This window comes from Nymphaea colorata, chromosome 6 (genome assembly GCF_008831285.2).
Source record: "Nymphaea colorata isolate Beijing-Zhang1983 chromosome 6, ASM883128v2, whole genome shotgun sequence".
Classification (NCBI taxonomy): Eukaryota; Viridiplantae; Streptophyta; class Magnoliopsida; order Nymphaeales; family Nymphaeaceae; genus Nymphaea; species Nymphaea colorata.
In genome coordinates this window covers 8,924,043-9,039,993 of record NC_045143.1, presented here as the reverse complement: position 1 = coordinate 9,039,993, position 115,951 = coordinate 8,924,043, and the positions used below count along the sequence as shown (strand labels likewise).

General features: G+C 38.4%; 8 protein-coding genes across 18 annotated transcripts; 3 read left to right on the top strand and 5 right to left on the bottom strand.

Moving 5' to 3' along the window:
- Positions 1-1,829: 1,829 nt before the first annotated feature.
- Positions 1,830-5,823, bottom strand: LOC116255527 (rRNA-processing protein EFG1-like). The gene is made up of 7 exons (XM_031631384.2): positions 5,506-5,823; positions 4,841-4,970; positions 4,588-4,712; positions 3,508-3,646; positions 3,253-3,367; positions 2,286-2,349; positions 1,830-2,210 (listed from the first exon to the last, which is right to left on the bottom strand). Exons 1-7 carry the CDS (start codon positions 5,674-5,676, stop codon positions 1,941-1,943), a joined length of 1,014 nt encoding a protein of 337 aa, XP_031487244.1. The 5' UTR covers positions 5,677-5,823; the 3' UTR covers positions 1,830-1,940.
- A 4,973-nt stretch (positions 5,824-10,796) lies between these two features.
- LOC116255452 (putative ion channel POLLUX-like 2) lies at positions 10,797-69,705 on the bottom strand. Of its 11 annotated transcripts, XM_050078281.1 has the most exons (26): positions 69,384-69,699; positions 67,696-67,802; positions 66,561-66,650; positions 64,946-65,037; positions 54,143-54,426; positions 53,148-53,219; positions 47,146-47,221; positions 46,981-47,079; positions 46,716-46,870; positions 46,518-46,622; positions 38,395-38,474; positions 34,635-34,722; positions 33,234-33,318; positions 23,104-23,251; positions 22,222-22,358; positions 22,071-22,151; positions 20,416-20,595; positions 20,226-20,339; positions 13,104-13,193; positions 12,828-12,954; positions 12,681-12,757; positions 12,141-12,188; positions 12,000-12,069; positions 11,831-11,904; positions 11,258-11,368; positions 10,797-11,172 (listed from the first exon to the last, which is right to left on the bottom strand). In XM_050078281.1, exons 3-26 carry the CDS (start codon positions 66,610-66,612, stop codon positions 11,071-11,073), a joined length of 2,547 nt encoding a protein of 848 aa, XP_049934238.1. In that variant the 5' UTR covers positions 66,613-66,650; positions 67,696-67,802; positions 69,384-69,699; the 3' UTR covers positions 10,797-11,070. The 11 variants fall into 11 exon arrangements, 9 of the variants coding, with proteins under 9 accessions (XP_049934238.1, XP_049934235.1, XP_049934234.1 ...); XM_050078278.1 differs by lacking the exon at positions 66,561-66,650 and having other exon boundaries at positions 69,334-69,700; XM_050078277.1 differs by lacking the exon at positions 66,561-66,650.
- Positions 69,706-72,714: 3,009 nt separating this feature from the next.
- LOC116255394 (NADH dehydrogenase [ubiquinone] flavoprotein 2, mitochondrial) lies at positions 72,715-79,518 on the top strand. The gene is made up of 9 exons (XM_031631195.2): positions 72,715-72,901; positions 73,005-73,070; positions 74,515-74,631; positions 77,267-77,344; positions 77,463-77,568; positions 77,763-77,809; positions 78,428-78,505; positions 78,582-78,647; positions 79,140-79,518. The coding sequence occupies exons 1-9, from the start codon at positions 72,794-72,796 to the stop codon at positions 79,245-79,247; spliced, it is 774 nt and encodes a 257-aa protein (XP_031487055.1). The 5' UTR covers positions 72,715-72,793; the 3' UTR covers positions 79,248-79,518.
- Positions 79,519-81,023: 1,505 nt separating this feature from the next.
- LOC116256436 (protein ABCI7, chloroplastic) lies at positions 81,024-86,783 on the top strand. The gene is made up of 3 exons (XM_031632800.2): positions 81,024-82,312; positions 85,324-85,583; positions 86,292-86,783. Exons 1-3 carry the CDS (start codon positions 81,356-81,358, stop codon positions 86,605-86,607), a joined length of 1,533 nt encoding a protein of 510 aa, XP_031488660.1. The 5' UTR covers positions 81,024-81,355; the 3' UTR covers positions 86,608-86,783.
- A 1,394-nt stretch (positions 86,784-88,177) lies between these two features.
- On the bottom strand, positions 88,178-91,242 carry LOC116255412 (sec-independent protein translocase protein TATA, chloroplastic-like). Its single transcript, XM_031631213.2, has 2 exons — positions 90,841-91,242; positions 88,178-88,550 (listed from the first exon to the last, which is right to left on the bottom strand). Exons 1-2 carry the CDS (start codon positions 91,141-91,143, stop codon positions 88,440-88,442), a joined length of 414 nt encoding a protein of 137 aa, XP_031487073.1. The 5' UTR covers positions 91,144-91,242; the 3' UTR covers positions 88,178-88,439.
- A 1,667-nt stretch (positions 91,243-92,909) lies between these two features.
- On the bottom strand, positions 92,910-93,767 carry LOC116256244 (60S ribosomal protein L27-2). Its single transcript, XM_031632544.2, has one exon. It carries the CDS (start codon positions 93,685-93,687, stop codon positions 93,280-93,282), a length of 408 nt encoding a protein of 135 aa, XP_031488404.1. The 5' UTR covers positions 93,688-93,767; the 3' UTR covers positions 92,910-93,279.
- A 1,728-nt stretch (positions 93,768-95,495) lies between these two features.
- On the top strand, positions 95,496-109,542 carry LOC116255821 (histone acetyltransferase GCN5). Its single transcript, XM_031631852.2, has 13 exons — positions 95,496-96,414; positions 97,320-97,384; positions 98,869-98,949; positions 99,852-99,923; positions 100,688-100,856; positions 103,547-103,590; positions 104,319-104,418; positions 106,035-106,103; positions 106,750-106,804; positions 107,723-107,841; positions 108,378-108,471; positions 108,830-108,971; positions 109,049-109,542. The coding sequence occupies exons 1-13, from the start codon at positions 95,797-95,799 to the stop codon at positions 109,113-109,115; spliced, it is 1,695 nt and encodes a 564-aa protein (XP_031487712.1). The 5' UTR covers positions 95,496-95,796; the 3' UTR covers positions 109,116-109,542.
- A 1,810-nt stretch (positions 109,543-111,352) lies between these two features.
- Positions 111,353-113,729, bottom strand: LOC116255578 (uncharacterized). Its single transcript, XM_031631449.2, has 2 exons — positions 113,485-113,729; positions 111,353-111,726 (listed from the first exon to the last, which is right to left on the bottom strand). Exons 1-2 carry the CDS (start codon positions 113,611-113,613, stop codon positions 111,637-111,639), a joined length of 219 nt encoding a protein of 72 aa, XP_031487309.1. The 5' UTR covers positions 113,614-113,729; the 3' UTR covers positions 111,353-111,636.
- Between the last annotated feature and the right edge of the window lie 2,222 nt (positions 113,730-115,951).

Genomic DNA, 115,951 nt, shown 5'->3' with positions numbered 1-115,951 from the left:
AATAAGATAGATCTTGTCTCATATCTAATTTATCAGATGTTTACATGTTCATATTCCAATTTGGATTTGAATATGAATGAAAAAGACTATCTCCCATCCGAATGTGATCCTAACCTGACTTTTATTTTTACATCCGAATCCAGTCCCACTTTTTACATAAACCAAATCAGAAACACATTATGATATTTTAACAACTGACTCTCAAAACCTACTGATCTTGGATGTTAGACATTTATTTAAAAATGAATTGGAATCCATATCCATGTCTGTTCGAAAATTTTTTTGGAAACAAATCTGAAATCGACCGGACGTCATTTCTTAAGTTCCAGATCTTTTAATCGAATGATAAATTTTTTTGCCACGTCCAACTTGTTTGAAGCAATTCAGCCCGATATCTGATCCAGATTCACTCGTAGTAAAACCTTTCAGCAACTTATGTACAAGTCAACCACAAGATTACATTTCTGGTTTGGTTTCCCTGGAAACCTCCGAGTTGAAAGCAGTCTACCTTTGGACATTTATGGCGTGGTTTCATTAGCTGTGAGATCATTTTCCAAGTGGAAGATGGAGCAAACCCAAGGAATAAAAACTCCCTTACTGTAAGAGAATTGCCATAGGGAGTTAAGGGGTTACACACAGAATTTCTTAACGTTACTGCCAACTATTTTCTTGAAGTTTCCACTATCAAAAGCAACCAGTATCTGTTTCCTGCCAAATATGAATCCTTCTTGTCCATCCTTCCATGCATGCTCTCCTTGCCACACCTTAGTGTCTTCTCTAGTATTAAGTATACCGTCCTGTAAATGAGTATTTAGTGGCCAAAAGCACTTGGCGGGCTAAGTGGTAGACCAAAAAGGGTCAGGCAGACCTAAAAACAGTAAATAACAGAAAGAAAGAAGAAGAAGAAGAAGGAGAAGGATATATATATATAAGAAAAAACCAGATGAAAGTTAAAATGACAAGGAAAAAAAAAATTATTTTTTGACTTGAGCGCTAAAGTGGCCTGGCCTTATGGAAGGGGTGGGTGAACAGGTGCACTTTTGACTACTCTGTCACGTACTCTCCATCTGCCCCTAAACCTTCCAAAGCAATTCACTTTGACCCATCCTCTTGGTGGCGGGTTGAATTGTAAGCTAACCTTTTCCCGAAATGCTGCTAGATGAGAGCTGCCTATGTGTTCAACCTCCGGACGGCATGGCAGAATACCTTACTTCATAGCACATCCATTTTTACACATTGACATCTAAACTTCAGAAGGGTTAATATGAATCAACCATCGTTCCAGGAACATATCGGGAAGGAGGAAACTGAAGGGCCTTTGCCTGACGAAAGGTCAACCCAAAGGCAAATCTTGGCCATCCCATCCGATTCCTCTGCCTAAGTTTTATATTGGACGACAAACAGAAAGGCATAACCACCACCCGTCGACCAATTCGACATGCTGGAAAACTTTTGTCTTCTGTTCATGCGTCAATCAGACAAAGCTATTTTTCTTTGGTAAAACATGGTCCTCGATCACCCTCTCCACTCGAGGGTGGAACAAAAATTTTTCAGTGAGCTTACTTGAAAGGGAAAAAATACCAAATTTTATCCAAAAACATCCTCTACAACTGGAAGTTAGCTTGCACCAGATACCACTAAATCAAACAGAAGCCTTTTTCCCCCATCTACAAGAAGTTCCAGGACAAAATGATCATGGATCCATATCAAGCTCTTTTTTTTCTCCTTCTACGGAGGTGTATGAAAAAAAAAGAAGAAAAGAATCCAAGAGGTGATTCAGTCAGGGACAAATGACAGGACGAAGAAAAGAAAATCACTTACAGGATATGTAAAGCAAAACTGCATCCATATTCAAATAGGAGGAAATCAATACCCATGGAACATTAATTAGGGTGTGGAAACATTGATTACACTGTACCCAACTTACAGATTACAGAACATCAGATTTGTTTCTTTTTCTTCTTAGGGCGACGTTTTCTTCTAGGCTTATGAGCATCGGAGTTTGAACTGAGGTTGCTACTAGTGCCTGTGGTGGTTTTCCAGGATGCCCCACTACTGGAAGGAAGGTTCCTACTGTGTAAACCATTACTGGATGAGGGGAGCACAACTTTTTCCAGGGAAGCATCCTTGCTTGATGAACACAAAAAACTGTTACCATTCGCTGAATGAGACCTTGGCGGAGGCATTAGAGCCCGTGCAGCAATTTGTTTCTGTAAAAATGAAACAAGGAAGTAAGATACTCCTATTCATAGAAGAATACAATTTAAATGAACCTATTAACTAACCTGATTCTTTTCATCACTCGACATGCCAGAAGTTGCTTTGCCTGAAGTGCTTGAAGCATGTCCTCTGCACATACCAGAAAAGATAGAGAGACGCCATGTTAAGAAAAAAAAACTTATAGCCAGGAGGAAGTAGAAAAACCCAAAATAGAGATCGCTTGATCAAGGATTCACATCGCACACAAGGCTAATGGTGCAAAACTGAACCAGTTCTTGAAGTTTGTTTCAAATAAGTAGAATATCAGATTGATGACTTGCATCAAGAAGGTGTGAGTCACATTTATTTGTTAGATATTAGCTGCACGCATCCAGAAGGATGTTGAATAAATTTACAGGCAATCTACATGTGGAGGATATGAAACTTTAGTGAGGCCTCCAGAATATCCAAACTCCAAAGCCAAACCACTTAAACTTATTATACCTAGAACAGAGCAGAATGAATCTTGAAGAAGTTACATAAGATTTAAACTAGCACACATCACCAATTCAATTGCTGATTTTAACAAATATCTAGAGAGATCCATTTAGAAAATGTAGAAGATGCAGTATGTGCAGATGTAAACATTCTTGGAGCAAATTTAGGCAAGAAAATCCATCTCAACTTTTTCCTTGTCTACTGCCACTACTAATGCCTTCGCTGTTCTCTTAAGAAGGAGTTTTTTCAATATCGATGTGACACACATTTCAGACTATTATAATAATCAAGAAGCAATTCCAATTCTTTGTTAATTTGTAACTGTTACACCATTCAACAGCGTATGCAATGGCAAATCTATTATTATTTTACATCTCAAAGAAACTTCCATTCATCACAATTAAGCCACTAAATCCAAACTGGTAGTCCAGTTAAAGAATTCAAAGGAAAACTTAAAAAAAGAAAAGGATAAAATCATTTTTGTCAGTAAAACTAAGCTGGGCTAGCCTCCCAAGACATCCCAAATGGAATATACTGGGAGAAAGCGACAAGTACCTGGTACTCTTATCTGTCCATTCATCATCGGCTTCTACCTCATCGCTGGAACTCCCACTCAAGAAAAAATCATCTTCACTGACATCCAAGGGACCATCTTCGTCACTTCCAGTTTCTGTACACGAGTGCAAGTTCTCAATGCCAGGGCTTTGAAAGATGCAAAAATAGAATGTGATGAACAAAAGACAATTAAAGGTGATAATGTAAACCAGATGTAGGCATAGCTACAATATCCAGTCAAAAATTGAACACAACCTTCTATATCCTTTCCACTCGCAGCAGCAGCTAGGAGATTGGCTTTTATCAGCTTGCGCATTCTATTCCTCTTCTCAACTATCTCTGGATTGTCGCCTCCCATAAATAAAGAAACATACTTTTCTGTCTTGGGGAAGAACTGTAGTTTAAATGTAAAAAAATGTCAACAGAAATTTTTTATGTAAAAGTTACTTTCCTTCTCCGTTTTTTCCTTTCTCTTGCTCAGAGAAAAGACACTTTCAGCAACCAAAAGTACAACACAAAAAAGTGAACTCTCCCTATATAGAAATACAAACACAAAATTGAAAGAGCATGCTATTAGAAACTTAGAGGATGCAATGCTTAACGATTACTATTAAGGATGAATAGTCAATTTATATAATTATGCACATGTGTGTGTGTGTGTTGGAAACGGATTCTGACAATACATAGATAACAAACTAGACAGCTCTATGAGAGAGTTGTGTGAGTTATCATATTTACAGATGTTAGGACATAATTGTCCATATATATATATATATATATATATATATATATATATATATATATATATATATATATATATATATATATATATATATATATATAACTGATCCACAGACCTCTTGGTTAGGTCCCAATGAAATTGCTACAGCCTACAGCAAATATTTTTTATTTATGTGTTTGCCATCTTCTGGTTTGTAGAAGACTCATATTTATCTTCTGTACGGGATTGTTTTATAGTTGAGATCGCAGAAAAAAACCGATGGTGAAACCTCAATTTTTTCATTAACTGATTCAATCCAAAACATAGTTTTTAGTAAAAATACATTGCAAAACGCAAGTATAAATTCAAATTATTTAAAATCATCAGCAAACACACCATTTAATATCATAGGTACCAAAGAAACTGATAACTTCCAAATGCAACATAAAACATATGATCTTTCAAGTTTTTCAGAAACATTGTTACACATTTCATATCATAGTTATCAAAAACAATAACTTCCAAAGACAACATAAAAGTATTCTAGGAAAAGTAAGTTTCTTTCCCAAGTACATCAATGTGATATCTTATAATTCACATGATACGAAACTCACTCTAACATATTCTAGGTCTTCCCTCAACTGGGAAAGTTGTTCAGAGACTGTTCTCTGCATGGTAGGATCAGCTGATCTTTGAAGTTTCTCCAAACGCCGTATGCTTCTCTCAATTTTCCTTCTCTCTGTTTCATATAAGAAATGGCCCAACCATCATGAAAAAGAAAATAAACTGCATGAGCATAAAGATTCCTCGAGATTTCATACATGAAGCAAAAGAAGATGAGCCGATTCAGCAAACACAAAGCCGTACCGAAAAATTTTACTCTACGGTACCGTAATGATAATTTCCGCTCTACTGCAGAACGGTTCTGAATCTCCTGCTTCGCTTTCAGTTCCTCCAATCTCTTTTCTTGAGCATTCTTGACTTCTATTGGAAGATCCTATAACAAATCAATGTGACCCAAAGAAGAAAAGTGAAGAGATGAAGTCAGAGAGTAGCAGAAATTTAGCTTATCAAATCTTCACGCAGACTCAAAACACGGAGCAAGTATCCAAACATCATATCAACACACCAAGAACCAGCAACATATTTAGTCAACATCCATAATTGTTTGACCAAATAACCACAAGGAATAATTGCTGTTTTGGAATGTAATTAATCCATGAACACATAACTGTATCCTTTTATTCAATTCTCCCATCAAACATAATGAAACAACCACCATCAGCCATAATCATACTCCAAGACTAACTTTTATACAAATTGAATACGAAGACAATCCACAATTTACAACAAATTGAGAAAAAAGAACCTTAAACCCTAAACCTAGAAGATACAAATAAATGAAACCGTAGTATACATGAAAAGCCAACCTAAAAAAACCCAACAAGGACTTCGCCATGAAGATGACCCTTTTGGTAATGTCGGAAAAGAATGAGAAGATGGGAGCGATGGAAACAGAGTTTTAGACGAACCTTACGGAGAAGGATGCGTTCGACGGAACGGATTTGGTTCTTGAGAGAGACGGGCTTGAGCTTCTTCTTAGACTTGTGCTGCTCCTTCTGTGGGCCGAGACCTCTCGCACGCTTGCTGATGGGCCGCCGTTGGGCTGCACCGCGCTTCCCACCATAGCCACCGTGAGCCATCCAGGCGCCTCTCTTCGTCTCACTCACCCTCAACCGGAAGAAAGAAGACTTCTCGTCTCACGACGTTTGATAGCTCCAGAGGGAAAACAAAATACTCGGATTGCTTTCTTAGGCATTAGGACCGCTTTTTTGGAACAGTGGAACAGTGAGAACGAGGATTTATTTTCCTCACCCAGCCATAAGTCCCTTTTATGCCCTTTGTACAACCAAAGAGGCAAACACCCTTTTATTAATTTTTTATAAACTACTAAACATGAAAATGACTTGGTGGGGCGCCTAATGGGGCTTAGCTTAGCTGGTCATGTGACTCGTCCAGTGGAACAGTGAGAACGAGGATTTATTTTCCTCACCCAGCCATAAGTCCCTTTTATGCCCTTTGTACAACCAAAGAGGCAAACACCCTTTTATTAATTTTTTATAGACTACTAAACATGAAAATGACTTGGTGGGGCGCCTAATGGGGCTTAGCTTAGCTGGTCATGTGACTCGTAGGAAGGTATGTCTTTAGTTTCATTATTGTGTATGTTATATTCATGTGTCTTAAGGTGGTAGAATGTAACATTCAAGTTGACGGTGCAAGGTTGCTATCACTTATCTCGGTGCAGCTCAAGAAAAATGAAAAGCCTCCAAATTTTATTCCAATGGATAGGAATGAACTTCTTGCTCAACAAAAAAACATGCTATAGCATACGCCAAGTTAATTGCATTTTTTTATGTCCACCCACAATGCATTCTACACTAAAAGAATGGATGGAAGGGAAGGGAATGAGGATGCAAAGGAGAAAAAAGGAAAGGGAATGAACATCCATTCATTTTCCTTACAATCTCTCTATTATCGGAGGGATTGGCATTACATTAAAAAATCATGTTTTTTCCCCTCTCTTTTCTTTCTTTTCCTTTGCATCCAAACACAGTTATCAGTTCTCATTTCCTTTCCCTCTATATTAATTAGTCTTTCAAACACATGAAAGATATTTCTTTCCATTCCTTTCTCTCTCTCCCTCCATCCAAACAGGCTATAAATGGGCTCACTTCATTTAGAAGTACTCATATTTGGAGAGCCACATAATGTATATAAAGTAAATATTTAAAGATGAAAAATCAAGAAATTTTACTGGATTGGTGTGACTGCCCACACGAGACTGAGTGTGGCTCCGCCATTTCTTCAACTTTCTAGATAGATTGGGTTGGAATTAGTCTACGATGTCGCTAAACAACAAATTTGATCAGGCAAAGTCTTAATTAGATTTCCACAATGCTATGTGCTTTGAGACCATAGTTTCCAAGAGAAAGAATGATTTGCAGTAATGTTACAAACAAAAGGAGGGAGGAAATGGCTACAACGATGGTAGGATCCCTTATTGCCATTGAGAGAGCTGACCAACCTCCTTGATCTCCCGACTACACATGAAAGGGCTAGATTGAAGCTTAGTTTATTATCATTAATCACTAGTCCTGCCATTGATTCTACACTGTCCACCATGAGTTAAAAATGCCCTCTGATACAGATAACTTTTAGTACTAATAATTATAACATCATCAACAAAACAAGACTGCACAACTTTTGCCCATGACCTTTTCCACACCCAAGCGTCTCTTGACAGGATATATGCCCCCTTCCACTCTCATGATGGAGTCCCACATAGCTAGGCTCTCTCTCTCTCTCTTTTGCTCTCATTTATTTTGAAAATATAAAATAAGAAAAGCATTTAGTGTATTATCTGTTACCATCCAACTCTTTATTTTCATAGGGTGCAAGACCTGCTTTCAGTCTGAAACCGACTGCCTACCAACCCCCACTCCATCCATTGCAGTGGCCTAGTGGCCTCTTGGAGACAGAGTTGATGATTCAGACACTTTCTTTGAATTGTGAAACCTATTTATAGAAGTTTAAGCAAAAAAGTGGTATTTTATGGCAACTTTTACATGAGCCTTTCTATCTTTTGTCTTCACGGGTTTACCATTCCCACCGAGGAAATTTTTCATGATTTATTGTCTTGCAGGATAAATATATTTTTTTAATGTTTTCTTCTTCTTTTCCAATTCCAAGAATATACTGAATTGTTAGTATGAAACGGTTCCTTGTAGTCATTTGGTTCCATCGGCTTAGAGGTATATAATTTTGGACTAAATGAGACAAGTCTTTTTTTCATGCATTGCTTGGCCTAAGCTCCTTCCTTCAATCATGCTGGTTTTCTTATCAGCTCCAGCAGTCATACAAAACATGCTACATGGATTTTTTTTTCTCATATAAGTTTCTTTCCTTTTGCTACCAGGAGATGGCTCCCTAGGATGCTGGTGTGTCCAATCATGGTACCACCCTTACCATCTTTTTGGTTTTGACCATAATTATATTATATTTCATCACCCTCAAATCTGGAGAAATATTTTTAGAGCATATTATATAATATGGACAAACGTCACCAAATTTAACCCATCGGTTGAGTTAGCAGGAGGAGTTTCATCCTATCATTCAATAAGAAAGTCTAAACCCCCATTCCTTCTCTCCATCCCTCTAAGGTACCAGGCCTACCATGGTGTCCAACTATACTTTAACTTGCATATCGGTGTTCCTCTTTTTGCAGCACAGAAAATTGACACCCCAGAAACTAAAAACAAAAACTAGCCGCCTACCATTCCCCTCATACCAAATTTAACTCACTTATCTTCGTGGATTCAATTTTTCCTTTTTTTTGCTCTAATCTTGATTATTCGAATTTCATGTCCAACATTACCAGAATTTTGGTAGCTATGAAGGACACGCTGAAGTAGGGTATATATTTTGTGGAGTTGCGTTCTTTCAGTGGTTTTCCATCCTTCACAGCGGTCCTGTATTTTTTGGCGGTGCTCTTTTTTGGAATATCTTTTCTACTGGAGAGCAAGTAATCTTCAATGAAAGCCAGAAAATCTACAGATCACAGTAAAATTCGTACGTGGAAACTTGTGTCCATCATCTTCTTTGCGAATGTGTATAGATTTTGTTATTCTAATTTTTTCAATTTCATATGCTCACGTCTAAATTTTCTTGATAACTCACTCTAGGGATACAGTTCTTTGGTTATCAAATCTTAATGCAATACTCAGGAGATCCCATTATTAAAGTCCAAAATTAGAGGATGCAATTTGGGGATACGTCGATGTTCTTATCTTGCAAAGCAACTAAATCTCAAGCAGAACTGACGATCGGTTTGAAAAGATGTTATCAATCTTGTTGCTTCTTTAAACACTTGTTAACCGGCCACTGCTAGCTGACACGGGTATACAGTTAATCAAAATCCTATTATAATGACTGCATGATTTTTGTCTGAGGAGCACAGAGTAGTTGATTTTGGCGGGCCAATAAACGGTTAATAGTCATTTGATTCTTGTGGGTACTATTCTTTTAAACCGAAAAAAGTAGACGCACTATGTTCTCAATTAATAGGTGTCTTGCTTTCCACCCAAGTCTTAAAACAGCCATGAGGCTGAAGGGGGAGGGGGAGTAGTGGGGCACTTTCGATCTCTCATTGAATCACCATGAGGATATGTTTGATCTTTTGGCCTATTAAGACAACTAAATCTCCACATAAAACTGGACAGATTTGAGCAGTTGTCATATCTTCAGTTGTTTCTCTAAGAGTTTACACTTGTTTTGTAATAATTTGCAAACAAATCTACTCCAAGACTTTAATAATTTGCACTGACTATTCTCATCAGGAACAACTTTAACCATCGGACTAACAACAAACTTTCTTTTTCATTCCAGTATGTGGATTTCCACTTCATATAACAAAGGTTTTCTCAAAACTAACAGTACCAAATGGTTATGGATGCATAACACACACACACACACAGAGAGATAGAGAGAGAGTAACAGCTTTCGTGAATTGCATATGACACATGGAAATACTTGAAACTTCACTTTTCACCAAAAAGCAGACAAAATCCTTTCAGCGGAACAAAGGACATTGAAGATAGTAATACGGTACACGCACTAATGAAAAGAGGAAAGAACTAATGAAGAGGATTCTTTCCTGTTTTCATTTGTCACCGTGCCATTTTGGTTGGTTCACATTAGATAAGGGAGGTTTATCAAACTCCGTATTGTTATGGCTTACGGCCTTGACAGATCGATTCCCTTAGTTATGAATTTACATTCTTATTTATCACCAGGAGAAGCTCGAGAGAATCTTTGCTTAGCAGCTTCACCTAACATTTACCTTATCACCAACAGAAGCTCGAGATGCTGCCTTCTCATGTTTGGATCTAATGTCAAATTATGCTCTGGATCTTCCATTCTGACAGGGAGAAGCCATCAAAGACAACCATATATGTTCATTTAAGAAGGGATTGGTGGTCAATAAAAAAAGTACCCTCTCTCTCTCTCTCTCTCTCTCTCTCTCTGCACATACATACATATATACATAGTATAGATACATAGATATATATATATAAACGCAGGTCTCAACAAATCAAAACTCCATTAGCTCATAAACGTAGTTCAATCAAGCACAAAATCATGCCTTATTGTTCGCAGATATGCAAAAGATATTTACCAACAGGGGCAATATTGAAAAACACAGATTTTCATGTGCCCCACCATGGCATAGGATTAGCAAAAGGGAGGCCATATCAGAAAAATATTAAATGTGAGACATGTCGGAGGATGTTCATGAGCCGAGCTGAGCCGGCTCGAGTCTCAAAACCTAGAGCTCAAGCTAGGCTGAAGCTAAAGTCTAGGTCAACTTGACTAGCTTGAGCTTGGCTCAGCTCAAGCTTAGTAAGGCTTGAACTCAGCTTGGTTAAACTCGAGCCAAGCCTCGACTGGAGCTCAGCCAAGCCTCGGCTAGACAATGTATTAAAAGATTCATTTTTCTTTGAGGGGAACATTGCAACAAGCCCAGCATGCCCAGCTCTAGATCAACTCATTTATCTAAGTGAGTTTGCCTCAGCACAAACACTGACCCATTTCTTAAACAAGTCGAGTTTAGCAGAGTGAGTTCGAGCCAAACCCAAGTTGGCTTGTCTTGTTGAGCATCCTACCTTGCGATGCATCGTGCAACTTCAATGTGGAAACTATTCAAGCTTTAGAATTACTCATACCTTGGCAAGCCTCTTAGCAGCAAAGTGAGAACCCAAAGTGGAACAAATCAAACTTAGGGTGGGTAAACATTTAATAGCAAATATTCTGTGTTGAACATGTACCTTTCTTCAAAGGCGTTTGACTGGTTTTCAAGTTTACATTCTCATGAGTTGTTCATGGCAGTTGTTGGTACTATTAATTAATAGAGATATACAAAATTGATGCTGATAAGCCAAGAGACTTGAGCTCATGACTGCAGCCGACCACGTCCAACCGCCACAAGAAAGAATACAGATAATTGTAGAAAAAAAAAACTGCTAACTGCTGCTCCCTCACTTTCGTGATGTTTTCTCCCCTTCAAACTCACAAATAACAATGAGGGAATCCGTCATGTCAAGTTCAAGTGGACCACTCTTACACTCTGGATTTATAACCTGTTAAAAAAAAGAGACATTAATATATGTCCAGTCCACTCTCTGCTTCGTCTTAACAAAATAAAGTTAGCCCGTTCATCTTCACCTTCTGTTTGTTCTTTACATAACCAATAGCAACTTCTCTCCGCAGCATTGCTCGCTCAGAGAGCTCAAAAAATGATGGCCTTTCACCTTCCTTCATGTAAAGATCAATAGGCTGTTGAGTTCAAAAGAGGGAAATGCCGTAAGTCTTGGCACATTCCTTCGAAGATGCATCAAGAAGTAATTTTGTTACTTAATTTAAGAAGTAATTTTGTTACTTAATTTAATTTTTCGTCTCCATGGCTACTAGTGTAATATCTCTAAATCTTTTTGTCTCCATGGCTACTTACGTAATAAAATGACTCACTGGCTATCTTCACATTGTTTAATTTTACTTTGTATTACATTATTACACGTGGAGTATTATCTTCTACAGTTTTCATGTATCTTTTATTTGGACAGTCAGACACGCACATTTCAGCCAGTCTAACCAAAATCTGCTTCATACTTCAAATTGAGGGTTGAAGCCTTAGAACACTACGACGCCGCTCAGGAACAAAAATGATAGTTTAGCTCCTAAAGCGTCATCATTGGAGTATACAAAACTTGAGAACAAAGAAATAGGTTTAAAGTTCACCTTCACATATATCTCATCTCCCTCGGCGTCAAGTAACTCCTTCCAAACATCATTCAGCTCCCTATTCTTTGCCACTGACCCCAAGCAAAGAAAAAAATCAATTAAGAAACCATTACCTTAGTTTCTTGTGAACATTTCTAACAGTAAATGATAAATTTTCTCACAACACCTTGTGCAGTCACGAGGCCCATGACTTCCTCTGCTCCAATGTAAGTAATATTTGGCTTTATTTTAGCAATCTACAGTCACTGAAATAAAGTAAATGAACTGACTATTAGAGGAAATACACGTGCATACAATCAAGCATTACTTGTTTCCCGAGTTTCGTGTCTACAATTTCTGCAACTAGGTTTTCCACCTGCAATAAGAAGAAAATTAGTTCCTTACACCAAACTATGGTATCCTACGGACCGTAAAACTTAAAAATGTCTAATATTCACACACACCATATCTTTGAGAAGTATTTCAACTGATCACACAAAAACATATACAATTTAGCATGACAAATAGACATGTACGTGCAATAAAGCAGAGCTCCATCCACCACCCATACTAACACACCTCCTGGTCATTTTAGAATATTTATAAACAGCTTTTTCCTAGTCTCAAGAAAGAAGGACAAAGATTAATCATTTAGATTCCTTTTGCAAGTTATTGTTCTATACAACTACATTTTTACAAAAAAAATAATTTAGGTGCCATCATATTTATGAAAATTTTGGAAGGGTCAATTGGTTCCTAAAAGGATTTCACTTTGATGAGTCAACCATTAGCCAATCCTTTGGCGAAATACATCTCAATCAAGCTAAAAACAACACTGTTGCAATTTGCAAAGTGGTGGACTACCAACCTTCACATTGCATTCATTGCAAATCCTTTCTGCAAGAAGAAGAGAATAAGTTGCATGCTTATCTGCTCTTGATGGATCTGCAGACGCACTCAAGTCAACATACATTTTAAGGTTGTTTTTTGAAACTGTTCTATTTGCATCTTATACCTCCCACTAGCCACTCTTTATCTGTAACAACCGCAATTGATAAAGGCAATCTCTCTCCAGATTTTGTGCACTTTTGAGTATTTCTTATGGCCTCCTTCAGTATTTCATAGTTCATTGGATTTCCGATCTGAAAGAAAAGATCATGTTTGCTTACCAAAAAATGCATGTAGCATTTGACCAAAACATGTGGGATAAAAAAGTAAAAGGAAAATCTCAAGATCAACGTAAAACAAAGCCATAGAAAATATGAACAGGAGGATCACTTCAAGGAGATACCTGGTGAAAAACTTTGATATTCTTTAGTTGGTTACCTTTTGAATTCAAAACATTGTTTCTTTCTTCAATGGGAACCTCTGACAGTATTTCCTGAAGTTTGCAAAATGCCACCATGCAGGACAAATAAATGAACCATTCAAGGAATAATGTTCGAAAGAGTAAATTGAACTAAGGCACATAATAAATACTTGAAAAACAAATAAATATCCAGAATACTAAGGAGATCTGTATCTTAACTGAGTGATAAATCTCTATTTGTACACAAATTAGGTGGGGAATGAACTGTTTGGTACTTCTCAACATCTAAAAGCCGGTTGCTGCAGTCTAACAGAGGCTAGTTTTGGGTATTTCAAAATTGCCTATGCATTCTATAGAAACAAGCAACACAAGAAGAGAACGGAGAAGAAACACACGATATACGTGGAAAACCTCAGTAAGATGTGAAAAACCACGGAGAAGCTCTAACCTAGGGGCAAAACCGCAACCCTAGGAGAGAGAATGTTATTTCCACTTAATCAACAATTACACAATAAGCGGGATTATAAGAGGGAGACCCGCCTAGGGTACCGAGCCACTCTCGGTACCCGCGCCCATGGGACCGGGTCCATATCCAGACCCGGTTCCCTATACAAGATATTCTAACACTCCCCCTCAAGCTTGGCATACATGTCAAACATGCCAAGCTTGATCACATTTTTCTCGAATTGAGATGTACATAATGCTTTGGTTAGAACATCGGCAATTTGATCTTCAGACTTCATATACGGCAGGATCAACTCCTTGGAATCTATGCGTTCCCGTATGAAATGGTGATCAATCTCCACATGTTTAGTTCTGTCATGCAGGACGGGATTGTTCGCAAGGTTAATCGCAGACTTGTTGTCACAGTACATCTTCATCTTTTCTTTCGTTTCAACACCAATATCAGCTAGGAGAATCTTTAACCATAACATTTCCGTAACTCTCATCGCCACAGCCTTGTATTCAGCCTCAGCACTGGATCTAGAGCAAACCTCCTGCCTTTTACTTCTCCATACAACCAGGTTACCCCCGAAAAAGATGCAGTACCCTGTGATAGACCTCCTAGTATCAGTGCATCCTGCCCAATCTGCGTCAGAGTATCCTTCAATATTAAGTTGGTCTTGCTGAGTATATAGTAATCCTTTCCCTGGGTCATTCTTTAGGTACCCCAACACTCTTTCTACACTCTTCCAGTGACAATCAGTAGGAGCATGCATAAACTGACTCAACACATTCACAACATAAGTAATATCAGGGCGAGTAAGAGTAAGATAGATGAGCTTACCAACCAGCCTCTGATACCGCCCTTTTCCTTCCTCATCTAGGATGTTGCCAGTTTTGATGTTTATCTTTGTACCGGACTCCATTGGAGTTAGAAAGGGCCTACATCCAAGTTTACCTGTCTCCTTTAAAAGATCCAGAGTGTATTTCCTTTGACTCATAACAAGCCCTGTCTCTGACCGAGCAATCTCGATCCCTAGAAAGTACCTTAGTTTACCAAGATCCTTAACATCAAATTCGGCAGCTAACCTTTCCTTCATCTTCCTTTTTTCTTCTTCATCGTCACCTGTGACTATCATATCATCAACATACACAAGAAGAAGACTCACCAGGCCATTTCTCTGCTTAATGAATAAGGTGTGATCACCATTTCCCTGTTTGTATCTATTAGTCTTCATCACTATCCTCAGCCTTTCAAACCATGCTCTAGGAGACTGCTTTAATCCATACAAGGCTTTCTTGAGATGACAACATTTTCTGCTTTGAACATATCCAGGAGGCATGCTCATGTAGACCTCTTCTTGTAGATAGCCATTCAAGAATGCATTCTTGACATCAAGCTGATCCATGCTCCACTTCTTTTGCACGGCAAGTACTAAGATGACCCTCACAGTTTTCAGTTTAGCAACAGGGGCAAAGGTTTCAAGGTAATCAATACCATATTTTTGGCTGAACCCCTTTGCAACAAAACGAGCCTTATACCTCTCCACGGTACCATCCGGTTTGTATTTCACATTGAACACCCACTTGGAACCAACTAAATGGGTCCCCTTGGGAATATCAATTACTTCCCAAGTATCATTCTTCGCCAAGGCATCCATCTCCTCTGTCATGGCATGTAACCATTTAGGATCCTCTCTAGCATCTTCCACACACCTGGGAATCACAGACTTAGACAAGGATGTAATAAAGCGTTTGTAATCCTTACTAAGTTTCGCATAAGAGACAAATCTCTGAATGGGATGAGAAGTACATGACCTGGTGCCCTTGCGCAAGGCTATAAGAAGTTCTTCATTGATTTGACTTGGGTCATCCGGGGAACTCACAGGATTGGGATTGGTTATATCAACATTCTCAACCACATCTGTCTTCTTCCTGGTGTACCTGGCCAAACAAGTGATCACGAGCTGTGGACTGATTATCAACAAGGCCCCTGTCCATGTGACTGTCTCTATCATCTCTGACTGTGTCTGCCACACTGTGACTAACCTTGTAATCCAAGAAATCCATAAACTGAATCAATTGATTTGAGGAATACTCTTCACTACTGTTCCCTAGACACTCCCCCTGAAGAGGATTCACAGGAAAGTATGCCTCATGCTCATGAAAAGTAACATCTCGAGAGACATAGACTTTAGAAGTGGTAGGATCAACACATTTGTATCCCTTCTGAGTGGAGGGAATACCCCACGAAGACAGCCTTGATAGACCGAGGGTCAAGTTTCTTGAGGGTGGGACTATGGTCATGAACAAAACAGACACACCCGAACACCCGAGGAGTAGAGGCCAGGGATTCTGAGTAGGCCAAAGCATAGAATATGGGGAATGACCCTGCAACACACGGGTAGGCATACAATTAATAAGGTGGGCACTAGTGAGAAGTGCATCCCCCCAGTAGCACTTAGGAACCTGCCGATGGAACATAATAGCCCGGGTGACATCTAATAAATGGCGATTCTTCCGTTCAGCCACGCCATTTTGAGGAGGTGTATAACTACAGGACGTTTCATGAACAATACCCTTGCTCTTCAAGAAATCATCTAGAGATTGAGAGATATACTCTCTAGCATTATCAGTGCGGAAAGCCTGAACAGAGGTCTGAAACTGAGTCTCAACAAAAGCCACAAAATTTTTGACAATGACCGGAACGTCACTACGTTCTTTCAACAGGTACACGAATGTACAACGGGAGTAGTCATCAATAAGAGTCATAAAATAATGAAAACCATGACAAGTGGGTACTCCTGAAGGACCCCAAACATCAGAATGAACCAAAGCAAACGGACGGGTGGTTTTATTGAAAGAAATAGGGTACGAAGCCCTGACATGCTTAGCCAACTGACACACTTCACATGTGAAGGAGTCAATGGAAACAAAAGTAAAAAGCCTAGGAAACAACTTCTTGATCAACTGGAATGGGAGATGTCCAAGATGCTCGTGCCATCGCATAATGATAGACCTGTCTTCCACACCTGACAACTGTCTACTAGTGGCTGAAATCAAGGCAGACGCAACTTGCACGGGCAGTCTGTAGAGTCCATCAATAACCGAACCAATCTCAATCTTCTTCTCCGTCACCAAGTCTTGTAGGAAACAATGGTCAACAGAAAAAATTAGATTACAATTTAGTTCTTTGGTAATACTGTTGACAGATAACAAGTTCACAGGAATATTGGGAACATGAAGAGCATTATGCAGACGATATTTATTCAACAAGGACAAACTCCCTTTTCCAGCCACAGAGATAGAAGACCCATCAGCCATAGACACGCGTTGCTGCCTTGAAGACAATTTGTAGTCTTGAAACAACTTAGGATCCCCTGTCATATGATGTGTAGCCCCACTGTCAACAATCCAATCACCAAGGGAGGGATTACCTTGATCACTTGTGGCCACAAGAGCTTGAGCTAACTTAGCTCCCTCGGACGTGGAAGTTTCCTCTTGTGTAGTAGAAATCCGGCTGATATAAGCTTGCAATTCATTGATTTGATCAGAGGAAAGCTTTGATTTTTCAACATTTGACGAACTACCCTGACTAGAGTCAGGCACAGAGGACCCTCGCCGACTAGAAGGAGGACGACCACGAACAAGTCTCTTCTCAAGATGAATATCCCAATTCCCAACAGAAATCCACAAAATGCCCCAACTTGTTACAATGACTACAATGCCGAACAGGACGTTGTCCAGTCCCTGAGGCACGGCTAACAAACGCTGATGGAGAACTCCCATAGCTAGAGTCAATATGCATGACTTGGCGACATTGTTCCTCAGATTCTACCCGGGCATACACCTCCTCAATCCCAGGAATCTTGTCACAATTGAGAATTTGGCTCCTAATGGATTTAAATTCATCATGTAATCCTCCAAGGAAAATAAAAGTCCGGTCCATCCATTCTTTTTCCCAGTACAAGGCATGATCAGAACTACAATGCCAGTCATCATTCACATGATAGTCCAGTTCCTCCCATTTAGTCTTCAGGGCTGCAAAGAAGGATGCCACAGACAAGTCACCCTGTTTAAGAGAGTAGATGCCACGTTTGATTTGGTACGTGCGCAAGACTCTCTTCTTACGACCATACATTCGTGCAAGCATAGTCCACATGTCATATGCAGTCGACTTACGCAAGATCAGAGGCTGAATATCAGCGGAAACAGAGCTAATGATCCATACTTTAACTTGGCTATCTTCCAACGCCCAAGTCGCCCATTGTGGATCCGTTTTAGAAGGTGCAGGTTTCTCCCCAGTGATATAGGGAAGGCGACCGCGACTGGTAATCCCTATTTCAAGTGCAGCAGACCAAGAGAGATAGTTGTCTTTGTTCAGCCGAATGGAGGTGACTTGAACAGGCAAGTTCTCGCTCTTGGTATTACTGCCCGAGTCAAAGGCAACATCGATCTTGGAAGTCATCTCTTCGGCCCTCACAATCACCAAAGTAAAGCAATACCCAACACCAGGAAACGCGGCACCAGCACAAGAGACAACACGACAAGAGGCGGCGAAGGCGGAGGAACCACGGCGGAAGAAGCCCTGACGGCGACGGCGAGTGAAACCCTGGCGGCGGCGGAAGAACGACGGCGCCGCAGGTCACCAGCGGCGGAGGCGCGGAACAACGGTGACGGCGACAGGTGCACAAACCAGCGGCGGGCGCAAAGAAAGTCCAAGCGGCGGTGGCGGCAGAAACGGCAGCGGCGGAGAGCGGCGGAAAAAGGAACTCCAACAGCGGCGGAAACTCCACGATCACACCAAAAAACCCACACAACCTGGCTCTGAAACCATGTAGAAACAAGCAACACAAGAAGAGAACGGAGAAGAAACACACGATATACGTGGAAAACCTCAGTAAGAGGTGAAAAACCACGGAGAAGCTCTAACCTAGGGGCAAAACCGCAACCCTAGGAGAGAGAATGTTATTTCCACTTAATCAACAATTACACAATAAGCGGGATTATAAGAGGGAGACCTGCCTAGGGTACCGAGCCACTCTCGGTACCCGCGCCCATGGGACCGGGTCCATATCCAAACCCGGTTCCCTATACAAGATATTCTAACACATTCAATTTTCAAAGCTGTCCCATCAATGGTAGAAACAGAAGATGCACTACTGTTTCGTTGATATTTGAAGTTGACCAATATATTGGTTGCCTCCACCGAGCATTGATGTGGCATAGCAACAATGGACTCATACTTAGTAAGGCAATCAGTAACCATGAGAATTAGGGCCTCAACCCCATGCCAATAAACTTCAAGAATCCAGTTGTGACTACACCTCTTCATTCAAAGCATATTGTTTTTATGTGACAATCCCTTTCTTATCCGATTTGTCCTCCCTGTTCTGCTTTCTTATTTTCTTCCTCACTCTTCTCTTTCTTGTGTTTTCATTTTAGGCCTTGTTTTTTCACTAGGTGAGGATGGCAACCATTTTTTCAACGATTCGCCCCTCAAACCAAACAATCAGAGTTCTCCCCTTTTTTCAGATAGAGTCATGGCAGTTCCTCGTGAAGGATTTGGGCAAAAAGGTACCCTTTAGAGCATTCCCTCCCCCTGTTGGTAAATAAGGCCTCTCTTAGCTTAGCTCCCGTGTCTTCCACAGGCCTTGGCCTGGAACCACAACGACCATTCTGGATCCTTTTTCAAGGCAAATAAACTGGTTCAAAATATGAAAAATCAAACTGGGAGTTTCTGCATGTGTTGCACAATGTGCTACAGTCAAGCGAGCAAGACTACCACAAATACAGTTTGACTTTCCCTGGAAAAAGGGACCAAGGTGAGAAAAGCATGGGTCATAGTTACACTATCCAGTTCCCTTATCTCACTGCTAGCTTTTAGTGTTTGTTACATCTTAGGTGACAAAACATTGAAATGTTCACTCAGCTCAGCATCTTCCCATGATTTTAGGATGAAACAAATGGCTCATTAGTGCTACTGCAGATCGAAGAGGATCTGAACAGATGTCACTCATTTCTTGGGCAAGTCAAGAGCAAAGAGAAACAGGCAGGTCTAATGAGAAGGTTAAACATAAGCTACAGAAGGAGTTATATCAATTTTTTTGTGGATTTAATTTACACATTGCACCAAACACATCATCTCTCTCTTTGATACTGTGACAGTGAAGCATGGCTGTTGCCACCATTCCCAGGAGCACACAAAAATGAAACTTGAATTAAATTAATATTTTGCATATGAGAAGGTTGAGAATAACAAAGTATAGCCCTCAACGAAGCTGGTATAATTTTTTATTCCAACTTCGATGGGTGATATTTGATCCTACTGATGACGCCTGCTATTGGCCAATTTTGATGTCTACATATGATATTGTGACAGGAAAATATAGCTTGAAAATAAAGACAGAAAAGGGAGCCAGTTTTGCACTCATCAACACAATAGTTTGTTTAAGTTCTACACGTATAAAATTTCATGCTTAGGTACTATGTGTACCTTTGATGACACCATGTGAATTTAGAAAAAGTCATAGAAAGTTAATCCAAAACGGCAAAGAAACTGCATTCACAGCACATAACTATAAAGTATAAACTTCAGTATATAAAACCAAACAATGTAAAATGCAACCTCAACTAAATAGGCATTCAAAGAAAATATACCACCACACTGCCTGGCCCAAGATAATCATCATACTCAAGAATCATGTCATCAACATTAGGATGCCATCCAAGAATAAGGATGTACTCTTTTGGCCCTCCATTCCAATCTGATGCCTGCAATTCAAGCATATTAACCAGTATTTTCAGGGTGGCCTTAACCCTTGAAGTAACAACAGCTACATGGCTATACCTTTGACTCTGACTTTCTAGGACGCTCAACAATGATATTAAGACGTGATTGCATCTCAGCCTTGATTCTGAAATCATTGATTTCATGATGCATCGGATTTTTTGCCTCAATAGCTTCTTCTTCTAAATCATCTACCTCTGGAGAACAAGTTTGAGCATTGACAGGGGCAATAAGAAGCAACTGCAACAAGAACAGAGAATTAGATTTTGAGGCAAAAGAAAATGTTGTGTCATGATTCAAAAAACATCTATAAAATCTGTCTGAATAATGATTCACAGAAAAAGATAGGGCTAATCAACATAGAAACTTACAATAATATTCAAGAGAGCAGTTTATTCTTAGTGAATGTCAGAACTTCACCGAAGAGCTGTCACTGTTTGCTACTTGTAGGTCATGTTCTATTTTATCTATGCAGTGATGTTAATCTAGATTACTGCTTGATGACTTTCTACCTGATTCATTGGCTATTGCATCTTTTTGCTATTTATCGGTTACAAATCCACTCAGCCATTACCACCAGCTGAGCTCACTTGTGCATATCATACTAAAGCAAGCCTTTCCCTTCTGGATGGCATCTGGTCTAGGATAAGATTGTACGCCCAACCTAAAATCTTAAGCAAGTTCCTTGCGTTGATCATACAGAAATCATCCTATAAAATTCCCCCGCGTATCATCTGCAAGTTTTGGCTCAAGCACTAAGTATGGCCTTGTTGAAGATTTGAAATATCTAGGAACATAGGAAAGGTGTAAAGACCATGCTGGACATCTAAAAGAACCATACAATCAACCATAAATTAATGGACTCTTGACATTTGGTTGAGGCTAAATCTCAATTATTGAGCTCACATGATGATCAATCTTACATGAAAGCCCCCTCATATGGTGTCTCAACCATGAAAGACATGGTGAAGGACAGATTATGAAATGTTGTCTACATCCTGCACAAGTACATGCTGCATGTCTGGAACATATAAAGATACAAGGACACAACTGAAAAAAGGTGAATCTATAGGATTTATGTAGACAAGACATAAGCACCAGAATACTTCTAGACCTAGTTTTGCAAGATAAATTGGACCTCTGTCCATATTTCATAAAATCTCAAGTCTTTTCAGGTATGCGGAGGCCACTACTGGTGATCTCATTAACTTAGAGAGCAGGCACTCTTTTGTTGAACATAATAAAATTACTCCTATCTATAAGATACAAAATGTGAAATGATAAAGTTGATTATTCATCTGCAATATCATCCCCTGCTCTGTGTTTATCCACAACCCAAAATGCACTAAGATCAGAAGTTTTGCAAGTAAGCACTAACCATGCAGAAGAAAACATGGATCCTATTAAGGAAAAAAAAAAGGTAGTGATATTGTCTATTCATTAAAGATATTTTGCAGTAAAATTTAGTGCCTGCTAATGACCTTATGCTATGTCAAACTTTCAGACGAGCATGTAAGACATCAAGACCCTTAGGGTCTATTTAGAATGCCAAATTGAATATTTGTTCAATCCTACAACATTAAGCACCTAAAGAAGAAAAGCATCAACAAAATGTACTTATTCTTGATAGTAGATCCTTCATGTAGCAATCAGATTTGGATTGGAGCCATGGAATACAAATTTGACAAAGCAGTTTACCAGATTCTGTTACACACCTTATCAGATGCTACAAGAACATCATCTTCATTTGGATGGAAGAGTACCTTCCCTGATCGATAAAGGCCACAAACCACCACCTACATTCATAAAGTACAGTCAATATGTTGATACTCCTTTATCTAGCAGATATCTAGAGCAGCAGGTCACCTTTTGAAATGCATGTCTTACGTACTTGTACTTCAGTCCTGCTAACTTTGGAAAATCACAAAGGTTGAATACATCTTCTGCAAAAATGTAAGTCTTTATAGAACTGTTCTCCACTGGAACATATTCTAACCATGAACCTATTGAAAACAACCTTGGAATTTTATTTTAAAAGCAAGGCACCTCGAATCACATACTATCAAACAAAATGGTGATATTTTTGAAACACAACCACAAAAAATGTATCAGCAGACAGAAAACATGCAAAAGCAAATGAAAGAAACCTAAAGAAATGAAATCATGATAGAAATAGACCAGCTGGGAGTTTAATGGCTGGATGATTACTCATACATACTTCTGTAGAATACTAGTGACTCCTTTAAATAAAACATGTAAAAACTGGCAACTTTCAAGATTGATCCAAAAGAGCAAGATAAACTGACTATCATATAATAGGGAATGTGTGTGTGCGCATGTTGGGGGGGGGGGGGTGTCCGCGGGGGAGGGGTGAGAGAGAGAGAGATTAGTAGTGACACCTTTCTCTCCTCAATAGAAAGAAGAAACTGTCAAGTCAGAGAAAATAAATAAACAGCATTTCAAGGAGAAAAGGAAAACGATAATTCAATTTATCTCACGAATATAATTTCAGAAACGAACTATAAAAAGTCATACTGCACAAGAACATGATGATTCATAATGAATAAACAAAAACACAATAATATGTGACTTTCAAAAAATAAAAACTATTTAATTGGGCGAACAAAGTAGAAGTTAAATGGATCTATTCATAATGGATCTATTCAGGAAATTCAGAACCTAATAAATAGAAGAGTAAAAAGAAAGAAATTTCAGCACTCCCTGACTAGAGAAGAATTGAGCCCTTACTTTTATAATTAAGCAAATGCCTGTAGATCTTAATAATCCCTTGTTGCCGAGAACATTGCACAAACAATTTGGATGCAGCATTTTCAACTGGCTCAACTGTCAATCCTGGCACCGACTTCAAAAGTTGACTTGTACTTGGATTTGAAACCTTTCACACAAAAACAGTAACAATCAGCCAAAAAGTAAGCAGTAGAGCCAAAAGTAGCAAACCAAACACGTGATACCATAATTCTTTTTTCCTAGTTATTTTCCCATGATAGGAATTATTTCATGCTTACATGGGTAAAAGTTTGCTAGCAAAACATGCCAAGAAACTACACAAAAAACAAACACGTGATGCCATAATTCTTCTTCCCTAGTCATTTTCCCATGATAAAAACTATTTCATGCTTACATGGGTGAAGGGCTTGCCAATAATACATGCAAAGAAACTATGCAACACTATCTCATGGAAAGCACATGCAAAAGACATAATGGAGAAAATGTAAAAATCTGCTTTCTTAGTTTGATTGCCTGATGCATCCCTCCTCAGTCAACTGGAAACATCAACACAGGCAAAGAAAGGTTCCTAGATTAAAAATGACCCCAACTATGTCACGTGATGCATCAGTTCACTATTTTGTCATATCTTTCTGTTTATTATTTTGAATGGAACATCACCAAAATGGTGTTCACGTGTTAACTGTATCACGTGACATGGGTCTCTTACTAATAAGATCTGTAGAGAAAATTCTGAGGAATAATCAAAGCAAAGCAGGCAGACACAAATTCATGACATCAAGACAATGATACACACATTAAATTTCTAATGCAATGTGAAGGTTGCAGAAAAGTCAGAACCATAAAACCTTTTCACGCACAATGTTGCATCCTGTGTGCACATGTTCACAGGCATATGTGTTAAGATGTGACATGCTTGAATGTGGATACGAGATCAAACCTAATCCAAATATACATGCACAAATCATTTGGATTAAACATGTTCTATAACAGGTATTAGTGTACTTGTCTCATATGTATTTTTTCCCTAATATAAATTGTTGAATAAGATGCAGGTCCGTGCCCCATATAGGGGGCTTTAGAAAACATAATGTTTCTCTCATCCTTCTCTCATCTTTTTGAAATATATTGTGGTGGAATAAACACTTTTAGGTTCGGATATGGTATCAAAGCCAGGTTCATGAGGTTGCACATTTTTCTACAAAGGGAATCCACAAAAAGATCAATCTTTGCCAAGTCTAGAAGATTTTCACACCTGTTTCTGATTCAAATATTGTTATTTTTCTTCTTTCATCTAGTTCAGATTCTTCCAGGCACCTGATTAGCTACACGTCTTTCTGCTTAACTCAAATATTTCTAATCATAGTCATTAACTCCATTATGCACATCATTCGTCATTCTCAAAATTTCGAAAAGCAATTCTGCGTGCCTTTTGTTCTTCTTAAATATTTCTTACTGCTGTCATTATTCTGTTCTGCACGTCCTTTAGCTATTCTCAAAACTACTGCTGAACATAGCCTTGGTTTCATTATGTTTCTTTCAAAATCTGACTTCCTCAACTGATCTTATGTTTTTCTATGACTCCTTTTACTTGGCAGTCAATTTCCTATCTAATCTGAACTGTTTCTTTTTGGATGAGTATCGATGTCAAAGCTACTATTTTTTTCTTAATCTTCTTAGTCCTATTTGTTTTAAAAACAGTCGGTGTCCTATTGTTCTCTTTCCTTGTTAGAATGAACATTCTTTATCTTAATATTCTGTCTTTCCAGGAGGTTGAGATTTGTTATTATTTCTTGCCAGTCAATGGTTCTTTTATATACTCTAGCTTTTTTCAAATCTGTCTGCTCTGTCTTAAATACATATACTTTCATTAGTCCTTTTAGAAAGAGAAAAAGACAAAAAGGAGAAGGTCGACTGATTCCTATGTGGCAATTCAGCTGTATATGTTACCCCAATAACCTGTCTATGGGTATTCTAGGAAATAAATCTCTTTCTTTTACACTTTTTGGAGAGCTTCCTTATAATGATCATTATGTGTTTTGAATGTGTTCATTATATACATTGTAGAAATACGAACAAGAAGAGGAAGAGAAACAACGATCACGATGTAACGTGGAAAACCCTCAACACGAGGGAGAAAAAACCACGAATGAGGAGGAGTTGGTGCCCACTAGCAGCCAGACTCTCTCTCTCCTTAGATTATCATTAACACATAAGGATTAGGGTTACATGACTTAAGTAGTGCCCAAAACGGGCTACAAGGCGGGTCGGGTATGGATCCGGACCCGAAACATACGATCTATCAACACTCCCCCTCAAGTTGGGCATACATATCAAACATGCCCAACTTGGATACATTCCTCTCAAATGAAGCTGAAGGAAGAGCTTTCGTCAGAACATCAGCAGTTTGGTCTTTAGACTTCATGTAAGGTAAGATCAACTCTTTCGCATCAATTCTTTCCCGAATGAAGTGACGATCAATTTCAACATGTTTTGTTCTGTCGTGAAGAACATGATTGTTGGCTAAGTTGATTGCAGACTTGTTATCACAGTACATCTTCATAGGTCCTTCAATCTCTATTCCAATGTCAGTCAGCAATATCTTCAACCATAGTAACTCTGACACTCCCATAGCAACTGCCCTATATTCTGCCTCTGCACTAGATCTAGAGCAAGCATCCTGTCTCTTGCTCCTCCATACAACAAGGTTTCCTCCCAAGTAGACACAGTACCCTGTAGTAGATCGTCTGGTATCACCACAACCTGCCCAATCCGCATCAGAATATCCCTCGATTTCCACAGTCTCTTGTTTCACATACAGGAGTCCCTTGCCAGGATTTTTCTTCAGGTAGCATAGCACTATGTCCACAGCCTTCAGATGTGCATCGGTTGGTGCATGCATGAATTGGCTCAAAACATTCACCGCAAAGGTGATATCAGGTCTCGTGAGGGTAAGATAAATCAACTTCCCAACCAGACGTTGATATCTTCCATTGTCTTCTTCACAGAGAAGCTCTCCATCTCTAAGACACAACTTGTGCCCAGTGTCAAATGGGGTAGGAGTAGGTCTACATCCCAATTTACTAGTTTCTTCCAGCAGATCTAATGTGCATTTCCTTTGGTTTAGTACAAGACCAGTACTAGACCTAGCAACCTCCATACCAAGAAAATACCTTAGCTTGCCAAGATCTTTGAGATCGAATTCTGTAGCCAGTAACCCTTTTAGCTTGATAATCTCCTCCTCATCATCTCCTGTGACAATCATGTCATCTACGTAGACCAGCAGGAGAGTAACCCTACTCTCCTTCTTCTTCACAAACAGAGTGTGATCTCCATTTCCTTGTTTGTATCCATGACGTATCATCACTCTTCTCAGTCGTTCGAACCACGCTCTGGGTGATTGCTTAAGGCCATATAAGGCCTTTTTCAGCTTACAACATTTTTCTGGTTCTTCATATCTTGGAGGCATATGCATATATACTTCTTCTTCGAAGTCACCATTGAGGAATGCATTCTTAACATCCAGTTGATACATCTTCCACTCATTCATCACAGCTAGGGATATAACCACCCTCACAGTCTTCATTTTCGCAACAGGAGCAAAGGTTTCCAAGTAATCAATTCCATATTTCTGGCTAAATCCCTTGGCCACAAGTCGAGCTTTATATCTTTCAACACTCCCATCTGGTTTGTACTTGATGGTATACACCCATTTGGATCCAACTAAGTGAGCGGCTTCAGGAATCTTCACCACTTCCCATGTCATATTTCTTCTCAGGGCATCTATTTCTTCTTTCATTGCATCAGCCCACTTGGAGTCACTTTGAGCTTCAGCATAAGTCCTGGAGATCACAGCCAAAGAAAGAGTAGAAACAAAACACTTGTAATCTTTTCCAAGTCTGGAATAAGAAACAAAATTACCAATGGGGTGTTGAGTACATGACCTGACACCCTTTCTCAGGGCAATGGGAAGATCTTCATTCTTCTTTTCAACCTCATCATGAGTCTCCACGGTCTCCACGGTAGGACTTGGTTCATCCAGGGAAGGAGTGGCATTGGGATTGGAAGTAGATCTAGCATCACACGTCATTATCTCTGTCCGAGTACCTCGTCTAGAGTAGAACTGTCCAAACAACTGAGGGCCTTCCTTCTCAATGCTAGTGTCACACCTTTCCTCCTTCTCAGGCACATCAACAGTAGTAAGCGATTCTGCTTTCTTGTAGTCCAAAAAATCTATAAACTGAAGTTCCTGTCTCTGAGAATACTCTTCCCTGCCCACAGACTGCTCCCCCTGAAGAGGATTCTCACCAAAGTAAGGGGCATGTTCCAAGAAGGTAACATCTCTCGTAACATAAACTCGACCAGTAATAGGATCAATACATTTGTATCTTTTATGCGTAGGAGAGTATCCAACAAAGACACCTTTGATAGACCTAGGATCAAGTTTCTTGACATTTGGACAGTGATCATGGATAAAACATACACAACCAAAAACACGAGGAGGAAGAGGGAATAGTGGACGACTGCCAGGAAGCAACGAGTGGGGAGTCCTACCATTCAAAACACGACTGGGCATGCGGTTAATAAGATAGACACTAGTAAGAACTGCATCACCCCAATAGTGTTTAGGAAGATTTCTCTGAAACAAAAGAGCCCTGGTCACATTAAGAAGTTGACGATTTTTTCTTTCAGCTACCCCATTTTGAGGGGGGGTGTAACTACAAGATGTCTCATGAACAATCACCCGTTGTCTAAGAAACTCCTCAACAGGCTGACACATGTATTCACGGGCATTATCGGACCGGAAAGTTTTAACATTCGCACCATATTGGGTATGAACAAGAAGAATGAATGTCTCGATGATACGAGGAACCTCACTGCGGTCTTTTAACAAGTACACAAATGTAGCACGAGAGAAATCATCAATGAAAGTGATAAAATACTGGAAACCTTGACGGGTATGAATTCCCGAAGGTCCCTATACATCAGAGTGAATCAGGGAAAAAACTTCATTAACACAACTAGTAGAAAGAGGGTACGAAGCCCTCACATGTTTGGCAAACTGACAAACATCACAAGAAATGGAAGACAAATCAAAGGAGGAACACAAGTCTGGAAACAAATGTTTCAAAATCCCAAAAGGTAAATGCCCAAAACGTTCATGTCAGTACATAAAAGACTGAAGACAATCTTATCTTCTCTTATCTGTCTTGCGGATCGCTGTCAACAGAGCAGTAGCCACACGTATGGGAAGACGATATAATCTATCAGAAGCTAAACCAATCCCAATCCTCTTCCCTGTCACCAAGTCCTGCAAAACACAGCGATCGGCAGAGAATATAAGTTCACAATTCAATTCTTTAGTAAGTCTACTAACTGACAAGAGATTTAAAGGAAACTGGGGAACATGTAAAGCGCCCTGCACATGAAATTTGTCCAACAAGGACAGAGTGTCTTCGCCTGCCACAGAGGTAGAGGAACCATCTGCAAGAGAAACACGTTCCTTTCCCGAGGACAACTTATACTCATGAAACAATTTTGGGTTACCTGTCATGTGATGAGTAGCACCACTATCGACAATCCATTCCCCCACAGAAGAGTTACCTTTATTGCCAATAACTGCAAGAGCATGATTAGCTGTAGTTTCCTGTGAGGTCTCAATCTTGTTGACATCGATCCTGCCCAAATAAGCCCTTAGTTCACGAAGCTGGTCAGCAGAAATGGAGACTTTTTCTCCACTGGATGTTTGCACCTCAGACACAGGCGTCCTCCCAATAGAAGACCTCCCTTTGTTTCCCTTCTTCTCTGGATGAAGATCCCAGCAATAATCCACAGTGTGACCTGTCTTCTTGCAGTGAGTGCACCGGCGAAGGGATCTAGACGGGCCGCCAGGACCACGACTCACAAGAGCGGATCTCTCGTGATAGGGCACAAGTTCCCTCTTCCCTTCCTTTGTAACAAGCCTTCTCTGTTCTTCCGCTTCAACACAGGAGTACACATCTTCAATACTGGACACCTCTCCTGAATTCAGAATCTGGCTTCTAACACCTTCAAACTCATCATTTAAACATGCTAAAAAGAGGAACACCCTGTTTTCCCATTCATGAGCAACATAAAGTGCCTGATCATGGGGACAATGCCAAGGAATATCAGAATGATAGTCAAGCTCTTCCCACTTGGCTTTCAAAGCCCCATAGTACTCTGCAACAGAAGAGTTCCCTTGTCGAATGCCATACACTGTCTTCATTACTTGGTAAGTACGAATTGCCGTTTTCTTTTGGCCATACATTTGCTCGAGGACCACCCACATGTCTCTAGCAGTCTTCTTCCGAAGGATAAGGGGCTGAATATCGGCGGAGACAGAATTGACAATCCAAGTTTTCACTTGATTATCCTCAAGAAACCAAGTATGCCACACACCACTTGTTCTTGCTGGTTCGGGGTTGCTCCCATCGATATAGGCCATCCGACCACGGCCAGCAATCCCCATAGTCATAGCAGGCGACCACGAGAAATAGTTCTCCTTTGTGAGGCGAAGAGTGATGACCTGCATGGGAACATTCTCAGCTCTAAAAGCCCCGATTTCAGTTTGATTTGTGTTGACGGTTGACGAGGAAGAAGCCGCCATAATCACAGACCAGTCTAGCAACGGGCGATGTCCGGTTGGCAACAAGGGAGGCAGGAAGCAGCAGCACAATACAGCACAAAAAATCGGAGAACGGCGAAACCTCACCGGCGGTAGAGACAGCAAGAGAGCGGCGCTGGGCGGGTAGTCAGAACCAGGCGGAGGAAGAGGCAGAGCGGCGCTGGGTGGGTTGCAGAACCAGGCGGAGACAGGGGGCGGCGCTAGATCGCCGGAAAACGGGCGGCGCTGGGCGATGCGTCGGGTGACAGAAAGCGGAAGAGAGGGACGCCGCTGGGCAGGTCGTCGCTGGGCGGAGGCGGCCGGAACCTGAGCGGCGCTGATCAGGGCGTCGCTGGGCCGGTCGTCGCTGGGTGGAGGCGTCGGGTGCGACGGACGAAGCTCGGGCACGGGCGATGAACAGTGTCGGGCGAGACGATGAACAGTGCTGGGCGAGTCGATGAACAGTACCTGGGCGAGTCGATGAACAGTGCCTGGCGATGAATAGTGTCGGGCGAATCCTCCTCCAACACGGGCAAAAGACAAAGGACCAACCAGTAACGCCGGAACTTCACGTCTCTGATACCATGTAGAAATACGAACAAGAAGAGGAAGAGAAACAACGATCACGATGTAACGTGGAAAACCCTCAACACGAGGGAGAAAAAACCACGAATGAGGAGTTGGTGCCCACTAGCAACCAGACTCTCTCTCTCCTTAGATTATCATTAACACATAAGGATTAGGGTTACATGACTTAAGTAGTGCCCAAAACGGGCTACAAGGCGGGTCGGGTATGGATCCGGACCCGAAACATACGATCTATCAACATACATGTTGGGAAATCTTTAAGAAACAAATTTCAGGATAAAGCTTGTAAATGCATGTGAGTATGCTAATGATTACAAACGATACCATTGGTATGATCCAATTACCAAGCATATCAAGATCTCCAAAGACATTGTTTTCAATGAAGAAAATTTTAAAAGGTCAAAATGATGAGTTTTATCATCCATGGAAAGCGCAAAATTTGCTGCTAGCATTCATGTGAATCATCAAGAGGTTGTAAAAGGAAAAATCATCCACATCAGATTTTTCATGACAATGAAAATCCATCTGAATCAGAAGAAAAAGATTTGCTATCATAAGAAGTTTTAACAAATTTTCAGGATAGGTTTAAATCAGGAGAGAAAGGCATCCATCTTCCATTACTGATGGAATTGGCCAGAGTCAACCTTGAGTGAGAAAGTCAGACAGAATTCAACATCTTATTCAAAGATGGGTTAGTTGTGAACTTTTCTTTAAATTTCCAAATATTTTTGTCTTAGGCTCAAAAACAACAGGAACCCATTGCCTATCATCAAACCATCAAGTTTCAAAAATGGATGGAGACAACAAATGAAGAAATGGAAGCATTTCATGGGTGGCAGACATGAGGAGTTTCTCAAATGAGAGGGAAAAATGCTGTAGGCTCAAAATGAGTGTTCAGAATAAAACATAATGGGAGCATTGAGATATACAAAACTAGACTTGGCATGAGGATTCACTCAGGGGAATGGACAAGATTATGATGAAACACTTAGTCTAATTGTTAAAAAAGGCACCATTTGCGCTACTTATTTTTGGCTTAACCATTATGGATGACTAGATGTCAAAAATATTTTTGTATGTAAATACTTAAAAGGATAGGTGGATAGAATAAGAACCTGGACATATAGAGGGTGATCTTAAGGAATGTGTCCATAGATGGATGAAAGCAAGGCTCAAGCTCATGGTCTGAAAGCTTCTCGCTCAAAATTCCGTAGCTCTGGTTCTACAGGTCTTCTATAGATCACTCGTTATTTATTATGGAGATTCTTATATAGTCATCTTGTGGCTTATATATGCTGATGACATAATAACTCCTGGAAATTCCAACAAGCAAATCCAAGATAGGAGGCTTGAGATACTTTATCGGGGTTTAAGTTGATAATAAAGATGGAGTACTAATTTTAACCCAACACAAATATAAACTTAGTATGTAAGGGAGGCACGAAACATTACAAACTCATATACACCCTGAGCAAGTTGAGCTCTCAAGATGGAATATTATATGAAGATCCAACCAGATATAAGATATGACCAGATATTGCAGTAGAATGGGGATGCTTCAATATTTTACCTTCACTAGACCAAACGTTGTCAGTTTTGTTAATCAAGTATCACAGTTCAAACTTGAACAAAAAATTGGACATATTGAAGCAGTGAAAGAATTCTCTAATACCTGAAAGGGAGAGTTGGGATGGACTTCTTTGATCACATATGCTGATGTAAACTTGACAGGAGACCCAAAATAAAGGAGATCATTCTGGGGTATTTTGTGTTCCTTAATGAAGATCTTGTATCTTAGAACAGAAGGAAGCAAAAGGCCATTGCAAGGTCGAGTACAGAAGCCAAATACAGATCTATGGCTGTGGCCACTGCTGTAGTCACATGGATTGGACATTTATCGAAAAAATTAGGAGAGGTGGCTTCTAGATTATTGTTATTGTGCAACGATCAAAGCACCATGATCAACTATGTTAATCTTATTCATGATAGTCACTCAAAACTCATCAGGATAGGGCAACATTTAATTAAGCAGAAGGTTAAAGATAAAGAGATAAAACTGCAATATTTTTTAAATGAAGATCAAGTTATTGAATTGTTCACAAAGGGATTGACAAGATAGAGTTTATGCTATTTAAATGACAAGTTGAGCATGGTTAAAAGCCATCTACAACTTGAGGCCGGCTGTTAAGATTTGACATGCTTGGATTTGGATTTGAGGTCAAATCTGATCCAGACCTACATTCACATATTATTTGGGTAAAATATGTTACAGATAGAGGTAATGTTAAACTTGTTTCTTGTATATAGTTTTACCCTAACATAAATCGAATATAATGCAGCTTTGTGCCCGTGGAATAATTTTTTTTTAGATTTTGATAATATGTGGATAGGCATGGATGTCCAGGTTTGATTTGTTAGTGACATTGCATAATATTGGTCAGTAAAGGAGGAAGAAGACAAAGATGTGCATGCATCAATCGGGTCGGCTAATTGACGAGGCAATAACTTACAAAGTCAGTGATCAATTTTTATTCAAAAAGTCAGATCAGATCTAAATGATGTTCTGAGCAAAGTTTCCATGGGAAATTTAATGATCTTATTGAAAGGTAAAAATTTTACCAAAAGCCAACTCCTACATTCTCAAAATGATAAAGGTTGTGGTCATTTGAAATTGTGAACCTTACTGATTTAATTTTAGTGTAAGGTCAACTTATAATTTCAAAAGGTTTTGAGGAAGGGAGACAATGGTGAATTTATAGTTACCCAAGCACATCTGCAGAAACATTCCTCACACATTCTCTCCAAGTAAATGTAATTTTAAGGCAAGCATACACAAGAAAATGGCCAAAATTGCACTTCCTCAAAATACATCTCTTGATCATGTGTTCAATTTCAAATGGTAGGCAAGGGATTGTACCTCTACTATGATTGGGATAGATGATATGCTTGAAAGGGGTTGGAGAGCCAAGACCATGAGAAATGCATCTGCATCAACTTCATACCTGCCAACCAGCTAGACCAAATTAGTAAAAGAAGAAGTTAGAATTCTTCTTCATAGCTTCGGATTTCAGTAATTTTCCACACAATAGTTCTGGTTGAACGTGTTTCCATAAAATTGAAAAGCATAGACCCAGAAACAAGAGTTGTCATCCAGGGAAGGTACAGAACACGGCAGAAACTCTAATATAACCAATCAAAGGAAATACTGGGCACAGGGTTCGTGCGGTTCCTAGGACAAAATTGAGTACAGTAGACACATATGCATGGAAAAGTTTTTGTTTTTTTCCTCATTTTATCCATAATATGCATAAAACTAAGACACAGGGCGATATAGCACTTTCATAAATTAAATACAAATGTTCATTCTACATATTTTCTGCAATCAGATTTGGGGGAAATGTTACAAAGGTAATGCCTGAAGTATCAAATTTTTTGTGGTTGAAATAAAAACTCAGTTCGGTTTCCTTTTTAAGTATGTTCACACTGATAATGCCCTCGAGTTTAAATCAACTCAACTTTTGCAACCCTACAAAGATCATAGTATATGCCCTCAACATTCATGTACCCATACTTCCTAATAAAATGGGGTTACAGAACGTATGCATAGGCATATCCTTTTGTTATCAGGAAACTATCAGCTAGGTTTTTCTTGGGTATTTTTCGGTGAAGCTATTTTTCTCAGAAAAATTTTGGGAAAATCTCAGAAATTTTTAAAAAAATAGAATTATGAAAAAATAATATACACAAAAAAATAAGGAGGAGACATAAAACATGTCCAACTAGGATGACAAACTTATGAAAACAATTCTTTCTGATGTTTTGAAATAAAATAATGTTATAATCATAAAGTTAACCGAAAATCTAAAATTAACATTTAACAATCATAATTCCATGAAAAATTTAGTACTTTCAACTTTAATTAATTAGCTGTTTTCCAAATCATCCATTAAACCTTTTCTATCCTATTAGGAACTTATCAATATCAACTGTTTAAAATAGAACTTGGAAAAAAAAAACAGAACATGAACTCAAGTAGGTGTAAGATGCAGAACATGAACTGAAGTAGACGTAAAAGAAAAAACACAACATGAACTTGAAAAAATTCACACACCACACCTAGAAATGATGAGGCTCAATGATTATAAATAGAACCTGAAAAACAAAAACAACAGAACTTGAAGTCTACATTCTAGAACTATGTGTAAAGTAAACTGCTCCAACATTAAAACCTTAAAAGACAAAACAAAACTTTGGGCGTGAAATGTAATCTCTAAAGAAAATTAAATAAAAAAAAGCTAGAAAAAAAATTAAAACTTACTGTAGGTGGCCTTCTCCCTTCTCCCACATCTCCAACTTCTCCCCAAAGAGCAGAAGGTCCAAAACAAATCGCTGGAGGGAAAAGAGGGCTTAAAAGCCCTAATCTCGTTTTTAGTTTTCCCTTTTTACAATTAAAAAGAACAAACAACTTCAAAATTGCCCTTTTAAAACCTTTTTTTTAACATAGACTACCCTTTCAAAAAGAAATGGAGCATGTGCAGTTTAAACTTTTAATTTCTTATAAACAAATACCAAGACTGCTCCGTTTGAGTGCAGGATTAATGATTATATGGAGACGAAAAAATCACATTTTTATCATGATTTTATTATGATTTTATCATGATAAAAATGCGATAAATATTTTTTGGTGTTCTTTTGAAAATGTAGTGATATTTACCCTTTTTTTGGTTTCTTTTTTTTTTGTAGATGTCACAATATTTTCAAACATATCACAATATTTGTGGCTACACTTCAAACCAATATGTGTTCATCATTTTGAGGAGATGCCATTCACATAGTTTGTTACCCATTAACAAGATGCCTTCTTCATCCATTGATAAAATTCCTATTCAGTTGTTTTACCTAACTTCAAAAGTGTTAAGATGTGTTTGTTTTGTTCATATCATTGGCCCTAACATAGACAAATTATCTACTCAAGCAGTCAAATGTATTTTCCTGGGATACCCTATAGATAAAAAAGGATACAGATGCTTTGATCCCATAGATATTGTTGCGATCAGAGAGAGAGAGAGAAAACTTTCTAATTGTTATTCACGTAACCCTAATCTCAGATTAAAAAGAGATTAGGGTGGCAGTAACCAAATTACATTTCCAGTCCACTAACAGACACATTTCAACTTTCTAATATTTCAGAAAGACTCTAACCGACTCCTAGAAGTATTTAACAGATATATTATCAGTGTGGGCGTTACCTTCTTTGAATCAAATCCTTACTTCCATCATCCGGAAAGTACTGAGAAGTCTGAGGTGTCAAGTGTCGACCCCTTCTCCATTACCCATTTCTCCATTTCCATTAAAGTCCCTTCCTTGTAATCCTAACCAATCTCCTGAAGAGTCACATGCTCAGTTTCGTGATCTTTCATTGGTGCATACTCGGAAACAAACATCTTCTCATGGCCCTCCCTCGACTCTTCTCATGAGGTAAGTACATCTGAAAATACTAATGATACTACTATTGATCTTGATAATACTGTAGACCATCCTGAACCAGAGGACGATTTTCCTGTTGCACTTAGGAAAGATTGGCACTAGGGAACTTTACATCCTACCTCCTAGTTTGTATCCACAGATAGACTTGAAAGAACATGTGACACTTTACTTGGGTTATGTCTACAGACACTATTCTTATTAGTCACCAACAGGCCCTTTCAGATTCCAAATGGAGGCAGGCTATGCAAGAAGAGGTTGATGTTTTAATATCTCGGGGCATGTGAGACCTTGTAGATTCTCCTCCTAACAGTGAAATTGTTGGCTCAAAGTAAGCATTCATGGTCAAGTATCACTTAGATGGCTCAGCAGAGAGATATAAGGTGCATTTGGTGGCCAAGAGATACACTCAGACTTATAAGGTAGACTTTTTTGAGACATTTTCTCTTGTTGCCCATCTTGGCACCATCAGACTTATTATATCCATGGCAGAGAATTTTAGATGGAGCATGTCTCAACTTAATGTTAAGAATGCATTCTTATATGGTGACTTATTAGAGACTGTATATATACATCAGCAACCTGAATTTGAGAAACAGGGGCAGTGTGGGAAGGCATGTATATTGAAAAAAAGTTATTTATAGCCTAAAGCAAAGCCATGAACTTGGTTTCATAAACTATTTGAGGTGGTGTCAAAGTTTGGCTTTCAAAGATCTCCTTCAGATCACTTGTTATTTATAAACAGAGGTTTCAAAGGGATAATGGTGATGGTGGTTTATGTGGATGTTATCGTTTTGGCTAGTGACAATGAACAAGAAATTTTAGATACAAAGAAGCATTTGTAGAAGCATTTTGTCATAAAAGACCTTGGTCATCTCAAATACTTCTTGGGAATCGAAGTAGCCAAAAATAAAGAAGGTGTCATTTTCTCTCAAACGAAGTATGTGCTTAACTTGTTGCAGGAGACTGGCAAGTTGGGTGCTAAACTAGCTACTGTCCTTATGAATCCTAAAATGCATTTACATGATGATCAGTCTGATCTTGTGGATAGCAAGTCGTATAATCTTTGAATGGAAACTCCTCTGTGTGACTGTGACCAGGCCATATATTCCTAGCAGTGGGGAAATTTAGCTAATTTATGGATAAGCCAAAGAAAATCCTTCAGGATATAGCCATGATAGATTGACAGTCCTCAGATATCTAAAGTCCTCCCCTAATAGAGGATGCTATTCCAAAAAAGGTATTGCCAGATATTGAAGCTTACACAAATGCTATGCAGAACCAGTTGATGATAGAAAGTCTCTTGTCAGCTTTTGTGTATTTGTTGGTGGGAATTTAATGTTGTGAAGAAGCAAAAAGCAAGGCCTTGTAGTCAAACCTATCACAGAATCTGAGTATAGAGCCATGAGGCTGAGATGACTTGGGTGAAATTTATGCTTATCAGCTTAAGCCTTAAGGGTTCAGGTAAAATTACACATGAAGATGAGATGTGACAATAACATGGTTACCTATATTACCAACAATAATGTTTTTCATGAGGGTCAAGTATATAGAAGTTGATTGTCATTACATTCAAGATATGGTTCAAACAAGAGTCACATCGATTGTGCATGTGTCATCTGAAGATCAAGTAGCCGATGCACTAACTAAGCTTCTCTCTATAGTTGATTTCACAAGATGTTATAACTAGCAGAGCATGAAGGACATCTGTGCTCCAACATGAGAGAGGGTGTTGAAAGTCATTATCATATCATGAAGGGGCTTTTAGTAAATATTTATAGGTCGTGTAGCTCTCTTTAATATTTATGATTTGTTTTGTGGACTTTTTATGTCATTTTTGGTTGCCAACCCTAATCCCATATTAACATGAGATTAGGGCTAATGGAAACTGATTTTTTTCTCTTTCTCACAAACCTGTTCCACAATAATGATTTTAGCAAATTGCACAATCAATGTATAACCTACTCAAAATGATGATCAGATGGAAAAAATTGGAAAATTTGTTTTGTAGAAAACAATGGCATGTAGAGCTCAAGATCCAGTTCTAAAACCTCTACAACATTTGAAACCATATGAACCAGACTAAAACAATATGAAACCTATCTTAAAACATCATTAATGGTCATAGAACCCTTGAAATTGGGCCAATACCTTATCAATCGAATCAGTAAGACGTGAAATCAGTTCTGAACCCTCATGGACTGATCCATTTGTTGCCAAACTGGCAGTAACTCCATAAAATGGGTTAAAATCGTTCAAATTGGTCAAGGTATTAATAAACCAATTGAAAAACTTTATGAACCAATAGTTACTTCATCTAGAATGACCATAAAATGTCAAGAAATCAGTTTGAAACCTTATGAGCTGACCTAGATATGCCATAAACCGATCTCAAACAGCTTTAACATGGTAAAACTAGAGTATTAACCAAATTTTGAAAACGCTCCTGTTTCTGCACCTGTATGCACACCCATGTGTGATGCAGTCATAAGTGTGTCTAAAAGCATGAGAATAGAAGAAGGGAAAAGAAGAACAAGGAGAGAAGGGGATAAACAAAACTGAAATGTGATCCAAGATAAAATCTTACCGATTACCTCTGGCGGGCAATATTATCACAGATCGTGCTTTACTTGCAGCTGCTCTTTCAAATGATCTTGTCAAGCTAAGACTGCAACTGCACTCGCACATACAGGTGACAAGAATAAGATTATATAAGAATATATTCTGTGTCCAGGAAAATAAATTATGCTTCCAGATAGAAATGCAATAAAACAAGGAACCATTAATAGACTTCATGCTAGGGCATGTTTTATGTGTATAAACGTAGTCTATCATCACTCAATCACTATTAAAGTAAAGGGTAATTTTAGAATTTATTTTTAAAAAAATTAAAAAGGAGGTTAGACGGCACCATCAACCCTTGCTGGAGAAGGGCAAGGGATTGCCATCAACCCTCACCATCCTCCAGCGAGGGTGGATGCTTCCCTTATTGGAGGATGGTGAGGGTCAAGGCCCTCAACCCGCTTTTTTCCTTTTTTACTTTTTTTAAAAGTAAATGTGATTAGAGGAGTAATGTCATAAATTACCCCCCTAGTTTAATGATTTTTGTTTGGGAATGGCTCTTTTGAGAATTTGCTGAAAATATTAAGAGGCTATTTGTGAATACTGAAAAGCTGAGAAGATAATGTTCATTCATTCCTTAGGCACCATGTTGTAATTTTTTCTATTTCTACGAGATTAAGGAGGGACTTATACAAATTTTAAGGGGGCATAAGGGTTTCCCAGAAATATCATAAATTTTAAATTTATTAATCTATTAGAATGAATTACATGCATTGATGATGTCCAGGGTGATAGACCCAAATCCCAACAACTACCACTCTATTACAAGATTTTGTGTATTTTAGGTGATCTTTTAATATCATGAAGACATAAGAAGCAACGAAGGTCCTCTACTGAAATTAAGTACCATGCCATGACAAGCACAACTACAAATACTTTTTTGATGAAAAAGCTTTTGAAAGATATGACTTATTTTTAGAAGCCAACCAAGCTTTATTGTGATAACAAAAGCACAATCTATATAGCCAGCAATCACAGATTTTACGAGTAAACCAAATACAATAACACGGATCATCACTATGTTCATCAAGAGAGTTTTAAGAAGACCATAAAGCATCGAAATTTTTGTCTCTTCCTAACAAACTTTTGGTTGTGATACCATAAGTTTGAAGGGGGAGGAGGGTGTTAAATTTCGTGTATGTATATATAACAGGTCCCCTTTGTTGTACTCTGTCTTATCTTTCATATATTCTTTTCTATATATGTTTCTTATTCTTTTTCTGATTGTATTCTTTTATTATTCTTTTTGGTATTTCTCATCTCTGCTCTTCTGGACATCAGAGGCTCCAATAGTTAGATCTCTACAGTCTAGCTGTAGGAGGTTATGAAGTTTCTTGTGCCTTTATTAAGGAGAAAGCTTATTCTTTGGTTGTGCCTTAGTGCACATTGGGGTGTTTCTGTATTCCCTAATGAAATCTGAGTTGATTATATATAAATTTATGTCTAACTTATTTAAAAAAACTGACTGAGAGCCACGTATGACAAAACTGACCTGGGAGTTGATTACATAAAAATTTTCCTCCTGTCTTCTTCTTTCATCTGATTCCCCTCTTCCTTATCTGCCCTAATTTCAGTTGCTCATCTTTATATCTGTATCTTACTTTTGCTGCCCTAACTCTGTTGTTCCTGCATATTTCTGCATTTAGATTTATTCTCTATATCAATTTTGTCTCTCTGTTCTACATCAGTTTTCATACTTGCTTTGGGTCTGTTTTCAGATCAGACGTCTGAATTTGTATAGTCTGTTCGACTGTTCTGCATTTTAGTTTTGGTCGAGTGATCTAGATTGCATGTACGCATCAGTTTGCATACAGTATTCCTGTCTAATATGTTTCCCATTAAATCTGCATGTAAGTCCTCCTCTCCATCATAGTCATGTCTGCCATGAGTTGAAGAAACACTTAACTCTATATCCTTTGAAAAGCTAGCAGAACTTCTTGCCTGAATTGCCATGATATTTTCTGTATAGAGGAACACAGCAGATACACCCCACCCCAAAAAAGGGAAAAAGGAAAAAAAAAATAATAATAATGGGTGCATCTACACAATTATATCTCTACAAAGCTGAGGAAGGAGTATACTGCCATATCCATTTGAACTGAGCATTAAGCATCTTTTTATTTTCCCGTGCATACATTTTTCTTAATTCTATTTCTTTATGTGCTGATTTGCCATCTCTGTTTTGTCTCTTGGATACCTCTTCTCATTCCATTATTTCCTCCAACCCTTTTGGCAGCTTATCTCACAGAAACTCATCACTTCCAATTTCCCATTTCCTTACATGGAGAGAACAAATTCTCCCATCCATTGAGAGATAAGGTATCTCTGGACACCTGGATGGATCTACTCCAATCCCTCCAGATTATGTTTTACAGGAAGTTAAGGATGGGACTGGGTCCACCTCTACCAAATAGAAACAGGTATCCAACCTTGAGCATGAAATTTGGATGATGCAGGATCAAGCAACTTGTTGAAATTAGGGTTAGGAGGAGAGAGAATCAGTAAATTTCATTAACCCTTAACCACAGAATATATGCTGTTGAATTAGAAGAGTTTATGTTTCTAGGTGGTTCTTTGCAATATTTAATAGTTACGAGGTCTCTTTAAACATTTCTCTATTTTTGGTTGATGTAATTTGTAAATCTCTTTCTACCCTAATCTTTTTATTATGGAGATTAAGGTTAGTGAATGAGAAAGTTTTCTCTCTCAAAAGACTGCCAGCTGTAACATGGTATCAGAGCCGGCGATCTCCATCCTTCTTCGGCGACCATTGACGTAATTTTCTGGCGACCTCTTCTCCTATTATCTCTCTCCCATCTCTTCCTATTTTTTTTCTATCCTTCCTTTTTTTCCTCTCTGCTGATCATCGGAAAATAGTGGAGCAGCATGGAAGGGGAACCTAATCACACGTGAGAGGTATGTGTGGTTAGGTCCCCAACGTTGATGTAGTGGACCATAAGCAACTATGTGGAAGTTGCGCGTGGGAGTTACTGTGGAATATATATATTTGTTTTCTGGCACGTGGAAGAGTAGCTGCAAGGGGTTCATATTTTTTTCAGATCTGGCACGTGGAAGACTACAAGGGACTGTATCAGAAATTTCTTGGTTACCGCTGTTGAAGAAGAAGTTCAGGCCAGATCACATTGGTATCAGATCTGATACAGGTTTCCTCTTTCTTTTAAATCATATTCTTGTCCTTGAACCAAATCTTTGGATTTGTTTTTTGCTGGCTGTTGATGTTCTATACACGACTTTAAATATATTTGTTAGAAACCTCTATGACAAAATATTATTTTCCAACACTCCCCCTCAAGCTGGAGCATATATATCCATCATGCTCAGCTTATTACAACAAATAGAAAACTCAGTAACAGGCAGTGGTTTAGTGAACATATCAACTACTTGTTCTCAGAAGTAACGTGAGTGGTAGAAATAATGCCAGGTTGTACCATGTCCCTGACATAGTGATAATCTACTTCAATATGCATTGTTCTCTCGTGAAACACTAGATTATTGGCTATGTCAGTGGTTACTTTATTGTCACAATACATCTTCATCAAGAGAGGGACAGTCACCCCTAGGCTTGTAAGCATGGATTTTATCCATGTCATCTCTACTGCAGTCTGAGCCATAGCCCTGTACTCAGATTCAACACTAGATCTGGCAACCACAATTTGCTTCTTGCTCATTCATGATACTATAAGTTCCCCTAACAAAAACACAAAAACTAGAGGTAAACTTTTTATCTTCAATAGAACCTGCATAATCGGCATGTGTGAATGCCTCAACTTCGATGGAAGTTCTCTGCTAAAAAAATAAACTTTCCCAAATGCAGATTTGAGATACTTGAGAACCAAGAGAGTTGCAGAACTTTCTTTGGCCTGTCCATGAATTGACTCAGTTTCCCCACTGCTAAACAAATGTCAGGCCTAGTGATCGTCACATACAATAGCTTTCCAATCAGAGTTCAATATGATTTGCTATCTATAGCCTCAAACTGTTCATCATGGAGGTGAAGTTTGGGACTCATGGGAATAGATGCAGGTTTAGTTTGTAGCATACCTATCTCTTGTAATTGGATCTAGCACATGTTTCCTCTAAGATAGGCACTCCTCTACTTCTAGCTACCTCAATGCCCAAGAAATAGTGATGAGTACCCAGATCTTTGGTCATAAAGTGTTGTTGCAAATAGTGCTTAGTTTCTAATATCTCTTGACCATTGTCTCTAGTCAAGATAATATCATCTACATACACAGCCATCAAAATGACTCCAACGGTGTCCTGCTTGACAAATAAGGAGTGGTCTAATGGGAATCTCTGAAAGCAAAACAGATACAACCTCAAATAATTTATGAAACTAAGCACGAGGGCTTTGCTTAAGACCATAAATGATCTTCTTCAAGAGGCATACTTTGCTATACTCCCTCATGTCGTTCAAAGTCAGGTGGTTGTTGCATGTATACAGTTTCAAACAGATCCCCATATAAAAAGCATTCTTGACATCCAATTGAAATAAGTTCCATCCCCAGTAAATTGCAATAGAAATAACCAACCAAATAAATCCCAGGATAGCAATAGGAGAAAAGGTTTCAAAGAAGTCAACCCCATATGTTTGAGTGTAGCCTTTTGCTACCGAGCTTTATACCTTTCTATAGTACTATCAAAGTCATACTAATAAATGGAAGTTATAAATATTATCTCAATTTCTACATTTGTAGATCATTTTAATTCTTTTGTAGAATTTACTCCATCTTCTATTTATATCAAAGACCTTCAAAGCGAAAAAGACATTCACTAAAGGAGAATGAAGTGGAGGCATGTATATCATCCAAAAAGATACTATTACTGCTACTTTCCATAGTTAGAATTACTGATCTACATCATCTATTAATCCTGGTGTTTACACTCTCGACAAATATAATAAATCAAATCTTTGGCATTCTTCTCTTGGTCATTGTTGAAAGACTCATAGTGGAAGGCCTTCTTCCTAGGTCTGCTTTGGATTTATTCTCATGATAAATTATGTTGAAGTTGTCGGCTATGTAAGAACCATGTTCTTCATTTCCATTCAATAAATGAAAAGGTTTGAAAGCCTTCTAAAATTGTTTTTTTTGATGCCTGGAGGCCCGCACCCGAATTTTCATATTCTGGAAGTAAATATTGTGTTCTTTTTTATTGATGACTTCTAGCATTTGATGTGGATTTACTTCATGAAAAACAAATATGAAGTATTCTACATTTTCTATTATTTCCATTCTTACGTCAAAAATCATTATTCTTTTAATACCTTGCATTTCCAACGTGATGGTGGTGGTGAATATTCCTTTCAGGACCTTGTTACCTATCTTCAAGATAATGGAATTAATTGTAGAGTTTTTTGTCCACATCCCCCTCAACAAAATGGCCTTGCTGAAAGGAAACATCAGCACATCATTAACAATGCTATAAACATGATACATGCTAGTGAGCTTCCTATGAGCTTGTAAGCTTGTTGCTTACATTATTAACCCTCTACGAATGGTTGTTTTGAGAAACAAATCGCCCTATATTCTTTTGTTTGAGAAGCATCCAAATTATGATGACTTACGAGCTTTTGGTTGTGTAGGTTATGTTCATGTTGATTATTCTCAGCAAAATAAGTTTCAAAGCAAAGCAATAAGATGTATATTTTATGGATATGCAGATGACCTTCTATAAGGGATACTGATATTATGATCAAGCCACTAAATGGGTTAACATTTCTAGGAATGTCATACTTGATGTGAATAATTTTTCAAGACAAAAGCCAAATGACACATGAAAGACCTGTTATGATCCATGGCTTAGTGCATAACTTTTCTCTAGAATCTCTAGATGGCCATCGTTCATGTCCTTCGCATAAATGACTTGAAACAGATGGAAAAGCATTGATACATTGGGCAGGTCTGTACAAGAGGAGCACGTGAACTGTTTTCACCAACACTGAATCTTCTTCTACAATTGACTATTCTCTCACTTTGTCCTATGTAGTTACTATTCCTGTCAATTGATCTGAAATAACTCGACATCTTATTGATCCATGGATTAGTCATGACAATTTCTCCATAGATTTCCAACTGTTTGTAACTCAAATCGCAAGGAGATTGGACCTATATCTTTCTATCATGTTGTTTATGACCTTATTCTAATAAATGAATTCAAGCTGTAAATGGAGAAATAGAAGTCATGCACTAGTGTCAAACACAGACCATAGATCCCTGCCCCATAACAAGAGTGTTTTAGATGGCTTTATAAAATGAAACACAAGCCAGATGGAAATATAGAGCATTAGAAAGCTCATCTTGTTGCAGGAAGCTTCACACAAGAATTTGGGCAGGATTATGATGAAACTTTTAATCCTGCTATAAAGATAGGGAGTATTCGCATTATTCCATCACTAGCTGTTCATCATGAATGGAAAATAAGACAGTAGGATGTCAAGAATATTTTTCTTTATGGGAACTTAAAGAAGGAAGGAGGAAGTCTACATAAAGCATCCACCGGGACATTCAAAAGGGGAACTCAAGAGATATGTATGTCAATTACAAAAGGCAATCTATGGGTTGAAACAAGTATCAAGATCACAGAGAATGTTTTTTGTTGGAGATCTAGACCATTTGGATTGTTTCATATTCATATATCAAAATGACGGAATCCTTACACTCATGTTAATATATGTTCTTATATTATTGTTATAGACCAACAACGAGGAACACAGTCAAAAGACAAAAGATCTCCTGAGTTAGAGATTTAAAATAAAACATTTTGGGAGCCTATGGTACTTTCTTGGAGCTGAAGTAGATGCTGTCTTATACAACATAAATATATATTCGATCAACTGGAAATGTCTGGGAAGTGGGACTGCAACCCACTTACAACCTCAAGTATACTCAATCAAATGTTGAATCAAGACAATGGAGATATATTTCATGATCCTACACATATTGCAGTATGTTGGAATGCTTCGTCAGTATCTTGCTTTTACTCATCCTGATATTACATAGTTTCAAGTTCCTCAGCTTTTGCGTACCCCAAAAACAGGTCATACAAATAAAATCGAAAGGATTAAATTATTTGAAGAGTATTGCTGGAGATGTTCTATATACTCAAGAAAATTCCAAAGATTCCACTCATGATCTCACTGTCTACATTGATGCTAACTGGACTAGAGATCCGAATGACGGGAATCAGTATTGAGATATTGTGCTTTTGTTGGATTCAATCTTATTTCTTGAAGCAAGCGGCAGCAAAATGTTGCAGTCAGATCTAACATAGAAGCAAAATAAAGAACTCTGGTGGCTATTACTGGGGAGAAATAACATAGACCAAACATTCATTTGAGTTACAAAAGCCAATTTCTGGATGTCTTCTTTTGTGTAATAATCACAGTGCAATTCAAATTTCTCTTAGTCCCATTCATCACAGCAAACCCAAGCATATGAGATTGACCAGCATTTCATCAGATAGAAGATTGAAGACCAGGAGATTGGCCCTCGTTTTGTTCATTTGAATGACTAAGTAGCCAACTTGTTCACAAAGGGGACTCACAAAAAACTGGTTTTGGTTTTTGAAAGACATGTTGTCCACAGTTCAAGACTAAATACAACTTAAGGGTAATGTGAAGATTCACAATGTTTGTATGTGTTATTTGGATCCAGATCCAGTTTCTTTACCATGTATATTGTTTGTCGATAATTTGTGTATTACTGTAAATACCCATTAAGTATAAGGGTATTATTGTAATAGTTTCAATAAGCCCTCTTATTAAGATTACACATCACAGCCATCCCCATCAATTGCAACACGTGGATTTCAGGCTGATCTCTTCCTTATCTCCCTTCTTCTTGCTCGAACTGAATCTGGAGCTTTCTCATGGCCATTAGTAAAGCTAGCATCTGTATATATAAGTGAAGAACACAGTTAAAATGCACTGAAAAGGTTTAAACAATCAACAGAATCTGGATTATTTAATAATTTAATAAGTTACGTACATAGAACCATCATTCTTCTACAGCTATAGACATTTTATGCATCTCTGTCAGTGCTCATAGATGAAATAGCCAATAATTCAATGTACCTCCTCGTGAGAATGTCAATATGACGAAGATCCTTGGTCATGCTGTCAACTATCTTGTCCAAATTCTTTTTTGGATATTCAGATAGGAGAAGAATTCGTTGCCTCCTGCAGGAAACCTTAAAATCTGAGTCATATAAATAATAAATAAGCAGTCCGCTCAACAACTTATACTATGTTGCCATAAGTGAAGATAATTACCTTGCTGTTGCAGTACCCGATTTTATAGAAAATTCATGATATGTATTAAGCTGCTTGAGTACATATCCAAGATGACTATTAACACCACATATAACAATATGATCAGACTCCATTACATAAGACTGTGCCCCTTCTCTGATCTTTTGCATATTATTCTGTAGAACAAATTAAAAAAATGCAAACAATAAATAAGGCTTTCCTATGAAGAGACATTAAATTGTGCACAAAAATGTACCTAGATAGAAAAAATTTTAGAAGAATTTACCCTAAATTCTTCTGTCATCGTGCTTGTAAGGCGAGAATAGAATAGCAGTCCCAGCACAGCTAAACTAAAACCTATGATACGTTCAATGCCAGTTCGTTCCTGCAATACAGACAGAAACTTCAGCATTCATATAAACCAATCAACACCTCAACAATGAAATTGTACCCGTAGGTGGGAAGACGATGAACACAAGCATGCCCAGGAATCCCACAGGCAGTCCTCCAATGCCCGCTTTCTACTTCTGAATGACAGAGGGATTTACAATCAAACAGAAGCCTAAAAAGGTGATGCTTGAGCAAAAAGAAGGCCAACTTTAAAGAGTTAGAAGGTTTAATATGGTACTTCAAATTCCACTATCTTTTCAGTAGGACATTTCTCAAATTAGCAACCAAATGGATGTATCCACAAAAAAGTCCTGACCATGCTTTCCATGCTTAATTGTTTTCCCTTTCCCAATTTCCAAACAAAATTCCATTTTTTAGACTTATCATGCATATTGCAACTATAGTCACCAACTGCTTTGAGCAATTTCTCGGGAAGGCCTTCTTAACATATTCTACAAGATATATTTTTTCTTGGGAACATATCAAGAAAATCTCTGCAGTTTTAAAATTTGAAAAATATAAAATCAAATAAAGTTGAAAGATAATGGGCTTTCTAGCTTCTACTACTTTTCTTGCAATAGAAACAAGTAAAAGAATATTGGAAATGTAAAAGAAGCAAATAGGAACAAAAGTCACATGATAAAAAATATGCACAAAGGATTCCTGAAAAAGCCTAAGCAGGAATATCTTGAGATAAATTAAATGATAGTGATGCAATATTTTAATTTTTAGGTGATATTTTTCAAATATAGGGATATTTTACAGATAGTATTGAGTGGCTTTAAAATAGGGGGAATAACAGAGGTATTAGGGTTGCAAGTTGCAACTAGCCACTTGTCATATTTCCTGTTTACCGAGCTGGAAATTTCAAAGGAACGGTTGAGGTTCTGATTCTCATCTTCCACATATACTTCAAAATATACTCCTTTAATGCCACAAGGTAGACTGGTTATTTTATAGTTCAAACTGCATTGCTTTAGTGGCACAAGGTAAACTAGGAGATTTTAGAAAGCAACATGAGCACAAGGCAATCTGGCACTTTACTTTTCGTTCCATAAGGCAATCTCTAGCGGAAACTGGTAAATCTTGTTATCCTACATTATTACATAAAGGTTAGATGAGTTCCATAGCATTTTTGTTAGAAGTAATGCCGATTATTCAAGAATCAAAATAGATTTCCTTTATAAAAAGAAGACATCAAAGAACTTCTATTAAATGGTTTCACAGGATTCAGCCAATTGTCCTGATCTGCTTCAGCTGAATCTGAGTCTAGAATACTAGCATGAGTTCAATTGGATGGATGGATCAGCCGATCAGGACTCTCCTATCTTTACAGAAATGAAGAAAATTGCAGATGCAAAGGAGTGACAAAAACTGAGAAGATGTTCCAAATGTTATAAGTTCATCATAATCAGAAGGTTGATGATGACATTTATCGCCTGTGATATGTTACAAGTCGTTGCTGGAAAAAATTTGCAAGATCAAATTTGAGGGGGAAGCAAATATCACTTGGGCAATGTTCGTTAACATGCTATTGGAAGCCTACTTTCCTCAGCACATCCAAGACCAAAATGTCGAGTTTATGGATTTGGTGCAAAGGAGCTTGTTTGTCGCAGAATATACTCCAAGTTCCACAACTTGGAGCATTTTTGTCCCCACATGCTATCCACTAAGAAGGTGCAGATGGTCAAATATGCTCATGGAAATTGTGATCACCTCTAGGATTGGGTAATGGCAAATGGTTAGAATACATGTTAGTTATAATATTGATTATCGTGGACACTCTTTTAGTAAATAGTTTAGGATGGTAGGAGTTAAGTGTTATTTTTATAAGCCTCTCTTTATTATTTCTAATTAGTGTGTGGACTTATTATGTAAATTTCTTGATTGTTCCCTTGTCCTATATTAACATAGGATTAGGGTCAATGAATAACGTTTTTTTCTCTCTCAAAAACTGTTGCAACATGGTATCAAAGCACGTCTGCCCTGGGACTACTCGACGTTCAGGTTTTGAGAGTTCACCTTTCTCCCTATCCCGTCTTCCCTCATCCTTCATCCAGCATCTAGGTTTACAAGTGAATCTTAAGGAGCATGTGGAGGCACTGTGCGTCAGAAGGTAGGGAACTGATCACCGCTACTTGAAATGTAACAATGATCAGAATCATCAGATACCCCAAGTCGTTAAGTCATTTGTTGTCATATTTCTGTTGGTGAATATGGACGTCAGTTGGTGCCTTGTCAAAAGTATCAATGGTGTTGAGTCAGCAGGATCAAGCACGTATCGTGGACTCAAATTTCATCAGCCTCAATGCTGAGTTGAAGTCTCGTGGACCTGATCAGTGGTCTCTTGAAGCACACTTCCGATTGTAGACAATAAAGTTGCTGCTCAGGTTGAGTCTCTAATCAATAAATCTGATATTGTCTGATCTAATGAAGTCTGAAGAATGTCGCCCGAAGTGGTATGGTTCTGATCTGGCGTCGGTCATTAATCAAGTAACCAAATACTGAACCAAGATCCAATTTCCCTGTTTTTCAGTGTTCTAATCGATCCTCAAGATGGTTACACATGTCAAGAGTTCCCTTTTGGTAGTGGTGTCGTCTTGAAAACTATATGCTAATCTGTTTTCTGGTTTATTGTCGAGAAGTTGAACAGTTGGTTTGTCATTTTTCGAGAGACATCCGAAGAGACTAGACCAGATTCTTGTTGACGTGGGTCTATCTTTAATCATTTGTTTTTTGGCTTCCATCTAACAGTCGACTATAGTTTTTGGACCATTCTTATTAATTCTGCTTTGGCTGGTGGTCCACACAGACCTCTAAGTGTGATGTTTCAGTAGAGTATAAAGCATTTGCAAACCCCTTCCCATATGGGTCATCCATGAAATGAGATGATTCCAATTATGAGAGATGGCCTCGTACATTCATGATGTCTGTGGTTGGACATCGTAAGGATCATATTATTTTTGAAGAGGAACCAGTTGAAAAAGTAGGAAAATATGCTACATGGAAAGAAAGCGATAGTATAATTATGGCTTGGATTATGAACAGCATCCAGCAACATATTGCTGATGGGCTATAGTATTGTACCACTGCCAAACATATGTGGGAGTTTTTACGTGACACATACTCACATGACAAGAATGCCATTAGGATTTTGAGGGTGAAGCAGGAAATATTTCAGCTACAGTAATGAGAGCAAAGTCTTACGCAGTATTATCTCTCGGTCAAGTCCATGAAAGACCGAACTTCGGTTGCCTGGGTGCAAGACATGTCAAAAAAATCATCAAGAGCAGACCATGGTGGCCAGATTCTTATCAGGGTTATCTCCAAATTATGCAGTGGCTAAGGTGAAAATGCTTACAGGTGCCAAGGTTTATACTTTGGCCGATGCATACAATCGCTCAACCAGTCAACCGCCTTGCAGTCACTCTACCTCAAACACCTAATGATTCCTCTTTGTCAACTCCAGTAGCCATGGGAGGCTGTCAACGTGGCTCTATCTTTCCCAACCATAGTAGAGCCAAGATAAAGGCACAGGAGGCCATGGAAGACTTCAATGCACTTATTGTGGCAAAAAGGGTCATCTGGAGGATAGGTGCTAGGACAAGCACAAGTGTCCACCCTCTTTAGCTCCTCCACATAAAGCAATTGCTCAGGCAGCATCTCCCACATTGGAGTCAACTACTCCCACAATGGAGGATCAAATGCTCACAGCAAGAGCAAAAGCCGACGTCACACCCGCTGGTTGGAACAAGCTAATAGCCAGACGACTAAGTCTGTTGTATGCATTAGTGAGATCAGGAATTTCACTCCCAGTGAGCATTTGATCCTTGGCAGCTGCATACTCAGGAGACAGACCAGCGAGAAACTTTGCAACCATGGTAGGTTCAAAGTGTGACTTATAACAAGATTTGCATGGAGGGCACGGGAATTTCAATCTCTCATAGGTCGCTTTAACAAATGCAAAATACTGTAATAGATCCTGATTTCTCTGTCGAAGATTGTGCAACTCCTCTTCAACTTGAAGGATTTTACTTACATTTTTGTCTTGTGAATATGTCTGCCTCAGGAATTGCCACATCTCCTTAGCAGTTGTATAGTAAGTAATAGTAGAAGCAATTTGTGGTTGGACGTTGTTCATAATCTAAGACATAACCATGATGTTGTCCTCTTTCCAGGTCATGTATTTCCCTGATTTGTCAATAGGTTCATCCTCTTCAATTATATGCCTCTTTCGATGTCCTTTGACTGACAGCATAAAGGACCTAGACCACAATTCATAGTTGTGTCCATCTAACTTGATGGTAGATCCATAGGAGAAGGGACTTCCAGCTCCTTTATGATCATTGCCACCCTCTGGTTTGTTGTTCTCAGCCATAATGAACCACAACAGGAATTAATGTAGAAGAACAAGAATACTACAATAAAAATTGTGCAGCAGGTAGAACACATAAAAGACAGTCCTATTTGCAATTAATCGGTCATGCAAAGGGGCTGATAAACAAAGCAGGAATCAGCTATATCACATGCAGTCCCCCCTTCCATATATCACCAATGCACAACAACACCCCACAAGAAATAACCGAGACCTCCTTCACACAAACTTGAGCAGACAAAACAGCAAACGTGCACAGGTTTATATACTTCTTCAAGCAGTCTTGAGTAGAAAGAGCAAACGAGACAATTTTTGGTAACGACAGCCACCTATTTTTTTCAGTCATAGAATCTCAACTTCAGATTTATTTCAACTTGATATTAAACTTCAACTTCAGATTCATTTCAACATGATATCAAACTTCAACTTTGCTGCTTCATTGCACAATATTAAAGACAGTAAAAGAAAACTCAAACTTGCCTGCCCATCACGACTCCAACTATGCTGCGCCACCATATGACATACCTTCAAACTTGCCAGCACAACATACCTTCAACTGCTCCACCAAACGACATACTTTCAAACTTACCAACACCACGACATGCCTTCAACTGCGCTGCTCCACCACACAACTTCAAGTGTGCATCGACCTAGGGTTTTAAGAAACCCTAGGTTGGGATATGAGAGACAAGGCTGATCAGATGTGCCTGCCTAAAGAGCTTAGATGTGCTTCCACACGTGAGAGTAGAGAAGAGAAGAGAAGAGCACCACCGCCCTAGCCAATCAGAAGTCCACCAGCTCTGATACCAAGCTGAACAATGGAGGAAGAAACGAGAGAGAGAGAGAGAGAGACGGAAAAGGTCATTTTCATTATCGTACCCTAATCTCTACTTAAGAGAGATTAGGGATCGGCTGGAGTCTTTACACAAGAGAGACTCATAAAGTTGTAAAATGACAAAAGAAGACTCTAACTTTTCAATAATAAAAAAACTACCAAACTTAAACCTAAACTTTCTGATTTCAACAACAACCTCATGAGAAGAGAAATTGACACACATAGGCTAGATAGCATGGATTTAGCCCAAGTCATTTCAGCGGCAGTTTGAGACATAGCTTTGCACTAGATCTTGACACCACACATTTCTTTTTGCTTCTCCAGGATATAAGGTTGTCTCCCACAAATACATATCCAGTATTAAACTGCAAAAATATGCAGTGAAATACTAAAAATAATATAACAGATGCAACAAAACAGAAAACAAGAACTGAACAACAGAAGCATCATTTCTTAAAAAAAATGAGAGGACAAGAATGCCCTTGACGTGGTTTGACCGCACCCGGTGATGAGTTGGAGGTGCACTCACAACCAAGTAGTGTTGATGCAAGTGCAGCTGCTGTTTTGGTGAGTCCATGTGACATAACATTTACATATATATGTCTCAAAGATAAGCTCATATATAACACAATTATTAACTGGCTTGACATGTAAAAGGTTCGAACAGTTCAGGAAAACAAGACCGTGGTTATCTCTCGACTACAACAACCATGACACTTAACTGGTGTTTCGTAAAGCCCACAAATTACTGCACCAACACGATTGGATGACCAAAACAAGCACAAGAAGTTTGAATTTGTTCCAGCTTGAAGGGTACCAGTTCGAAAAGATAAAGTGCAAAGGTTATATGTACCTGTACTTGTAGAACAGGATTCCTCCAATGAAAACAAATGTGAGGCATGCAACAATCAGCAATATAAAGTACCTGAAAAACAATTAGCAATCACGCTGATCTCAACTAGAGCTCAATTATCCAAAACAAAATGGAATCAAAATGAAATTGATAACTAGAAGAATCTGCAAAGTTTGATGTTAGTTTTCCTTCAAATCTATTTTCAAGCACGTAAAGAAAATTAACACAGAAGCACCGCCAGAAGCAAACACCAAATGCAGAATTTCATACTCCTATGTAAACTTCAGAAACTTAATCCATTAAAAAAAAAAAAAAAAAAAAAAAAAAAAAAAAAAAAGACTACGTACCCCCCTGAAGCTCCTTGAAAGTTAGTCCAAAAAAAATACAAACATACAACTCATTTCAAAGAGTGTTACAAGTCTAGAGCCTATCAAGTCAAAGTCCTTAGGCATTAGTACTCCAGAAGCCAATAACCACTGCTGCAAAAGAGATGGATTTCACATATGTCATTCCATTTGCCTTACAGATAACAAAGCTTGAGGTTTGCACCGGCAGTGAATGTGTTCAATTCCTAACAGCAAATTAAGCAAATACAGAACTGTGTCTAGTGAGCATCTACACATACCAGAGATGGATTCTATGTTTTCAAAAGAACTAGGTGAAGCCTAGGAGGTAAGTTTGAGTCTTGGCCATAAAAAAAATCAGAATAAACACAAAATACGAGATACAAACATACTGACAGATAAAAAATAAAAATAATAGATGCACATCCTCTTAACAAAGATTTGTGCTAGAACTACATAAAAGACACAGTCCCTTGGAAAGACATTCAGAGCAGAAAGCATTAACTCAAATTCCAGCAAGAAACAGCTTGGAAGTTGGAAATGATCCACACTACCTGACAATGCTTCAGGCTGGTGAGCAACACAACAATCAAGGTCATGATAACTGTTGCTTCTGAGAGAGAAGGAGAGAGAGGGAGAGAGATCACTTACGTAGTAATATGTCGTTCTAGTTGTATATCTAGTAAGTAAAGGAATCTTGAAAAGCTCCATCTTAGATCTTGAAAAGATGGGAGGGTGACATCCAATTTAAGAGGTTGAGGTTTATTAGTGGAGCTGGATATGCATGCAAACATAGAAGCCGTCTTGAAGGCACAGGAGATCTTCAGTAGCAACTTCACTACCATTGCTGCTGAGTAAGAGATTAGTTTTGAACAGGACATCCTTGTCAAAAGAAAGGCTGATAAAAATCTGTAATGAGAACTTGAATAGCAACCCTGCAAAAAGTAACCAAAAAAGCAATAATAAACACCTAAAAAGTATAAACCAAATGCAGCACATGAATACATAGATAGGATTGCATGACATGCATCTGGTGCTTTACATGCTTATAATACTAAACAAACTCGCTGATACTAGCATAAGTCTGAAACAGTTTTCATATGTTACATCTATGTTAAGAAGACTTTGGCAGATAACATTTTAAATGTATGCCTCCAAATTTAGCGGGTTTATGTAACGCACCTCCTTTTCAAATGAATGACATTAAATAACTAAAAAATGACAGCAAACTGAAACTTTTTCCCCCCAAAATTTTGACACCTAAGATTGAACTATGTCACATAGGTGTATGGTGTGCATGTGCAAGTGTGGTAATTTTCAAAAGAAATGGTTATGCTACAAGGGTGAGCATGTGTGAGTGTACACCACATCTCTTTCTTTGTTGAAAATAAAATTTTGTCGTAAGGCTACATTAATCTAGCTCTAAAATTTTATATTAAATAAAATACAAGTTTTTCCTTTAAAAAGCCTACAAGGTGTCATCTTTGAAGGTGTCATCTTTTTACTTTTCAAAGGACATGAAGGGGTGACTTGAAGACAGAGGGTCAGCATTGTGTGTGACTGAATGGGATGGGAAAATGTGAGGAAAAAAATGAGAGCAAGAGAGGGGAAAAGGAAAGAGATAGAGGAGAAAGTGAGAGAGAGAGAGAGAGAGAGAGAGAGAGAAATAGAAAGGGAAAACAAGAGATGAAAAGAGAGAAAAGGGTGCCAGATGTTGCTACTATTTTCTGGCTCGGTCGCCATAGAGACAGAGAAGGCTGAGGATGCAAGAAGCATAAAGTGAAGTAAGTTTTCTTCTTTTTTTTTCAAAGAAAATGGCAGGTGCAGTCAGCGGCACCTGATTCGCATTGACAAGGCCAAGTGTGACACCCCAACCAAATCCACATCGCACAATGCTGATGCAGGTGAGGCGCCTATTTGGGTGTGTTTATAAGACATAGAGATTAAAAAATAACCGCCCAAATGCCTACCACTTAAAGGTCATAACTCATAAACAATGTTGAATATATATCCTTCCATATTGCATGTAGTATAGACATGACAGTTGCAGTATTCTCCTGCAACTAGTTTCATCTTTTCAGGGTGTAAATACTAAATACTCATACTGTACACATTGCATGCTATGGATCTGGCAGAAAGAAAAGGAGGCTGAAACACTCTCATTTTGAGTTTGAGTTTATAAATCCCTTGTAGCCAATGTTGTAAAAGGCAAATGTTAACTCATACTAATTGGGTTGAAAACAAGATATGCAATGTCATATGATGTACCATGCCATAAAAATCTTAAACCTTGTTAAAAGAAACATTATAAATTCAATAAATTTTTGAAATTTTGAATAAAAAAAACTGTTACTTAAAGTTAAGACTATCAGATGCTGGTGGGTCTACAAGGTTAAGACTAAGAGTGATGATTATCTTGAGAGATACAAGGCTAGGTTGGTTGATAAGGAATATGCTCAAAAATGCTTTTCTGAATAGTGATTTGAATGAAAATGTGTATATGAATACTCCTTCTAGCTTTGATATCTGTACGAGGAAAGTACTTCACCTCATAAAGGCAACATATGGTATGAAACAAGCCAGAAGACAACTTGATACTATGTTTGTCAAAAAATCTTCTGTAGGTTTGGTTATATTACTACTTTATGTTGATTATGTGACTATTACCAGCAATTAAGTAGAATGAATTAAACAAGTTAAATGTCTTCTAAAGAATGAATTTGAAATTACTGATCTAGCCTATCTAACCTATTTTTTTGATATTGAAGTTGCTTACAGTAAAACAGAATACTTGCTTTCAGATATAAATTTGCTAGTGATATTATAAGCAAGTTTGTAATCACTAATGACAAGTCAGTGTACACTCTTGAGGTGTTGGGAGTAAAGACCATAAATGATGGAGAAATTCTAGAGGATCCAACAGCATATCGGCAACACATTGGAGCCTTAACCCACTTATCCATTAACAGACCTGACATTCCACATGTTGTGTTGCAATCCAGTTCCAACAAGCCCCCACTTTTGCCCACATGGGAGCAATGATGAAAATTATCAGATATATCAAAAACACCATAAAAAAAAAAAAAAAAAATTACTTCTATCCTCCTTTTCCTCCTTACAGAAGATTGTTTATATTGATGCAGATTCGGTTGACCATAACAATAGACTTTCCACTACCAAATATATTTTTAGGTAATCTCCTGGTCTCATGGAGATGCAATAAGAAAAATAAGGTCCTCTTGTCCTCAATAGAAGCTCGGTATCATGCAGTGACTACTACTTCCATGGAGATTGTTGTTAAGATATGGGTCGGGCCTAGTCAGATCAGACCCAACCCAACTCATCTTAACCACACATGGGCAGTGGCATACTTGTAATTTTTAATATTGTTATGTGTACTTTGTTTGTATACTAAATTGTGATTAGTATATAATGATAACAAATATGGTTTGGTGTTACATATCAAAAATCTTACATGGCATTAGAGCAGGTTTTGCCACTGAGAATGTCTGGTAAGAATCTCTAATTTCTGCCTTAATCTCTGTTTTTCTGCCTTAATCCTGAAATCTCTGTTTTCTGCCCTAACCTCTGTCACCTAACCCTAATCCTTGCCGTCTAGCGTAATCCCAAAATTTCTGTTTTATCTCTGTTTGCCCTAATCCCTGCCGTCCGCCCTAATCCCAAAATTTCTGTTTTTATCTCTATTTTCTTATTGTTATCGCCTGCCCTAATCCCTGATGTCTACATTTCCCTCTGTTTTCTGATTACTGTAACTATGGATCACAACCACAATTCCACCATCTTGTCGTCCAGTTTCCTCTCTCAACTCATCTCACAAAAGCTCAACCATACCAACTATTTGACATCGAAACGTCAAATAGTTTCTTTCATCAAGAGTCACCGTCTCTATGGACATCTCAATGGCACCACAGGTGCGCCACCAGAATGGATCATGCGAGAGGTGAAAAATGCTGCAGGACAAGTTGAAGAAACCGTTGCATAAATCAATCCTGAATATGAGACGTGGATGGCTCATGATCAATCTCTTGTTGCATATATCACCTCCACATTATCTGAAGAAATTCTGACGGGCGTTGATGATGATTTTTCAGCACTTGAGTCACGGAATGTACTCGCTACCACGTATTCTCAAGTATCAAAAGCAAGATTCCTGCAACTCAAGAGGCAATTTCAAGATATCAAGCGAGAAACACCCTTAGTTTTGGAGTACATACATGAAATCAAAAATTTCAGCGACTAGCTTGCAATCATAGGGCACCCAGTCAGTGACAAGGACAAGGTACAGCAGGTTCTGAATGAATTGGGGTCAGATTTTGATGTTTTCTGCACTGCTTTAAAGGTATTAATTGTATTTCCCTCTTTTGAAGACTTAAAAGTAAAATTGATTCAGCATGAAGCAAGTCGTATACAGCGACAAGAATTACCTCCTTCTAGTAGTCATAATGTGCTGGTCACTGGCACCCATGCTTTGCAAGGAAGTCGTCCTAGAGTTTGGAACATGCAGGCAGGGATGCGGAGAGGTATTCTTCCTACACCAAACACAAATGCACAAGCAAATGTACCACGAAGAATACCTACTTGTTTTTATTGCAATAAGAGAGGTCATGTGAAGTCAGAATGTTGGCATAACCCCCAAAATAAAGGAAAACTGGTTAGGTATGACAATAAGGCAGTAGGGTGAACTATGTCGAACACGATAGCAGCATCAAACATTTCTCCTAATGTGCAGCAGATGTTAATGACAGCTTTGTCCAAAGTCAATCTTAAGCAAAACAAGGAAGGACAATGGTATGTGGATTCTAGTGCAGCAGTTCACGTGACTGATGATGCAAGTAAGCTCTCTAGTGCTCTCCCTTATTTTGCTAAAGGCTCAGTTGTCACAGAAGATGGTTCCCATCAAAAAATATCTCATATTGGAAATGCACACATATCCAAGGCTCATTCCTCCATACCTTTAAAGAACATTCTTGTTGTTCCAGATGTCAAGAAAAATATCATTTTTGTGTCAAAACTTATTGATGATACTCTTTCTTTTGTTGAGTTTACTCCTTCTTCTGTTTATATCAAGGACGCTCGAACCAAGAAGACGTTCGCTGAGAGTGTTCGCAAAGGAGACATGTACGTCATTGAAGAAGCTCCAAAGGTGTCCAAGTCGAGATTCATATTCATCTTTTCTCAGTCATAATGAAGTCAATACCATTCATTTGGCATGGTCGTTTAGCCCATTGTAGTCGGTCTTTCATTCAAAGTCTTGTTGCAAACGGACTACTATTACATAAGTCCAATCAATGAGTCTAGCATGTGCTCAAGTTGTCATATTAGTAAGAGTTCTGCTCTTCCTTTCCAATCAATAAATAAGCGAGCTTCGAAGTTATTTGATACCATATATTCTGGTGTTTGGGGGCCTGCTCCTATTTCCTCTTCTTCTGGGAGCAAATATTATATTGTTTTCATTGATTCTTATTCACGTTACACATGGATTCACTTTGGTAACGTTTGATGGGCTGGAAATCTGGAATTGGAAATATATTTCTGACAATATATTTCTTGGAAAAAAAGAATGGGAAAAATCTTTTCGATTCTCATTTTGATGTGTGTGTGATGACTAAGAAATATATTTCCAGAAATATATTTCTTAATTTGATGGAAAAGAACTATATTTTGAGGTTTAAAGGAAGAAGGGAGTGAGGGAGGAAGAAGGGAGGCAGAGGAAAGAAGAAGGAGCGAGGGAGGAAGAAGGGAGGCGGAGGGAGGAAGAAGGGAAAGAGGGAGGCAGAAGGGAGGCGGAGGAAGAACGAGCAAGGGAGGAAGAAGGCGAGCGAGGGATGAAGAGGCGGAGGTAACGGTCAAAATGAAACCATAAAAAAGGACAATGAAACCATAAAATGTGTTCGGAATAGTGGAGGATTTCGCTTAAACTCGTCACAAAGTTAATCAGGCTCAAACAACAATTTTCAAATTTTTTTACTGTCCAGTCAAGTGCTAAAATTTTATCATATTGATAGTGCAAATAACCAAGGATCCGTGCTTCTATATAGAACCTTGTGTAGAGTATAGGAATGTGGAAATTTTACTACCTGCCTAACCTAGAATGCTAGACCAGGTCAATCCTGGTCTTAAGACTAGCAGTGGATTTGGATTGGTGGTTCAATATTCACGACGTTGAGTTCATTTCCCCTACAAGGAGAACTAAAACTGGCTGCATCCAGTCAAAACCAACATTAGCAGGCAAGCCTTAGAAATTGGACAAACTGGTGTGATGGTTAGTCTCTCTCTCATCCTGACCTCATCCCGACCTCAAACGGAAGCTCGAATGCAAGCATGGCAAATGGTGAGTCTCTCTTTGTCTCTCACTCTCTCGCGCTCTAGCCGCTCGACGAGGGTTGTGGTTTTTTTTAGAATTCAACCCTCGTCGAGGGTTTTTTTAGAACCCTCGGCAAGGGTTCTGAATCTTTTCAGAACTTCTCGATGAGGGTTCTGATTTTGTTTCAGAACCTTTGTCGAGGGTTCTTTAATATCATTCAGAACCCTCGGCGAGGGATTTTTTCATACCCTCGTCCAGGGTTTAGTCAATCGAAGGTTTCAAACTTTGATTGAAGAAACCCTCAACCAAATGGAGGGTTTCAATTTCTTTTCCTTGTACTCTTCTTTTGTCTTTCTTCTCTCCCTCTCTCTGTGTGTATGTTTTTCTTCTCTTCTGTTCTGTGTCTGTTTTCTTCCTGCGCGCTGTGTATGTGGTCCTTCTCCAATACTGTGAAGAATCGACTGTGGTGGGGGTTGAGGCAGCAGCAGCGTGAAGCAGCGATGGAGGATGAAGATGAGAAAAGGAAGACGAGGGTAGCCTCAAACGCGAAGAGGAGAAGCGTAACGGTCAAAAAAATATTTCCAGAAATTTTTTTCCAACTCTCAGGCGGAAAAAAAATTCTGAAAATGCCTTCAACGGTCACTTTTTCCTTCCCTTATTTGATGGGGAGGAAATTTTTTAAAAAATTTGAATTTTTTTTCTCGTTGAACAGTGTATTTCTCATCCATCAAACGTTACCTTTATGAAAAGCAAATCAGAGGTTTTCCGCTTGTTCACTCAATTACATGTCTTTGTCCAAAACAAATACTCTAATAATATTGTGTATTTCCAATGTGATGGTGGTGGTGAGTTCATTTCAAATGAATTTACTGAATATTTACTAAATCATGGGATCACTAGACAAATTTCATGTCCACACACACCACAACAAAATGGTATTGTTGAAAGAAAGCATAGGCACATAGTTGAAAGTACTCCAAGTATGATGCATAACACAGGTGTGCCCATGAATTTATGGATTGAAGTCTTTCATACTGTTGTTCATGTTATTAATCGACTGCCACCATCCATACTTGAAGGAAAATCTTCATTATTTATTTTACATCAACAACAGCCAAATTATGATGAACTAAGTGTTTTTGGATGCATCTGTTATGTTCATGGATGTTTCCTTGAAAAATAAGTTTCAAGATCGAGCTGTTATGTGCAGATTTGTGGGTTATGCAGAGAATTATAAAGGCTATCACTGCTACAATCCAAAGACTGGACATGTGCATATTTTACGACATGTTTTTTATCAACACAGGTTGAAAGACTTAAAGGAGCCACATGCGATGTTCAATACAAGCAATAATACATATGATTCATGGTTGAGCACTGAAATATTAGGCCAAGGAAATGATGCATACCACACACACAGTGACAAAATCATCAATGATTCTAAGGCAGCCTCAAGTGTTCAGATGGACAGCACGCCTCCACCTCCTCAGACAACCAGCATGTCTTCGCCTAATCGGTTTTCAAGAATAGTATATACTCGTGATCAGTTCCAGCAACCGCTCCAGAAACTGTCAACACTTGCTCACGTAGTTCAGAATGTGTACGACACCCTATTGATAGATGGGTAAGTTATGATAACTTCTCCTTAGATTTTCAACTTTTTATGACAGAATTGAGCAAAGGGGTAGAGCCAAAATGTTATGAACACGCATGCAAGAACAAGTATTGGGTTGAGAACATGAATGAAGAAATGGCTGCTTTAAACAAATGTCAAACTTGGGCGATTGTTCCTCGTCCGGATAATAGGAATGTAGTGGGTTCAAAATGGGTTTACAAACTCAAATATAAACCTGATGAAAGTATTGATAAACATAAGGCTCGTCTTGTGGCTAGAGGCTTTACTCAACAGTACGGAAAAGATTATGATGAGACTTTCAATCCAGTTGTCAAGATGGGAACAATACGGGTTGTCATTTCCCTTGCAGTCTCACATGGATGGACTTTATATCAGTTGGATGTTAAAAATGTTTTTTTCTATGGTTTTTTGAAAGAAGAAGTATACATGGAACAACCTTCAGGTTATGCTACTAATGATCCAACCAAATGGGTGTGTAAGTTACAAATAACATTATATGAGCTTAAGCAAGCATCTCGCTCATGGTTTGATAGATTTTCTATTCATGTACAGCAGGCTGGTTTTCTTTATCATTCCTTATTCATATATCATTCATGTGAAATTACAACTTGGCTACTCATATATGTAGATGACATAGTTCTCACTAGAAATTCTTCATGTCATATATCTCATGTTATGGAAATATTGAAACAACAATTCAAAATGAAGGATCTCGGTGAACTACGGTATTTTTTGGGTGTCGAGCTTGATAGAAAGGGCGACATGTTTACTCTTACGAAGCAACAAATATACTCTTGATATGTTGCACAAAGCAGGTATGACAAGTTGCAAGCCCATCACTACTCCTAGTGTTCTCAACACAAAATTAAATGCCTATGATGGGAGTAATGCATATCTGAATCCTAGTTTTTAATCGGAGTATAGTTGGCATGTTGCAATATCTCACCTTTACATGCCCAGACATAATATATGCAGTGAATCAAGTTTCTCAGTTTATGCACGCACCCACAAAAGGACATATCGATGCTACTAAACGTATTTTGCATTATCTTAAAGCTACTCTTGGGGATGGACTTGTCTACACAAGAACGGCAATACCATTTTCACCTATACTGATGCAAATTGGACCAGTGATCCAGATGATAGATGATCAGTTTCAGGTTATTGTATCTTCCTTAACTCCAATCTTGTTTGTTGGAGTAGCAGGAAACAACATGCAGTTGCCAAATCGAGCACTAAGGCAAAATATAGGGCAACGGCTGCAGGCGCGGCTGAAGCTTCATGGTTGCGTCATCTGCTTGGGGAACTCTCTCTTCCTATTGCCCAATCATCTTTATTTTGTGATAACCAAAGTGCCAACAAGATTGCTTTCAATCATATCATACATAATCGTATTAACATATAGAGATTGATCAACATTTCATTCGCCAGAGATTGAGAAAAACAAAATTGTTCCTACTTATATACTCACGTCTCAACAAGTGGCTGATCTATTTACCAATGGTCTCACAGAGCATCATTTCTGGGAATCGAAGAACAAGTTGTCAATGATCAAACCTCATGCACAACTTGAGGGGGACTGTTAAGATATGGGTCGGGCCTAGTCAGATCAGACCTGACCCGACTCATCTTAACCACACGCATGGGCGACGGCATACTTGTAGTTTTTAATATTGTTTGTGTATTTTGTTTGTATACTAAATTGTAATTAGTATATAATGATAACAAGAGGCAGGCGTCAAGGCTGCTGCCCTCATTCTTCTCTCTCTCTCTTGCAAGAGCAGTCTATTCCTTTTCTCCTCCTTTTGTATCTACTAAAGACTCCATCCGGTGGTTTGGTGTTACATAACAAAAATCTTACAATTGTGTGGTTAAAGAGTATAAAAATATGGGAATTCATATCGAAGAAGCTACGAAACTCTCTTGTAATAACAAAAGAATTATTTGGTTAGCTAGCAGTTACATGTTCCACGAAAGAACAAAACATATTGAGATGGATTATCATTTTGTTTGAGAATCATATCTTTAGAATTCCATAAACTATCTTTTGTTCCTTCATAGTATCGGCTTGTAGAATTTTTCACCAAGGCTCTTGCATCCAATAGATTTCAGTTTTCTCCTAACAAACTTTTGATAATTACATCATAAGTTTGAGGGGGATATTAGATTTTATGTAAACACTTGCATATGTGTGTGTGTTTGTGAATGCGTGAGTGTGTGTGAGTGTGTATCCTGTCATTTATTACAATCTCTATGCATGTATGCCTCCTTTAGCAATATAAGTACAAACAAACCTAGATCAAAAGTTATGTCACATAGGTATGGGTACGGGTGCCGGTGCGGGTATGGGTACTTACCATTTTCAAAAAACTTGGGTGCGGGGGTACGGCCGTATATATATATAAACAATAAGAAATACTTAGAAAATATGTATCAAAATAAAGAATATACATCAACATAAACAAATAAATAACATAAAAAATATATATCAACGGCTCTTGCACCAGTGTGTTTAAGAAACCTATGAAAAACTTTAAACATATGGACAACCAAGCAGGCCCCTAGTCAAATATGAACATCAATCGAATTTTCACATCCAAAGAATAGAATAAAAAGTAAGGTGGAAAAAATTAAACCAAAGTAAAATTAAGCAATTTAGATCTATAGATACCCAAGTGTCAAAGTACCCATTTTGGGTATGGGTACGGCGACACGGGTACGTGGACCTTACTAAAGTACCCATGTGACTTAGATCAAAAGCCTATGAAGAACAGAAGCAATCTGATCTGATACTTCCCTGGTTCGCAGCTTCCATCTCAGCCTCCTCAATGAGCTGTCCCATATATAATGAAGCATCTGCTAGGGAACCAAACGCTAGAATGGCCTTAAGTGACAGTCTGGAATCTGGATAATAAACTCATCGTTATGGATCCAGACCCACAATCAGAACATATGGTGACAAACAGAAACATGTCTTAACAGTTATAACGTTGCTTACACCCCACAACTAATGTGAATTTTTGCATTGTATGTTGTTATATATCTAACTTTGGGTTCAACTAATACAGGTTAGATTACGCATTTTTTTGCAAAACATTGGTTATAAAGCCGTAATCATCAAGAGCTCCAAAGGAGGAAAATGGGCAACAATAAGACTAATTTCAGCCCATAATGAACCCAATTATTTACACCTAGAAAACAATGGCACGAGGCTACTGCCTCTGAACTCCAAACTTCTTGGGTAATTCTATAGGACACTGGAACTGTTTAAATATCCAACCAAGTGCAGCAATGTAGTAATCTTTGCCAACATTTAGTCTCGGTCCAATGTACAACAAATTAACATCACTCGGATGTGTGCAAGGATAGAAAACAACCATCACTCTAGATATACCTTTTTGTTCAGTAGAGAAGCGTAAATTTGACAAAGTGACGCAAGGACATGCATGCCATTAACACATAGTAAACCCAAGACAGAAGAATAATCACATACCTCACTTTGCAAGGGATTCATTTTTCTTGAAGATAAAGATGACTCAGGCACGGAAGCAGGTTCTGCCCCTTCATTGATTCCCGGTAACTTACCTAGAAGCGTAAATAATAACAAACATATAAAATTACATATTTATACTTGTAAAAGACTAATTTCTAGCTAAATGTGCATGCATTACCTTTGGACCTTTGGTGACTACTACACTGTTATTCCACTTAAAAGGAAATTTTTGGCCTACAAAGCTGCAAGATTTGTGCCTAATCTTATGATTTCACCAAATTAATCATGTTTCTTGATTCTTTTTCAGGGTTGAATAATACATGAAAATTGAGCTTTACTGACAGTTTTGAGATTCAAAGTAGAGAAGCAAAGCTGGAAGCAGATTTCCAACAATTAAAATTTTAAACTAATCAAAGTGCTAACCTTTGACTCAGTAAGATACTCAAGAATCTTTGTGATACACTTCAAATGTGTATAATACTGAATCAAAGTTTGATGCTTCACTCAACTGAGGAACCCTAATTAGGATATAGGATACCTATAATTGAAATAGCATAAAAATTGCTACCCTTAACAACATCCATAGCCACTTTTATAAAATTATTATAAAACTGTCAGGACAGACATATATTACAAAATGCCACTTTCGCTCCAGTTACTACATCACATGGTGCTTTCTAATGATCAGGCTAGAAGAACATTATGTTCTGATAGTTTTACATTTGTTATGACCTAAACCTATTGAATGAATAGAATCTCCTACATAATCTGCTCAAATGTGGTACATGTTTGGAGATTTGGTTATTTTTTTCAGATATGGATCTGATGTGAGCCTGCATATGTAGTCATCCATTGAGGGGCATTTCTTTCATTGCATGCCCGAAGTTGTATTATATAATCAAGAGAGTCCCAGCCCGCATCATAAGGGAGCTTTTTGCACATATGTGAAGGTTTGTTCTCCCATCTTTTTCCCATGCAGACCAGCTTCAGTTTGGCAGGTTTATTGCTTTCCATAGGATCAGAGAAAGAACTAGAACAGGGTATGTGCTCTTAGTTGAAGGTCCTGTTAGAAGTCGGAGGTCTGATATTTTCCATTCATGAATATTATTCTTGAAGCTAAGCTCAGAGGTCTGTATTTTCCATAAACTCATTCCTACATTGAAAATTAATCTGCCTAATTTGTTCTTAATTTACAAAGTGTAGGAGATAGAGCATACTGTTTTAGTGATTTCCTTGAACTTATAAAAGTCAATAGAATTGTCTGAAGGGTATTTTGTAACTGGACCCCTCAAAGAATGGAATTACTGTTTGTCACCATATTGTAGAGTGAGTTCTCACCATCGTACATGCTAGCAACTGGCTAATGAGATCTTGAACTGAAGTCTTTCACTTTGTTGTTTATGTAATAAATCATGTTTCTGTGGAAACCTTGAATAGGGAGTCTCCATATTTTATTCTCTACAGTAAACATCTAGAAAATAAACAGTTGAGATCTCTTTTTCTGTCTGACATGTTTATATGGATAAAGAAAAAAAATTGGAAACATGAGAAACTTTAAGAAAATTGAACAAAAATTTAGTTGGCTCAAAATGGATTCGTAAAATAAAACATGAACCTTGCAGAAGTATGGAGAGATATAAAGCAAAAATTGCCATAAGATCATTCATTCATGAGCACAAGTTCGCTGGTGATGAAACTTGCAGTCCTGCAATAAAGATGGACAAAATTTAATATTTTCCAAACTTTAGTTGTTCATTGTGATTGTTCACTAAATCAGATGGATGTTCAAAAGGCATTTCCATGCAGCAACTTGAAAGAAGTCCGGTTGGGTGTGATCAAGGTGATCCTAACACTTACGTTTGTAAATGAAGAAATTCATTTATAGGTCAAGAGATGTTTCAGGTTCACAATTCAGAAGTTCTTCTCAAGAAAAACAAAGGCAGTGGTTCATACTTCATACATTCATATCTTGATTGTTTTCTAATATCTATAGAAAGGAAGGTCGTATAAATCTTCTTATAGGTAGACGATATAATATTATAGGGGAGCACATTCAAGAGAATAAAGCTCTGCAATGAAAAGTTTCAAATGAGGACCTTAGGAAGTTGAATATTTTCTTGGACTTGAAATTGACAAGGAGGATGAATGATGACTCAACATAAGTATACTCTTCCCTTACTTGGTAAAAGTGGAAAGAAATACTGCAATTCCATAAACGATATGCTTCAATATTTAACTTTCATATCAAATATGCTTTACTCAGCTAACCATGCATATCAGTACATGCACGAACCAAAGGCCATTCACATGGAGACTATGAAGTGGATATTAAGCCATGTGATGGGCACCATAAGAGACGGTGTTGTATATGAGAAAAAAAAGGAATCAAGATATGATGGTGTTAATATACATTCAGATGTGGATCGAACTGGATATCCTAATGAAAGAAGGTCAATCTCTGGTCATCCACTGAGGGGCATTTCTGTCATTACATGCCCTAGAGTGTTTATATACTTAAGACAAGCACAGTCCCCATCCAAAGGAAGATCTGTTGCAAACAATAGTGAATAGGTCATTTCACACTCCACAGGTTGCTTTTCTTACAGTAATGTAAAATTGGAGTCGGCACTTTTAGTGCTCAAGCATTTCAAACCAGAGTACATTAGGAAAGCAATGCTATCAGCCCTACTAATCATTAAAATGAAATGGCTATATCACATTTATATGAACAGTACCCTATTCATGCTCACCTTCACCACTTGTTAAAAGCATTTGATTTGAGGTCCTATGTATTCCTCGCCCACATAATGGTACAAACCTAGAATGTAATCCCCATCTAAGCAATGGTGCCAATTTCCTGGAAATAAATGTAATTTATCAAAAAATCAGCAGAAATACCAAAATATTGATGTAAACGTATTAATATTGGAGACGCCATTACATGCACTAGAATGTCCAGCAAACAAAAAATACCCCATCCCATGGATTAAGCAGCAGTACGGAACTGTACTGCGTGAAAATTTTGAAGGGTGTGAAAATTTATGAATAACATTTAACAATGCAGCTTCCTCTGATTTTTGTCAAAGGAGGACTCCGTGGCATAAACTTTCAATTTCCACACACAAAAACATGTAATAAGCAATATGATAACTGCATAAGAGAATCACATAATTTTTTTCTTAGCACTGAAAAGTTCAAAAACAAAATAAAAAAATAGTGCAAAAGCCAACAAATGAATCTCTGCCACCAAAATTTCACGACAAGGAGGTACATCACAAGGAGGTACATCACGAACCATGGGAAGCAAAATTTCAGTAAGTAAAACCAACACGAGAGACTCGATTAGAAGATTCTGTTTTGTGCTGAATGAAACACAACGTACGAAATATCATCTGAAATAAACCAAAGTTCAATTGGAAGACAAATTTTGCTTTTTCAGAACCTTTGCATTCAGCAATAATTGAGCCAAAAAGTAATATCAAAATATGGCTTGAAATTACATTCGATTTTCAATATGAACGAGCATAATACCGTAGATTAGCAAAGCTCAACTTTGCAAACCATTATATGTCGATTCAAACGGAACGTAAGAAGAACTATTAAAAATGAAAAACCAATCAAAACAACACCAAAGAAAACCAAATAAACAAGAAAGACAAATTAGGTTCTCCCAAAATCTTTGAAACTAAAAAGAGGAAAACAAGAAAAAAGAGAAACAACCGATGAACCGACACTAAGATTCTCTTTCGAGTGTGCAGGAATAAATCGTACTTCATGATGACCTGAAACAGCTGACTCATATGATACTTTCAGAACACAAGAGAAAAAGCTTGGACTCTAAAGTCAGATATGAAATGATTCCACTGTCCACAGCATCTTCGAATCCAAAAAAGATAAAAGAAAGTAAAGACACCAAAAGATAAAGAAAAGAAGATTCTATTTAAGTATGGGTTGGTGATGGTAGAGAAATATTTGTAGCATAGCAAATTCTCAATAAATTACAATCAAAAAAGAAATCCACCCAAGCATACCACTAAGTAACGTTCGAAAGACAAACCGATCGAAATCGAAGAAACAAAATTTGGGCATCTCCAAAATCTTTGGAATGGCAAGAAATAAGAATCCAACAACAGGAAAAAATCAAAGCTATGAGCGGATTTACATAGGCCGGTTTAGAAGATTTTAAGACTAAGACCCACATATCTCTACTCGATGCAAGCACACCACTATAATTGAAAGAGCGACAATTGAAAACACACCCTTAAAACTAGGACCTAAAAAAGGAAACAGGAAAATTAATCAAGATCAGCGAGAAAGACAATGTCAAAAGTTGTGAGTTCTCCAAAATCCTAAAGGCAGAAAAAGAAAAGGAAACAAAGAACCAATACATGAATGGAATAGATTTTTGATCTGGAGGTGATCTCCATGAGTTAAGTACCATTGGTGGTTATGACCAGTTCTGGCGTTGATTGAGAATGGAACAGACATGGTGGATCCAGGTATCTGGAGATTAGTAATCATTTTGGAACGATAGATGATAGACTCTAGGGTCACCCTTGCTGAGCTAGCGACATATTGAAGGTAGAGACTGGAGAGCCGATCTATTTCTTGTTACAGTATCCAATGGTTCTTTTTCCACAAGAGCCGTCGAACAATAGGGAGAAAGAGGGCGATGGCGCACTGCACTTTGGAGGAAAGCGACATGAAGGGGTGGTCGGTAGTGGAAAATATCAATTTCGAATTTCGATACCTCTAGGTGGAAACTTCTCAACCATGGATTTGTTGTCAGTCCCCTCCCCATTAGACTATAAATCAGTAATTTTTTGGAAGGTGACATAGATTTCAGATCCCAGTTGAGAAATCCATTGTTTGTTTACGTTGTTGATTTAAGTTAGTCTGTATTTAAAATCAGCCTCGGATGTGAGGCTATCAAACATGGCCTAAGCATGATCTCTAATTTCTAAGTCCTTCCCTGTTCTGTACCACCTGCCTTTGTCTGGCTCCTCCTTACTCGTTATATTAATACATCATACATCGGATCACTTCTGCCATCTTAGTGTCCACCTTGCTAAATGCAATGTTGCTCTCTTCGTTCCTTTGCCCATAAGTCTTTGTCAACACTCTTTGTTTCCATCTTTTCTTTCGTCATGTTCATTTTGCTTGGGCTACTGTCACCAACTCGAGTAGTTAGTTTGTTTGTTGTTTTTTTTTATGTTCACTTAGAAGAAACTGCCTTTGACCTATAATCTTCAAGGTCATGCTCTTGTGCATCCAATGTTTTAGTTTACTTCGTAGCATAGATGAACATATGATACATCTTTTCATTCACATGTCGCACTTGTCACCATTTGCATTAAAGAAGAGTAACATACCGGAGCATGACAGTGATCACAAGATTCGAAATTCGAAGATCAAATCCCACTTCTCTTTTACTTTGTGTTCCTGGAGGCACAACTCTCTTTATTGCTACACCCTTTATCTCAACTTCGTTTGTTCACCTTATACTCGTGGCTTTTACGCTGCCTCTGGTGGTCCGGGAAGAGCAGATTTTTTTCAAGCTGGCGATACCTTTTCTACTTCTTTGCTAATTAAATTTCAATTTTAGACTTTCTCTCTCCTTGTATGTTGTCGTTCATCATATGCATCCATGAATGTCACATCTACGCAAACTTTTTCATGGATATGAATCCATTTCAAGTGACCAACAAGGACTATCATATCCATATCCGAACAAGTAAAGGAGGTCACCAGACAAGTAGCTCATAAAGGATGTGACTAGGCAAGTTAGCTTAAGCCGATCCAGGAGGTTCAAAGGTTCTATATCCAAAATTTCAATATCCAGGACCCATGTCTTGGCATAATACGTTATGGGTATGGGAGTTCCCATCTATGGGTTAACTTCAACTTCATGAATGCATTTGAATTGTTCACACATTTACTTCATGCAATTCACTTGATTTCTCACATATTCTCGACATTACTTATTAATAACACCCATAAAACTAAATGGGTGGTTCAAATGTTGAATGACACAAACGAGGCATGATTCCAATTCAATCTACATTTACTCTCTCTCCCTCTCTCATTACATTTTTTTTTGGTATTGCCCTTGTGCCTTATGTTGTCTGAGAAAGGACCTTCAACTGGTAAAAACGACGCTGAAAAAACAAAACATAAAACTTTGGATGCACATGAAAATTCAGCAGTACAAGCCTCAAAGAGCCCAAGACAATATGGCGGCAATGCAGTTCATAGCAAAAGAGTCAGTGTTTTGAATATTTTTGCCACTATCACGTTCTAATGTCCTCTGAGGGTCTTGCCTCACTAAGGTAACAACATCTTGTGTTGTAAAAAGAGACACTGATATGTAAGTTGAAGTATAGCAAGGGTGTGTTACCCGATATATCAAAAGTAGGCCTACACCATAGAGTGATGTGAAGAAGGGTAGGAGCTTTGGCCCTCTTGTTGGGTGGTATGATGAATATAGTCATCATACTCACCAGGCACTATCACATTCCAATGCATTTACTTTTTGAGGCTGTAAACAATAACAAGTGTGACACTTGAGTTGAAAGGTATATTATAGGTCTACCCAAGTCTTGAAACAAGCTACAACATTGGGAGAATAAGGGCATTGGCGTTGGGGTTTTGTGGAATGAGTTTGTCCCTAATTAAACATTATAAAACAAAATCAATACAAGGTGGTTAAAAGATATGATTTACAATGTTTTTTTTTTCTAGTTTTTAATGAAGTGGAACATAACATTCTGGTTAGTTTAGTGGAACGGCAGCTCAAGCACCAGAAGTACGTTTAGATACACCAATTGTTCTTCGGGAAATGTTAAGTTACGATGTCCTCAATCTTTCAATTTCTTACACATGTGCTCATCCAAGCACACTAGACTCAAAGGACTGGTAATCGTTTTCAGATTCTCATGAGAGTAATTGTTAAATCTGAAGTCATAGGTGCACGATTGGATTAGCTAAGCAACCAATTATTACCAATGTCCTTGTTCAAGAAATCCAAATGTGTCTTTCTTGAAGAGATTCACAAAAAATTCAACACATATAATCAGGACTCTGAATAGTCCTTATTTGTGTTTCTCTTGAATGTAAGAAAAATGTGAAAAAATTTACAAACACCACACTCCAGTTTGAATGATAACAAAATATTGTTTAAGTTTGATTAGTAGCCCTAATTATACTCCATTGCGCTTAAGTGTCACTTCTATTCTAAAGTCTGCTTGAGCTGAAATTCTCCACTGCAAACCTCAGATTTGATCCGGCACGATCAAGGTGACAATTGGTGCTAGTACCAAAACTCAACCGCTGCAGGTCTTGAAACTATTGGACCCAAGTATCATGGATTCGACATGAACCCATTTTGGTTTTAAGACAGCCTGGTTAAAATAAAAAATAAAACTCCAGGTGCACCGAAACTCGGTTTTGTAAGCTCAACTCAAGCTTGAATCGTGAAGTTCATGAAGTTCATTCATAATGGATGAATCCAGGTTAAATTCGGAAGAGCTTGGATCTTCCTGGATGCATTGGAACTCTAGAGATCCAGGATCCTTGGGACGTTTCCTTTATCTGATCCAAAGAGCAGATTGGGTCCCTTGAATGGCAACTTTGAACCATAAACTTGGCCTCTTCGATTTCCAATTCAACGGCTTGGATTTGTCTCATAGCAGTGGTAAGTGCGTGCACCGCTCATGCTACTGTTGCTCTTTCCAATGAAGTGACTATAATGCCATCAAAATCCCAATTTTCATTGGGAATGCCTACCGGTAGACTGATTTCTCCGGGAGGGGCGGCCGGAGCTCTTTCTGTCTCTCTCTCTCTCTCACCATGTTTGCAACGGCTGCCAGGAATGCGGGCAAACGCCTCCTCGAGATCCGTCGGTCGTTGATCCAGACTCCCCAAGTTACTCGTTCCTTTTCGACCGCACTGAACTACGTGAGCCATTCGTTCGTCCATCGCTTTGCCCGTAACTCCAGTTTTTCGACCGCTTGCATTGAAACAATTTGTGGGTATTGCTTAACCCGTTATTTTTTTGCAGCATATCGACTCCCCAGATAACAATCCCGACATTTCATGGGATTTCTCAGACGCCAACAAAGAAAAGGTAATCGCTTTCGACCTTTTTCCCTCTGTTTCTATTGGCCAGTCGTTTCGTTTGTTGGCCTTAGCGGACGATTCTATGGAAATGGTTTATTTTAATGGATCCATTGTCTTTCATTGCTAATTTCATGTTTGGTTGCAAAATCTGATGTGTGTTATTATACGATTCTTTGGAATTTTCGATTCAGTGAAATGTATGTGTAATTGAAGTTGATAACATGAATGTTGGCCTAAGATGGTTGCCTCTTCATTTGGGGATTTAAGATGGTGAAATAACCGAAATCGTCACTTGGGACAGGACAAACACAGGATATTGGGACTCAAAAAGGCAAGATTGTGTAGTTCGAATAATTGATAGAGATTTTCGATGATCCTGACGATTCTGATATGTATTTTTTGGACAATTAGATCAATGGAGCAGTCCTACATTTTTTGCTTAGATTCGTTTCAATAATATGGTGGTGGTTATTATTCTCAGCGATTGGATATCTTTGCCCACAGAAACTATGCGCAGACATTTGAGATGACAAAGCATTGATGTAACTGTCTATGATCATGCCCACGGAAGCTGTGCACAGATATGCACACTATCATATTCCTTCAAACTAGAAAGTTCCTTAACGAGTCAAAAAAATCTATGGTAAAGGCTTATTCATCAGGTGATTAATCCTCAGGCTTGTTTGAGCATTTGAAAGGTCTTGCCCCAGTCACTAGGGTTCCTGGTTCAGAAGCTGTAGTTTATAGTCATATCTGATTACTGCAGGGTTCATTGTTATAGGTTTATCAGTTCTCTACTTATCATGATAAGTTCATCTTATTGAATGGTATGATGCTAACTTCATCTTATTGAATAGTATGGCTGCTTTTTGATAGCCACTGGAAAATGTGCTTCTGCTGTAGTCATATTGTTGCAGATGGCTTTTAACTTGTGCAGTGTCTCTTCATCTGAACAATCTTATAATGTAATTGCACACGTAACTTGCATAAAAGAAACTTTAAATGAAAGCACAGCATAGTTCTCGGCATTATGCTTGTCTTATTTCTTTGAACATTGGTTAATTTGTTTGCTGCATCCATATGGCAATTCACTTCTGTTTTGGACATATTTGATGACAATTTTTTTTTATAAAAAGAGGTTCTGGAATATTTTTTAGATTGTCTAACTTACTTTGTTGCCAGTTGGTCTGCTCTTATTTAAGTTAGCAAGAAGTCCAAACTAGAAACCTAGGAGCGAAAAGTAAATTGGCAAGACAGAGAACAAATGTATGCCATTTGGATGGACATTTGATGATTCTTGTATTAATGACATACTCAAAATACTTACTTTAGGAATATCAGCTTTTAGAGATTTCTTTCTTTGCTTGAACTTGTGGATTTTTAGATAACTTCGTGTTTGAGAGTGGATCGAGTCACTCTACCTTAAAACTGATTTTTCTGTGAATACATAGGTCAGGGAGATTTTGTCACATTATCCTTCTAATTACAAGAGGTCTGCTGTAATTCCACTACTAGATCTTGCACAACAGCAGCATGGAGGCTGGTTAACTGTGTCAGCCATGAACACGGTATGTTGGTAAATACATCTTGGAATGAGATTTTTGGTGTTTTTTTGTGCAATATTTGCTCAACTTAGACGCAATAACCTGCATAAGATATTTTCATGTTACCATAATAAGTAGTTAAATTTGTTCCCTTGCACTGTTATGTTTTTTCCATCAGTTGCTTGGAAATGTAGATGTCGAAATTGCTTGGAAATTTGTTGGAATTTCAAACTTTCAAGTATATACTGTATACATAGTTTGCTGATTAAGGGGCAGGATGTACTTCGACCTTGAACGATGTATTCAACTTGACTTTAATGCTGGAAGAAAGTAATCAAAAGATTAAGCTCAGTATGCTTCTGCTTTCTCAATGTAACATATGGGTTAAGCGTAGCAAAATAGAGCTTTATGCAGTTGAAACTTTGTTCCTTGTAGAAATTTTCTGGATTCAGCTGATCGGAGCTTTGATCACCAAAATTAGCATAATCCATTCCCCAATAGTTATGTTACATGGTGTACAATATGATACAGTAAGTGCAAAACTGGTCCATCCAAACAATGAAAGAAGAAATGATATTTGGCTACTTGAATGATACCTATCTACGGCACCAAAAATGCATATATCCCATTTATTGTCTCTGGTGTTAAAGTTAATGTGTCACCCATTTGTTGTAAGTTTGTAACATACAAAAAATGTGTTAAAAACATTAAAAATGAGTCATCCAAAAAAAACTGCAAAAAAATGCATTTTTTTAAAAAACACACCAAAGCAGAAAAAAAACCACACGTTTTTTTCGTTTTGGCTTTTTTTCACGCTTTTCTGTGTTTTTCTGCATATGCCTATACTTTTTGTTTGTTCTCGGGAAAATTTCGGTGAAGTTCTTCTTCTCAGGTAATTCTCGGGAAAATCTTGACCATTTTTAAAAAAATAAAAAAATCATAAAAAACCTTAAAAATACAATATACTAAAAAATATTAAAATCTTGGGAAAAATATGATAAACTTGCGAGATTTTCATTTTAGCAAGATTTTCAAAATCTCACAAATTTTTTCTCTATTTTTTTCTTTTTATTTAATGTTCTCATAAATATCACAAGATTTTCAGAAATCTCGCGATATGTGTGACATTATTTTTTGTTACCACTTTTTTATTTTGAAATTTACTTTTAAGGTTTTTTGTCAATTATTTTAAATTTAAAATTTGCCAAGATTTTCCCAAGATTTTCCTAAGAAAAACAAATCTGTTATATTATACCCGAGAAAAACTTTGCTGTTTAAGACCTGTAAACAATTTGTGACTATGGTTTGGAAGCCCAACCTTTTGTACCCAACTTGTAAATAAGTTGGTGTAGACTTGAAGAAGCCTGCAAATTTAAGACATCTTTTCTTCTCGTTTGATAGGATTGGTTCAGGCCTCAAGGTGATTTCAAATACTCTTTTCGAAACCTCATAAAATAGAATTCTTGAATTTATCTACCTGAGACACAGGCCCCTTCTTTACTTTAATGAAAGGAACAAGCATTACTTACCTAGTTACCTGTCACTTTAACCCAAATCCTTGGCTAATCTTAAGTCCATAAAAATCTCATTCAGAAGCAACAATTAATTGTGGAGAAGCCAGAGTGGATAACGATTATTTCTGAATTCCATCTAATGAGCAATGTTAATTTTAAAAAGCATTTTTTCTGTAAAACAGAACTTGTATTTAGATAAGGTAACATAACTAAATCAAGGATAAACAAAAATTTTGGATGTCGACTGAAGTTTGAGTCAGTTATGCTTCTGAGTCCTGATCCACTCTGACTCAGAGATGGACCCTAATATGAAAACACGGTTCGATATTTCTTATCAATGGCCACTATTGGCTCATCTTGTCTCACAATATCTAACTCAAATCTTGCATCTGTCATTTCTGTGTTTCTAAGAGGGTTGAATAGTTGATAGATAAGGAAGTTTATGTCATAGTTTACTAAGTCTACTAGGGCCATAACGTGATTCAGCAAGTTAGAAGTAATTCCTTGTGCAGTTGTTCACTGATTGATGCAACCAGTGAGAATATTACAAGAAAATCTGTTTCATATTTGACTGACACAAGCAGGACCTTAATGTGTTGCAACAAATTTATAAGCACATTTTGTGTAATATTTTTGTCTCAATTAATAAAACTTGCAAAAATATCACAAGGATTTACACTTATCTAGTGGAAGAGCTAGAAGTCTCAGTTTATTCAGACAGATAGAAGAGGTAAAACGGCAAAAGAATCTGAGCCCTGATTATATGCTTGTCTTTGGTTTGGAGACTGCTTGAGTGATGCTGCTTACAAGGAATAGTTGGCAGTATGACAACATGGAGTCCAGCTTATGCATCCAAAGATAAAGAAGGTTAGAGTGACTGAAGTGCTCTCTGCATATCATTATGTGGATCGTGGCGATTGGTTAGGAAGCATAACAATTATCCCCATACCTGGGAAATTGTGAGGTTATTTTGGTTTCCCATTTCAAAATAATTGCCATAAGCATTGATGGGCACTTTTTTAGTTTAACTACCAAGCGTATCTAGTCTATCTTTCATTACTTTAGATTGGTTTTTCTTTTTCGAGCTTAGTGAGTAGTAGTCTAAATTATATCATGTTTTCGTCTTAACATTTTGATTGATCCAGATTGCAAAAATTGTTGAAGTTGCTCCTATTCGAGTGTATGAGGTTGCCACATTCTACTCCATGTTCAACCGTTCCAAGGTAGCTGCTCTGGGTGCAGCCTTTCTTGCTTCTGAAATAATAGTTCTCTGCGTGTCACCAATTATAATATTTTAAACAACTTGATTGTGGCTGTTTAATTTTCATATCAATTGTGTAGGTTGGCAAATATCACCTCTTGGTCTGTGGCACAACTCCTTGTATGATACGTGGCTCACGGGAAATAGAGGCTGCTCTACTCAAGCACCTTGGTGTGAAGCGCAATGGTGGGAATTTTTTTATGGCAGAATTTTGTAATTCTTTTCAATTTAACAGTTATAAACAGTATCTCTAGTTTCATAAGAACGATGGCCATGCATTATCAAGATTAAGGTGCTGATAATGATTTTATTGGAGCCTTCATGTAATTTGAAATGTGAGGTCTTGCAACAGTCATTTAATCTATTCCATTACACTGCAGAGGTAACGAAGGATGGACTATTCTCTGTTGGAGAAATGGAATGCATGGTATGCCACAATAACACTGCCATAATACATCTTGATATATTTGACAAGGTTGTCATAGATAATTTATCTTGGAAATGGTACTGTCCTCATATGGTTTGGTGGCCCCATGCACCCTTGACACCAAAAATTCTTTTCTTGGAAATAGAATTCATATTGCTGCATTAGTTTCCAAGTTTGGGCCCTGTGCCACTTTGAATATGCAAGGATATGCTTAAGGATCGATTGTCCTGGGGATATACCTCGTTGGAATGTGTGGTCACGATCCCATTCATTAGTTTTAAGTATATTCTGTTACATTTGGAGCCTTTGTGGGCAACTCTGCCTAAGCAACTCAAATCCACCATAGCATATGAAACTATGAAATTGTAAGCCATTAAGAACTTATTAATAGTTATTAATATTTAAGCAAGATAGCTTATCATGATATGAGAGGCGTTGGGTTACATGGACACTTCTGCCCTTAGATAACCAAAAGCAGGTTGTCTGACAACTACCTTCTAAAAGTAGATGGCCTTTGAAACAAAAACTTGGATTTTATCAGTCAATTTTTTGGCTCTTAAATTATTAATAATTTGACTGGTACATGGATTTCGAATGACCCTTTCTATTTCTGGACAGGGATGTTGTGTGAATGCTCCAATGCTTGCTGTTGCTGACTACTCCAAAGGTTCAGAAGGATACACATACAACTACTATGTACGAAACTTCTATATGTCCCTATATAATAACTAAATGCACGCTCTCATACTGAGGATCTCTACTCATGTTACAGGAAGACCTCACACCTGAAAGGGTTGTTGAGATCGTCGAGATGTTGAAGAGGGGAGAAACTCCACCTGTAAGTTTCTAGAATTCACATTGTTTTTTATACCCTCGACATTAACTATTCTGAGTCTCTGATGCTTTGAGCTCTGTTCCTGTGAGATGAAACAGTAGGGAAGTTAGGCGCTTATTTTTACTAGAGTTGAGAAAAGGTTGAGTGTTGCCTGTGTTCTTTTCCTGATCGGTGTTACGGGATTCAGCAAGGGTCATCCTCATGATTTGCTAGAAAATTTTATTGCCTGACGTTGCTTTTTGTGTATTTCTTGTACCCTGTTTCTATGGGAAGTTGTTGGTGGTTTCCCTTTCAATGCCGCCTGACATATTATAATATGGGACAAATGTCAGGCCTCACCACTTAAGACACGAGCATAACAGCCACAAAAATCGAACTAGAGACCAGTTTTCCTACAGCCCTTAGTCCAACCAACTAAGCGATGCCCCTTGAGGTTTTATTCAAGGTTTTATTTGTTTTAACATGATATTTTCAACTCTTTCTTTCTCCCTCCAGGTTGGTACACAGAATCCAGAGCGTATCAGGAGTGGTCCGGCCGGAGGCAATACAACTTTGCGGGGAGAGCCAAAGCCACCGCCATGTCGGGACCTTGACGCCTGTTGAATATGTAGCGGCGAGCTTGTCATAATAAAAGTGAGAGCTTGGTGCATCGTCATGATGCACGGAGCAAGTCCCCTGGAAACAATTTCTGAGAGAGAAAATTCACTGAATCCAGAGATAGAAATTTGTGTCTCTCATTCCCTCCGGGGGTGGTGTTTTGATTATTTGTCATGTTGAAAAGCTGGATTGAAATCTGTTAGATTTTTGAATTCATTAATTAACCACCAACTTTGGGACTTCTCAAAGTAAATTTATGCATAGTTCATAATCTCAACATTGGTCTATTAGTTCTGACTCTGAGCAAGGATTCGTTATGTGGCGAGCCGGCCTTGGATAAAGTCTATGCGCTTCTTGAGATCAAAATGTATGCAAGTTCCCAAAAGGGAGTGGAAACCAGACAAATTTAAGAACTGGATGGGAATAGAAAATATTTTTTTTCCTCTTAATTTAGTCCTAAGTGAGCATTAATTCAAAGTTAAATAAATTAAACGTATACGATGGCAGAGATGCATTTTTTAATTGCACAAACAGATTAATTGTACTTGAGTGTATGAATAAACAAAAAAATACACATACAAGCAAACAAATGTATTTACAAATAACTGCCGGACTTTCATCTCGGATGGCTCCTAAGTGATAAAAGAAAGAAGAACTCATCTTCTTTCTTTTTTTTATTACCTTCCTCGCGTATGTATAAGACGGAATCCATTCGATTTCTAAAAAGGACTACTAATCCTTAACTTTTCGAGGAATCCTTCATAAGTCAGAAAGATTGAGAAATAGAACCATTTGATTTGATTTGTTCTCAATAGCCATGAAATGAACATCGAAAGTTTGAAATTTATGATAGTGTTTGGATGACAGCAAAACGTTTTTTTGCTTCCAAAACCGTTTATTTAAAGTGTTTAGATGACACCAAAGCCGGATTTTCTCAAAATCATGATTTTTGAGAAAACTGATTTTCATAAGGGGTTGAATAACCTGGTCCCTTCCAAGGTTATTCTCTAAAAAAAAATAATAATAATAAGTATCATTCAAATACACAAACTAATTTTTGAAATCTAGAAAGTAACTGCTTCTCGCCACTGTTTTTTTTTTAACAAGGGATTAAAAAATCATTCATTCACTGTTTTTTTTTAACAAGGGATTAAAAAATCATTCATTCACAAAACCAATTGTTTGCAAGCAGTTTTTTAAGAGGGTATCATCCAAACACATCCTATGTGTCTTAATTGCTTGAAATATAGAAAGCCGTTTAACAACTAAGTTTAGAACGAGTTAGTTGAGGATAATAACTAAGCTGCCATTAATGGCGGTCATAGAGAGACAAAGAGAGAACCAAAGCCTCCTAGGGGCTTCTATAATAAATGACTTGATTTCTCCAATTATTTGAGGTGCTTTGACAATGTTTTAGATGTCCAATTTTCATGTATTTTTTTAATTATACCTTTTTTTCAAGTACTTTTTCTTTACTATGAGAACTAGCCTTCATAATTAGCTATCAAGGAGTGAGGATTACGTTTTCTAGGTCAGTCAAGTCTATTCTCATCAGTACTCTTCCCTACTAACTTGTTGAGACTTACTCATCCAGCGGTTTTAATATGGATTTACCGTTCAAACTTTTTTTCAAGATTTTTCTTAGGCATCACCATTCACCATCTGAGTTTGACAACATGGAAGCTGTTGTTTCGGATACTGAAATTGAACTGAGTCTGAGTTTACCTCGCTGGCCTAAAGTAGACTCACTCGAATAAATGAGAACAAAGCGTTTGCTGCGGCGGAGCATTTCAATGAGTCTGGAATAGGCTTCCACTCTGCGTAGATTCCCTAGCCGGGGAAGAGGACAAATACACATATCTACTTCGTGTTTGTGAGCAAAGACGGAGATGTTGGGAAGGGCAGCTCTGTGGTGGTAGCCCCTCTCTCTCGACTCAGGTTGCATTGAAGCAGGCAGGGCAGCTCTGTGGTGGTAACATCTCTCTTTCCATTTCTCGACTCAAGTTGCATTGAAGCAGGCTGTTAGCCGTCGATCGTCAAAGCAGGTCGGCTGGTGGTTGTCGTCTCCCTCTTTCTCTGTCTCTCGGCAATGCACTGCTAGGCGAGTGGATGCGATGGCCGCCGCCACTTCATCCTCCACGATCCATCTTTCTGGGCTACTGCCATCAGCATCACCCCCTCGTCTCCGCCGCTCATACCCATTCTTATCATCGTCGTCATCCTCCAGACGGAGATTGAGGACGTTTCGCTCCTCTCGCACCGCTGCAATTGTCTGTTTCTCCGACCCCTTCGTGCTAGAGCTGGCCGAGAAGATCGAGGACTCGGTTCCTCCTCTCCCCTCCTCACCACCGCTGCCCCTCCTCAGACTTCGGGAGTCTGCCTCCCGCTCCCTCCTCAGCCAGAGGTGGCCCACCCAGAAGGATGAAGCCTTCCGCTTCACTGACACCAGATTCCTCAGGCACTCCCTTATCAACCCCGTACAGCCCTCCTCCGTTCCTCCTTCCACCGCTCTCGACTACGGCGACGACGACCACCAACACCACCGCATCCTCCATATAGTAGACGGCCAGTTGCTTCCCTCTTCTCCACCCAGCATCTCCAGTGACCTCCCGGAATCCGTCTTCGTCGGACCCCTTTCTGCTATTCAAGACGAGGCTCTTCTGAACCGGGTCCTCAGCTCCTTCTCCTCCGACTTCCAGGAAGCAGATCTCTTCTGGTCCCTCAATGGCATCGGCGTGCCAGACGTCGTCGTCATCTTCATCCCGACTGGTTGCATTGTGGAGAAGCCTCTTCACTTCGTGCTCTATTCCAATCAAGGCGGCGGCATCGGAGGCAAGAACGAAGGCGACCCATCATCGGTGGCGATATCGAATCCTCGAATGCTAGTTTTGGTAGAGGCTGGCGGCCAGGTTGGGATAGTTGAGGAGTTTGTGGGTAGCGGAGATTCAGGGGCTTACTGGACCAATTCGGTGATGGAGATGGTGATCGAGGAAGGAGGGAAGGTTTCTCATACTTATATCCAGAGACAAGCTGATAATTCCACCCACACAAAGTGGACTCGTGTTCATCAGGTATGCTTCTGCCTTCATCATCAGACTACCGTTTTGTGCTTTAGCTTTTGTATCATCTTTCATGATTTTGTCGATAAGGTTGTTACCTTTACGGTTGTGCTTCTCTTCTCAATTCTGTATGAGCATATTGTTTAATCGTAGAATGCCTAAGGAGATCCGCGTAGAAGTTATGTTAGTTGCAGAGCGACTACTAAAATAGGAAACCTTCTACCACTCGTAAGATTTTTCTCCGCTTTGGAGGTGGGGAATTGCGTTTTGATTTTCTGAGAGTATTTGGGACTACGTTTTCTGTCATTGTTCAACTCTACGAAAGAAATAAGTTGCCTTTTAGATCGGGGAAATGTAGTTTTACATGATGTCTTGAAGGCCGAAATAATGATATGGCCTGACACAACGAATGTAAAGGTGGGAATTTCTAGTCGTGTTGCGGAACACTTATAGGTTGAACAACAAAGTGGGCCTATGCATAGTCTAAAGCTGCTACAAGTTATGCTCCCCAAGGCCAAGCCTAGTGCATCAGTCACTTTAGTATTCTAGGCGAACGTTATTTTTCAGGGGCATTTCTGCTTTTCCTTCTCTTCTTGGTCTTCAAAAGCTTTTGCGGACGAAATATGTTATCTTACAAACTGTTTCTTCATACAGTTTCTTTAAATTGCTTTTAATCCTTATCTAATATTGCAGTTATTAGGTTCACGTTATTTCGGGGCTTTGACATATAGAAAGGGCTATATGTTGATTCACATATGCAGCAAATTTGATTCTTAAATTCAGGTTTCCAGACTATAAGCACGAATATATATTCCTGTGGAAGCCAACTGTATGTTAGAAAACACACAGCTTCTTGTTGATCCAAGTCCAACTATATAGACAGGCAGGTGGTAGTAAGCTTAATTTATTGGGCCATAGGTAGATGAGATATTGCTGCTTAGTGTGCATATTGACTAATTCATGACCATTCCTAGCCTAGCTCTACCATTTGGCATTTGTCCTCAAGGTTATCAAACATATTAAAATTTAAATGTGAGCATTAAGTGATGTTCCTTTTGACCGTACAAAGAATTGAATTGAGCGTATGTGATGCAAATTTTGGAATAGCACAGGCTAGGCATTCTACCTGATGTTTCTATCTATTCATGGGTCATGGACCCATGTATTTATATGGAAGAGCAAGTGCAGCAAAGAGTTAACGTTTTCTCAGCATAGGCATTGGGATGAATATGAAACCATAGTTCAGATTTTTGCTCAGATTACATGTTATGTTGGTTATTAGAGGACAAGGGAGTGAAGAATGATAGTGCTATGCTTTATGTTGCAGCAGTCAGAGCGCTACATCTGTAACTTGAAAACCCAGAATTCTGTGAGAGGTTCGAGCGTATTGACAATTTGTTTCATTTCATTCAAAATTTCAAAGAGCATATTGGCACATTACATCATCTCTTCATCAATATTTTCGTAGGCATGCAAGTCAACTTGCATACTATGTGACCAAAAGTTTGAATACCATTCTGATGGTTCGTTTTCAAGAATGGTGATATTTTCATCAACTGACGATTGAGGAGAGTGCTGAGAAGTGGAATTCCTGAAAAGTAGGTGTTTATGTCTCATATGATGGCATACTTGTGCATAAATTTATAAATAATTGTCACAGATATTGGCAATATTTTCAAAATATTGCAACAATATCACCAACAAAAGTGAAATACAAAATGGAATTCATCGTGTTTTTTAATATTGCTAGAGCAAAAATATCACGATATTTTTATTGAGGCTAACGTTTTTTAAATATGTTTATTTATTTTTTGTTTATTTTAACATGTTAATAACAAATTTTGAACTTTTGTCAATGTTTTGTAAATAAATTAATATATATACATATATATATATGTATATATATATGTAAATTTTTTATATAGTTTTATTCTGAATTCTCAAGTTTTTCCTAAGAAAAAAAAGTTTTCTTTAAATACATTAAAAAACTGACCGAATAAAATCCCAAGCATGATATTTATCACTATGATATAAATATGAGGGATATGCCTGCAAAAGTCCCAAGCCTTTAGTTAGTTGCTTTTGTCTTCTATTCTATGAGAGGGCATTGTTTTACCCTAGTGTACAAAGCTTATGAATCTCCCATCTTTTCCACCCAGTGCTTCTGCTTGTATGCTTGAATTTTTATTACTTTTGTGCTGCCATGGTTTCTTTCTAACAAATGATTATCATCTTTTGCTTCCATATTGTCATTCCTATTGGTAATTGAGTTACTGCACGTGTTATCAGCACAAACTCTCTCTTCTATTGCCATCGTCATCATCATAGTCTCTTCACAATGTGAAGGCTAAATTCTAGACCATATTTGGTGTAGTCTAGGACTTGGATTATTGCATTCAGGTAACATGCATAATAGTTAACATGCATAATAGTTCTTGGTCAGAAGATGTCCTACAGGGTTCGTTTCAACTTTTTCTGGTAAAAGTTGGAAGTTTACCTGTTCTCAACACTCCCATGCTATGAGAGCTCCCTCTCATGGCTCGTGGTATTTGAATTTTGAAGTTTCTGAAATGATCTTGAAGCATTTGTTTAAGTATTTGATAATGATGCTTCACTTGGTCTCCCCTGAGTTATCCTCTTTACACCGTGGAGAGTGTTTCATTGTCATTCTGATGCAGATTTGAAACCAGATATGCAAGAATCAAAGAAATTATGTTAGCTTACACTAGGAAATCTAGGATTACACAAGAAAGCATGATCCGTAGAAAACTGAAGGAATACAAAGCAAATGACAACGAAATACTGAGTATGCTTTTCATAGAGTGGACATAACTGTTATATTTGAAGGCAAAATCTGGTAGGCTTTTCAATTATAAGTTTTAACTTTTTCCTGATTAGTATATGCTATAAATATTTCTTTCATAATTGTTCTTTTTTCTATTAGAGATTAGTGCTACCATAGTACTTTATTTTTCCGGAGTGTTTGATAAGTCCACTGGCAATAATTTGCCCATCATTCACAGGCTGCAACTAGTAGCTATAATCTTATAGAGACAAGTACGGGTGGAAAGTTAAGCAGACACAATCTTCACATTCAGCAGCATGGTTCTGACACAGTCACAGAATTATCCACGTTTCATTTGGCTGGAAGTAACCAAGCACAGGATTTGCACAGCAGACTGGTCTTGGATCATCCAAGAGGTTATGGTCGGCAACTTCACAAGTGCATAGTTGCCGATTCATCAGGCCAAGCTATCTTTGATGGCAATATCCAAGTCAACAAGTATGTTGCGTTGATTATTCCCTATAATTGAAAATTTTGAATTTCTGATGCATGACATAATGTTGTCTGCTTATTCCACCAAGCTACTTCATGTGCTTCCTGGGATGGCTTGTTTAGTTGTTCTTACTTCCTAGTTCCTAGTACAGTTGCATCACTGAAATGACATTATCTGCAAAAACATAAGAAGCATGGTCGTAGTCAACCTTGGGATTCTTGTATTAGACGTATATGTGGTACGTGAGCATAGATAAGTTACTCCGTCTCCTTTTTCTGTGGATGGGAAAGGGAAAGGTGTTTCAAATGACTGAACACTAGGAACTTTTGGGACATGTCATGGATCTGACTGGTTGGGCTGTCCAAATTTTTATTTTTCTGAAGCCTGCCTGACTTAACTGATGTTGTAAGAATACATGGTTGAGAATGTATACAGCCATGGAAGACCTTAGCTCATAGATGCTGTATTTTGAATCCCCTGGCGTCTTATCCATGTCTCTGGAACTTTCCTTCATTGTGCATCACCATGACTTTTCATTGTTTCTTACATGCTTCACCTTTTGCTTTTGCCTTTTAAATATGGATGCAGAAATTGGTTTTGTTTGAGAAAGTATCTGGTTGTCAGTACTTCTAGAACCAGTGTGTCTTGTTACATTTTTACAATACACTCCGGTACTTATTTTAATTCAGTTGCTACATCTTCGACATTTGAAGGTATGCACAGCAAACAGATGCAGGTCAACTAACAAGAAGCCTCCTTCTAGCTCCCCGTGCTACAGTCAATGTTAAGCCCAACCTGCAAATAGTTGCTGATGATGTGAAATGTTCCCATGGAGCTGCCATAAGTGATCTTGAAGATGACCAGCTCTTCTATTTTCAGGCACGTGGTGTCGATTTGCAGACTGCCAGAAATGCGCTCATCTTTTCTTTTGCTGCCGAGGTAATTGAACGCCTACCTTCCTCCCTCCTTCGCAGGAAGGTAGAGGATAATGTCAAAAGTTTACTTGCAGCTAAAGGAGCCATCTTATAGAAGTTCAAGAAATAGCAGATCTCCCTATTGTATACCTATTTTACTGATGTTGAAAATACTCGAAAAGAAAATTGTTGGATTTTCAAGCTTTCAAGTGTACACCTATTTTTTGGTTGAATAAGAGGATGTATTTCAGCCCTGAATATAATGGTGGAAGAATATTTAGCTTGAACAAATGAGGCTCCACGTGCATTTAATTTCTTACTGGAACAGAAAAAAGATGGTTGAGACTTTTTCACGATAGAAGAGCCTTATGCAGTTAAAACTTTGTTACATGGAGACACAGAAATTTTTGTTTGGTTCCTTGTACATCAAAAATAATTCAACAAACTGAATTGGGCTGTTTTAATCTCGTAGCAACTTGTGCTGTTGCGCAGAGGAAAAGTGAATATACAATTTCAGTTCAAACCAAGAAGAGGAGAAACAATATTTTGACTGTGTCAAGTGACCGCTAGCGGCAACATGAAAATGCATTCTGTATCCCGTTCACTGCTGCTGCTGGTGTTCCTGTTGATACGGCATCTGTGTTACAAAGAAATTAGTGAAAGAACATCTTTCGTGAAGAAGCCTGCAAATCTAAATATTCTTTTCAGCTTAATTTGATGGGGTTACTTCAGGATTATTCTGATACCATCTTCAAAACCTTACAGGAAAAAAAAAACGCTTGATTCTTTTCTAGCTGAGACAGACTTCTTTTTAGCGGAAGGAGCAAAGAATCAGTTTATGCTGCAGAAATCCACTCCGAACAAGATTCCTAAATAATCTCACCCGAAAACTCCGTTGAATTTTTTACTCATAACCAACGATTTAACTGTGAAGGAGCCGGAACAGAGAATGATTATTTCGAAGTTCTAACTAATTTTTATTTCGAAGTTCTAACTAATTACAAATTTCAAATTTTCAATTGCGAACGACAAGCTTCCTCGATATGAAATCAAAACTGATGGGATGTCCCTTTTAAGGCGACACTTGTTAGAATATTTCTCATCATCCACATCTCTTGGAGACCTAAAAGAACTAAATTCTTCGACACACAACTTCCGCCAATGAAAAAAACTATTTCTATTGAGGTATAACCTTGCGCCCGGGAGCTGCTCTTTCTTAAAAGAAAAAACAAAAAAAAATGCCCAACTTTATAGATATGACAAATACATACCCAAATTTAAAAAATTTTCATTTAACTCACTGTGTCCAATCGCAACTGTCCAACTGTAAAATCTACAAACATAAGGCTTGGTGTTATTTTTTCACATTTACGCGTTTTTTTAGAATGTTCATTTTCTGAATCAAGGGAGACACGATAGTTCCAACTTTGTTAGTAGTTAGAATTGTGGAAGCTGTATCATTTTTCTTGGCTATATGGCCGATAACAATTGTTCTCACATGCCAATTTTAGAAGGTGCTTTGAGTGCCTGCATGTGATCAGGTGAGCTTCTGCTCTTAGTTGCCTCAAAATGGACTCCACTTTTCATATAAGTTTACTATTCTTAAGAATATATTAAAAGAAGCAGAAAAAGTTATTCACAAATGAAGTTAACCTCGCATGAAACCTCCTTCTTCTGATTCGGAATGGAAAAATGAAGTCATTCATATAATATTCAGAATTGTTTCAGTAAGTTGAATTCTGGACAACAAATTCTTGAAGAGGAAATTAAAGCAAAAACCAACTAGCAACATGTACATCACGCTCAGACCAAAAAAGGACAACATTTTCCTTAAAAACAAAAGACAGTGGATATTTTATCCACGGTTTTCTTTGTCAAGTAACAAAAAAACTTGCATCCCGACCACAAGTTTGGAGTTCCTTGTAACCAAAGATGCACGAACTCTCTCTACATCTTCACATCCTGTTTTTCTTCACCAACCATTGTTGAGTTTGATGTAGATGATTCATTTGTATCATCTGTGTCCTTTTTCAACTCAGTCTCGAACTCCTTAGCTGCCTACAAAATCACCAAGAACATTGAACTGCGAACTATAATTTCCAAAACGTTTAGTCAACAATAGTTAGCATAAAAATCGAGCCCGTCCATTTCAACTCCTTTTAATTTTGACCTAATCATATGTACAAATCTTAGTTGTCAAGGCGTCTAGGCACCAGCCAACGCCTGGTGCCTGCCCTAAAAAGGTGTCGAATATCTAGGAGACTTTTATTCTGTTATTAACACTTCAATTCTTTGAGAGCTCTTCTGTAATCAAGTCATATCTAGCTAAAATTAGTTGCCATAATCAAGAATTGCAGCTAGTCTGTAAATAAAGATGAGGTTACCATTGTTTAACAAACTTTTACTCTGTCACTTGCGTACTGAATAATTGATGACCATGAATTGATAAGTATATGCATCAAAAAGGAGTTTTACAACATAGTAATTTAGGAAATGTTTTATCCTTCATGTGTGGACTATCATCTACACAGTTCATATTGTTTCTTTGCAGCTCTAACATCAGACCATGTTGAAGTGAGGTCTGCACATATTTCTCTGATTACTAGATATGCACTAAACAAGAGAAACTGGTGATCTTTTTACCATAAACCTAGGTTTTAACATAGGTAAGAAGGCAGGCATAGGTTCCACAAAATATGTTTAGAGCACATAAGATATATACAGAAATTCATGGTTTTATTGAATATGTACTTAACATATGGCTGGAACTTCCACTCGATGAGTTGATATAGAATATGTAATTAACATACAACAAACTGTCAAATTATATAATATAACTGCATATAATATAAGTATATATGGTATAACAGTGTATCATAAAATTACAGGACTTAATTTGAAGGGAAGGTGACTTTTCACCTTCCCATGGACTAGGTGTGCTAGCGCCTAGTCCAGCCTAGGTGCATCTAGGTGTCAGCCTAGGCGCCAGTCTAACACCTGTTGCCTAAGTGATGGACTTAGGCGACGTGTGTGGACTCATAACTAGGCGTGGACTAGACCATGCCTTAACAACTAAGGTACAAATAGATCTCGCTGCTCAATCACCAGTAACTGTCTTTAATTAACTGGAGAGCAAGGTATAATTCGTAGAACAACTCCACAAAATGCCAATTTGATTCCACTCTTACACACCACACGACACACACACATACACATGTAATTTCGATAATAGAAAAGGAGACCACAAGATGCAACAAGTTACATGCAGAAATGATGAACATCAGCACAATTTCCAGTCTTCTTTTGCCTTTCTTATTATTGATGAGATGAGCATTCTTCTCAGATGGGACTGTACTGAATCAAGTTCTTGGGATATTCTCAGTCAGTCGATTCATCTGCTAGTAATAATTCTACTAGTAGAATTCTACTGTAAGTGGTCTACTCAATCAGACTTGATGAACAACTCTATATTAACTAGGAGCAACCCAAGGCCGATAGTTAAATCGGAGACCAAGTATAATCTAACCTCTTGCCCAGTAAGAGCCTTAAAGTAAATAGCTGAATTTTCTGACCAGTTGGAGCAAACATTCCTGTCCATTTGATACCACATGAGTCTCCCTTGATTCCCCAAATAATCATGATAGAGGGACAGATTTAAACTATATGTAAAGTTGAATATACACTAAACCGTAGTTGTCAGGAACCATTCCGCATGGTCAAGTTCCGGTGCTGCACACTTTGTTAAGCAACCCTCAGCACCAATAAAGCTGAGGATCATGAAATGCATCAACTTGCGTACAATTGTCAACATAAGTTGTATTTTTCAGGATTTATAGCAATTTCCAGTAAAAAACAAACAAAGAGTTTGATCCTTAACAACTTAATAATTCTGCGAGGGCAGCTTGTATTCACGTGATGCTACTGAGCGAGCAGCTACATGGATGGGCTACGTCACAATAAGATAAAGGCCATAATGATGCCATTAAGTTGTGATATATCCAACCACTATTATGAAACGGAAACTACAAGCACAAGAAACATCGTTTGGCACCTCACAGCAAAAACTTGTATCTCTGTCTAATCAGGTTTTCAGGAATATCTCTTTGCAAAATAGACTACTGATTTAACTAAACCCCAAGATATTACTCAGATTAAGAGAAATACACCATAGTCATAAAATTTTATCAGGAATACGAAACTGTGCATGTAAGAAACACGAGTAAGAATAAAACCCCATTTCTCGACATAAAAAAATGCACTTCGGACGGAAAGCAACAAAAACTAGCTAAATTAACAATCAGTGGACACGATTCCAGAGTGCCACCAATAATTGGTCGCATAAACCCACCTGCTGGAAGCTCTTGACAGTTTTGCCGATACTCCGGCCGATTTCCGGCAGCTTCTTGGGCCCAAAGACAAGCGCGGCGACGCCTACTATCACGGCGAGCTCGGGTACTCCGAGACCGAACAGGCAGCGGCAATCGAGACCATTCCGACCGTTTCTTCTGCGTAGCGCTAAAGTAGCGCCCTTCTTCCTGAAGGCCTTGCTGCCATTACTGAAGAAGAGGGAGTTGTTCGAAGATAAGGAAGTTGGTGGTGGAATTCTAGAGAGTGAAGCAGATGGAAGCAGGAGAGAGGAAGATATCTTCATCCTCTTCGTTTTTCTTCTCTCTCCTCTCTCTTCCCCCTCGCTGGTGAGGAATCCGGCACTTCCGCAATATACGAACCGCCGGTCCGCCACACATTGTCAGCAGTGAACAGTATAGTGGATAGAAGTTACCGGTTCGGGTCCAACCTCGTCTGGGCCCACCGGGTATGGATGTTTGTCGCCATATTGGATATTTAATTGGATGTACTAACTTCCCGGACCCACAGAAAATCTTGAACATTGCTATTAGCCAGTACGAGATGAAACAGATAAGATATGGATTGAACCATGTTGACCCAAATATGAATTTCACACAGTGAAAGAGATCCATATCCAAATTTATTGTTCGACAAAGAAGGAGTCTACGAATTGATAAAGATTCAGTACATCTCCAAACAACAATGTGACGTGAAAGGGAAACAAATGGATCAAAAAGATGATGAATTCCGATCCGCTTCCAATAACACGTACATGAAATTGGCCACTGACTTGGAGGCACCAAGCAGAAAATGGATTGGATAACATGATTTCCAATTAAACATTAAATCCGTTTAGCCACATCTTGTAAAGAAACTTAAATCTGATTACTGATTGGACTCGTATAGTTTTATCTGACTATATAAATGGTGGATTTTATGCTTGTTGAATCCAAATTCAGTTTAAAAAAATAGGGTTTGAATATGAATTCAATTTTTAACTCTGACTTGGTAAAGGATGTATATAGTCCAAACGATTAGAATCCTTAGCAGCTGAAAGTGCATATGGTTGTCTTAGATCTCTCTAAGGTCCTATTCCAAGTGTGGCAGGAGGAGAGAAAGAGTACGGATCCAGGCTCTATGGATATCATACTTGAAGTGCTAACAAAAAATATTCCAACTTATGCTAAAAGGGATAATCGTGCCTTTCTAGTTCCCGTGATTCTCAATTCTCAGATCCAAGTGAAGTTTTTCACACCCTGCAACAGATGCTGGATCATGGTATATAAGTGATCACAGGCCAACTAGCAATCAGAAGCCAAGAAAACAGACTAATAAATAATTGATCGACCTATGACCAACCGTGAATCTGCCTATGAACACATTTCACAATATCCATGAAAACATATAGCGCATTTGTGATGAAACCAAGAAGCATCCTGTTAAGTGTTAATTACAATGGCCGTCAACAAACAATCCAAGTCTCGTAATGATTTGTTAAAAATTTACCTTCACTAAGAAGCCGATTACATGATATGAGCATACTAAAAAAATAATCCAACATCAGCGTCTGCCACCGCAGTTTGGTCGGAAATACTACTCAGCAAACCATCGGCAAAGAACTCCAATTTTACAACACATCAGTAAAAATCCACAACCACCAACAGAAATATATGAAACAAATCAGATTTCAATCGAACAAGCAGGATAAGAAGAAACAAAAATCTCTAAGCATTATGTGATTTGACAAGCGATCTATCAAAATCTAAAGAACATGAAGCGACAATTAGGAAATGGAACCTAATTCTCAGCATGTTCAGCGCACCAAACTGAAGAGAAGCCCAACTTAAACGATAAGACTCCATCTGAATCATCACCTAATAGTTGCACTTTACGGATTCAAGTCATAAAAACCAAAAACATCAGAAATAGACCCATTCACTCGATTAAATGCAACAAACACGTCAATATCTAAACGTCACAATTTCGGTATGCGAATTACCAAATTCAAGAGTAAACATCAAAGCCCATATCGATTAATAGATCCAATCATTCCGTCTGCTCAGAACCACGAACTCAAACACAAGTTCCAATCCAAATTCCAAAAGGTAATATTAATAACGCCATACCAGACTACATTGAACCAGCACTTATCGCGAAATAGTTGCCATTTCACCCGCCCAAGATCATAATAATAAAAATAGCCTAAGATCTCGTTTTTCGTTTGCACAATTACCGATAGATAAATGTCAAAAAATCCCTGAAAAACAAGATATCTGCTAAGAAAATTGATCAAAATCCAAACGGAAACGTCAAACCCTGATGACCATTTAAAATTTAACATATCCAAGTGTTCACCGCCTTGAAACTTGACGATCCGGCCGAAGGAACAGCAAAAATGAGAATTCAGAAGAGAATAACAAGGATGAAAGGGGCCGCCGCTTCAGAACCGGAGCTTGGTGAAGAACCACCTGTTCTTGCCGGACTTGAACCTTTCCTCCAGCCGAGACTTCGCCTCCTTGGCGGCGGTGATCTTCTTGTCGCGGGACTGAAGGGCGTCGAGGGTGACAACGTCCTTGAGATCTACGTCGAGAGTGTAGCGAGTGGGCATGATGTGGTTGTAGTTGACAAGCTTCATGAAGACCTTCAACCGCGACTTCTTGGCCGTTTTCTTCGCCGAGTCCTTCCTTATGACCTTCTTCGGGTACTTGATGAGCCCCGCGACGAGGCAGTGGCCATAGCCGCGGTCGCGCGTCCCGTCGTCAAACGGCCGAACGATCACCGCCTTCCGGCCAGCGAACCGCCCTTGGAGTAGGACCACCGCCTTGTTCTGCTTCAAAAACTTCACCATCTTCTTCTCCCTTCCCGGCCTCCGGCGCTCTAGCACTCCCTACCGTTTCCAACGCCAAGACCAAATGGGGGTTAGGGTTCTCACTTGTACTGCTGCACCTGAGGCGAGGAATGAAATATCGAAACTAACGAGGGCCATTTCGCAACATCTAGTTGATATAAAAGTGAAATTTTCTGAGCGCCGCCAACATTGACAAGTATTTACAAACAGACGAACGCTTTTTTCTCTCTAAAATTTTTTATCATTTGGTTCCTTACTATTGTGCAGAGGGGTTGTTTGTTTCTTTTCCCTGACGGTGAAATTTCAATGGAAAAAGTTCCTTCCGGGAGTCCATCCCTTACAGATTTTAAGCTTGTCGATGAAGCTATTGCTGGTTGCCCACTATGTCCGACTTGCAACATATGTGGCTGAGGAAATGTTGCTTCCATTCACCATCATTAGCAATAAGGTAGACATGCCCCAAATTATCGTCAGCACAATTCGCCAGGTGCCCAAAACATTCGCTGAGAATCTCCGTCTCCGGCCACCCATAAATGTGCTCAAACCAGCACGCGACACCAAACTGAACTTGACCTACGGCGTCTCTGATGATGCCCGCCACTCCTTTTATGCCCCGTTTATACCAGTAGGTAATGCTGATCTCGACCCACTTATCCTCAAAGCTGACTCCATTGCTCCAAAGGATCTCCGATCGAAGCCAATTACGAATTTTGGTTGTTTGTTGTTCATTCCACTCAAAGTTCCACCAATACTCACTTGAGTGTGACCAAAACTGGTTAGTTAATTTGCTGGTCGGGGTCTGCCCTTTATGCTTAAATTGGTTCCTAGTCTTTTAAATGAACCAAATCGCCATGTGAAAGCTATCTTTCCAACATTTGTCAAGCGACTTGTCTTTGAACCTTTTCTTATGCTTGCATAAGGTTAAGAGGACTCCTACACCATGGAACCATCCTCCCAAATTTATCATAAATGAAAGACCAGAGAGACCGAGCTCCCTTACAGCCAAAGAAGAGGTGTTTGACACCTTCAGTCGCCTGCATACAAACATAGCACCGAGACGCAAGAGAACATCCCTGCTGTTGCACTAACACATCCGTAGGAAGATGCCCTGAGACACCTGCGTATAAAGTCCAAGAGGCCCTTGGAAGCCGTCTCCCTTGCCAAACTAGATTATAATTCTTGTTCTGATGACCTTTCTTTCAGATCTTTTGCCAAATTCCATGACGGTTAAGCTCACCATTGTCTCCATCCCTCTAGACCATAATGTCCAGCTGATCAGCCCGAAGAGGAGGATAAGTAAAGTGAATGTTGAGTTTGGCCAAGAAATCCATTACCAAGAGCTCTTTAACCGAGCATGTGTTAGTATCATGAATGAATTAGATGGGTGTGAGTGGAGGGAATCTTGTCCATTAGTTGATCAGCGCCCCCAATGAAAGTTTCTTCGTAAAAGGCGAAAGAGTTCAAATTTCAACAAATCCTGAAATGAGGCGTGTTTGATGAACTTGAAGAAGTTCACCTAAAAAATGGAGCCACTACGCTCTTCTTCCGAGATCTAATATTTTTTTACATGGTCAGATATTACTTTATCCTCACCAGTCACGACACCACTTTTTAGAAATTTCTTACAAATAATTACATTTAAATTTATTTATTTTCCTAATTATAATCAAGATCTTTTTCAATAAAATGCTCATGAGTTGATTCTATTTATGGCATTTTTTGAATTAAACTCTAACAATAAACCATACATAACGCTAAATATTCAAGTTAAAAGATATACCTCTATCATTAACATCGACGTACCTCAAAACGTCGAAAGCAAGGAGGCCTCGAGGGATGGAATGATCGAGATGAAGTCGGATCACACGAAGTTTTATCAAACAATTTCGCTGCAGAACGCTGAAATTCGCTGAGTATAGATCCGACCAGAAGGGGATCCGACTGTAGATCCGAACCGTTTCTCATCGCGGCGAGCAGTAGCCGGGCACCGGTTCAGCCGTCTCCACCAGCTCGAGGAACCCCGACCCTAAACCCTAAGACCGTAAACTGTCAACGACCGCCGTGCTGCCACTGCCCCGCCGCTCACCACCGCCACCGGCGGAGCTAGGAATGGAGGGAAACTCCGGCGCGCGCTCGGCGTCCCCCTCCCACTCCGCCTCCGCCTCCGTGTCGAGCTCCGCTCACAAGCGCAAGCTCAACGAGGACCTCCCTTCCTCTTCCCTCCCGCCCCATCACCACCTTCCCCACCCCCATCCTCACCACCACCACCTCTACCCTTCCTCCCTCTCTGACACCCGCGACGGCGCCCTCACCTCCAACGATGACCTCGACAGCATTTCCGCCCGCGCTGACTCCGATCCCGACTCCGACTCCGAGAACGAGGAAGAGGGTGAGGCCGAGGAGGAGGAGGAGGATGACGAGGAGGAGGAGGAGGAGGAGGATGAGGAGGAGGACTCAATGCGGACGTTCACGGCCGCCCGGTTGGATAATTCATCTGCTAGGAACGTGAAGCCTAAGGTCGAGAATGCGCCGGTGAAGCTCGAAGCGGAGAACGTCAAGGAGGAGCGTGCGGTGCCCGTTGCAGCTCCGGCTGCACAGACAGCAGCTGCAACGGTGCAGTCAACTGCTGGAATCATCGCGAAGGATGATCCCTCAAAGGGTATCTTCACGGAGAATATACAGACCAGTGGCGCCTATAGTGCTAGAGAAGAGAGCTTAAAGAGAGAGGTAACTTTCAGGGTTGTGAAATTGTGCTTGTACATTCAATTTCAATTTCTTTTACATTAGATTCTTGTGTTATTGGAAGGAAGAAATAAAATTTATGTCAATATTGCGGGTTATGCATATTAATTTACTCGACCCACGTTCCTTTCGAGTCTCTAATGACTTATCTAGTTTGCTGCATTCACATAGTCTTGTATGAAGTTCACCTTGTCCAGTGTGACCTTATAATTTGCTGCCTTTATATTTTATGAGGGGCACAATGCTAGGATGAAAGCATGCGAGTGAAATAAACATAAATTTACTTGATGATGGCATTAGCATTTTTTGGTTTGTCTCCTAATACTATTTCCATAGTCTAGGACTTTTGAGAAACCGATGGCTTAGAAACCTCTATTTCATGTTATCAACAGGTTCCTAGGTTGTATTTTTGAAATATCAACTTGTTAGAGAAGATACCCGTGTATTGGCCGCGTCATTTGTTGGGGATAACGAATCTGGGCATAAATTCATTATGGTATTGGCCGCGTCATTTGTTGGGGATCTTTATTTCCTTGCATTGACCACATATATGGAGGTGAATAGGGCTTAATCTTAAAATAAAAATCGGTTTCATATTCTTCTCATTGTTCAAACTTCATTGGTCATTAGAGTAGCTGTTACTGCTTTACACCAAACTCCATCTCTTACTTTTTCTTTCCTATAAACAATTAAATTAAGATTCAAGAAGAGCACTGCTGCGTACATCTTTAATGGTCATACTTTTCATTCTCTCACTAAAAGCTCATGCGCCATTTGAATACTTGCTTGAGGAGATGCAATTTCCATGCAATTTTCTTTTTTTCCCAGTTCATGTGAAGTCAAATTTATTGGATTGATTAATATAAATTGCATGTTCTTCTGTTTCTTAGGAAGAATCTGGAAGGCTCAAGTTTGTATGCTATTCCAATGATGGGGTTGATGAGCATATGATATGGTAATCCTCTCTTCTTTTCCTGTTTTGTCTTATATTGTACCTGATAATATGGTCCATCAATAATTCCATACTGCTAATTATATTGTAGATGTGTCTTAAAACTATATGCTAAAGCATAATAAGTTTTCGATGAATGATGGGTGGAACCCTAGTAACCAAAGAAGGAAATATATGCCCCCATATACAAACGGACTCACAGGATTACGACGCTAAACCACATTCTGATATAACATCCCAACCCATAGGAATGTCTACCCACAGAAGACAGCATTCCCTTGGTGGACAGAGAAATAGGAACCCCATTTTGCTATTAGCATGTTCAAAAGACCTGAATAGATGATGGTAGGCTCTCTGGATATTGGAGAACTTTGGATGGGTACTTCCTCTCCCTTTAGCAACAATCTATATCCACCTCTTCCATTTACAGTTATTAGCTATTTTGTGGGAATCAGTTCCTGGCTGTTGAAACTGACCCAACAAATTTATCTACAATTTACGTTTCTGGCCAAATGAATCCAGCATTCATCACCCTAACTCCAGCCATTCTAATTTCTATAGCAACCCTAGGGAACAATTATTCTGTCTGCCACCTTAGATCTATGCTGTCACTACATAGAAACCGAGCAGAATCTCATTTGAAGAAGCAATGTTTTCTTACGGATAACTCCCCTTTTAGTCCAGATTGACATAAGCAATCTGTCCTGACTCCAACTATCACGGAATGGGACTTCTTACAGGTGTGCCATGTAGTAGCCTTAGAAATGGCTATTGAGGGTCACTTCCTTGTGAACAGCTTTATAATGTTGGCTCCACAATTTCCAAATGATAAGATCTTAAGTTGGCTAACTATCAGCCTGGAAGACACATGAAGTTAAAATTTATTCAAGCCTTTGCTTATAAGATTCAGCTCATTTGATGAAATCATAGATTTATTCCATTACTTCATTATATATCTCTCATATATTCAGTTCATCATCTTTGTTGTATTCTGTTTCCTTTTCTTTTTGTATAATATAAATAAATATATACACAAGCTTTCAAACTACCAAGGCATACATGTCCATGCCATAAATGAGAGGCCGACAACTCTTCCTAATTGCTTATTTTATAGTAAAGCATGAGAGGAAACAGATCTCTGGTTGGTACTTTGACATGGAAATTACTACATACTAATTCTTCCAATCACACACAAAAAGATTGGAAAAAAAAAACAAAAGAAACAGGGGAAAAAAAGAACTCATGAGGGCATCTACATCTTAAATAGGCGAGAAAAAAGTATCATGATATGATAACATTATGTTTCAGTATGTTCATTTACACGTGGTTAACACTGCTACAGCTTATTTGAAGTTTGACTGGGTAATGGAGCTTCTTTCAAAGTTTATTAGTTTGTTTATTTTTCATTTTTTTGTCTATGTTTTAATAATTGGATGCATTTGATTGCTGGGTGACCTATGATTGATCTAATATCTTTGCGTGAACAGGTTGATTGGATTGAAGAACATCTTTGGCAGGCAATTGCCTAATATGCCTAAGGAATACATTGTACGTCTTGTGATGGATAGGTAACAGATTGTGCTGTAGTTCAAGGCAGCCTTTAGACACTTTTCTTGGGAATAAAACTATAAAACTGGTGACTGTGTTCTGGTTCATATCTTTGAGTATTGAACGACATTGTTTATTTTGGGCACTGGATATGATAGGCAAGACTAGGATCATGACTTACTGATGTTGATTTAACAGTTAATACCTCTAAGACATTAATGCTTGTTATTGGATGCGATCTCCATATCATGATTAGATGTGAAAAATTAACTATCCATGGTATGTCTACCTGACTAAAGGTTTCTTGAATTGTAAGATGGTTTCATGGAAGATCATGATACATTCCTATTGATAAAAAAAACTGTGTCCGAAGTTAATTAGCAACTTGTATTTCTCTTGTGCTAGGGCTGAAAAAATCTTGTCCAGGTGTGCTGTTTGTTCTTTATAGGAACTCAGGACCACGGTACCCTGCCTTGTGGTTGATTGATCTATGTCCCTGGGAGTTTCATTCAGGATATGGAAATAGTGATACAGGTTCCGCGAGCATGAATGCATGATGCCTGTGTCTGCTCAAACTAAAGGCAGATTAGATTTAAGCTTGTTATAGATGTAATCTTCACTTTTCCCATTTTGTACTAAATGGGGGAGTGAGGTTGATTGTGTTGATGAAATCTAGTCAGTTGGTCTATTGATCATCAACATTTTATTGTTCCTTTATGTTCTTATTACCATTTTGGGCTATAATGAACCTTCGTTTCTTTCAGAGGGAAGGTTGGGGTGGGGGGTGAATTGCGGTTCAATTTTGGCCTCGAATAGTTTCAGGACCAAGTGATTGTTGCATAATAAGATAAATTTATTGTTCTTTTTTATTTATGTTTGTGTGTAGAGATTGGGTGATATTTCACTTCATGTGTTGTTGCAGAAGTCACAAATCTGTGATGATCGTAAAAAACAATCAGGTTGTTGGGGGCATAACATATCGTCCTTATCATAGGTAATGAAGAATTTACATTTTTTCTTTTGAATGAAATTATGCTGGCAAAGCCACATGTTCAGCTCGCTGAACTAGATGATTCCAATATTTTTTTCATTTATGATGCATAATGCTGTGGTTCCTATTTATTGTTCTTAATATATGGAAGTTTGCACATGATGTAGATAACCCAACTAAGAAGTCGATTGATTTTATATTCTGTAACACAGACAAACATAATATGTATGATAATGCAAGTATGTGCAAATGTCTATGAGTAATATGTACGTGAGATGTGTATATAGCATGTAAAGTAAGTGTTTATATGATGCTGAAATGATGAACTTATGTGTGATACAAACACCACTACCTACTTAACAAAGTGCTTACAAGTCATGATGTATGTACATCTATATAAGTGTAGCTTGTATTCCAAATTCACTTGTTTCTCCCCCCCCCCCCCTCCTGATCGTACAATGAATTGCAAGTCACGGGGATTATATTTCTAAGCATGGTACAGTAGATGTATCATGCAAGAGTTGAGCTCTTGTGAAATTTTGTGCTGTTAACTTCATCATGTTCCTTTTTTTGGCATTTATGTCTTTGGCTCCTCTTCAAGCAACGTGCTGAAATTATTAGGTTTTACTTCTGAAGAGAATTATAGTTGTTTTTGAAAGGTTGCTGACAAGTTAATTGATTTGATGCTGTAACTCAGGAGGATTTTTTTTTTTTTTTGGCTTCTTTTTTATGCCATCCCTTGTTAACTATACCTTGAAATCTTCCAGCCAGAAATTTGGAGAGATAGCTTTTCTTGCTATTACAGCTGATGAGCAGGTTAAGGGCTATGGCACAAGGCTGATGAACCACTTAAAACAGCATGCTCGTGATGTTGATCATCTCACCCATTTTCTAACCTATGCTGACAATAATGCTGTTGGTTACTTTATAAAGCAGGTACGGTGATAACACCTGCTTTTGCCTAAATGATTTTGCTTTTATTTCTTACTCATTTTGATCCTTACATGATTGGTTAAATTCTTCAGCAAGTGTTGGCGATTTTGGGAAAATATTGTGATATTATCACCAAATTAGAATGATGCACTTTTTAACAGGAAAATATCATGACATTTCAAAATATCACCAAAAATAAGCACCACAGGTCTTTCTCCATTCGAAAAAAGCTTTTAATATGTAGTGTAAGCATATGTTTTTTGTTTTTTGCTTCTTTAAAATTTCAAAACTTGTTTTGAAACTCTAACAACATTTTTGTAAGGCAATCAGTAGGAACTCCCTCATGGTTTCATAATTTTTTTTTATTCTTTTATGTGTCTGTTTTGAATTTTTTGAATTTACAAAATTTTTTCCCAGAAAAACAATTAAACAACTTTGCTGGTAGATACTAAAGATATACCTTATCAATAAATGCTAGTGAACGATATGTGTGACTGATCTTTTGTATGACAACATTACTTGAACATGGACTATTACTGCATGGCTGTTTTATATTGTTAAGAATAGACAGTATAATTTATAAAGTGCTTTTTCTGATCTACTGACTGAAATAGTTTTTGAACCGCAAGTCGTGGCTAATTGGCAACTCTGAGCTGTCCATTTAAACAGGTCCTTGGGAAAAATCAAATTATCAATACTGACTTAAGAAACTCCAAAACTTAAAAAGCTTAAACGTAGTTGTATCTCTCATTTTTATTTATCTTACCTTGTTTTGAGCTGGGGACCACACTTCTTCTGGGATAACATATTCTGTATTGATGTTGCCCTCTAGAGGTCTTTCAGTAAGATGATTTGGAATGACAAGTTCAATGTCTCTGCAGTCATCCTGACAATGGTGGGATACAGTATCCTAATTAGTTAAAAGTGCTGGTTCAGCATCTTCTTGGAAGTCCTAAATTGCTAATGTCTAGGCAGGGCAATGAGCCTAGTTGGAACTCAAAAAAATTGAAGCATTGACCAGCAATTTGCTATATTAGTTTGAAAAATTAAAAGAAATTGAAAAAGTGGTGAACAATACAACTGTACAAGTGAAAGCCACATATTTTAGACTGCCAGAGCATTAATGAACAAAAGAAGAAAAGGAGAAGACTGCCTCCCATCTTGCAGTTGCCTAGGCTCCTTTTCATGGTAAGGATGTTCACGAGCCAAGCTGAGCCAGCTTATACTCGGCTCGTGGATCAAAAGACTGAGCTCTGCTCAAGCTCAGAAAGGCTTGAACTCGGCTCAAGTCAGCTTGATTAAGTTCGAGCCAATACTTGGCTCAAGCTTACCCAAGTCCTTTCGTAAAAAAATAATTTTTTAAGAGTGTTGACATCTAGGTTTGAGGTCTAAGCCTGGCGCTTGCCAGCAAGGAGAGAAAACCACTGGAACAATATACTTTTGTGATAACATTGTAGAAAATTGTTTATATAAGGTCGATTGAGTTTGCACCACCTGAACTCACCCAGTTCGAACTCGACTCCTTTATTTAAATGAGTCTACTTCTCAGCTCGAACTCGATTTGTTTATTAAACAAGTCGCACTCGAGTTGTCTCGACTCTTATTGAACATCCCTACTTGCTATACTCTTGGCTTGAGAATTAGCTATATGCAATGGGTTACTCCATTTTGACTCCCATTAAGCATCTCCTTATACAGAAATTATATTAGAAGCTTGAAAATAGTGATTTTATCCGATATATGTTCACCATATCCCTGTGACAAAGGTTTAGGTGATGACGCCATGTGACTGCATATATAGTATGACAAACCTTAACTTGTATTTGACCATCTAGACAGTTCTTTGCTCTTTCAGTAATGGAAGAGTACTATGACATTCATAAAGATTTATCTTAACAAAGAAGAGAGTGACATCTTTGGATGCAGTTCTTGAAATCTTGGTGTTTTTGGAATGCGGTTCACATTTTCTTGGCTTTACTGAAATATCCATTAGTTTGCAAAGGTATCATGATTGATAAGACAATTGGCGACAGTCAAAAGATGCAGATCTAGAAGTCGTCGTAAGATATGAAGTTCATGGGACAATTCCTAAAGTAGCCATTAGCTGACAATCCCAGCTTCCCCATGCGAGTGTTTTCGTTCATCTGTTCTTCATGAAGGGAAAGAGATTCTGAGGTTGATGTTATTGTGATAACTTTATAACATTAATGTCACACATGCATGACCGTGGTAAATATTTGTCTATTGAACCAGAGTATGGTGAAATGGTTGTAGAGGAATCAGGTGCCACTTTGCCAGACCCACACTTCTGATTTTTAACCGAACAGGGTAACACATGCGTTGGTGATGTTCTACTGAGAAATATCATTTAGCAAGAAGTAGGAATTCTTAGCATGCACATAGGCAGACAGATGAAGCCTTGAAGGCAAGCTCTCCACATCTAATGTTCCTTTAATTTGAACCGTATTATTTTGAGGTGCTTTCTATCTGTATCATGTTATTCAGGATCAGTTAATGTTTCATCTACGCAGTTCATTCATGATTCTCCTATTTTATTCTTCCTTTACCAATGTCTTCAAGGCTCAAGGTGTCAGGTCTTTTGCACCTCTGCCCCTATAGCAGTATAGCTATGTCTGCTTTCTGGGTCACTGGTTCATTGTCATTTCACTGATCTTTGCACTTCATTGTTTCAGGGATTTACAAAGGAGATTGGATTGGATAAGGATAAATGGCAAGGGTAACTTCCTAAATTTTTCAAAGATACTAGTGGATTAGATCCTTACATCCCTCAGCATGGCTAGCTGCCTGACGTGTGATTCCAGAAACTATCTGATTTTCATAATTTAGGTATAATTATAGGATTTATTGTGACATTGTAATTCAGTTACCAAGATTTCCTTGTATTCTTATTTGTTACTCTATATATAAACATCTGCAATATTTTCAAATTCTGGGGAAATGTGTAATGTATCTGCAGAAATGAAGAAATGATGAGTGATGATTTTTTTTTTTCTTGGAAATGTTTTTCCCTCCAAAGAGGTTTCTTCATTTTTTCATATTCTGAAAGGTTTTTATTTTCCTATTCTCACATTCAGCAAGTTTTCCTATGAAAAGCTTGTATGGAATTGACAATCTACTTTTATGTTAAATCCTCTAAAATAACTTGACAAATTGTTTTGTTTTTGCATGCATATTTATGTGCATGTCTTCTTACTAATGTTCTCGCATCTCTCCTGTGGATGTTCTGCTACTATGATGTTTTCGTGACAAATTTGGCTCTTCGAACCTGATCCAATAAAGTTTCAGTCACTTATGTTTTTTGCAGATAAACATATGCGCACACACATACAAGAGCCAAATAAGTGACAAGCATTCCACCTTTTGGTGCTGTTTCTTGAATAAGTATTTAGGGATTAGGAGATGGTAGAACTTGATTTTGTTCATTAGATCTATATAACATTTCAGGTACATCAAAGACTATGATGGAGGGAGTCTTATGGAATGCAAAATAGATCCAAAGCTTCCATATACTGATTTATCTGCAATGATTCGGCGTCAGAGGCAGGTGATGCGTAACGCTGAAGGTTTAATTTAGCTGATGCCGTTTCTCTTATGAGTCATGAGACTCATGACATGCCTTATGAAGGGAAGCTTAACTGCATAAATGCACAGTACATCTGAAATCTTACTGAATTACAGAAATATATCCTGAACAACTAGGAATGTGCATACATGCTGTATTTTGACATCTTATTTAAGTCATGGATGTGTCTCATCTCAAGATTCCATTGATAGGAAAATGGTTCAAGTAAAATACAGAGAGATGGGTCTCTGTTTTCCCATCTGGTAGTTTATCCACCATATAGTCAACTGGTAAAACAATTTATCTGATCCAATCAAAGTCTGATCCAGCACTAAATTTTTTTCCAATTTTACAATAATGTAGTCCAATCTTGAGGCATGTTTATGTTCCATGTCACTTGCAAGAAAACAACAACGCTCGGGTGTGAATATAAAGTTTAGCATAAGTGAATTAGTAAGTTTCTCCTTTTAAAGGTTCTATCTCTAAGAATTGAACATTCCATTTGATTGGCTTCTTATGCTGGTTTATTTGGGTTCAAATTTAACATTTCAAGCCATGAAATTTGCTGGCAATGTTCAAGAAATGGGCTCTAACCAGAAGGCTTTTTGCACTTTCAGTCTTTTCTTGGACACCATGATTGCTGTAGGAAGAAAGTGGAAATGGGTTTATGTATCGTAAAATTCTAGGTCATGTGATTTCTGGCCTATTTCTTCTTTTTTATTCAATGACAAGGGAAGCAAGAAAATGCCATATGATATGCCAGTTTCTGCCGAAGATCCATTCCAGACTCGGTATGGATACATAGATGGGTCAATCTTTGTGTTATATGGCCATGTATACCCTAAAGTAAAAAATATGTGGTTTTATTGATAGTGCAGAGTGGATGCCATTATTTTTAATTTGGATACTGTTGGTACAAACCTACAGATTTATGTTACATTAGAACTGCAGACTTTTAGAGATTAATTGCTTGTATTGCATGGAAACTGTGGCAATCGTTGTTACTTTGTTTATTGAATTTTTTAAAATTTAAACAAACCAACCATTATTAGGTAGAATGCATGATAGGGTAAAGCTGTTGCTTCTTTATATATAGCAGAAAAGGAAGAAAGTTGGTGATGGATAAGAGGAAAATAAAGATGGAAGAAGAGAAAGATTTGACTCTCGCTCTTTCTGTGTCCACAACTTGAACATAAAACATAATGTCTGACACTATTATTATAATGTTTTGCATTTGCTTTTAAGAGCATTTGCAAAGCAACTCAAAATTTTAACTAGAGTAAGTGTGATATGTCTATGTTTTGTCTATGTCTATGATATAATACATTACGTTGTGCACAATGCACATTGTAAGAGGGGCAGGGGAAGCACTGTTTGAGCAAAAAGAAGAAAAAAACTGGCTTGATTCATATTTCTTCAGTTATCATCCTTTGTGTAGTTCTTTGTGCCCTTTCGAGTATTTGTTGTTTTTAATATATCCTGTCCAACATCAGATGAATAAGATTTTTTGCGTTTATTTATATTACTGATTCAAAATGCTCAGTATTTTGTTGGTTCTGCAAATTTTGATATTGTTCCATCTTGAATTTCTGTGGCAGGCAATTGATGAAAAAATACGGGAACTTTCTAACTGTCACATAGTGTATCCTGGGATTGACTTTCAGAAGGTATGTTCATACACATATTTAAGTTCATAGATGCATATCATGTGATTTAGCCTTTGTCTTCCCTAGTTTTAAATCTCAAACATGGGTAATGGTCATGCTTTCTTTAGCTTTTCTTATTTTTTTATTTCACATTTGAGCATCACTTTCTCATTTGCTGCCTGAGTTGAATTGTTTATGTCGAAAATTACCATGATTTGCCATCTGTTCCTCGTCCGTGATGAACATTACTGAGAGGAATCTTCCTTAGTGACATGTAACTGTTTTCCATGTTAACCCTAACGTGATGATCTAAATCTGTATCCGACAGCTTTATCCCATGATGTAAGTTATATCTACTGCTGCTTGAAAATAAAGTTTACATTTGCTAAGTAGTTCAATCCTTAACCATTGAAACCCCACATAGAATGGATGAGTGCTTATTTACTGTAGTTGTTTGTTTATGTAAACTCATCATGATGGAAACCCTGGATAAGACAGCTTGTTTCTCCTCAACATATAATATTTTTGTACCTTTAATATGGTGTAGAAAGAGATAAAAATGACATGTGTACTGTCTTGTTGAGGAGAGTCACTTGGTTTCACGAATAGAGACTTGAGCAGTTAATTGCATTTCTAATCAGCTGACTTCGTGTGTAACTTATTTCAGAAAGAAGCGGGGATACCCAGGAAGGTGCCCAAGGTTGAAGATATTCCTGGGTTGAGTGAGTATATTTTCACATTTTTGTCTTGCATGTCTTTTACGTTCCTTCTGCAGTTATTCTTAGTTTGTATTGTGCTCAAATGGTATCTCCCCTTTTATTTAGTAGTTATGGCTGGCACTTTTTCGGGCTTGCATTCATCAGCCTTCTTTTATCTGCATAAATGTTATCTACTACTCCTTTGTACAAGTATAATTACATAGTTGCTCAGTAGTTGACGGAATGGACTCATGTTGGTTTTTGGGGTTTCTGGATATTCCAAGGGTTATGGTATTAATGGTTGCTCTACTAATTTTAGTGTCAAAATCTCGACTGGTCAGCAAACAAGTTGGTTCAGTCAATACTCATGTTTCATATCAGTAACTAGTTGGTCAAATCAGTCAGCTTAGTTGTTAATTAGCTGACTAATCTTTGTCCTGTAAAAAAAATACATAGATACATATGTTTCTGTATTTATTTCATATAAATATATGTATTTATTATTTATAGTCAATCAACTTGGACCAGGTCAGACCAGCTAAGTCTCAATTAGTCTTTTTAGGGTCTCTCAATACTCTCAACAACATCTGGCCAACTTGATTTTGTCAACTTGGTTACTAACCAATAACGAGAGCTGAAGCCCAATGTTTATTTCCCTTCTTCTTTTTAGGGCCTTAACAACATGTGTCCAACTTGATTTTGTCGACTTCGCTACTAATCAATAACGGGAGATGAAGCCCAGTGTTTATTGCCCTTCTGTGTCTCTGTCTCTCTTTCTCTCTATCTTGATTGGTATCAACTGATATCCATGTGATGTGCTTCATATTCATTATAGATTGCAGACTGTAGGGTACTGGTTTTTCCTTCTCTACAATTTTCTTTGGTAAACAAACAGACTTTGGATATGGTTCTTATTGGGATGATCGCATGATGTGTCTACAGAGGAGGCAGGATGGACTCCAGACCAATGGGGACATTCACGGTTTAGGGTGACAAATGCAGCTCCAGATAGTGTTACATATCGGCAGTCTTTGAATGCATTCATGCGGACACTATTGAAGGCAAGTCGTGTTTTCTGTTAGATGTATCTTTCTTGAAATTTAGAAACATGCAGCCTGGTGCAAAGGTTGTTGCTTTGTAAGAATTTGGATAATGATATGCAATCTCTTTATTTTATTTTATTTTATTTTTGTCTGTATAGACTAAGGGTCTGTTTGATGGTGCTGACTTAAGGGTGATCCCTTTGATGTGAAAGAGGCAGACCCTTTGAAATTATTATGGCAGGTGGATCTTGACCTGCTCATGTGGATTTTAGTGTCGTAGTTCGTTCACAGGGGGAGCTGTGAATGTCAAAATGATAAAGAGGGCCTGGCATTTCATCCATAACTTGAAGATCTGAGTCCACAGTCTCAGTTGTTTGAGAAAATTTTGGAACCATCCATGTTGGCAGTGTGGATCAAGGGATTTGTGTACATAGCCTGGAAACTTTAGTGCCATTCCAGATCACAATCTTAACACTGACTGCCAACACTTTTTAACTTCTTTGACCTTCATGTGGATAATTGATGGCATTAACTGTTATCCTCTCACTCCTCAGGCAATAAATGATCATCAGGATGCTTGGCCATTCAGAGAGCCAGTTGATGCACGTGATGTTCCTGATTATTATGATATTATTAAGGACCCTATAGGTGAGACTCTTCTTATTTTTATATTCTTTTTATACCCCAAAAAAATAATATTTTAGGCAGTAACATTATGTGCACCCAAACTGGCTTGCACACTGAGCTAGAATAATAATCAGATAATATCTTTGTACATATTGTAGATTCATAGCACAGGGCTCTGCTATTAGTAGTTGTGATACGGCTAATGCCCGCCAGAAATTGCTAGAGGCAGTTGTTTTTGGTCACTTTTAGGTGGGAAATATGAAGAACAGTAAAAGAACTTCATTGGATGGATTTATTTACCTGTGTACAGGGACTGCTACGAGATAAGACCTAGTGTCTTCTTACTAATTCGTCACTCTTATTGTTTTTCCTCATGTAGATTTAAAAACAATGTCAAAAAGGCTGGAGTCGGAGCAATATTATGTCACGTTTGAGATGTTTGTTGCAGATATGAAGAGAATGTTCACGAATGCACGCACTTACAACTCTCCAGATACCATTTACTATAAGTTAGCAACTAAGTAAGTTTGCACCATTGCCGTCTCCCACATAATTGATTGCATGCGTAGGTTTTACTGACTTACCTTTTGTTGCTTAGGTTGGAAAATGTCTTCTCAAACAAAGTCCAAGCTGGGCTCCAGGCTTGCAGCAAGGCATCGTCATGACTTTGGATTGAGGCATATGACCAGGAATTTTTTCTTAAGTTCCAAATGGTTGCCAAAATTATCGATTAAAACTGGTTCGTTGCTTCCAAGTATGTAATTTCTTGCATTGCATGTTTCCAGTGCCTCATAGCTACGTTCTGGGAGGAAGAAACGGTGAACTGAGAATGTGTGGTGAAGCCTCTGTCGAGGCAGCGGATCCGTCCACTGATTAATTGCCTTGTCAATTTTGAGTCTCAACATTGGTCAGGGATTCCACGAAGATTTTACCTATAAGGACGTATGCCTAGATTGCTCGCCATTGGTTTGTGGCAATTATGAAATTGCATTTAAGAACAAAGGTTGTCCAGATTGTGTAATTATAGGACCCCAAACTGTTATGCTGTATCTTGATATCTCATATTAAATGAAATGTAACTAGCTTGCTATAGATTGGACAATCTGCAATCTGTCTGTCTGTCTGTCTCTCTCTCTCTTATTTTGCTGGTGAACTTTTGTTTCGTACCAGAGGGAGCCCTTCAGACTTGTAGAAGTGATTTAGCAAGTTTGCTATACTTTTGCTGGCACTCCAGATAGAACGTGGAGGTAGGCAAAAAATACACTTGCAGAAGCGGTGCTATTTATCCTGGTAGCCAAAACTTGCACGCATGTTCATTAGCTTCCCATCATGGCGGTTGTGAAACAGAACATAATATTTATAATAATAATATGACAGGTATATCTTCAGCGATCCATAAAAAGTAGTGTACGCCAAAATGCTCTTCGGGTGGAGCTTGTCGGGATGACTTCCATTCGTTAGTCCCCAAATTTCTTTAGATACATAGCTCTAAATTTCCGTGGATACGTGATACATAACAAGTGTTCTTGAAGAGCAATCAATTAATGTCCAGGTTTTGCCACGAATGGTTCTCGATAGTTAAATCAAGCCTTTGGATCTTGTTCTTTACATTATGAGATCTTACTGCTGGACTGGTTTAGCTTTCTAGAAAGGTCCGTAGTGGTAAAAAATCTCAAGTTCGTACTGTCAGAAGAAAAAGGGAAAAATCCTTTTAGGAGTTCTCTACCATATCAAGAAATTACATTTTATGGACCTCATGTGAAAAGGCTCCGATTTTGGTCTACAAACTTGAAGTTTACATGTAAACATGAAACTGAACCCTCTTGGTGCAGCCGTAAGACCTCTCACGTGCTTACCTGTGGAACTGTTTTGTATTGCATAACTTCACGAAGAACCTTGCCAATGTCGCAAATCCAAATGGACAGGGTTACAATGGAACACAATCCAAATGCATGCCTCAACTTTGAATTAGAACAATGTTAATACAAAATTAAAGTGAACTTGATACCACAACACACGACTCTTAACATGACAAGGACAACTCATTGGGAAAAGTAAATGACGACACAAATGTTTGAAAGGTTTTAACAATAAGTGAATTTCCACTTTATTACATTTTTTCATTATTTTTTTTCATTGTGCAACTTTTAATGATATATGTCGTGTATTATTTAAACATGTACTTGTTTATTATATTTTATTAATTATTGATGTAATATACTTTGGGTTACAACAAAATGTTGCAAATGATGTCTCATTATGTTATATTTGGAAGTCGAATTTGAACATTTATGATAGTTCAGAGCGAGAGAAACTTCAGATACACACTAATTAAAGGGTTCACAGAACAAGTAGTACTTTCAACCTGAGAGAGGCGAGCATATAGTTGGAGCAGTATTTGGCACATAAGAAATAAATGACTGCACTTCACAAAATTGAGTTGTCAAATAGTAACCAAAAGATGTGCATGTATTCATGTTACGTGATCTCATTCGTGTTTGTCATTATCTTTCTATAGATTGTTATATTGAAAGGAATAGGAGGCAGCCCCCTTCACAAACTACCTACTCGAGAATCAAGCAGCAACTGAGTTAAATTTGGCTTGAGTGGCCAAGCAACGAGTTTTTAGACATTCCTTTCAATGTGCTTTAACTCAAAAGGACGGACAGTTCAATAATTTTGTCTTCAAGTGCATTTGCGTCCATTCTAAGACTCCCTGCACACTTTGCCTCGCAACAACAGAAGAAGAAGCGATTAATATCCATCCGAACCAAGTGAATAGTCCAGCAATATAATACAACAGTTTTCTTTAAACCATCTGAAGATGTTTGCGAACTTTAGCAACAGTCGCACAACATGTTGATCGATGGTAGGGATGGAGGAGAAATGCAGTCAGGCAGTATAACATGAAAAACACATCCAACATATGAACAAGTATACCGAATGTTCGAAGGCTACCGGGACATTATCTTTCTTTGTCATGTAAAGATAAGCAAATCAAAGTTTGCCAGAACTTGGCAATCCAACAGGAGATTGGACGCTTCAATCTTCTACATTTGCATCCCATGATTACATTATTAAACACAATTGCAAAGTGCAAACTTTTCCAAGCAAGGATAGTATGGGGAAAAAGGGGGTATTTCTGCACAAAAAGCCGCAAACTGAACGCCGGTTATCAAAGCAGGATCATTGTAAACTCTTCTTACGAGCAATCTCACGTATTTCTTCTGGTGATGGAGGTCGAGGACCCTCTGGTGGATATACCACATACGAACGCTTCACAGTAAAAAAGGGAAAAAACATTAGTTTACATGCAAGTAGTTTCAAGAAGGCAGTTTTGTAACAATTAACAGCGAAAAATGAGATATCAAAGGTATTCAACCGTATTATATCGCCCAACAAGATCCATACGCTTCCTCCAAGAGAGAAAATGATAAACGATAGTCAAAGCACTTTTTTGTTTTTTGCAAGTCTAAATACTCCTACGTGAATGATAACCATGTAGTACTTGAGGATTCTAAATCCAGTTCATTTTAACCTAGCCTATGTTCTCCCCTACATTTCCTTCATACAACCTTAACTAAAACATATCCATGAAGTTTTCTGATAATTGAGCACCCTTAAAGGATGATTTAACAACAAAACCAGCAATAAATTGTTCATTGCTTTTACTAATCCAGTCCTTGCTGCAATTTCAACCTACGTTTCCTTTTAGTATTGAAAGGAAAACATACTGTCCAGGCCATCGCAATAACAGGCAAGCCATTCTGATCAAACACTGTGTGACTTCAAGATGAAATGGAATGGTTTTGAATCCCTTATTTCACTTATACGGTTATACCCAGTGAAGGTGTGGCCAAATCGAGCTTCGAAAGCATTCCTCCTGAATGTTTTACTTTTGTCCAACAAACAAACATGGTATGGAGGAATTTCACCAAAACCCATAGACATGTTGACAGTTGTCTCCATTTAGAAAGTAGTATGAACTTGGTCTCAAGCTCAACTCCTTGTAATAATAGAAAGGAAAGCCGTTGTGCCAAAAGCAAAAGCTCTAGAACCAGGTGCTCACCAATTGGTTACCATTATTTTCCATAGCAGTAAAAGCATGGGTCAGAACTACAGCACTTTCTAGCTTTGCCTCCCGAAGAAACAAATACAAGTCGAACCACTGTTTCTAATCACAGTCCAAGGAACATAAGTTCCACACTCAAGATTTTTAAGTACTATTGCAGCAAATGACACTGGTCACAAATAATGACTGATAAGTTGCACAAGTTCTAGCCTGAGAAGTTTCGAGTACCATTTCAACAACATCACCAGCTACAGTCCATGTTGTAAGCTACCATTATCAGACTGCTCTAGCTACGATTCACATGAAATGCTAAAATCTGCTTCAGTCGATTTCATCACCGACCAGCTATCCACACACCAATGGCAACGTTATGCCACCTCATCAAATTAGTCTTTTGAATTCCGTCCAACACAAAACCTCACAAACCTATCTCGTGATTCACGTAACAACATAAGAAACTACACTTAACACGCAGGCTCCTGTAAAAACAAGCAAAATCGAAGGCTTGACAGTAAAACCCCGCGGCAAATATACCCTTCAATCACACAAACCTTCCACCCGGTTGAAAGGTGGCAAAGCGATGCCCACAAGAGGTTATATTTTTCAATCCATGACGAACCATCTATGGCCAGAGCCCCTCCTGGCTGTGCTAAAACCTATGGGTTCCACCGACTCTTTCTCTTGTACACATGAATTGGGACCGTCACCCTCCCGATATCCACAATCGTGACTTTCAACAAATACACTTCACGCCAACATATATGAACAAATCCACAACAATTCACAAAATGTAAGCCACCTACCACCATGATGACCAGAAAGGCCAACGCAACAAAGATCAAACCAAACACACATCCAATATCCCATCACCATCAGGTAAAAACTTGATCAGAGAACCACGGTAAGAAACAAAAAAAAAAAAAAAACAAATACGGAAGGAAAAGAGTAAGAGAAGAACTCACGTTCCCCATGATCCTCTCCAAATTCTTCGAGTCATAGGCGAAAGTATACATCATAACAATGGGAATCGCCACGTATATCCCAAATTTGGCGACCTCCAGTAAGCCTTTGCCAGGACCGATCGACGACATGCCTCGAAGGGAAGAGTGGGGGGAAAACAGAAACCCTAGAAGAGCGAGTGGAGGACAGATCTGAGACGACGCCGACGCAGCAACGGCCTGGCATACATTCAGATAAGAGCAGGGAACAACCACTTTTGGTTTGTAGCCGTAATCGGATCGAACCGATACGTATCGCTGAGTGGACGTCAACCTCTTACGATTCTGATAATGTAAATCTTTGCCACTAAAAAAACCAACCTAAATATGGTTTTAAATGTGTCTCTCCTCAAGAGGCGTCCGCTTCTAAAACATGGTTTTAAATGTGTCACTCCTCAAGACGCGTCATGTTTAAATGTGTCACTCCTCAAGAGGCGTCCGCTTAGGAGCTTGTATAAAGGTAAGCTTTTAATTCAATTTTATCCGACATTATGTTTCTGTGTTTTAAAGTAGTAGGGAACAATATCTAAATTGAAAGGTGTACTGTTGCTATCACTGACACCGACACAACTGAGAACTCCAGAGGCATGAGAATGGAGGGCTTTTGGGTCTCATTTTGGATGGTAGAATGAACCTCTTGCTCACCCCAAATGTGTCACTCTAACCAAAACTAATTTCAAAAGATATATATGATCGTATTGAACTTTCTAAAGCATAGCTGGAAGAAAATGTACTTATTATTGTCATCAGATTTTTTCACTTAACAATTAATATTATGGGACAATCGATGGCTAGTTGGATATTCAGTCAAAAATAAATCAAACTTTCAAAAATGTTTGAACCAAGTTTGGATTGGACCTATACATAGGTGCCACTTGTTATACAAGTTACTGGTGGTTAATGGCAGAACCAGAAAATTTTGGTAAATGGTAGTAATTATTTAATATTTAAACATTAATTTACACTTACATACAAACAAATTAAAATTAGAAAGGTTTAATGTATTTTCTTTCTACTGGATTCCGCTAAAAGTATAAGAGTATGTTTCGAAGGGCTTTATGTTGAAGACAGTTTGTTAAACATTAAAAGAAAAGGATCTACCTATTTTATTATGTCGTGTCTGTATAGCTGTCCTTTGCTTTTGTTGTATTTGCTTTGTTTATGTTGAGTCTTGGTGTAAACTCAAATGTTCACTTGTGTCGAAGCACCCTCCCAAAACGGCCCCAAGTGTAAAATTGAGATTCTTTGTTTTGGATGGTCGGCATGAGAATTCTGCAAGCGGCTTCGGTCTTCTTTTGTAAGTAAAGTGTAAAAGCTTACTTGTTTTCCCTCGTGATGTACTCAACTGTTTAAGTGAATATATTGTGGGTTTTCTTTCCACACTCTTTGTGCATTTTGTGTCTTGTGTTTTTGAAAAGGCATTCAAGAATCTGCACCCACTTGAACGAGAGTTTGCTGTGCCGCACGGTCTGAAGGAGTCGGCCCGTGACAGCTGGTATTAGAGACTAGATTATGCTCAATCTGGAGAAGTGATCGAAGAATCAGTGTAGAGATTCACGCCGGCTTGCTGCTGTTGAGAAGGACGTCATGACATCATAATACAATTTGCGAGGTGCCAAAGGCAAGGAGCCGGCCCGCCCAGAGGAGGCGAGCCCGGCCCATGACCAAGGAGACCTGGAAGAGACGGTGAACCGGTTGGTTGCAAATGTGGCCACCCATGAAGAAGCCATCAACTTTGCTGCCCAAACCTTGAGGGATTCAAGGAGGAGATGAAGTTGACGCGAGAACAGATGGCCAAGTCAGTGGCCATGAACCGATCACTCTTTGATTTGATGAAGACCCTACAGGACAAAATCGCTGGACTTCGAGCTTCAAACCAAAGACTGTTACGTACTAATTCAGTCAGTAGCAGTCAAGAGAGGACTAGTAGGGTTGACGTTCAACGTTCGTCAAAGTACAGTGGTAGCCAAGATGCCAGGGCGATCAACAACTTTCTGTTCCAAGTTGACTACTACCTGGACTTACAAAACGCAGTAGAAGATGACTTTAAGATCAAGACCGCAACGATGTTGTTAGAGGAAGATGCTGTGGCTTCGTGGAGGCGGAAAATGTTGGACATTGAGATGGGGACTGCACGATTCGTACCTTCGACGACTTTTGCAAGCAGTTAAAGGGATACTTTATGTCCGTAGATGCTGAAAGACATGCTTATCGGTTGGTTGCGAACCTGAAGCAGACAGGTGCCTTGAGAGATTACATCAGAACGTACCAAAAGGTTATGTTAAACGTGCCTATGATGTCAAAAAAAGATAAAGGTTCATCATAGGGCTCCAATCTTGGGTCCAAGCTGACGTGGAGAGATCGAATCCAGAGATTTTGGAGCAAACATATGTGGCAGCTGAGCGCTTGGCCGATCCCCAACGCAAAAGCT

Bases quoted from the DNA above. Each gene is read 5' to 3' on its own strand.
- LOC116255452 (XM_050078277.1), bottom strand. From the start codon at position 69,466: ATGATTACTAATCTCCAGATACCTGGATCCACCATGTCTGTTCCATTC. The intron at 12,955-13,103 runs GTATCTCCTTGA...CTTTTCTTTCAG, and splicing joins ATATCAAAGTTTTTCACCAG to ATCGGAAATCCAATGAACTA. The intron at 11,369-11,830 runs GTGAACTTTAAA...TGAACTCAACAG, and splicing joins GAGATGAGATATATGTGAAG to CCTATTGATCTTTACATGAA.
- LOC116256436 (XM_031632800.2), top strand. From the start codon at position 81,356: ATGGCCGCCGCCACTTCATCCTCCACGATCCATCTTTCTGGGCTACTG. The intron at 82,313-85,323 runs GTATGCTTCTGC...CATCATTCACAG, and splicing joins AGTGGACTCGTGTTCATCAG to GCTGCAACTAGTAGCTATAA. The intron at 85,584-86,291 runs GTATGTTGCGTT...CGACATTTGAAG, and splicing joins GGCAATATCCAAGTCAACAA to GTATGCACAGCAAACAGATG.
- LOC116255821 (XM_031631852.2), top strand. From the start codon at position 95,797: ATGGAGGGAAACTCCGGCGCGCGCTCGGCGTCCCCCTCCCACTCCGCC. The intron at 100,857-103,546 runs GTACGGTGATAA...TCATTGTTTCAG, and splicing joins TTGGTTACTTTATAAAGCAG to GGATTTACAAAGGAGATTGG. The intron at 108,472-108,829 runs GTGAGACTCTTC...TTCCTCATGTAG, and splicing joins TATTATTAAGGACCCTATAG to ATTTAAAAACAATGTCAAAA.
- LOC116256244 (XM_031632544.2), bottom strand. From the start codon at position 93,687: ATGGTGAAGTTTTTGAAGCAGAACAAGGCGGTGGTCCTACTCCAAGGG.
- LOC116255412 (XM_031631213.2), bottom strand. From the start codon at position 91,143: ATGAAGATATCTTCCTCTCTCCTGCTTCCATCTGCTTCACTCTCTAGA. The intron at 88,551-90,840 runs GTGGGTTTATGC...GTGATTTTGTAG, and splicing joins CTGTCAAGAGCTTCCAGCAG to GCAGCTAAGGAGTTCGAGAC.
- LOC116255527 (XM_031631384.2), bottom strand. From the start codon at position 5,676: ATGGCTCACGGTGGCTATGGTGGGAAGCGCGGTGCAGCCCAACGGCGG. The intron at 4,971-5,505 runs GTTCGTCTAAAA...GATTTGTTATAG, and splicing joins AACGCATCCTTCTCCGTAAG to GATCTTCCAATAGAAGTCAA. The intron at 2,350-3,252 runs GTACTTGTCGCT...TGGTATGTGCAG, and splicing joins TGGACAGATAAGAGTACCAG to AGGACATGCTTCAAGCACTT.
- LOC116255578 (XM_031631449.2), bottom strand. From the start codon at position 113,613: ATGTCGTCGATCGGTCCTGGCAAAGGCTTACTGGAGGTCGCCAAATTT. The intron at 111,727-113,484 runs GTGAGTTCTTCT...TTTACTGTGAAG, and splicing joins TGGAGAGGATCATGGGGAAC to CGTTCGTATGTGGTATATCC.
- LOC116255394 (XM_031631195.2), top strand. From the start codon at position 72,794: ATGTTTGCAACGGCTGCCAGGAATGCGGGCAAACGCCTCCTCGAGATC. The intron at 77,569-77,762 runs GTGGGAATTTTT...ATTACACTGCAG, and splicing joins CCTTGGTGTGAAGCGCAATG to AGGTAACGAAGGATGGACTA. The intron at 78,506-78,581 runs GTACGAAACTTC...CTCATGTTACAG, and splicing joins GATACACATACAACTACTAT to GAAGACCTCACACCTGAAAG.